The sequence below is a fragment of the Myodes glareolus genome, chromosome 22 (assembly GCF_982192425.1).
Source record: "Myodes glareolus chromosome 22, mMyoGla1.1, whole genome shotgun sequence".
Lineage (NCBI taxonomy): Eukaryota > Metazoa > Chordata > Mammalia > Rodentia > Cricetidae > Myodes > Myodes glareolus.
Window position 1 is genome coordinate 14,589,282 of NC_142047.1, and position 143,646 is coordinate 14,732,927.

General features: G+C 45.5%; 2 protein-coding genes and 1 long non-coding RNA gene across 6 annotated transcripts; 2 read left to right on the top strand and 1 right to left on the bottom strand.

The window, feature by feature from the left end:
* Positions 1-12,725: 12,725 nt before the first annotated feature.
* Positions 12,726-34,081, top strand: LOC146890290 (uncharacterized). The gene is made up of 3 exons (XR_014999166.2): positions 12,726-12,881; positions 31,089-31,192; positions 33,224-34,081. It is a non-coding gene; the product is annotated as an uncharacterized LOC146890290 (long non-coding RNA).
* A 7,064-nt stretch (positions 34,082-41,145) lies between these two features.
* Positions 41,146-74,732, top strand: Gpt2 (glutamic--pyruvic transaminase 2). 4 transcript variants are annotated; one of them, XM_085682042.2, is made up of 12 exons: positions 41,146-41,351; positions 41,494-41,758; positions 51,162-51,251; positions 53,197-53,305; positions 56,626-56,756; positions 58,677-58,920; positions 63,084-63,163; positions 65,064-65,200; positions 66,375-66,549; positions 68,329-68,484; positions 70,113-70,225; positions 72,437-74,732. In XM_085682042.2, exons 1-12 carry the CDS (start codon positions 41,161-41,163, stop codon positions 72,525-72,527), a joined length of 1,782 nt encoding a protein of 593 aa, XP_085538168.2. In that variant the 5' UTR covers positions 41,146-41,160; the 3' UTR covers positions 72,528-74,732. The 4 variants fall into 4 exon arrangements, with proteins under 4 accessions (XP_085538168.2, XP_048290606.3, XP_048290607.3 ...); XM_048434649.3 differs by having other exon boundaries at positions 41,146-41,177; XM_048434650.3 differs by having other exon boundaries at positions 41,155-41,278.
* A 10,824-nt stretch (positions 74,733-85,556) lies between these two features.
* On the bottom strand, positions 85,557-109,223 carry Dnaja2 (DnaJ heat shock protein family (Hsp40) member A2). Its single transcript, XM_087900539.1, has 9 exons — positions 109,048-109,223; positions 107,760-107,819; positions 106,853-107,076; positions 98,063-98,143; positions 97,699-97,832; positions 95,614-95,810; positions 88,104-88,248; positions 87,842-87,969; positions 85,557-87,345 (listed from the first exon to the last, which is right to left on the bottom strand). Exons 1-9 carry the CDS (start codon positions 109,123-109,125, stop codon positions 87,154-87,156), a joined length of 1,239 nt encoding a protein of 412 aa, XP_087756665.1. The 5' UTR covers positions 109,126-109,223; the 3' UTR covers positions 85,557-87,153.
* Between the last annotated feature and the right edge of the window lie 34,423 nt (positions 109,224-143,646).

The window sequence follows — 143,646 nt, forward strand, 5'->3', positions numbered from 1 at the left end:
CCCAGCACTATAAAAAGCAGTAAACATGTACCACGAGACCGAAAAGGAAAGAAGCTCATATTTGGACCACCAAGCTAGCTCCCTGCAAGCTGCACAGGGAACGCCAGGGCAGTAGATTCTGAAAAGTCATCCATGTTGGTGGGGAAGGGGCCCCGAGATTCGGTGCTGCAGCTGTTTGGTTATCCTTCCTCCTTTTAAGTAGCCCCTCACCCCGCAAACTCCTGTTAGTAACCCCAATTAAAAATAACAACAAAATACAAAAAAGACCTCATTGCTACATCAGCGCCACCAACTGGGTACCAAATATTCAAACACACTTACCTCGGGAGGACATTTCTCGTTTGAACCACCACAGAGAGTCAGGGTCAAAATAGTATCCATTTTAGGCCCCCGGGACCAAGTATGCTAGCGTGCACCTGGAAGGCCAGCTACAACAGTCTTGGAGAAGAGCTCAGCTGGTGTAACTGTTGTATGACGTTTATAGTTTGGCAGAGATTTGTTAAACCGCGCGATGGTGGCACACGCCTTTAATCCCAGCACTTGGGAGGCAGAGGCAGGCAGATTTCTGTGAGTTCGAGGCCAGCCTGATCAACAAGAGCTAGTTCCAGGATAGGTTCTAAAACTACAGCGAAACCCTGTCTCGAAAAACCAAAAAAAAAACCAAAAAACAAACAAACAAAAAGAATAGTTTGTTGTTGTTCTTTTAAATAGAAGTCCCATGCACCTAGTAGAAACTATAAACAATTATTTTGGAAGGAAGTAATTTTTTTTCATTGGATTCTAGGAGCAACAAATTTTAGAGAGTCACCTCCGAGGGAGGGCAACTGTCTCCGAGGGTGAAACTGTGCCTGGAACAGAAGATACTGTGTTCTGGAGGCCAGTCTGTTTTCCCAAGTGACAGGACAGTTTTAGATTGCTTGTGGACCAGAGCCAAGACAACGATGAACTACAGAGCATCTAAGATACTGCCTGACATTTTTCAAAACTTTCCTCACACTGTGAGTTAAAAGGGCTTTGGACTTTCAGTTAAAATAATCATTGGTGTCAGGTACAAAGGAAACTCTCGTTCCCCAAACCCCCAAAGGCTGTCCAAATAGTCAAAAATGAGCTCAACCTGAAATGTGGGAGGATTTCTGGTGGTCAAATACAGCCAGCATTGCAGATAAAGCCAGCATTGCTCTGGAACTTGTGAAACCAGTTCCCATCTAGTCGAAGGTTCCTTACTTCTGACAGAAGGGACATATGGCTACCCGTGGCCGTTATTGGCTTATCAAGCAAATGCTGGGTTCCATGCCCCCTCAGTATCACACGCAGTAGCCTGCCTTCTCACCTGCTCTCCTGCCCTAAGCGCCCTCCAGCTCAGGGGATTCCTTCCCCTAGATACTCACTCCTCTTATGGCCCTGCTATGCTTGGTATGTTTTCTGTCTCTCTCTCTTTCTCTCTTTCTCTCCATATCTACAATAAAAACCTTCCCCTTAACCATACCATGGAGCAGTCATGTCTCATGTTTATACAATTTACTTAAGCTAATTAGATACCATGTAAACAATATAAAATATAAGTATATATAAATAATATGTGTACACAAGTCATGTGCATAGATTTTTTTTTAAGTTGGACAAAATAACCTTGAAAACCCTATTTTTTTATTTTTATTTATTTTTGTTTTGTTTTGTTTTTTGAGACAGTGTTTCTCTGTAGTTTTGGAGTCTGTCCTGGAACAAGCTCTTGTAGACCAGAGACCAGGCTGGCCTCGAACTCACAGAGATCTGCCTGCCTCTGCCTCCTGAGTGCTGGGATTAAAGGCGCACGCCATCACCTCTGGTGGTACTGCTAGCTTAAGTCACCCTGACACAACCTGGACTCATTTGAGAAGAGAGAACCTCAGTTGAGAAAATGTCCACACCAGCTTGGCCAGGTGTGGTTGATGGTTGATATGGGAGGGCTCAGCTTACTGTGGATGGTACCCCCTCCAGGGCAGGAGGTGGACTTGAGTGAAAAAGCAGGCTGAGCAAGACACGGAGTGCAAGCCAGTAAGCAGCACTCCTCTATGGCCTCTGCATCGGCTCCTGCCTCCAGGTTCCTGCCTGGAGTTCCTGCTCCAATTTTCCTCAATGATAGCTGTACGATGAAATAAACCCTTTCCTTCCCAGGTTGATTTTGGTCACGGTGTTTGAGCACAGCAATAGAAACCCAAACTAAGGCAGTGTTAGCAACGTAAGAGACCAGAGACTATATTTTAACTACAGCACAGTCATCTCTGTTCTTTATAGAGTAGGTTGACATAGATTTTTATCAGTATTGTATCACCTGTAATCCCCACCATACAAAGGAAACTTAACTGAGTTACTTAAAAAAAAACATCATTTTAGATACATAACAACCTCAACTTAAAACCTTCATAGTTAACATTTTTATATTAAGAGTATCTTTTTAGGGCATACCTTTAATCCCAGCCTGGTTCATAGAGAGAGTTCCAGGACAGCCAGGGCTACACAGAGAAACCCTGTCTTTAAAAACAAAACAATTTTTTCAAAGAAACCAATAGCAAGTAGTCCAGAAATGATTTACAATGGCCAGCACCCAAAGGTACCTCAGCTGACAAAAAGCAATTTTATATCTTTTTATTTTTGTTACCCATGACTATCACACAAATGATATGAAATCAATATCATCTCTTTAAAAAAATCATTAAAATCTTTGTATCTAATGTAAAAAAAAAATGTTGTTTTGAGGTAGGTCCTCACCACGTAGCCCCCGTTGGCCCTAAACTCATAGAGCGCCACCTGCCTTTGCTCCCAAATGCTGTGCCACCCTACCTAGCCCTAATGTTAAATTCTATAACCCAATGAGACTTTTACCTTATGACCTTAATAATCTTGTTTCGTATAAACAAATAATATTTTGAGATTTTATGAAATATTTAATAGACCCAAAGATACCATTTGATAGAGCTGAAGAGGGTAAACAAGCACCTCAGTTTATAAGTACATGCTTTATAGCCTTTTAATACATCTTCAAACCACTTGCATCTACATACACACAGTTGTAAGTATGGCAAGACATTCAAAAACAATTTCAACATGCAAAAAAAATAGTGAAAAAGAGAAATCTAAGCTGTCACAAGCTTATTACTCTGTGGCTCTGGGGAATTTTAAGGGCGCACTGTGTTCTGCTCTGTGCTGTCATAAAATAGAATGACAGACAAAGCGATTACACAATTACATCAGCGAGGTGAAGAGGTTCTGCCTCTGTCTTTGCGGGGGGAATGAGGTTAACTCTGGTGGTACTGAGAAGACTGTCTTGTGCTAACGTTAGTCTGTCCTGAGTGCCTCAGTCCCGGGGTCGTGTCGGGGCTGGATCTTCAGGCCTCAGTTATTTAACACCAGAAGGTCATGCTGGAGCAATGACTCAGCGTTGAAAAGCACTGTTCTTGCAGAGGATCTGGGTTCAATTCCCAGCACCCACATGGCAGCTCACAATCATCTGTATCTCTAGTTCCAGGGCTCCAAAGCCCTCTTCTGGCCTTTGTGGGCACTGAACACATAGTGCATAGACATACAGACATATGTGCAGGCAAAATACTCATATACAAAAAACAATATATATATATGTAAAATATATATATATATGTATATTGTTTTTTAAGACAGGGTTTCTCTCTGTAGCCCTGGCTGTTCTGGAATTTGATTTGTAGAACAGGCTGGCCTTGATTGGCCTGCCTGTTTCTGTCTCCTGAGTGATGGAATTAAAGGTGTGCGTCACCACATCGGGCTAAAAATAAGTATTTTTAAAAGGCAGTATTCAATAGCCACATCTATTGAGCCTGAGGTTCTTGTGTTATTGATTGTTTGGGATCTGGTATGGTTTTTTTTGGGGGGGAGGGGTGGGCTATCAGTTACTTGTCTGCTGCTGGGATAAACACCAGGACAAGGCAGCTTAGAAAAGAGTTTATTGGGGCTTTCAGTTTCAGAGGGGCCAACCTCATGATGGAGCAAAGGAGCAGGACCTGAGGGCTCACGTCTTGAACCATAAACACCAAATAGAGAGAACACACTGGGAATGGTTTGAGGTGTTTAAGAATCTCAAAGCCTTCCCTCAAGACATACTTCCTCCTAAACCCACCCACACAGTGCTACCAAGCTGGGAACCGTGTACTCAAAGGTCTGAACCAATGGGGCACATTCTCATTTAAACCAACACAGTTTGTTTCAGGAATAGTCTCTGAGAAATAAAAAGGGAAAACAGAGCAGTAGATCTGGTGAGAGAGAAAAGGTTTTACTTGCTTAGGAAAGTAGTAGGGAAGGAAGAGCCAGCTGTAAAACAGAGGCAGAGCTGGGGAGAGAGAAAAGGCAAGTGTATTTGTGAGCCTCAGTTTACACAGTTGGAGAAATGGGTGAACTCAGGTCAGCACAGTGAACAGTGAGCATAGGATTAGGAGAACCCAGGGGTTTGTCAGGGTGATGGGAAGGCAAAGTTCTGCAAAGGGCAGGAGCTGAGAAGTAGGCCAAAGAGCTGGGTAAACAGGGAGGTGGATCAGAACCAAAGTGATTAGGGCAAGACCCTGAGGGGCCATCAGAACACCAACAATAGAATAAAGCTCAGGAAGGCCAGCAGAACCCTGGTACACTGTAAGGTTGACGAGAGAAGAGGTCTGTGAGGGTACGGACAGACACTGCTGTGGATGGGCATGACCCCAGCAGCTGGGGGCAGGTGTGGTAGTGTCCCACGCTACCGTCTCGCCAGCAAGAACCACGCGGAACACTAGGATCCTTCTGCAGGAATGGCTTTAATCCTCTTGGGAGCTAGAGCATAAGCCAACATGGCCGGGGACCCAGATAAGATGGAACCCATCCCTTATAAAGGAAACAGACCCCGCTCTGGACGTGTCATTCTTGGATTGGTCAACTGCTCCCAGTCCCAGGTGAAACCTTGGGAGTAGTGGAAAATACCAACACATGTGAGCTTTCTAGCTCACCTGGCGGTGCAGCGCCATCTATGGTGGAGAGTGTGGTTGCGGCCCTCTACATGGTAGGAAGAGCTCATGACAGGATAGGCACCTCAGGAGTTCTGAGTCTTTCCTTTTAGAGGTGGTTATGACAAAGGGTTTGGAAATTAAAGGCCACTCCCATTAAATGTTCACCTTTTTAAGAGTTGCCTTGGTCATGGTGTCTCTTCGCAGCAACAGAACCCTCAACTGAAAGCATAGAAAAAGAAAGGTGAAGTGGTTACCTCTCTGTGGACCCCGCCGAGGTATGCCACTAAGCAAACACGCCAACCACGACAGAGTTAGTGCAAGAGGTTTATTCGGGGAGGGGGAAGCGAAAGTAAAAAGCCAAGTCACAGTGGGGACAGCAGAGAGGCAGGCAAGCAGAGAAACAGAACAAGGACGAGACAAGAGGGAGGAGAGAGGAACAAGAGGCAAGAGAGTGAACTGTCCCTGGAGGGCACTTTTAAGGGGTGCACCCGTCATGGAGCTGTTGACAGAAAAGCACCTGGTACCAGGTGAAGGTGCAGCTGCTTTGGCAGCAGAGGCAGGCTGCTGCAGCAGCAGAAGAAACCAACTTCCTTTTTGTTTATTATAAAAGGGTGAGGAAATGGGAAGAGGTAGCTGGTGAGGTGGGAGTGGGGGTGCCGTGTTCGCTAGACTGCTTCCGGTTGTCTGGGGACGTCAGCATCTGTGAGAGACCTGAGAAAGCTGGGGATGCTGGCCAAGTCCTGGTGTAGCTGGTGTAGGACTCAGCCATGATAAGCTTAATGGAGGCCTGAGTCTCAGTACTTTACCCTGAGGCAATACCTGGTTGCAGGAAGGACCACCAACTGAGATAACCCAGGCACCACCCAGGAACAGACCATCCAAAGGAAACGCCTAACATTCCAACCATTATAGATAGGATCCCCTGCCAGCACACATGCACCAGGACACCTCTAGACAAATGTGAGCCAATCAGGGGTCCTGAGTCTTAGAAATCCCTCACCTCCACCTTTATTACTATAAAAACCTAACTCTAGCTGAGCTTGAGGCTCCTTGATTATTCCAATATGTTGGACACATAGAGAGACCGAGGTTGCAAACTTGTATAAAATACAGTCTCTTTGCTTTTGTTTATGATTGTTCGTACAAGCCATGCCCACTCCCTCCCCCATCCGCTGAGGCAGGCTGATCTTCAGCTTCCGGCCTGAGCTCGCTCTCTTTTTTGTCTTCCTCTCGGAGAGGCAGCTTCGCTTCTGCCTCTCTCCCCACTTTTCCACATCCCTCCCTTCTCTGTCTCTCGCTTCCTCTCTCTCTCTCTCTCTCTCTCTCTCTCTCTCTCTCTCTCCCTCCCTCACTCCCTCACCTCCCTTCTCCCCTTTTGCCTTCCCCTCCATAGCTCCCTGAATAAATATTTAACCTCATTTCTACATGTCGTGTCTATCCATGTTTCTGTCTCCTGCTTGCCCGCCATGTGTCTCTCTGCCTGAGACCAGCCACCGCTCAGGGGGCCCGCTGCCTGCCACCACATGGTCCGCTACCACCATTCGGGGACCTACAGCATTTCTGCTGCCTACTGCCACTGGAGATCTTATAGCATTTTTTAAAAATCATAACAGCTTTTACATACGGGACTCGGTCTCCTTGTTGGATCTGGGACTAACAGTTGGCTGTTTCTTTCACTGTCCAGCCTCTGTGGGACTGTCAGGCGCCAGGAAAGTGAGGACTAGCTGAAACAGACTGTGAGGCTGGACCACTTGGGGCTAGCCATTTTGAAGCTGTCCTGGGTACAGATTTTAAGGGGACACCTATGATAAGAATAAGAGCAGCTCCGCCGGTGCAAGAAATCCAGTTAGGTCAAATCAAACCAAATCAAAATGCCCATCCTTTTATTAAGGATGATGCTCTCGGGGGGCCGAGTGCATGGCGGGGAGACAGGAGAGCAAGGAGCCCATGCAGACCCGGAAACCACCACGTGTTGCAGGCCCCTTAAATACCCTATGGGACTTAAATACCCCCTGGGGGTCAGGACCTTGCATGCTAAAATTTGGAGTCCAGAGCAATGCAACTCCCAGACCAGGGGCTGGGGCTACACCCCCAACTTAACAACCTAGACCCAGCAGGATGCTGACAGAGCAGAAGATAAAGTTAAGAAGTTTAGGGGGAAATTTTTTCTTTGGCTCTGGTAATTGAGAGAGGTGACTCCCAAGACCAGGGAAAGGTGGGGAGATTCCATCCTCAGGAACAGGCAGTAGTGGGATGTGTGTGTGTAAAAGTGAAAGGCCATGTTGGGGTGGGGACATGAGAGAGACAGGCAGACAGAGAAACAGAGAGAACAGGGAAGAGACAGGAGGAAAAAGAGAGGAGCAAGAGGCAAGAGAGCAAACTCTGCCTGGAGGGCACTTTTAAACTGCACACACAGCTGATTGTGGAAGGCACCTGGCAGCACGTGATGATGGAACTGCATCTGCCATAGAGGTAGGCTGCTGCCTCCATAGAAGCTAACACTGAGACAGCATTTCATGTCTTTCTAAATCTAATGGCTTAATTTTGTTTATAAGATTTTATAAACCAATTATATTTTAAATTGAAACAATGTATTAGAGTTGGCATGGTGGTAGCATATGCCTTTAATCCCAGTACTCGGAGGCAGAGGCAGGTGGGTCTTTGAGTAGGGGTCAACCTGCTCTACAGAGTGAGGCATTCATCGTATTCCAGTTGTTTGACAATCAGAAATAGACAAAATACAGTAATCATCTTAAAAAATGATGAAAATGATAAATTTACGGCTTTCAAGAATTAAATCACCTGTCCAGGTAGAGCATACCATTAATCCCAGCACTCAGGAAACAGAGACAGGTGGGTCTCTGTAGTTAAAGACCAACTTGGTCTACATAGTTCCAGGTCAGCCAGGACTACATAGTGGACCTTGTATCAAAAAGAAAATTAGGGACTGGAGAGGTGGCTCAGTGGTTAAGAGCACTGGCTGCTCTTCCAGAGGTCCTGAGTTCAATTCCCAGCAACCACATGGTAGCTCACAAACATCTATAATGAGATCTGGCGCCCTCTTGTGGCGTGCAGGCATACATAGAGGCAGAATGTTGTATACATAATAAATGTTGTATACATAATGTTGTATACATAATAAATAAATGTTAAAAAAAGAAAATTAACACACCTTAAAATGTTATAGACATACACACACACACACACAACACGCGCGCGCGCGCATTTCTACCCCATCCATATATATCTGTGAACATTCACACAGCTTAACATCAGGGTGTTACTCTGCCACCTAAAAGCTGTTGTAGGAGGGCACTGGGGGAGCAAGGGTGGGGGCAGAAGAACCCGGTGTGACGAAGGAGTCTGGTAAGTTAGAGCAGTCGTTTGGAACTCTGTGGACTGAATAGAGATGAGCCTTAAAAACGTGTGAAAAACGTGTGATGGGGTGGTCTGGGCACTAAGACCAGAACAGACAGCAAGAGGGGGAAGCCTGTCTGTTTTCCAAGGGCTGAGAATTTGGTATTTGCTTTGATCTGGGAGAAGCCGCCTGGAGGAAGCCCCACAGGGCAGCAGTTGTCCTCAGCCAGAGAGAGAGAAGGGTTTCTTCCTCCCTCCCTTTCTCCCTCCCTTCCTCCCTCCCTCCCTTTCTCCTTGCCTGTCTCCCTCTCTCCCTCTTCCCCTCCCCTCCCTCCCCTCTCCCTCCCCCCTCCCTTTTTCCTGGAGAGGCCGACCTTTAGCTGTGGAAGGACTACATACACTATGAGAGAAGGCAGGGTTTGTGTGTGGTCAGCGGTGAGAGAAGAACAATGACCACAGAAGATCAGGAGGCGGAGAAGATAGATTTAGGAAATATCGGGAGGATTTTTATGGAAACAGGAACCTGAAAGGCCACGCGGCATGAACAAAGAGGGTAGAAGCTGAGACAGAGAAAGGTTTAGATGCAGGATCTCAGGTTCATTCCTTTGAGTTAACATAGGTCCTTTTGAATCTAGAAGTCAAATGTGTCAGCCTCTGGCCAGTGATAACCATTGTGGAGGATACTGAGGCTAGGCCCTGTGTCTTAGTTAGGGTTCTCTTGTGATAAAACAGCATGACCAAAAGCAACTTGGGGAGAAAGGGGTTTGTTTTATCTTACACTTCATCACTGAGGGCAGTCAGGGCCGACACTCAAGCAGGGCAGGAACCTGGAGGCAGAAACTGGAGCAGGAACCGTGGAGGAGCACTGTTTACTGACTTGCTCTCCACGGTTTGCTGAGTTTCCTTTCTTATGGCACCCAGGACCCCCTTCCCTGAGTGATACAACCCCAGTACTGGGCCCTCCCACATCAATCATTAATCAAGAAAATGCCCTACAGACTTGCCTCAGGCAATCTGATGGAGGCGTTCTCTGGACTGAGGTGCCCCTTCCCTAATGACCCTGGTCTGTGCCAGCTTGGCACACTAGCAGTACAGAATGTTATAGTAGAAACAGTTTTCAGGAGACATGCCAAAAAGCCACGTGCCCGTGACTGGAAGGGTGAGAAAGATCTTTCCTGACTGAAAACAGGTCCAAAGGAAGAGTCATCAGCCAATCAAGGGCTCTGCTAGGTAGAAGGGCCCAGCAAGAGGAAAGACACCTCCACTAGCCTCACGGGAGACCAATGGTTCTCTCCCAGGCACCAGGGTTTTGGGAAAATCCACCTGGAAGAGGGTCAGAAAAGAATGGTTTCCGGATAAGGGAAAAGAAAAAAATTGTCTCCAAATGCTCCTAAGGCTGAGTGACCCGGATGCAGGAACACATTAGAGAGATAGTCTCTGTCAGACTCTCAAGGGGAAAGAGGGATGAAGAGTTGAGTGGAGAGGAGAAAGGAGCAAAGGAGAACCCTCATGGAGAACCTACACCCCTACCTCCCATCTGGGACACCAAGAGAAATGTCAGCGAGAAGGCAATGAGGGGCTAAGACAGCACAGACTTTTACTGGGGACAAAGCCTGCGGAGCGGAGCTCTGTAGGAGTCAAGAGGCCACCGTCCACTTACAAGCTGAAGCAGGTATAGGGCAGCAGGGCAGGAGTGGAGCAGGGGGTTGTAGCGTTTCCTGCTATGGCCCACAGCTGGATTGCAAGGGGTAACCAGCAAGCAGTTGGTTAAAGAATGTGACGCAATAAGCATCATTTCTGGCTGGCCATTATTCGGGGCTCTTAGGGCAGGGAAGGCAAGAAACTAGAGAAATGAGGTATTTGATTTCAAGGAACCAAATTGCCATAGCTATGGGAACTGTCATAGTCCAACCAAAAACGGAGAAGCTTTACAAACTGGTTTGGCTGTGGCTAACACTGAGGACCCAATCAAAAGCTCATATCTCACTGGCTCTAGAAGTCAAACGTGTGACTGTGACTTGCCCCTATGACTGGAGAAGTCATAGGCCACAGGGGTGAGCCTACTGCTGTTACCTGGTAAATGGACTTTTTATTAACGTCCCTCTTAAATATTTATGTTTACATGCACAGACTAGTGCTTACCCTTGGTCAAAGTTTCTGTTTACAGTGATCAGCAGTTGACGCAGATTCTCACAAGTGGTTAAGATGAGCCTGACAAGCAACTGTAACTGCTCAGCATTAAAAGGCGTCCCAGCATCACTCCTTCCAGTGCTCTGGGATGCAGCAGAAAAGGGAACAGAAAGCTCGTAACAGCCAATGATAAGGAAGGGCTGTGAAATGCCCTCTCATGGCATGACGGAGGCTTGGCTCTCATGAACCCAGGACAGCTGTGGTTACTTATATAAGGCCTACCCAAGACTGAGCAGTAAACGGTCAGACACAGATGGGGCGAGGGCTCATGGGGTCTTGCCCAGGGGAACGGACAGAAGTTAAGGGAAGCTGTAGCAGTCATGTTTCAGTGGATAGCTTTGCCTTTTCAAGCAGCCCTGGTTAAACCCAAACAGCCAAAAGGCAAAGGCAAAATCCCAGCACAGAGAAGGGGCTTTGGCACAGAGTCCCACCCCTAACCAAGAAGCTATTTGCAATCAATACCTACTGGGAGAGGGGAGATTGGTTTTTTTCTAGTGGAGTGACACTGGGTTTATCAGCCTCATTCCAGGGCATATCAACCTCATTCCAGGGTGGGCTCCATGTTTAGGAAGACTGGGTGTGTCAGCCTCATTCCAGGGTGAGCTCCATGCTCAGGCAGAGTAGCTGGCCAACACAAGACAGATCTCACATTCTTCATGTCATCTTTTCTTATGGGATTTTTAATTTTATGGTTTGATTTTTTTGTCTTTTTTTGGGGGGGGGTTGTTTGTTTGGATTTTGGGTGTGGGTTTTGCTGCTTTTATTTATTTGTTTTGAGAGAGCATAAACTTGGGTAGGTAGAAAGATGGGGAGGATCTGGGAGAAGTTGAGGAAGTAGAAAGAATATGATCAAAATATATTGTATGAAAAAATTTCTTAGCCTGGAATGGTGGTGTACACCTTTAATCCTAGTGCCAAGGAGGCAGAGGCAAGAGGATCTCCAAATTCGAAGCCAGTTTTGTCTATAGAGTGGGTTCCAGAGCAGCAGGCCTACACAGAAAAGCCCTGTGTTGGGGAAAGAAAGAAAGAAAATTTCAATGTCAATAAAAAAATAGTAAAAAGAAAGCTAATGGGTCAACCAGTTTATAACTAAAAAAAATAGCAAAAAGAAATAAAAGTGAAGGAAGGGGACAGTTGGGGCAGTATGAGGGTAGGAGATAGTGGAGGGTGAGTGTGACCCGTGAGCACGTCTACAGATGGGTGTGAGCTACCCTGTGGGTGCTGGGAACTGAACCCAGGTCCTCTGCAAGAGCAGCGAGCACTCTCTTCATCACTGAGTCATCTCTCCAGCACCAAGAACAAATCTTCAACAATGATTTGATGCCAAAGATAAGCAAATCTCACCAATGATTCCTTTCTTTGTCTTTCTTTCCTTTTTCTTTTTTTTGTGTTTTTTTTGTGTGGGGGGGTTGTTTTTTGAGACAGGATTTCTTGTTGTAGCCCTGGCTGTCCTGGAACTCTCTCTGTAGACCAGACTGGCCTCAAACTCACAGAGATCCACCTGCTTCAGCCTCCCGAGTGCTGAGATGAAAGGCGTGTGCCACTATGGCCCGGTTGTAACTGATTTTCTTGTTTTTGAAAAGCTTAAACAGAAGCCAAGCCTGGTAGCACTTGGTTGTATTCCTGATGCTCAGGAGGTGAAGGCAGAGGTATCAGTCCATGCTCAACTTCATAGTAAGCAAGGTCAAACTGGGGGAAGTTATTGGAGCTGAATAAACCCCTCCAATGCTAAAAGGAACGTAATTTTGTTTTCTGTCCAACCTAGAATTACCTGAGGTTCACATCCAGAGAGGAAATATGAGAGTCTCAGAATCCTATCAGTGCTCGAAGAGGTCCCTTTCTTTATTGAACTCCCTGTCCAGGCCAAAGTCAGGGGCACGGATAAGGCCATTTGATGGAAGTTGGCCCTCCCTCACGAGGAAGAGAAGGACGTTGTTGCTCCTAGTGGGACCTCACTTTGCAGGACTTGGATGCTTGTGGCTAAAACACCCTGGCTGACCACACGATAACAAGACAGACTCCTAAGACCCAGGGCAGGTTTAAGTATCTTGGACTAAACCAGGTAGCCACTAGAGGGAGCCCTAGCGTTTGCAGAGAGGAGAGGAACAGGTCCAATAGCTCTGGACATAAGTTGGCCAGGTCTTTTGGCTCTTTGCTCTTTAAGCTGTTCTGACTGTCGAAGACTCCTCCCACCTATTAAAGACTTTGAAGGCTGTGTCTCATAAAGTAGGGAAAGGAGTTCTGGAGCTGCTGGTCTAATTTTTGAAGCTTTTGTCCTGTGGAGCATGTATGCCCCAGTTTCTGAAGAGGCTTGAATTGTAAGATGTACTGTCAGGATGGCTTGTCTTTCTATAGGTTAGTATACGGTTTCAGCGAGGCTAGGCTGGAAGAAAACGGGGAAGGGGGGTGTTTGTTTGTTTTTGGAAGCTTCCTGTGTTGACAATGACCTTTTCCATTTCCTCTGATAATATTACAGTTCTAATGGGTCCTTCCTTCGGCATTTTCTTTGTCGGTGACCAGGGGAGCTCCGCATTAGGCAATGGAGCGGACCAGGCTGTAATTGAATGGAACTCATCAGTACAAGTGTGTCGAATTGTAGCGCTTTTCCTCAGATATGCAGCCAGTGGTCTTGCCAAGTTAGGGCAAAAGCTGCAGTAAGCCCTTGGAATCCTTTAACGGAGGTGGAGGGGATCCTTACTAAATCACTTTAGTTGGATTGTATTTGGGATCTGTCGGAAAAGGGTACCAGGATCCCTGTTAGCCACTTCATGAAGAAGGACGTTCTCCCAGAGAATTCTGTGTTGTTCCCACAGTGTCTGAAAAAAACACCGAGTGTGTCTGGGTAAGAAGAAAGCGTGGTTAGAGAGAGCTCCATGGGTGGTGGGGGGGGGAGATAGTTGTTCACAGAGGGGGCAACCGGAGTATAAGCGGTGAAGGCAGAGGTTGAACAGAGACCTGCAAGGTAAAAATGTCAAGGACATCATCCGGGTCTGAGTTTAAGGAAGATGGGCAAGGTATTGTGAGTCCAGGGCATCCTTTTCTCTGCTCAGGGTTCTGGGGCAAGGCCTGTGGGCTAAGTACTTTTTGTTGCTGTCTTTAAACACTATGACTAAAGGTGACTTAGAGTTCATTTGGGCTTGCAGTTTCTGAGGGACAATCCGTAAGTCCATAGTAGCCGGGCAATATGGCAGCAGGCAGGTCTGGTGGGAGGAGCAGGAAGCTGAGAGATCACCTCTTCAACCACACACAGGAAGCAGAGAGTAAGAAGTGGGGTGAGACTTTAAACTCTCAAGACCAGCCTCAAGACGTACTTCCTCAGCCAGGTGCCACTTTTCCTGACAGCCCGACCTGAGTCTATGGAGGACATTTCCTATTCAAGTCTCCACAGCTCAGGTATAAAGAATCTCAGGATCCTAGCCTAAATTATGACCAATGAGGTCCAATTACAGCATTGAGTTATAATCCAGTACACTAAGGGAGCCAGGGTTCTCCATCTGGGAATAGTATAAAGACCAAATTTGGGGGAATTTTTGGTTTTGTTTTTTGTTGTTGTTTTGGTTTTGTTTGTTTGTTTTGGTTTTTGGTTTTTTGAGATGTGATTTCTCTGTAGTTTTGGAACCTGTCCTTGAACTAGCTCCTGTAGCTCAGGTTGGCCTCAAACTTACAGAGATCGGTCTGCCTCTGCCTCCCAAATAATGGGATTAAAGGTGTGCGCCACCACTGTCCAGCAAAAACAAATTTTGTTACAAAGAAAAATAGGCATTTGTTTTTTTTTCTCGTTTTCAGAGTCTGAGGAACAAACTTAGGCTTGTTTTTGAAAATACATCCCAGGAGTGAGTTAGAGTGTGTCCCATTACACAAATCATGTCAGATGGGCCTTCAGTACCAGCCCTTGGGAGGCAGAGGCAGGTGGATCTCTGAGTTCAAGGTCGTTCTGAGCCACAGAGCTAGTTAAAAAGAGGAGGAGGAAAGAGAAGAAGGGAAGGAAGGAAGCTAGCTCTATTTGGTGAAAATTCCACCTAAGGCAGCAATTTCTGGAATTAAATATATGTTCAAATTTCATTATTCTCTAGAAACTGCTTCACTCTGTATTGTTAGCCAATCACATAAGAATGTGAGGCTGGGCGCTGACCAATCAAAATGAGGCTCAGTGCCCCTTGAGTTAGGAATAAAACCTCTGGACTTTCCCCCTGGGTGTGCTTACTTGCCTGATTCTTTGCAGCAGAAGTTAAAAGTAAAACGTCTGTTTTTCTGAGACAAGGCCCCACTGGTGGCACATGCCTTTAATATCAGCATTCAGGAGGCAGAGGTATGTGTATCTCTGTGAGTTCGAGGCCAGCCTGGTCTAAAGAGTGAGTTCCTGGGTAGCCAGGGATATACCAAGAACGGACCTAGGTGTCTAGAGGAGAGGGTGTAGTGTGTACAACCTCAGACCTGGGTGTCTAGAGGAGAGGGTGTAGTGTGTACAACCTCAGACCTGGGTGTCTAGAGGAGAGGGTGTAGTGTGTACAACCTTTGGAACAGGATGCAGAGGCTCATACTCGAGATCCTCCCATTTTGGAAGGTGAGGCAGATTGCTGCAAATCTGAGGTCAGCCTGGCCACATAGTGAGTTTTTGGTCAACTCTGAGCTACAGAGTGAGATTCTGTCTCCAAAAGGAAAAAAGAAAAAGAAAAAGAAAGATAGGAAGGAAGGAAAAGAAGAAAATAAAGAATGATAGAAGGAAGGAAGCAAAGGGACAGGCAGAGAGGGAGAGAGGAGGACGAGGTGAATGTGAACTTTCCGCTCCTGGAAATAGTGTGGCTCTGTCCCGACTCCTGGTTAAATGTAAGTTTTTTTGCTGGTGTCCTCCAGCCTTGTTGGACTCAGCAGAAGAATGACATTAGTCAAAGTTGTTACGTTAATAAAGATGCTTGATTACAGATGACTAAAGCCTTACGTAAGCTAGCTTACACCTAATAGAAAGACGGGGAAATTACCTGGTCAAGACAACCATTTGTTGTTGTTGTTGTTGTTATTTTAGACACGGACTTTGCAGTCTAGGCTGACCTCAACACCTTGTCCTCTTTTGTCAATTTCTCAAGTAAGAGGGTCACAGACATGCGCCACCATACCCAGTCAGTGTAACCGCTATACAGGGGGTCACAGACGTGCGCCACCATACCCAGTCAGTGTAACCGCTATACAGGGGGTCACAGACGTGCGCCACCATACCCAGTCAGTGTAACCGCTGTACGGGGGGGGTCACAGACGTGCGCCACCATACCCAGTCAGTGTAACCGCTATACAGGGGGTCACAGACGTGCGCCACCATACCCAGTCAGTGTAACCGCTGTACAGGGGGGTCACAGACGTGAGCCACCATACCCAGTCAGTGTAACCGCTATACAGGGGGTCACAGACGTGCGCCACCATACCCAGTCAGTGTAACCGCTGTGCAGGCTATGTGAATCCAAACCCAACCATTCCCACATGAGTTTCAGGCACCCCTGGGTCCAGGCATTGCTCCATCCATTCCTACCCTTTCTCTCAAGTACAATTTGCCATGGAAGAAATGTCTTTCTTTACAGTTCTGACCCAAATCCCAGACTTACCTAGGGTCCAAACTCACCACTAAATTACCTCCGTGGAAGGAGGCTTGAGAAACACCACATTCAATTTGGTTATACCACGTGCCCGTTGTTCGAGAGGGGGATCCACATGGCGGTTAAATGAATCAGCAGGTGCCAAGAGGGCTGGGCGCCTAGCTCCCTTTCGACTTTTCCGTCTGTTTATTCATCCAGTACACATCCAGCACACCTTAGTATGGAAGCTCTTTCTCTTGCATTATCTACAGATAACATCCTTCTTATCCAGTCTCTGGGTCCTCCAACCACAAAGCTTTGTGGCGTGTGTGTGTTAAAGCATTCATGAGTCCTGGCTGTATGGTGGCATGTGAGCTTACTCACTGAGTGTGTGTCTTTCTGCTATACACTTCCCTAGTATAGTGCTCACAGGGACAAAGAGTCATATCTTCAGAATCTATTATAGCAACCGGCACATAGTAGGCACTAACTAAATAACTTTAATTCATTCATTTGATAATTGTCTATTAGATACCTTGATCATTAATATTGTCATTTTGGCAGGCTCTAGAATTACCCACCCAAGAGACAAGCCTTTAGCCACATCCGTGAGGGAGCTTCTAGACTGAGTTACCTCGCCCTAAATAAGGGCTGCACCATTCAATGGGCTAGGTGCCACAAGACTTTAATCCCAGTGCGAAGCAGAGGCAGGTGGATCTCTGTGAGTTCCAGATCAGCTGAGACTGCATAATGAGGCCTTGTCTAAAAGCTAAAAAACAAAAAGCAAGAACAAAAAACCGATTTATTTGAGATTTTCAAATATTTGGTTTAATAGGATAAATTTATATCATCGATAATCTATAAATAAATATAGCATGTTAGTAGGATACATCTGTAAATAAATATAGCATTAGTATAATAAATCTATAACACTGACAAACATTTAAATGTCTTACAGGTTCAGGAACAGGGTTGGATGTCACAAACAGATTACGTGCAAATGTGTCTCACATATGCAATGACAAAATGCTTATGTGGTCAGAGCAAACAGAAACACACCAGGATTTCAAATAGCAAGATTGTCCAGATGCCAGATTTTTCTTGAGTGTCCTTTTAAGTGTGTAAACACTAAAAGGTCAGCATTATACTGCACTTATAATAAAACCTTTTAAGGCTGGAGAGACGGCTCAGCCATTAAGAACAATGGCTCCTCTTCCCAAGGACCCAGCTTCCATTGCCAGCTCCCACGTGGAGATTTGCAGTCATCTGTAACCCCAGTTCCAGGGACCCGACAAAGGCACTGCATCCATGTGTTGCGTAGACACATAGGCAGGCAAGACACCCATACACAACACATGTTGAAAGTGTATATGTGACCATGGAAACTTTCTGCGGAGGGATTGACAACGCTCACAACTGTCCATGGTAAACAGGTGCTAGCTGCTTTCTGAAGTCGGCAGCTAAAGGAACAAAGGAAAACATGAGCAGCTTCTCCAGCGCAGCGCAGAAAGGCTCTGTTGTTTGTGTCAACATTCCTGCAAAGGTAGGTTCAACTGTGTGGGTGGGAGGCGCTCCGCTCCGCCTTAGCCCTGGACAGTGGTTTGAGTGACATGGCTCCTATAGCTTTGACTCAGTCCCAGCTGGTCCTCTGGGGAGGCTCAGGAGGTGTGGCCTTGGAGGAAGTATGTCACAAGTACGTCACGGGTGGCGGGCTTTGGGAGTTTAAAGACTCAAAAGAAAGCAAAACCATGTGTGCTTCCTTCCTCTGTTTCTTGATTTTGCCTCAAGATGTGAGCCCCCTTCTCCTGTGTCTGTCACCATGCTCGTCACCACCTCTGCCGTGATGGATTCTTACCGCTCTGGACTGTTTTTTGTTTTGTTTTGTCTTGTTTTGAGATGGTTTCTCTGTAGCTTTGGGGCCTGTCCTGGAACTAGTTCTTGTAGACCGGGCAGACCTTGAACTCACAGAGTTCCCTGCCTCTGCCTCCCAAGTGCTAGGATTGAAGGCATGCGCCACCGCCACCCAGCCAAATCCTCCTTTCTTGAAGTTGTCTTAGACACAGTGTTCTATCACAGCAGCAGAAAGACAACTAATACATCTCTAAGTCACACCCTTCAAAACTCACAGCTCCTGGAGTTGTCCCTGTTTCTCCTCCAGTCTCTGGGGCTTCCCTGCATCTCTCTATCCTCAGTGGGATTAACCAAGCCATTGAGTCTGCCCCAAGACCAGAGAAAAGCAGCCCATGCTCTGGCCTGGTGTGCCCACTGCCCAGGCTGCTTTGGTGCCTATTCATATTTCTAGGGCCTGTAAAACACCAATTGTACTAAACTTAAAAATGGTTGTTTACAAATTCACCTAAAAGACATCTGCACAAACTGATACTCAAATGAACCTTGCCTTGGCACAGACAGTTTCCAAAGAGGCTGAAAGTCAGAAGTAGAAACACAGCTCTTTACAAAACTTAAAATTGTGTCTTTTTAGTCAGTTACAGGAATTTATGGGGAAAATAATATCCTTAAGAATGTTTTGTTTCTCCTAGTGATACAAGAGGGTACTTTCAGAATCTCACAGCCGTTGGAGGAGGGAGCTTGTTGGTTCCTGGCTGCTCAGCCCCTGAAATAATCACACAGAAACTGTATTAATTAAATCACTGCTTGGGCCATTAGCTCTAGCTTCTTATTAGCTAACTGTTACATATTAATTTAACCCATTTCTATTGACCCGTGTATCGCCACGCGACAGTGGCTTACCGGCAAACTTTTGGCATGTCTGACTCTGGAGGCGGCTCCATGGCTTCTCTCTAACTCTGCCCTTCCTTCTCCTAGCATTCAGCTTAGTTTTCCCCACCTAGCTAAATTCTGCCCTGCTAGAGGTCCAAAGCAGTTTCTTTATTCATTAATGGTAATCACAGCATACAGAGGCAAATCCCACATCACACGGCTGAGGACAGGAGGATTCCATGACTGACCAGACATGGGTCGCAGCGTCAAGGCTCCCAGCCTGGCAAATACTGATCATCCTCCATTAAGACTGAGGAGGCTGTGCTGTGGGGCCAGATGACAGGGCATGACTTTTTCAGTCTTGTATTCATAAAAGTCACTAGACAACTTACAGTAGGGGTGTGGTAAACACCTTTGAGAGCAACAGCAAAAAAGGATGTCTTGTTTCTTCAGGCATGAGGTGGGCTCTAGCTTTACACTGGCATCTTTACACTAGGAAATTCACAATTTTTAAATCGGTGGCCCTCATTTTATTAGCTTCTCTCTTTCAGCCTTGGTCTAAAGGCAGACCAAGTCTTCCCAGCAAATGCAGAAAAATCCAAGTTTCAATTATTAACATTTAAGTTTCTTTCAGAGGATTCTAGGTGGCCGTTTGTGCATTGAGACCACTCTCTATTTGCCCAGGTCCCTGACAGATAGATGCTCTGTTATTTCATTAGAAAACCGCTCTTTCCCACCTACTAATTGATCCAGCAAGCTTGTGATTTCCCACAAGCAGTTAACGGATGACTTGGAAAAACAGACCAAAGTTTTAAAAATATTTAATTGTATTATTTTTATTTATGTCAAGGTATATGCATGTGAGTATATGCAGGTGCCCACAAAGGCCAGAGGAGGGTGTTGGAGTCCACGGAGGTGGGGCTTAAGGGCGACTGTGAGCGGCCTGACGCGGAAGTTAGACGCTGATCTCCGGTCTTCGGCAAGAGCAGCAGGCGGTCTCAACTCTTGAACCCGCTCTCCAGATGCCACCCCTCCGCATTAATATCATTTACAGCTTGAATTTTTGAAAGCTTGAATTGAGGGAGGACAGAAAGACAGAAAGTTGCGGGGGGAGGGTGGGTATGAGAGAGAAAGAAATCCTCTGTCTTGGAGTCTTAGAAAAACCAGCCCCTTGCCAACAGAGAAGCGGGAACTTCAGTACAATTAATGTTTTCTGGAAACAAGAGTTCAGCGCTCTGAACAAAAGTCCCTGGAAAGAAGGGGAGTCTGTAGAGTCTGATTGGCTTAAACGGCGGTGACGTAGGGAGGTCGGAATGCTGCAGATCTGGCAGAGAAGACTACGCAGACACGGGTTCAAGGCGATAGGAAGTCTTTATTAGCCGGCCTGCAACTGCGCTGGGTGTTTAGGACTCAAGAGCATTCCTGAGTCTTTCTCAGGGTGGGCGTTTGAATACAAAAACCACATCCTGGGTTGTCGCAGCAGTTAGCGAGAACAGTTAGTCAGAAGCAGAACTACGGAAGCCAAAAATCAAGGTTAGCACAGAAAGGGTCTTTTCCAGAACGATGGACTTTGATGGAATGGGTCTTTGTTTTAGTTTTGACAGATGGTGCCGCCTACCTGCTGGATTCCACGGCCTAGATAGTACTTCTCTCATAGTGCCAGTGTGCTGGGGCCTGGAGGCCTTCAAGAGTCTGGGGCCTGTTACACAATTATAATTTTGGGGAACATCTTTAGCCCCCTAATTAGCCATTTCTGGCACACCTCTGTGTCAGACCTAACAGCCTGCGATTAACAGATAAAACCTTAGCTTTCCTCAGTCCAAAGAGCTGAGAATGTGATTGGTCAGCGGCCTTTGGCGAGTCTGCTCGGATTCGCTATCACTCTCTTCTCTGAGGTTTCCATCTGTGTGTTTTAAACGCGTCTTGATTTTATGATTTTCTTTGTTCGGTTACCATAAGAACGTCATGAAACTGCTTCTATGTTGGAACACGGAATTTGGGGGTGACCTAAACCTGCGTTCATAGGTCAGCTCAAGAATAAATGTCACTATTCCCTTTGAGGCTAGAGTTGTGTTTTTGCACGGACAAGGCTGATGACTCCTTTTACTTGTAGGTATTTTACGTTAAAACATCGAGGACTCAGCTTAAGGTCCAAGTGTATATGGCCCAGGTACTGTCTCATTCCACTCCCTCCGCCCCTGACACAGTCTGAGGACCTCAGACCATGTGATCACTAAATAGAAGTAAGCCTGCGTTAAAAATATCTTTGCGACTCCGCTTTACTATACTGGCTAGTCCTGAAATTCCTTTCAGCGTCAAAGCTGCAAATCCTGGCTAGACTTAAGTTGGGGTCTCTCAAATTCTAGGGGAATGTCTCAGCCTCTTATCATAGCAAGATGTGTTGTCTGTGCCTATGTTCTTTCACAAAGACCCAAAGGTGGACCAGAGAGACGGCTCATGGCTTAATAGCATGTACTACTCTTCCAGAGGACCCAAGCTGGATTCTCAGTACCCACCTGAAACTCCAGCTCTAGGGGATCTAACCCTGCTGGCCTCTGTGGATACCTACACTCATGTACACACACACACACACACACACACACACACACAGAGAGAGAGAGAGAGAGAGAGAGAGAGAGAGAGAGATGATTAAAAATAACAAAAACCTTTTTCTGTTTTTTTTTTTTGAGACAGGGTTTCTCTGTGGCTTTGGTGTCTGTCCTGGAACTCACTCTGTAGGCCAGGCTGACCTCAAACTCACAGAGATCCGCCTGCCTCTGCCTCCCTAATGCTGGGATTAAAGGCATGCACCACCATAACCTGGTAGCAAAAACTAAGTTTTAAAAAGAAAACAAAACCTGTACTGGATGGTTCTGGGTGACAATTTGACACAAGCTTTAGTGTCATCAGAGGGAGGGGGCTACTTGAGACCTAGTTGAAAGGCATTTTCTCATTTAGTGATCAATGGGGGTGGGCCCAGCCCATAGTGGGTGGTGCCTTCCCTGGGCTGCTGGTCCTGCCTTCGATAAGAAGGTGGGTTAAGCAAGCCAGTCAGCAGCACCGCCCCCCGCCCGATGGCCTCTGCATCAGCTCCTGCCTCCAGGATCCTGCCCCATTTGAATACCTGTCCTGACTTCCTTTACTGATGAAAAGCAATGCTGAAGTGTAAGTCAAATAAACCCTTTCCTCCCCAACCTGTTTTTGGGTCATGGTGTTTCATCTCAGCAATAGAAACCCTAACTAAGACAAAACGCAAAACTTTTTTAAAAAGCCATCTTTTTTCTAGAACAACCATATAGTTCTAAGACGGCTCATACTCACACAAACTGTCGTCTCTAGTTCCCAGAAGAAAATTATTTTCAGAGAAACTGGGGCAGAAGGAGAAGGATGAGCTTAATGCTATTTTTAGGTCTTCCCATTGCTCCATTCTGAATTTAACTTAAACGGAAGGGGCACAGAATAATTGAGATAAACACTCCTTTTAGATATGTTTGTCCTTTAAAAACAGGCATCTCCTCCTGGTAAGAGCATACACTTAGCCCATGGTACACTTAGCCATTAGCACAAGTGCCATGTGCAGCACTGGGAGCAAGGACATAGCATCACAGTTTCAAACATACAAAACAGCACCAGAGAGAGAGACCAAGTTTTCCAAGAAACAAGCTTCAATTCACTGAAGAAATATAAGTATTTGAGCAAAGATCTAGGATGGAGAAGTGGAAACTCACTCCTTGATTTACAAGAAGAAAACACGGGTTACATGTATGTGGGTACCCACAGAGTCCAGAAGAGGGTGTCAGAGCCCTAGGAGTTAGAGCTACAGGCAGTTGTGAGCTGCCAGATGTGGATACCAGGAAGCTAAACTTAGCTCCTCTGGAATAACAAGAAGTATTTTTAGCCCCCAAACCATCTCTCTGGCACCTCACAAGAATAGTCTACCTACAAAGGTAAATACTGAGTTTAATAATTCAATGAACAATAAAAAGAAAACTAAAGATGAACAAAGAAATTTAATAGCATACAACACACATAAATATTCACAAATAATAATTCAATAAACAGAAACTCTAACATTGCCCTTTCATGAACAGTATTGGTCCTGTCTTAATTATTTTTGCAATGTATATTTATTCCAAACTGCTATTTGCACAGGAGATAGCCATGATCAGACTTTGAGGTCGATTGGTATGGACCTCTCTTTCATAGGTACCTTTGAAATGTCTCCCAGTTCCCATCCAACACACTCAAAAAGGGAAGCCCCACAATCTCCCTTTCAAAAGATCCAAGATTCCAACTGAAAGGAAGGAAGTTATAGAATAGTCTTTCTGTACACTGTGAGGATTTGCCACTCGGATCGGGTTAATAAAAGTTGAACAGTCAATAGCTAGGCAGGATTTTCAGGCCAGAGAGGATGCTGGGAAGAAGGAAAGAGATGCAGAGACTCACCAGCCAGATGGAGAGGAAGCAGGGTGGACAGTACAGAGTACAAGTAATAGAGCCACAAGACAAAAAGTAGATTGGTAAAATGGGTTAATTTAAGTTATAGGAGCTAGTTAGTAACAAGCCTAAACAATCAGTCAAGCGTTTATAATTAATAATAAACCTTTGTGTCATTATTGGGGAGTTGGCAGTCCTAACTAAAAGGTCTGACTGCATATGGCAGTCAACGTGGGGCCACGAATATCCACGTAAGACCTGAGAAAGCTTTAAATATATGTTTAGAACAGAGAGTCAAACATGGCTTCCCAGTGACCGCAGTACTAACGGCATTCAGAAGTGTGGCTCTTTTTTGTTAAATTATTATTGATATTTATTGAGCTCTACATTTTTCTCTACTCCCTTCCCTACCTCACCCCTCCCACCTTCAACCCTTCCCCAAGGTCTCCATGCTCCCAATTTACTCAGGAGATCTTGTCTTTTTCTACTTTCTACTTCCCATGTAGATTAGATGTATGTAAGTCTCTCTTAGTGTCCGCATTGTTGTCTAAGTTCTCTGGGATTGTGGTTTGTAGACTGGCTTTCTTTGCTCTATGTTTAAAAACTACCTTTGAGTGAGTACATGTGATAATTGTCTTTCTGGGTCTGGGTTACCTCACTCAAAATAATGTTTTCTAGCTCCATCCATTTTCCTGCAAAATTCAAGGTGTCATTATTTTTTCTGCTATGTAGTACTCTATTGTGTAACTGTACCACATTTTCCTTATCCATTCTTTGGTCGAGGGGCATTTAGGTTGTTTCCAGGTTCTGGCTATGACAAACAAAGCTTCTATAAACATAGTTGAGCACATGTCCTTGTGGCATGATTGAGCATCCTTTGGCTATATACCCAAAAGTGGTATTGCTGGGTCTTGAGGAAGGTTGTTTCCTAATTTTCTGAGAAATCGCCACACTGACATCCAAAGGGGCTGTATCAGCTTGCATTCCCACCAGCAATGCAGTAGTGTTTCCTTTACCCCACAACCTCTCCAGCATAAGTTGTCATCAGTGTTTTTGATCTTGGCCATTCTTACAGGAATGGAATCTCAGAGTTGTTTTGATTTGCATTTCTTAGACGACTAAGGATGTTGAACATTTCCTTAAGTATCTTTCAGCCATTTTAGATTCCCCTGTTAGAAGTGTGGCTCTTTCAAGAGGTCCTGCTACCAAGCACTTGAATGGGGTTCATGAGCAATAGATGGTGTGCTACTCTGGGGCATGAGACTAGGTAGAAATGCCTACAGAACGTGGACACAGAAACTTCCCAGAGCTGTGGTGGTAAACATGGCTCTGGCCAGTATGTCTGCCATGAGGCTAGGCTTTCAAGGAACTGAGTGGGGTGGAGCCAGTTGCCAGTTCACCATGAGTTAAGCTGTGCAGTGGTTTGAGATTTCACTCATGTAGACAGAAAAGGTGACAGATATGCAGTAAAGCAGAGACAGACAGAAAAAGCTTCTAAACAGGTTACAGTGTGTTGAACAATGTTAAAGGGAAAAATGAGTATAGACAGCCATAGGAAAAAAAACAAATAGTTTAAAAATAATAAAGCAAAATCTTTAAAGAGATCGTAAAGCAATAAATACAAACCATGTGAGGATGGAACTACACAGGGGGTCTCAATCCTATACAGTTTCTTGTTAACTTTGAATTTTTTAAATGCTATTATACAAAAGACAATAGTTGCCTAGGGACACTGAATTAAGAAAACTGCTAAATTAAACCAACCTATATATTTTTAAAATGTCTTAACTTCAAAATATAAGTCAGACAATATATTGCATTGGAGAAGAGGTTATGCTTTTGTTTCCTGTGGACCCTTCCAGTTTAATAGAGATCAGATTTGATCAGGGGAGCTACAGATGTGGGGGAAGGAGCCCAAAAGACTACAGGACAGGTGACATGTAAGCCGATCCCTTGACATGGGAACAGCTCTGAGACTGAATGAGACATGATAAATCTTGTTGGTTACAGAGTCCTCATGATTTATTATTACATGCCATCCTTTCATATGGCATGGATAGAGATTTATATTACAATTTGATTATGCAGTCCAAACGAACTTATAAAGTTGACAGATGCCTTTTACCTGCATTGGTGTCTTGCCTACATGTATGGGAACTGGCTGGAAGAGGTAGCTCAGTACTCAGGTAGGGTCCAGTGATCTTCTTGGCTACTCCTTCTATGAAGGAGCATCAACAATCTACAAGCCCAAGGTATTGATCCTTCACACACAGACACAGTTTCTCTAATGCCCAATTAGAAACTCAGCTCTCCTTTCTTCATTGGTCTCTAGGGGATTCCCTCCCTCCTGAGTTGGTGTTAGGTGTGGTGAGAAGTCATCAAGAAGGGCTGGCGATGGTAGCACATGCTTTTATGATTTTTTTTTTAAAAAAATGCTCCAAGATCCCTGGCAGCAGTAGGCAACAGAAATGCTGTAGGTTCCAAATGGTGGTAGCAGACCATGTGGTGGCAGACAGTGGACCCTAGGAGTAGCCAGTCCCAGGCAGAGACGGCTGCTGGTCCCAGAGCAGTGGCCTGAGCGGTGGTAGCAGGCCATGTGTCGGCAGGCAGCGGGCTCTGGGAGCAGCCAGTCCCAGGCAGAGAAGGCTGCCAGTCCCTGAGCAGTGGCTGGTCCCAGGCAGGGAGACACATGGTGGGCGGGCAGGAGACAGAGACATGGATAGACACGACATGCAGAGTGAGGTTGAATATTTATTCAGGGGGTTATGGAGGGGGAAGAGAGAAGGGAGGAGAGAGAGAGAAAGAGAGAGAGAGAGAAGAGGAGAAAGAGACAGAGAGGGAAGAAGTGGAGAAGTGGGGAGAGAGGCAGAAGCAAAGCTGCTTCTCTGAGAGGAAGATGGAAAAGAGAGTGAGCTCAGGCTGGAAGCTGAAGATCAGCCTGCCTCCGCAGATGGGGGAGGGAGTGGGCGTGGCTTGTCTCTTAAAGAGACAGAGGCAAGTGAATCTCGATGAGCTCAAGGGTAACTGGCAGAGAGTTCCAGAACAGCCAGCACTACATAGTAGAGAGAGACCCTGTATAAAAAATGTCAGTGGGGATGCACAGAACCACAGGGTAGGATTTTACACCCACTTCAAGTCAGCAACACTTCTCATTCACAACAACTCTGTTGTTGTTGTTTAGTTTGGTTTGGTTATTTTAGAAATAAGGTTTCTCTGTAGCTTTTGTGCCTGTCCTGATATTAGATCATGCTAGCCTCGAACTCACAGAGATCCACCTGCCTCTGCCTCCCAAGTGCTGGGATTAAAGGCGTGTGCCACCACCGCCTGGCTTTCATTCACTCTTATACAACCTCCAGGGAATACTTTGCCTTTTCCAGTTTCTTATCTCAGTCTTGTGCACAGGATTTGTCTGGTTGCTATGGCACTGAAGGATTGTGAGTTAGATTCCCTGATAGGCAGACAGATAGGGAGAGGGGTCATGACTAGGTAATAAAGATGGTGAATTTCCAAGTTGGCTGGCTTCTTCTTCCTCCAGACCTGAGACAAAAGTTGAAAACAAAGGCCTTGGAGGCTTTTACTCATACCCATAGGGCCCCTGCTTGCTGATGAACTGGCCCGAATCAGTTCAAGGCCTTATTAAAACATGTTTATACAGCAGTTGTTGGCCAGAAGTTACCCTGTCTTTCTTCAAACTGACCAGCTCTGAAGAACCTTCAAAGACTTAAACAAACAAGCAGAGCTTAAGGAAAGACTGGACTTCAGCTTCATGAGTCCACACTTTGCTTTGCAGAGGCTCTCTCTCTCTCTCTCTCTCTCTCTCTCTCTCTCTCTCCCCCCCCCCCTTCCTCACAATGAATGCAATGTGATCAGCTACATCATGATTCTGTCACCATGATTCCCCGATCACAATGGACTGTACTCTCAAACTGTGAGTCAAGCCCATTTCCTTAAAGATGCTTTTATCATGTATTTTCACAACAGAGTGTGAAATAACTAAGTTTGGACAGATAGTAAGTCCAACTAGGCTTTATCCTTTGCTGATCTATGACTCTAGTGAGGGAGACAGGCATATAAATCAATGGTTATAGTACAACCACAGTACTTTCTCTAAGAATGTAACACTCAAGGAACCACAGAGATCCAGGAAATTACAGCAGTCAAGGTTTGCTTAACCTTAGAAAAATGAGACCCGAAATGGAGAGGAAAAAGGTAGACTAGATGGCTCAACATGCTTTTGAACATGATGATCTGATTTCAATTTTCAGAACCCTGTGGTGGAAGAAGGCAAATCTTATAGGTTGTCCTCTGACTTCAACACATATACAATGCTTCATGTGCATGTGTTCACACACACACATACACACACTAAATGTATAAAAAGAAACCATTTTTCCCTCTAATACATTACGTCCTGACTGTAGCTTCCCCTCCCTTCCTTTCTTCTAGTCTCCCCCATCTCCCCTCTCCCACAGATCCACTCCTCCTCTGTTTCCCTCAAAAAAAAAAAAGAGCAGATTGAGCTGGTGAGATGGCTCAGAGGTTGAGAGCACTGGCTGCTCTTCCAAAGGTCCAGAGGTCAATTCCCAGCATCCAGAGGTCAATTCCCAGCAACCACATGGTGGCTTACAACTATCTATAGTGAAATCTGGTGCCCTCTTCTGGGGTGCAGGCATACATGCAGACAGAATACTGTATACATAATAAACAAATCTGTGTGTGTGTGAGAGAGAGAGAGAGAGACAGACAGACAGACACAGAGACAGACAGAGACAAAGATAGAGACAGAGAAAGCAGGTTTCCCAGTGATAGTTACTAAATATAGCCTAATAAGTTGTACAAACCCTCATATCAAGGGTGGACAAAGCAACCCAGTAGAAGGAAAAGGGTCCCAAGTGCAGACAAAGGTCAGAGACAACTTCCACTCCCACTATTCGGAGTCCCACAAGAACACCAAGCTACACAACCGTAAGTATATGCGGAGGACCTAGCTCAGATCCATATAGGCTCCCTGATTGTCACTTCAGTCTCTGTGAGTCCATATGAGTTCTGCTTAGGTCATTCTGTGGGCTGCGCTCTTGTGGTGTCCTCAACTGCTCTGGCTCCTACAATCCTTCCTCCCCATCTTCTTCCTCCCCTCCCCCTGGCTCTGCCGAGTGTTTGGTGTGGGTCTCTTCATCTGCTCCCACCAGTTGCTGGATGACACCTCTCTGATGACCATTGGACTAGGCACCGATCTATGAGTATAGCAGAATATCATTAGTAATCGTTTCATTGATTATTTTGCCAGTCATGTTTGGTTCTATCCTGGGTCTCTGGGAGGTCCTGCCTCTTTTTCCTGGCCATACAGGCAATGTCAGGCAGGGGCTCCTCCTCATGGTGTGAGCCACAAGTTGGACCAGTCATTGTCTGGCCACTTCCACAAGTTTTGTGCTGTCATAACCTAGCACATCTTGCAGGGAGGACAGATTGTAGGTCATAGGTTTTGTGGCTGGGTTGATGTCCCAGTTCTACTGCTAGGAACCTTGCCTGATTATGGAAGATGAACAGTTTGGGCTCCATAATTCCCCATAACTAGGAGACTTCACTAGGGTCAATCTCCTAGATTTCAGGCAGTTTCCACTGCAATGGGTTTCTACATTGCCCCCCAAATACCCTCAATTCCAGTTATCTTTCCCAGCACTCTCTACCTCATCTCTCCTACACACTGCCTGATCCTTCTGTTCCCATCCCTACTTGATCCAGTCCACCCACAACATCTATGCTATGCCCCTTACCAGGGAGATCCATGCATCCCCTCTCAAAACCTCCTTGTTACTTAGCTTTTCTGCGTCTATGGATTACAGCATGATTATTCATATTTAACAGCTAATATTCACTTATAAGTGCATACATACCATGTTTGTCTTTCTGAGTTTGGGTTACCACACTCAGAATGGTCTTTTCTAGCTCCATCCACTTGCCTGCAAATTTCATAATATTATTGTTTTTAACAGCTGTGTTTTAACAGCTGTGTTTTTAGCATTGTGTAAATGGACCACGTTTTCTTTATCCATTCTTCAGTTGAGAGACATCTAAGTTATTTTCAGTTTCTAGCTGTCATGAATAAAGCTGCAATTAACTTTGGCTGAGCAAGTGGGCTTGTGGTAGGACGAAGTGTCCTTTGGGTATACGCCCAGGAGTATTATAGCTAGATCTTGAGCTATATCGATTCCCAATTTTCTGAAGAACTGCCATATTGATTTCTAAAGTGGCTGTATAAGTTCGTACTCCCTCCAGCAACGGAGAAGTGTTCCCCTCCCTCCACATCTTCTCCAGCATGTGTTTTTGATGTCCTTTAAAGCATGTTGGAAGACAAGGAAATGTTACAAAACTTGGCATGTCAGTGTGTGTGTGGGGGGTGTACTGACCTCAATTTCAGGATCTCCACTGTCCTGAAAGGAAGTAGCTATGCAGAAACTAGAACATTCAGGTGCCTTTGAAGAGCAGAGAGCTGAGGAGAGATGAATCAAAAAGAGCTCTCGAAAAGGACCATGGAGAGGGCCTCTGATTTCAACAGTGTTGTAACAAGTTTTGCAGAATGAAGATATTCTAGAGACACTGTGTCTCTCAGTTTGACTGTCAGGCTGTTGAACCAATGTACCCCAAAGACATGAGAACTTCTCCAGGCATCCAACCATGTAGACGGAAAATGTGACAGCCGGTGGGGAACCTCCATGAAGAGATTTCACACAGTTCTAAAAACCTGGCAGTCTCCCTGACAGGATGAGACCGAATGAAGCCCGGACAAGCATGGGTCAGTGGTGGGTGGGACCACACTTTGACTGGAACCGCTTAGATGCGCATATCCTTGGCCCTCTGCTTAACTATAAAATAACTCCAGGACCCCAAAGACAGACTTGAGGGATTGGCTGGATCTCTTTGTTCCTCTTCCAATTGGGATCGCATAGAATGAATCTCCTCTTTCTGCTTTTCATTATTAATTTGGCTATTTTAGCTAGCTTATTGAGGACAGGTGGTCAAACTTGGCTTGAGGCAAGGCAAGGCACTTGTTAACAGTGCCTAACAGAGTAATCATTTTCAGTAATTCCTTAGTAAATACATGAATGCCTGGATTTAAAACTATGTGTTGCTTAAAACAGAGACCAACCCTAGCCTGGTAGATGGTGCACTAGGATCCAAGCGGACTCCCAAAGACTTGCAGAAGTGGACTAGTGAGGGGGCTCAGTTAGGAAGGTATTTTGTACCCTGCTCCCAAATCATGACATGGAGATTTATTATTAGTTATAAATGCTCAGCCTTATCTTATGTTTGTCCTACTAACTCTTATAACTTAACCTGTTCCTCTTCATCTGTGTTTTGCCTCATTTCTTTCATTTGGTATGACCTACTCCATGTCTATGGCTGGCAGCTGCCTGGCTGGCTGACCCTGGGCATCTTTGTTTCTCTCCCTCTCCCTTGTTCTCTCTTTGTCTCATTCTCTCTCCCTCACCCAGATTCCTCCTCCCACTTATTCTCCCTGCCCACCAGCTCCACCTACCCTTCTACTACTTAGCTATTGGCCATTCCTCTTTTTATTAGACCAATCAGGTACCTTAGGCAGACAAGGTAAGACAGCAACACATCTTTACATCATTGAACAAACACAGCATAAACAAAGGAAACACATCTTTACATAGTTAAACAAATGCAACACATCTTTGCCTAGCTAAAGTAATATTCTGTAACAGTGTTTGGTCATGCAAGCATGGGGAGTGGTGTTTCATTTCCAGCATCCATATAAAAAAGCCAGGGGAGTGGGGACATCTTTAAGTTGTTAAGAGCACCGATTTTTCTATTCCAGGTGACCCAAGGTTCAATTCCCAGCAAAGACATGGCAGATCACAACCATCAATAACTCCAGTTTCAGGGGATCTGATACCCTCTTCTGGCCTTCACAGGCACCAGGTATACACATGACACACAGACAGAAGTGCAGGCAAGAGACCCAAACACATGCAATAACTATGTTGATAAAAAAAATTAGGCTGGGTGTGGTAGCATGCACTTGTAGTCTCAGCACTTGGAAGGTGGAGACAGGAGGATCCCTGGGGTTTTGCTGGCCGGCTAGCCTAGTCTAATTATCGAGTCCCAGATCTCTATGAGACTATATTAAAAATGAAGGAATAGAGACAAGTCCTGCGGGGCAACAGCTCTTGTGGGATATTTGCACACTGTGAGAAAATGAATTGCTGTGATTGGCGTAATAAAAAGATGAATGGCCAGTAACTAGGCAGGAGGTATAGGCAGGCCTTGGGGGGGGAGCGGCTGGGAAGAGAATAGGAGATGAATCTAGGGGTGCCTGAGACGCCAATGAGACACGGAGGGAGTTGGACACACAGAATGAAAGAAAGGTAAAAAGTCATGAGGTGAACACAGATTAATATAAAGGGGTTAATTTAAGTTATAAGAGGTAGTGGGACAAGCCTGGACTGAGGCTGAGAGCTTTCACAATAAATAGTCTTTGCGTAGTTATTCTGGAGCTGGTGGGGCCGAGAAAGACCCATGACAAACACCCAAGGTTGACTTCTTGCCTACACACACATATGCCACCCCCTTCCTCCCACAGAACAGACAAAAGAAATAAAAGGCAAAAAAATTACTTCAAAAAGGAAGATTTGTGTTACCGTTATGCAACAAAAATGTGCCTAGCAGCACATGCTAATATCCGAGAAAGAAATGAGAGGCCTTTGGGGGAAATAAGATGCCAAGCTGGGACACAGGCTCAGAGAATTCAGCATTTGGGTTCTGAAATGAAGACAAAGAACACAATCATCTTTTGTGTCTCAGGCCTAATTAGCATATTTGAGGCCTGGGATTTTAAAAGTCCTATTCAGAAAAAGAATTTGCACTTCGTTATAGCAAATGTTCAGTTGGAGTCCATCATTTCCATCCAGCTGTGAGCTGTATTTGTGAAACAGCTGTGGAGAGACAGAGAGTGAGAGAGAGAGAGAGAGAGAGAGAGAGAGAGAGAGAGAGAGGAGAGACAAATGACAAATAGTTTGTTTGTTGATTGATTGATTGAGTGAGTGAGTGAGTGATTGGTTTTTCGAGACAGGGTTTCTCTGTGTAGCTTTACGGCCTTGCTAGAACTCACTCTGTAGACCAGGCTGGCCTTGAACTCACAGAGATCAGCTTGCCTCTGCCTTCCAAGTGCTGGGATTAAAGGTGTGCGCCACCACCGCCCAGCTGAGAAATGATTCATTAATCAGCACACTGTATCACACAACACAGGCTGGGAACAAAGCTGTGACTCAGAGTCCTAAGTTCTAGAAGTTTGTGAATCAAACTTCACGTGGGACGGTCCATAAAAGTAGTTACTCATCAGCTATCTTTGAAACTCTAAACCAACCTCAAAACAAACCAAACTCCATCCTGCAAACGTCAGGAACTTGGAAGCTGATTGGGGTGGGGTGGGGGCAGTGAAAGAGACGACGAAAGGGGGCGTTTCCAGTCCGTCTGTCCCAGACACTCTAGGAATCTGCTTGGATTCCCAATGTTCTGCCTCCCTGGCTAGAGCTGGTCTCTGTTTTAAGCAGCACATCCTGGTCTTTGCACAGGTGGTTACGTATTTACTCGGGACTTGCTGTGTAATGATTACCCTATCAGGCCCTGTTACCAAATATGAGGTCACGGTAATGGCAGGGACTTATCTAGACCTTGCCCCATGCCAATCGAGGTTCTAAGCATATCAAATCAAGCTTGTGTCACAAGGATCTTAAGAGGGGGAAGGCTGATAGCTCCCATTCACACAGAGAAGTTGGACAATCTACCAAGGTCATCCATTCATACTTGGGAAAGCTGGTGTTGGAACCAAGTGGTCTTTGTCACGGTCCACATTTTCAACCATGTGATATGCTGCTTCTTAAGAATGCCATCGTCCCTGGCATGGTCCCCTCTGATATGTATGTCTGGTTTTCTACCTACCTCCTCATTCAGGAGCTTCCGAAGGAGCTGGGTTCTCAATTGACAGTCACAGCAGTGTAGCCTGGGACGAGACTCCAACTGGTCAGCGCGCCAGCTGTCCCCGACCCTGAAATTGTCTCGGGATGGAATTCTGACCCAAGGAGAGCCAGAAATTGTAAGGAGCTGCTGCTTAGGCTTCCAAGAAGAAGAACGCTTGTTTTCTTTCCTCAGGGTTTTCAGCCTACGAGGAGCTCCCACCTTAGCCCTTTGCTGCTGTGCAGTGTATTCTCCAGGGGACACAAAACAGGGAAGGCAGATTGGAGAAGAACGCCGGTTCTGCACAGGCCGACAGCACTCAGTTCCGAGAGTCCAGGGCCCCTGGGGTTGCCCAAGGCAATTCCTTCTTTTGATTTGATTGATTTTTATTGATTATCATTATTATTGTTAATTTACTCACTTTTTATTTATTTCTTTGTTTCCTTTGATTCTTTGAGATGGGTAACACTGTGTAGCCCTTGCCGGCCTGCAACCACCTACTTTGTAGGCCAAGCTGGCCTTGAACCTGCCTCTGTGTTTCCCTTGCTGGTGGGGGAGAATTGTCTGTATTCTGTCAATCATATTTTAATAAAACGCTGATTGGCCAGGCAGGCAGTATAGGCGGGAAAGCCAGACAGGAAGGGATGGAGCAAAGAAACTGGGAGTATTCTGGGACGCAAGAAGCTCCCTCCGCCATTCCTGCCCAGATTACCAAAGAAGCAACATGTGAGCTGACAGCTGAAAAAGGTACCAAGCCATATGGCTAACATAGAGTAGAATTATGGGTTATCATAAGATGTAAGAATTAGTTAATAAGAAGACTGAGCTAATGGGCCAATCAGTTTATAATCTTAAGGAGTCTGTGTGATTTCTTTGGGATATGCCGGTTGTGGGGTACCGGGCGGGAACAGATATCCCAACAAGATAGCCCTCATGCTACACCCTGCTGGGGACCAAGGATATGTTGCCACTGCCATCCCCATTCTACTAAATGTAGCCACTGGTTTTTGTTTTTCCTTTAATCCATGAACTGGAGAGGTGGCTCGTCAGTGAGAGCATGGGCTGCTCTTTCAGATGGCCCAGGTTTTATCCCCAGCACCCAGGTCATAGCTATCTGTAACTCCAATTTCAGAGGATCCAATGCCATAGTATGACTTTCAGGAGTGCCAGGCACATAGTGTGGTACACATACATACATGCAAATAACTCATCTGTAGTCATAAAATAAAAATTTAAAAACATATTTATTCATTTAACAGTTTCACATCCTTGACTTTCTCAGCATTTACCCAGAGCCCAATCTGTTTGTAGATGAACTCCTATACGAGGAAATGTAGCTGCTGTCCTGGAGCCTGTCCTGGAGCTCCCGCTGTAGACCAGGCTGGCCTTGAACTCACAGTGATCCGCCTGCCTCTGCCTCCCGAGTGCTGGGATTAAAGGCATGCACCACCACCGTCCATATGTAGCTGCTCTTTAAGTGTCAAACGCCCCCACACAGTTTAGTTCTGTCAACCAATATACAGTTTTGTTTTTGTATCTGAGCTTGCTTCATTTTTGCAGTATCAGCGGTTGTACCCAGGATCTTACTTATATTAGGCAGGGGCTCTACCACTGAACTGCCATGACCAGCTCTGTTTTCTTTTATTTTGAGACAGGATCTCCCCAGTAAGCTTAGACTGACCCGAATCCTGTCAGCCTCTCCAGTATCTAGGATTACAGACATGGATCACCACACCTGGCCAAGGTATACCTTTTAATGTTGTGTTTTGCGCCAGGGTCCAGGGGGTTCTTGGGTGTTACACTTTATCCAGGAAAGGCACAGCAAGGGCGTAGATAATCCTTCAGTGTTGCTCATTCTCATTCTCAGAGCTGTCTTCTGTTAATGTTAAAATTCCCCAAGTGCTGTCTCAGCAGGGCGAGGTCAGGGACCAGAGTCTATTGAACACAGAGCAAAGCCAGTTCAGGCATCAAAAACAGCTGTCAACGGCAAGGTGACACGGTAGCAGGTAAGAGCACCTGCTGTCCTTGCAGAGGATCCAAGACTGACCCTGAGTACTCATTGGGTAGTTCACAATCACCTGTAGCTCCAGCTCCAGGGACCCTGTGGTGGTTTGAATTAGAGAGCCTACATATCCTCCGGCATTTGAACACTTAGTCCCCAGCCGATGGTTCTGGGGGTCTTAGGAGGTGTAGTCTTCTTTGGGGAAGGTATGTCGCTGGAGGGTGGCTTTCGAGCTCACTGTCTGCTTGGTCCTCAAGGTGTGAGCTCTCACGGCTGCTCTGCTTGCTGCTGTGCCTGCTGCTTCCTCATAATAGCCATGATTTTTACCCTCTGGGAGCCTAAGCCCAAATAAACTCTCCTTTCTATCCGCCGCCTAGGTCATTGTGCTGATCATTACGTTTTATTACAGCAAAAGAGAAGTGGCTGCTACAAGAGCCAATGCCTTATTCTGAACTCTGAGGATACTTGCACACATGTGCACACACACATACACACACACACACACACACACACACACACACAAAGTCTTTTTAAAGACGTAAAACACAGTGATACATCGTGAAGTGGTTACCAGACAAATAATTTGCACAGCCCCTATTGCACAGTTATTTATTTTATGTGTGTCTGGGTGATGGCATTTGGCTTTTAGCTTCTTCCTTCTAAGCTAGGGTCTTGCTATGTGGCCATGACTGTTCTCAAACTTGAGGTAATCTGCCTGCTTCCGCACCCCAAGTGCTGGAGTTATAAGTCCATGTATGCTGTCATGTTCAGTCATTTCTTAAAACTGAGCATGCATTAAAAGGGGGAAACAAGTCACCAGCAACTTCATTACTTAAAGATAAACACTATTCATTCTGGAAGAGATACATTTCAGACATTCTTGTGTATTCAGATATCCGCAGAGAAGATCAGAGTCTCACCTATCACTCTAAGCCCTTTCAGCATCCCTGTGAGGCAGGTATTGCCACCCTTGGTGACGAGTGAGGCTCACTCTATAGGAAGTTAGTCTTGCAGGAGAGGCTGTGCTGCTTCCGACATTCTTAGAACACTAAGTAGCTCAGAAATCAGATGGATATTCCAGAAATTCTGCACAGAGCATCTCAAGGCTAAACCTGGGAACAGTACTGTCGTGTGGTTATGCAGCTATCCTGATGATAAATTTGAAACCAGAATTCAGACCTTTGATGTACATTTTCCTAGCATGGCTCATCCAAACTGGTCCTGAGTTCATTATTTTGAACTTTAAGGGCATAGGTAATTCCGGTTAAAGGGAATCTGTGTTGGTGGAAGTTAGTGGTCCTGCTAAGTTAATAGGCTCCGAAAAGGTCTTATCTGTTAGTCACCGGATGCTAGGTGTGACCCAGAGGTGAGCAAGGAACGACTAATTAGGGAGTTAAAGCTAATAACTTTAATAAATTGTAATTAGGCTCTGGATCTGCAGGATTCCAGCCCTCCACATCGCTGCAGGACTCATCCATCAGCCTTTGCAGACTCAACTCCTTTCCAGGGATTCTCCACACCCATAAGAGCTACACCGACCTGTATCCCAGGACCAGCATATAAAAGTGCCCTCTCCTCACATCGAGGCCAGCGTGTGGTGTGCGCGCGTGCGCGTGTGTGTAATAATAGCCTTCTAATTGGATGAGATGGCATCCCACAGTTTTGATTTGTACTTCTCTGATGACGATTAGTGATATTGAACACCTTTTCATATGTCTGTTGGTCGTTATCTTCTCTTGGGTGTCTATTCAGCTCGCTCGTCCCTTTTTCTCATGTGTATATGGCATATGCATGTGTGTGTGTGTGTGTGTACATCTGTGTGCATATGTGTTTGGAGACCCGAAGTTGAGGACAGGAAAAGACTCTTGACTTTCCCTATTGAGAAAGAGACTCTCTGTTGCCCCCAAAGCTTGGTGACATGTTTAGTCTGACAAGATAGCTTGCCCCCTTTTCAAGTCAGGGTTTTTTTTGTTTGTTTGTTTTGTTTTTTCCCCTCAGTTTCCTGGATATCTAGGTATTATTTCCTTATCAGAATTTGAATTCTCTATGTTGCTTTTTGGTGAAAGGGAGAGAGTTATTTATTTTTAAATTGCCACTGTGTGTGTGTCCTTGTGGTGTATGAGGAGGGGCTTGTGTGCCTCGGTCCCTTGTGGAGGTCACAGGGAAAGTTTGTGAGGTCAGTTCTCTCCTTCTGCCTACACGGGCTGCCAGACTTGCACATGGCACCTTTACCTCCACCCCAGCCACCACGTTGCCCTTTTACTGTTTTGGTTTTTTTGAGACAAGATTTCAAGCAACCTAGGCTGGCCTCCGACTTACTAAGTTGCCGATCCCCCTTTTTTTGAGACAAGATCTCATTAAGTAGCTCTGATTGGCATGGGGCCATTACACCACTCTGTGGACAAGGCTAGCCTTGCTCTCACAGAGACCTACAGGCTCTGTCTCCAGAGTGCTAGGATTAAAGACGCAAGGCACTATGCCCACAAACATGAGCGTTTTGTTGTTGCTGTTGTTATTTTGCTTTTGTTATTTTGGGGAGGAAGGGGGTAGAGAGGTTAAAAAATATGCTGCCTCCTGCCTCAAGAAGCCCCCCACCACACCACCTCATCAATGCTGATGTCCCTTAGCTTCTCCAAAGCTCACAGGCCACTTAATCTGGCTGACTCTCCCTCAGGCTTCTTCGCTGTCAGAGCGCCATCCCTTTCTCCCCAGCAGTGACTACAGTGCAGTGTGTAATCACATTTGGGTGTGGGATGAGCGGCAGGACATCGGCCTTTGTTACGAAATGGTCCTACGCAGGGACAGCGTGTCTGAGTTATTGATGTCTCAGCACGGTGCCTAGGACATGATGGGTCTCCAAAAAGAACTTGTTGAATTAAGGGATGAAGGAAAGTACCAGGTCTTCCGAACACATCACCCACTGTGTGGGCAGACTGCAGTTGCTGTATGCTCGCAATGTTTACTCTGCTTTGGGGAAGGACGTTCATGATCATTTCAGTATTTAGACTCTTGTTCAGACTGGTCCCCCGCTGAGAGAGAGCAGAAGAGAAGCAAAGTTCACGCAATTGCCACCCCCTATTACAAGGACCATGAAGAAACTTTTCAAAGTTTAGTGCATCGCAATCAACTGTTCAAATTTCCACATTCAGAGAGTTACACAAGAGTGACTTTAGAGTTCCAGTAAATCAGAGGGGCAGGGGGCATGGGTAATGGGGGGCAGGCAGGAGGACGGTGTCTGCTTTTGACAGCTCCTACTCCACGTTCCTGACTGACTGAACAAGCTGCTTTACCTGAGACTGCAGCGCAGAAATAACACGCTTGCTCTTTTGTGCTTCATACACAGTTAACGGTGGTTCACGAGAGAGGTGTTTGCTTGTTTGTTTTTTGTCAGTGCCCTCCCCTCCCCACATCAGAGTTGAGCTCTGGACCATCTACCACTGAATCACACCCCCAAGCCTGGGGTCCTTGCTTATACCCCAGGCTTGGTATAAGAGACACAGTGGCACCGGACTTGTTAGGGATATGAACGACTTGTGTTTTGCAACGATGATGTGGGTGGGAACCGGCGTTAAGTGTGCAACACGCTGGCTGTTGTTTTCTCAGCTTGTGTTTACTTCCGGGAGACCTACTCCCAGATCCCTTATACTTCCTGGTTAGAATAGAGATAGCTGGGTTGATAGTACAGTAGCTCAAAGGACAGTGAATAGGTCAAAGTTAAGTGTGATTTGGAGGGGGAGGGGTGTGTGTGTGTGTGTGTCTCTTCAGCTGGTCATTGAAGGCAGTGAAGTACGCAGAGGTTCTAGGCCACTGGGAGAATCTCCAACCTGGAGACTGAATGGATGGGCACGGATAGAAAAGCTGGGAAGGAGACCTGTTGACAGGGGTGCTGGACAACTGAACGTCCAGACAGGGGAGTGGAGAGATGTTCGGTGGTTAGGAGCACTGATTGCTCTTCTAGAGGACTCAGGTTTGGTTCCCATGGCCATTCACAACAGTCTGTAATTCCAGTTTCAGGGAATTAGACGCCCTCTTCTGGCCTCCATGGGCACTGCACCCACATGGTGCACAGACAAATGTGGAGACAAGACACTGGTACACATAAACTAAGATAAAAATGAAAAGCCCGAACAGCACCTCTTCCTTCTGAGAGACAGGCCACAGGGAGGGCCTGGCTCACCTCTGTGCTCCTCTGCCTTAATAAACTATCTCTTTTCTTGTAAGAGAAGAAAGATGGCGGAGACAATGACGATGGAGCAGAAGCGGGAGAAGCAGCTCCTCTGCCACCCAAGCAACTTCTTTGACTTGAGGAGTCAGCCAGTCTGCTAAGGTAGGCACACTCTCTGTGGTTTCTGCTCTCCCTGGCACATTCCTCTCTCATGAGTAATCAATTTGTTTGCTCAAAGCATTTGGGATTCCCTCGAAGAAAGACCAACAAGAACGGTGTACAACCTCAGGATCCACGTCCCGCCAAGTTCCTTCAGAACGTTCTCCTCGCTTGTGCATGGTAGGTGCCTGTTACTCCCATTTCACACATGGGGACAGTGACATGCTTAAGGTCAGGTGGCTCAGAAGTCATTGTGGGGGCTGAAGAGATGGCTGACAGGTTGAGAGTGTTCTTCCAGAGGACCCGAGTTCAATTCCCAGCACCCACATGACAGCTCACATCTGTCTGTAACTCCAGTTCCAGAACATCTGGCACCCTCATACAGACCTACTTGCAGGAAAAACACTAATGTACACAGTAAATAAGTAAATTTAATTAAATTACATCTCTGATTAAAAAGTGGTTGTCTGCAGTTACTCCCCCCCTCCCCGATTTCCTGCTTCTGTTTTCCCTACACTACTGCATTTATTCGCATCTCCTTTCCCCAACTCTCACAAGCTTTATGTGTTTATTTGTTGTGGCTGTGCCAAGTCCTGGGTTGTTTCACCTGAAAACTCCCAGGATCACACAATTTCCAGGACAACAAGGATTTTAAAAGACAGGCCATTTAACCTAGTTTATATTTGCAGATGTGGAGAAAGTCTGAGACTGATGCTTGTGGCTCAGCCTGGGTGATCCTGCCTTTGCACCAATCGCACACCCAACCTAGTCTGTCCCAAGCTTGCCCCATATGTGTGCGCACCTTGCACGTGTGGAGGAACCCACCAGCTGGATACTTCTGCCCAAAGCAATTAGCACCATGTCCTGTGGATTCATTGTTCAGCAAATATTTACCAAGTGCTTATGTGCTAGAGTTGCGAAAACAGGCAAGAAAGACACTGTTCCTGCCCTTCTGAGCACGCGAGAAGTACTTAAACAAGGTGATTTTAAATGCTGGGAAGGCTAGAAAGAAAATAAAATGGAATTAATATAGGAGAGGTGAGGCTTCAGATAGCGTGGTATTGAAAAACCTTACCACTCGGCGTGTGGTCCTTTCCAATCGCCCTGCCCCCCCCCCCGCCCCCATGTTCTTTGCTGACAAGAACTCTGAAATTGAGAAGGAGCCAGGGTAGCATATCAAGTCGCAGTGGCCCTACTGCCTAAACAGCTGCTCCTGAGCGGCCAGTAGAACCAAACGGCCTGGATGATGAAACTCAAGGCGAAAACTGCATCACCTCGCCGTCCACGACCCCATAGGTGTCGCGAGGTGAGGGTGGAGGGAGGCGGGGTCTGCATCTAGGGAGAAGCAGCCAAGCAGCAAATAACTAAATTCCAAAAGCCTCTGGAAAGGACAGCTGCCGCCGTACAGTCGGGATTCTCTGTCCCCCAAGAACCCGCCCAGACGACCGCTCCCCGCCCCCTGCCAAGCCTGGTGCGGCTTGCGCCAGGCCCTAGAGGACTTGTAGTTTATCCAGCTCGTCACAGCAGCGTTGGTACGGCCCAGACAACTACAAGACCCAGAAGCCAGCGCGCAGGCCTGAGGCGGAGTCAGCGGCGGTGGGTGTGCGAATGCAGGGGGCCAGAAGGTACGGGTGCCAGGCGCCAGGATGCGGTGGCCGGCCACTCAGCTTGGGAGCAGCCCAGACGCTTATTAACCTGACCGGTGCGGGCGGCTCCGCGACGACAGGCACGTTGCATTCTCACATTGGGTGCAGCCCGGGCCACCCAGCCGTGCAGAGTCTTGATGCTGCAGAGGCGCGGTGCGGGGTCCCAGTAACCAAGGGGTGGGAATCCAACCCCGGAGCTAGACTGGCGTTGCTAGCCGAGAGCCTTGTGCTCTTGGGGGATTGGTTTCCACCTGGGGCTGTGCGCGATGACTTGCTCTTGTTCTTTCTGGGCCAGGGTTATCGTCGGCAGGTTCGCGATGCAGCGGGCGGCGGTGCTGGTGCGGCGGGGCTCCTGCCCCCGCGCCTCGGGCCCCTGGGTCCGTAGTCACAGCAGCGCTGCAGCCGAAGCCTCGGCGGCGCTCAAGGTGCGACCGGAGCGCAGCCCTCGAGACCGCATCCTCACTCTGGAGTCCATGAACCCGCAGGTGAAGGCGGTGGAGTACGCCGTGCGCGGACCCATCGTGCTCAAGGCCGGCGAGATCGAGATGGAGCTGCAGCGGGTGAGCCCAGGGCCTGCGGGGCGCGAGGCCAGGGGGCGCTCATGGCGGGAAGAACCCTGGCAAACCCGTCTGGGGTCCTCCAGCAGGACCTCCATCCCCAGCGTCCAGCTTCTTCATTGTACCATTTTTTGGCTGGAACAAGAGAACACCCCCTCTTTCGCCCGTTACCCACCAGTGTCCCGCATCTGGCACAAAGTGAGGCCTTCCGACGGTTCACTTGTTGAATTGTACCCAATTATTGAGCGGCCTATGCTGCCAGGCACTGTGTGTTCCCTAAGTGTCCTCATAGAACAAAGATCCCTTGGAAGGAGGAAAACAAGTGAATATAGAAGTGAGAGTTTCAGATAGTGAACAGATGCTTTGAAGAAAGTAAGAGGAAGGGGCCTGGGGGTGGTGAGAGAGAAACCCTGTTAGGTTGGAGCAGAGGGAGGAAGGGAGGTTGTGTGACTAGTTTGTTCCCGAACCTTTTTTTCAGGGCTGCGGCCCGTTGGGTCTTGGCCAACCACAGTTGCTTGACAAGAATGGGACTCTGCAGAAGAGACTGGCAGAATTCCTTCTTTTGTACCTCGAGAACCGTGACTGCTAGAATCAGAGAGTTGGGTCCTTGTGGCCTTAATAAGGCGACCCTGGTGATGCCAGGGATGTTGGCTTGAATCCATAGTTGTAAAAATCCTGGGCTGATTTTTCCCAGTCCCAACCAGGGTGGTGTGGCTGTATGTAAGACATGCCCTTGGATGGAACCAAGTTCTTTGTGCTGGGGACAAGGTCTGGCTGTGTAGCCCAGGTTGGCCTTGGACTCCACGTTCTCCTGGCCCCACCTCCCTGGTGCTGGAACTTACAGGCACACTCCACTGCCCTGCATCCTAGGATACTGAATTTTAACCTGGGTGGAATTCGGAAGTCAGAGTCAAGAGGGAACATTAAAAGGAAACACTCCTAAGATTAGTAAGAAAATGTTGGCTGGGGGGATGGTGGTGCATGCCCTTAGTGGATTTCTGTGAGTTCAAGGCCAGCCTGGTCTACAGAGTGAGTTCCAGGACAGCCAGATCTCCACAGTGAAACCCTGTATTGAAGAAAAAATAAAGAAAAGAAAAGAAAATGTTAGCAGATAGTTCTGACCCAGAATGTGAGTTTCTTGATTTTGCTCAGAGTCACCAAATCCCAGTGTCTCACTCAGCATCCTTGAATGAGTGAGAGGAACTCTTAGGGTCTCCTCTTTCCGTGGGAAGTTTGATGAGGCCTCAGACACTCAGTTCTACTCAGAACAGTGAGTTGGATGAAAGGAAGCTAGCTCAGTGTCTGTTGCTGACATTTATGGGGATGGGTTTTGGTGGTTTTTTTTTTAAGATTTATTTTTTATTATTTTTAAATATGTGTATAAGTAGCCGGGCGGTGGTGGCGCACACCTTTAATCCCAGCACTTGGGAGGCAGAGGCAGGTCTCTGAATTCGAGACCAGCCTGGTCTACAGAGCAAGTTCCAGACAGCCAGGGCTATAAGAGAAACCCTGTTTCAAAAAACAAAGCAAAACAAGAGTTGGATCTTCTTGGAAGCTGAAGTTACAGGCACTTGTCAGCTCCCTGATGTGGAAACTAAACTGGAGTCCTCTGCAGGAGCAGAGTGTGGTCTCAACCCCTGCACTGTCTCTCCACCCTGCGGCTGTTTAAGGCTGGGCCCAGAGAAGCCTGGCTCCGTTCTGTGCCGTCCTGACACACTGGTGGGCATGGAGCATGTGTTTTCCTCTTCCGAACTTTGGGATCTGGGAGGCTGCAGCTGTCCCTCCTTGAGGCAACAGTCTCCCTGCTAAAACAAAGCTCGGATTAAAGTGTTCCCTGTTTTATCACGTCACAGCTGATTTCTCTGGTTCCAGAGCTGGGAGCGGTTCCAGGAATTCTTTCTACGTTTGCTAAAGAGCAGCTTCCGTGTTGGCTCTATAAAGCAGAAGATGGTGAGGATCAAGAGGTCCCTGACCTTAGGTTCAGGCTGCCATATTGTTATTCCAGTTCCGTCTCCCCCAGTTCATTAGGGTTTGGTGGGATTTTTCAACAGGCAGAGGACGTGAGAGTGTCCAGGAGCAGGCAGTGCTGTGACGAGAGCAGGGAAGTTGGGAAGTTCTAGGTTTAAAGGAAGGGGTAGATGTGCTTAGTAGGAGTCTGTGTGGCAGAGGGAGGCAGGGTGGATGAGGTGGAGGAGATGGAAGTTGTTTGAATGACTCGGGACTTTACCATGCCTCTCGACTGGACATGGGGAGCCGGGAAGGGTTTCCAGCAGTGGTATAGCTCAGGTAGACACATGTCTTGGTCACTGGGCCAAAAGTATCTCTACATCCTAAACAGACATTTTATACATCCAAATTTGAGTACCCCCAAGTTAGCTGAGAAGTTCTCTCTGTCCACCTACATTCTCTGATGTTTGTTTTGGTTTTAAGACAGGGTCTCATCATGTAGGCTTAACAGACCTGGAACTTCGTAGGTAGATCAGGCTGGCCGGGAACTCACAGAGGTCCACCCACCTGCCTCTGCTTCTCAGTGCTGGGATTAAAGGTGTGCACCACCGTGCCCTCTCTAGCCGTAATGGTCAACTTTGTCCCTCGTATTTGTCAGTTGTTTCTTTCTGTGTGGGGGGGGTGGGGTGGGGGGAGGTGAGAGTTGGTGCTGGGGACTTGGATTTAGGGTTTTACTAATGCTAGGCAGGCACTCTACCATTGACCTGGAGCTGTCCTGAGCCCTGTTATTTTTTATTTATTTTCTGTTTGTGTTGGCTTTGCAATTTTTGTTATTTCTGCCTCTGTTTTGAATTTAGCAATCCAAATTGGACGGGTGTTCTAAAGGGTTTTATCTGGTCAAGAGGTTTGTGTGAAGACTTGGGGCAATTTCCATGTTTTCTCTGGGCATCGGTTTCCCTAGTCTATGAAGGAGGCAAAGAGCTTAGCTGGTCCACTTGCCCCATTCTCTAATGTCTTGTCCTTAGGGTGATCTCTGTGATGGGTCCCAGCATATTTATTTATTTATTTATTTATTTAAATTTATTTTTTTGTGTGCATTTGTGTGAAGGTGTCAGATCCCCTGGAACTGGAGTTACAGACAGTTGTGAGCTGCCATGTGGGTGCTGGGAATCGAACTCAGGACCTTTGTAAAAGTAGCGAGTGGTTCTCTTAACGACTGAGTCATCTCTCTAGCCCTGGGTCCCAGAATCGTTTGCTGCTTATGGAATTGTTTCAGTGAGTTCTTTTGCCAACAGTACCGGCTGGACACGTGGCCCTGGTGTTTGTCTTCAAGGCGGCTGGCAGGGCTTAGTCCCCGTGCTTTTTACTCCTCTGATAAGGTAGCCTGAAGGAAGAGGGGAAGAGGCTAAGGCTAAGGGGGCCATTTCTCCTTGACAGCAGCTCCACCAAGGGAGAGGCTGTTTTGGGGTTTCGAACCCCATTGTTCATTGGGAGCAGCACTTTTTAATAAGCTGCAATTAAAGGGGGCTTGAGAGGATCTGACAGTTTCTCAACCTCCTTTTTTTTTTTCTCTTGCTTGTTTAAGGGCAGGGATCAGGACTTGGCACAGTAGAGCGAAGGAATGGCTTTACTTTCCAATTGTAAAAGTAAACACCAGCCAGGTGGAATATTGGCGGCCGGGGGGGGGGGGCACTATAAATCTAGCTGCTTGTCTGAGACAGGGGGATTATTTGAGTCCAGGAATTCAGGGCCAGCCTGAGCAATAACTATAGGAAAGCTCTGCTTCAAAACCTGCAAATATAAACGTGCTCACCATGTGAGGGCCTGAGTTTGATCCCCAGAACACAAGTGAAAAAGCCAGGCCTGGGGGTGTGCACCTGTATCCCAGTTTTGGAGAGGCAGACAGGAGGATCCCTGGGGTTCCCATGGCCAGCTAGTACCCTACTCAAGCCAATGAGAGACCCTTTCTCAAAACACGAGGTGGATGGCTCCTGAGGAACCACACCCAAGACTGACCTGTGACCTCCCCTTGCACACACACACGCACACACACACACACACACACACACACACATGCACCTACAGGAACATATACAAAGTAAATAAAACAGAAACTGAAAGCTCTCAAAGAGCAGAAGGTTCAGAACTAGAGAAGTCTGATTACTTGTCTTACCTTCAGTGTGTGTTGTGTGTAACGTGGGGCCCTAGCACATGGCTGTTGTTCACTGCATAGAAGTTATAGCCCTGGATGTGCTGAGCACAAGGCGTCTCACTGGTCATCTTCAGAGTTAGTATAGAACATTTCCAGGTGTGATGGCACACTCCTTCAATCCCAGCACTGGGGAGGCTGAGGCAGTGGATAGCATCTGAGGATTTGAGACTAACCGGATCTACATAGTGGGTTCCAGGCTAGCCAAACAGCCAAGGCTGCAAAGTAAAACCCTGTCTCAAGAGAAAGGAAAAATTGAATAATAAAGAAGAAAACTAGAAGATTTCCTTGGCAGGATGACTCCTGCACCCATCCACCCTGTGCTGACCATAGACCTGCATCCCAGGCTTTAAGGCTTTAAGGCTTTAAGGACTCTGGCCCTCAGGCAATTCATCCAGACTGTGTTGGCCTGTGCTCTCTCTTCTTCACAAACTGGTTTGCAGTGTTAGTGATAATCCTTTAAACAGAAGCTAATTAAAATCGTTAGAGTCTTTGTCCTTAGGTCACAGTGGCAGGGCCTGCAGTTCCAGCTGCTCAGGCTGCAGAGGCAGGAAGATCCCTGCGTCCAGGAGCTCCAAACCAATCATGGGAAGCACAGCAAGACCCTTCTTTGTTCTGAAACTTTTGTTTTGTTTTGTTTTTCAAGACAGAGTTTCTCTGTGTAGCTTTGGCTGTCCTGGAACTCGTTCTGTAGACTGGGCTGACCTCGAAATCAGAGATCCTCCTGCCTCTGCCTCCTGAGTCCTGGGATTAAAGGTGTGTGCCACCACTGCCCAGCTTTTTCCCAAACTACTCTGCATTGCTTGAGTGTAAGAAGTGGAAATTGCTTCCCACCTCTGAATCTGTCAATGTGGGGCTTCCTGGGTCAACTGCCACTTCGCTGTGATAATGGTCCTTACAATTTTTTTTTAGATTTATTTACTTTTAAATGTTTGTTATTTTATGTGTGTGTGTTTTGTTTGTATGTATATATTATATGTATATCACATGTATGCCTGGTGCCTGTGAGGCCAGAAGACGGTGTCAGATCCCCCGGAACTGGAGTTAGAGATAGCTGTGACCTGCTGTGTGGGTGCTGGGAACCAAACCCGGGTCTTTGGTAAGAGCAGCAAGTGCTTTTTCCCGGTGAGCCATCTTTTCCACCCTGCTCCTTGTGAATCTTCTCTGATTGTCTGTGGAGGTCAGAGGCTTGCTTGGGTCTCAGAGTTTTCTGTGAATTGCACCTGTTTTCAGGACCCGTGGGACCTGGTGGGGTTTTGTCTCCAGAGCTTCTTTCAGGACTTCTGCCTACTCTAGTCTGGTTAATTGTCCCTTTGAATCTGGGAGCAAGGGGCCTTTCGTATGAGCTTTCTGGGGTCTGGGAAGACCTCTCTCCCACCTTGTACCTCACTCCTTTCCTGTACTCACTTTTGGGAAAGATTTATTTGTGTGTGCTTTCGTGTGTATGTGGGTAGAGCTGCTCACTGAGGCCAGAGGCATAGTGCTGGAGTCCCAGGCAGTTGTGAGCTGCTCCCGAGTGCTGGGAACTGAACCCGGGTCCTCTGCTAGAGCGGGTAACGCACACTTACCCGCTGAGCCATCTCTGTAGCCCTGGACCCCTCTTAGTCTTCACTTCCAACATTTGCTTTAGTTTTTCTCATTGGTCCCCGCCTACCATCTCTCACTCTCAGTCTCCTTATTGCTCTATTGGGAATATTTGTTGAACAAAGGGGAAACTCTGTGGGCTTCTTGAACATAGGTCTCATGAAGTGACTGGGCCATCCTTTGAACAAGGAAATTAGCTTGCTTTTGTCCCTGCCTCCTCTCCACCCCAGCTCTGTTGGGGGGGAGGGTGTAACAGGCAGACACAAAGTGTGCATGATTAAGATGTTCAGCATGGGGGCTGGAGAGATGGCTCTGTGGTTAAGAGCACTTGCTGCTCTTACAGAGGATCAGACTTGATTCCCAGAAGCCATATTGGGAAGCTCACACCACCTGTGACTTGAGCTCCAAGGAATCTGAGTGTCCTCTTCTAGTCCTGAGACCTGCACGCGCCTCCCAAGCCCTGGGATTAAAGGCATGTGCCACCACACTGGACTTACTCTTTTCTAAAATAGCATTTTTCTTGTGTGTGTGTGTGTGTGTGTGTGTGTGTGTGTGTGTGTGTACATGTAGAGGTGCATACATGTGTAGGGTATATGTAGAAGCCACAGAACAACATTGGTGTCATTCTTTGGATGCCTTCACCTTAGGTTTTGAGACGGGGGCTCCCATTTGCCTGGAACTCATTGACTCCTCTAGGCTGGTGAACCCTGGGAATTCGCTTGTTTTCCCTTCCCAGCACTGAGAGTGCAAACCATACACCATTGCACTTGAGGTTTTTGGTTTTGTTTTTATATGCAATTCTAGGGCTTGAACTCAGGTCATTGCGCCTGAGCCATTTCCTCAGCCTTCCCTTTTTGCTACTTCTTTTATTTTGCCTTGTCCCCGTGCAACTTGTCCACTAGTCTAGAATTGTGGGCTGGAAGGACAGTGATAAATCTCTTTCTTTTGCTTCACCACTATTGACCCCTACATAATAAGTCCAAGTGGCAGGAAGAGCGCACCGCCCTCCCGGGATGTTCTCTCAGTGCTGCGTGGGACGCAGTTGTGGCTTGGACATGTGCAAGTGCCTTAGACAGAGGAACTCTAGAATGCTGTGAGAGACAACCAAAGGCTGCATGCTTGTTAGCCCCTCTGCCAAGGTGCAGAACGGGGGGCAGTGGCACCACTGGTGCACGTACTGGGCCTGGATACGCATTTTGGGCCAGAATCTTTCTGGGGTACCTTAGTATTCCCAGCTCATGTGGGTCACCCTTCTGAGTGGTTGCTCTTAGCTATGTAGAATGGTCTGCTTGTCTATTCAAGGGAGCCACATCCTGGCCCAAACTCATCCATCATGCAAAGTGTCCATGGTCTGTAGGCCCAGTGACCCAAGAAAGGGGGTGCTCAGTGTTCCCAAGCTTTGGGTCAGCAAGCCCTGAATTGGCTAAATAGTGCTAGGGGAGTGCACAGGAAAGGGACATCGAGGGCTAGATTCCAGGCATTATTTTCTTCTGTATTGGGCTGGCCCATAGCCCAGGCCTATAACTGTATGTTGAGTATAAGCCTTCTTGGCCCGTGACAGATTTATTTCTTACTGAAGAATAGGCTCTGGCCATACCAGAGAGTCATCTCTGTTCAGTAGCTGTGGGCTTGAGAGCTACAGTGGTTTAAAGGCTGATGGAGGGCTTCTCAGTTGAGGAACCCAGGCCGGCGCTAGGGTGTGCGGGCCTGCCTTCTGTATGCTATGACTTAGGCAGCTACCTCATCGCCCCCACTATCCTTCTTGGCTTCTCCCTGTGGGGTGAGCCTTGCAGCTACGTGCCCATCTTTCCTCTCACTGACCCAGCCTGGTGCAGCAAGGGCTGCCACCACCTGCCTTGGTCTAGAGATGTGTGACTGCTGCCCGGGGAAAAGCTCCATATTGGCCATCTCTGACTAGCTCTAAAGATGGGGCAGGAGACACTTGCAGGGTCCCCGTCTCCCAGACACACCTTTCAGAGACTTGGGCTCTGTTTGTGACACTCGGAGGCCCTTTCTCGGATTCTTTTCTCAGCCCGCTATGCCTTGTGAGGCTCAGAGAAAGAACTTGGTGGGGAAGGGCCAAAGAGATGGCTCCGTAAGTGTGCTCGTCATGTAGGTGTGAGCCTGAGTTCAAATCCCCAGTGCCCAGGCGAAAAGCCAGGCCTGGTGCCCCCTGACCCTGAAGCCCCAGTGCTGGTGGGAATAGGGGCGTTAGGGCTGGCTGGCCGGCGGCCTGGCCAAAACCAGCGAGCTCCATGGGCAGTGAGACGTCCTGTGTCAGAGCACCAAGGGGAGAGCTGCGAAGTCAGAACCCTCTTCTGGCCTCTGCGTGTTTGCCCATGCTCAAGCACACACCTGAGTGTGGTGCACACATGGGCAGAGACACATGCACTTGTACACATGTGCACACACTCAGGAGAACAAACTTCACCAGTGTCAAAGCCGCAGAACTGTATCTTTAAATATTGTATTTGGAAAAGCACAGCTGGAGATGGGGTGGGGGCTGCCAGGCCTTCCCACCCTCGCCCCTCCTTCCTTCACAGTGACACTCAGGGCCTCCTTCCTGGACTAGCTGTGTGAGGCGGGGTTTGCTCCTGATTTTCCTCCCAGCCACCCAGGGAGGTCTTTGAATTTGCTAATCTATTCCTCCAGCAGCTGATGCTGGATTTATCAAGGGAGCTGTGTCGACTCCCTTGCTTCCACGTCTCCGTGATCTGTTTTACCTTTGGGGCAGCTGAAGTGTCTTTCCCTCACTCCCCAGTGACCTCCGAATCCCTTTTTCAAGGCAGGATTTGTGTAGCCTTGGCTGTCTGTCCTGGAACTCTCTCGGTAGACCAGACTGGCCTCGAACCCATAGAGATCCACCTGCCTCTGCCTCCAGCGTGCTGGGATTAAAGGCGTGTGCCACCCCGCCTGGCTCAGATCTCTCTTGAGTTAGTCCCTCTGTGATCCCTGTTTGGTGCTCTCTTCGTTGTCTCTTATCCTTTCTGCTAAAGAGAAAGAAAAGGAAACTAGCCATTCTGCAAAAACTGGCTTGTGAGAGAACAAGGCCAGGACCTAATTCCCATGGATGGATGTCTTCTGGAGGGGCCATGGATGTCTTCTGTAGGGGGCCGTGAACTCCTGGTCTCTAGCCCTTTACTCTCGTTGGACACAGGAGTAGGGACATCTAGGCTCTCCCTCCCTGACTCTGGGCATATTTTCATGGCCTCTGCTCTTCCTCTACTGCCACTTTGGTCCTCGTGCCTTTTAGACATCCCGGTGAAGTGACAGGCTGTGGAGCTGTGTCATGAGGCCTCAGCCACCTAACAGCTCCTCCGGTTTGTCCAGAAAGTGGGGGGTGATAGCACAGAGCACACTGGGGACCTGCCTTCCAGAGCTCAAATCCTAATGCTTGTGTCTATCAGTCACGTGACACCAGGCGAGTTCCTTAGTCTTTTGAAACCTCGGTTTCCTCGTTTGTGAAGTGGGGTGGCCCCTCGTCCTTCCTCGTGGAAAGGGTTGTGAAGATTAAATGGGACCAGGCGTAGTTAGCGCTTGCTGCCTGACATTTGGTGAGGCTCAGAATAGGATTGCTTATTAATATCTTGCGGCAGTTCTACAACGTGGCCTCAGGAATGTAGGGTCGGAGTCCTTAACTAACCACCTGCCACCTTCTCTCCCCAGGGGATCAAGAAACCATTCACTGAGGTTATCCGAGCCAACATTGGGGATGCCCATGCTATGGGCCAGCAGCCAATCACCTTCCTCCGTCAGGTGAGCCCGCCCTCCTGGAACAGGCCTTCTGGAGCCCTGAACTAGAACTTGGGAGGGGCCGGTACATCATGCACTAGAGTCCCTGAGGGTTGTGCCGCCAAAGTAGCAGCCCTTTCGGGTACCTGATGTCCCCTGCTTTTCTCTCTCTTAGCAATCCCCTTCTAAAGGTATCAAAAATGCCTTAACCCATTTGTGGTGGTCTGGGGTAGGAACCTTCCAGGAAGGTTCTTCTTCCATGATAGATCTGGGGTCCCGACGGAGAGCTTCTGTGAGGGTGTGTGTGTGGGGGGGGGGGGGGCAGAGGGCCCGGAGGAAGAATGCCAGGGTGAAAACACAGCCCAAAGGGAGCCCCTGTGCTGGACTGCTGGCTGGCGTTGTGCCTTTGCACAGTGGAGCTCCCTTGGCTGGCAGATGGAAGTCTCCCTCCAGCCCAGCAAAAGCTCAGGTTATAGCAGCGACTGCCTCTGCTCTCGGTTGCCTCCAGCATAACCCACCCCCCTCGTAAGGGCTCTGAGTGGTGGTGGGGTTCAGTGTTTATGTCTGAACATCGATGATACAATGTTGCGTGAGCTAACAATGAAGGATCAGCAGCCAGAAGGAGGAAAGCATGGTGGGAAAAAGGCCACAGGGCAGCCTGATCAGGGGTAGGAGACCTAGCTATGGAAAACCTTTTCCTGAAGCAGGACTGGGCCCGTTCTGGTTCATGTGTGGTTATGGTTCACATGCAGGGCAGGTAATGAACCTTCAAAATGGTAGCCTTATTCCCTTTTCTCTCCCTGTGTCACCACCTTCAGAAGTGTCATACCACAGGGGTCCCCTCACCTTGTCCTTTGGGGCCCCAGCCCCTGTGTGACAGAGGGGAGCATACAGCTGGTCCTGTCTGAGGGATACCCTGCAGCCATTACTGCTGACCTGCAGAGGACTGTGGAGATGAGTGAATTAGTGCCCGGGGTGCAGAGGTAGGGGGCCAAACGGTAGCCCCGTCAGAGAAGCAGAGGCAGGAGGAAATCCGGGGTCCTTGATTGTCAGTAGAGGTTCCAGATGGTTCCAGGTCTCAGGTTGTGAGTAGGTTCCCAACAGCGCTTACCTTCACAGGCTGTCAAACTCATCCCCCAAGCCAACCCAGCCCTGGACCCCAGCTGTCCTAACTTGTCTCAGATGGTGTGAGCGACCTGTAGCCTTCACCTGTCTCCTATGTTCTTCATAATGCCCCTGGGAGAGGGGTAGGCCTCATTCTTGCCCTTTATCCAGAGGAAGAAGAAACAAGCAGGGAGTTAGTCATGCAGCTGATATCAGCACTATGACCTGTTCTCCCCTGCCCGCAGTGAGCCTGGCGTGGTTCCTCAGCCGCCAGCTTTAGACAGGTGTGCGAGTTTGACTGGCACCGTGTCACACACGGCCTTGGTTAATCCTCGCAGTCTGGGTGTTTAGGTGATTTTGTTACAGGGAAGAGAAGCCTGTCTGGCTTTCGGGTCTGAAGTTTAGTCTCGCAGAAAACAGGCTGAGGAGGGCTTCAGGCTGTGTGTCTGCAGGACCTCACAGCCTTCTTCCTGTCAGCCAGATTCTGCTGCCCACTAGGGCCTGGCCCCTTACCCGGAAGCCTCTCTAGTTCTTAAGATCCTCAGTGTTTGGGTCCAGTGTTCTTCATGGATGAGTAGAGGCCGGGGGCTGTGTAGCACCCTCACACTCCGCCATGGCTCCCCTTTTGGTACCTCATTCTTGCACCAAGCCTTGGAAGTCATGCCTCTTGGCCGTCAGAACCTCCCCTGCTGCAGAGAGCCAGCGTCTCCCTCTGTGCTACCCTGAGCTCCCACAGCCTCAGCTCTCATGGAGAGGCGTGCTGCGACGCGGTGTTCGGATTTGGCATCTTCTCACTGTACCTTGCCTAGTGTCCTGTGGTCTTGGGGTACCATCGTAAAAGCTCAGCTGTACCCTCTTTCTTTAGGTGATGGCGCTCTGCACCTACCCAAACCTGCTAAGCAGTCCCAGCTTCCCAGAAGATGCTAAGAAGCGAGCCCGGCGGATCCTGCAGGCTTGTGGTGGAAACAGCTTGGGTGAGGACCAATTTGCAAAGTCCTCAAGGATGTGAAATGAATGTGGGTTCCGGGATAGGTCTGGGCCCATTAGCACACAGAGGGCTATGAGGTGGCTGCGCTGAAAGTGCGGACAGTGGCTGATGGGTCGCGTGTGCACAGGGGCACATATGCTCTTCCTCTCAAATGTACTAAGCCAGTGCTTTCCATGCCGTCCTGTGGGGGTCGGATACTCGAGGGCAGATATCTCTAGTTTCTGATTTGGGCTTGTTCGGTGGCCAGCTGGAGGCTAAGAAAAGGATAGTTCCCAGCTTAGCTCAAGCTTCTTGTGTCTGTGGCACTGTCTGAAGAGCGGCTACTATTTGCCGGGGACAGGGAGCATCCATGTCCCTTCTGCCCCGCTTTGTTTGGCTTTCTTCAGTTGAATTGTCCCTGTTACCCCTTCCACTCTGTCGCAGCCCTTCCATCCTACCCCTGTTCCTCTTTGTGGAGAACCCAGGCCCAGCAGGTGCCCTCTGACTCCGAACAAGGAGGCCCTGAATTTGACCTCTGTGGATGTGACAGTACTATTCCCCCTCCCTACCCTGCTTAGAATCCAACTCTTGGCTCTGGCTCTGTGTTCTCATCTCATTTTCTTTCCTGTTTCCCCTTTTCCCCAGTGCCTGTACAGCAGATCTCAGTCCAAAAAAAAAAAAAAAGAGTTGGTCTTTTTTTGTTGTCTGGTTTTTAAGACAAGGTTTTTTTTATTTATTTATTTATTATGTATACAATATTCCGTCTGTGTGTATGTCTGCAGGTCAGAAGAGAGCATCAGATCTCATTACAGATGGTTGTGAGCCACCATGTGGTTGCCGGGAATTGAACTCAGGACCTTTGGAAGAGCAGGCAATGCTCTTAACCACTGAACCATCTCTCCACCCCCCCGACAAGGTTTCACTGTAGCTTTGGAGCCTGTCTTGGAACTAGCTCTTGTAGACCAGGCTGGCCTCAAACTCACAGAAATCCACCTGCTCCGCCTCCTGAGTGCATGCACCACCACCGCTCAGCAAAATGGTTGTTTTAAAGCTTTCTTAGAATATGCACCCTAATGTTCTGAGACCTAGAGCCAAGAGTTGAAACAGATATTTTTCTAAATTGCTCAGTCAGGTCAGAGAACAGCTAAACCGCCCCTTGGTTCCTGCCTCCCTCTCTGCTCCCCTCTCTCCTTCTGTGCTCTGTCTCCTGTGTGCTCTGTGTGTACCTGCTGGCCATGGTGACCCTGTCAACACCCTTGATATGGGTGCTGTGGTGTCTCTCTTAGGAAAAGGCCAGTGCCCCTGCTTCCCTGCCTGCCAGCCTGGGGGCTAAATCTTCTGCTGCAGAGGAATTGCTTTTCCTTTACCCTCCTCCCAGCACAGAGGACAGACGTATTTCTCAAAACCCTGTGGCCCTGAGGTCTCCAGAAGTTTCACTGGAGAGGCAGGCGAAGAGGAGGGGAGTTTGCTTTGTGTGTGTCTAATGTGAGGGGGTAGGGAGTGGACCTTTGTTCCACCCACTAAACCTCATTTATTGACTTTTGTTCCTCTTTGTCAGCCAGAGCTAGGGGGTAGGTAAGAGGCTGTGTCTGTGGAAGGGCTGCCTTGAGGTGTTATATGAGGAAACCGGTAGACCATAAGGGGTTTGGCCTACACTGGGCTCTGTCTCAGGCACTTGTGAAGACAGATGAGAGAGCACACTCTGAGCCTTTCCTTCTCGTCTTTAGGCTAGGAACTATTTTGTCTTCTCCTCCTGGACTTGTGAGAAAGGCTGATGTGTTGGCGAGAGCCTCCTGGTAGATGTCGAGATGCAGCCAGGCTCTGCCCCCTGCAAGGAGCAGTTAGTATGCTCCTTCTAATGGTGATGCTGAGGGGCCAGTGTCAGCAGGGCCTTCGGCAGCCCAAACTGTTTCCTAGAAGTAAAAGGAAGTAGAATATGTCCGTGTTCTCTAGGAGCACACTGACCAGAGTACCAATTACTGAATATATATGTGAAGGTTTTGTTTTTAATTTTAAACATCTTTTATTTTATGTCTATGGGCATTTTTGCCTGCATGTATGTCCATGCACCACTTGTAAACCTTGTGTCTGTGGAGGTGAGGAGAGGGCATCGGATCTCCTGGAACTTGACATTTGAGACAGTTGTGAGCCACCATGTGAATGTTGAGAGTTGAACCCAGGTCCCCTGGAAGAGCAGTCAGTGTCCTTAGCCACTGAACCATCTCCCCAGTCCATTTTTTATCTGTTTTAATGTATGCATATGTTTGTGCCTGCTTCTCTGTATGTGCATTGCCCGTGGGCCAGAAGAGGGGGTTGACTCCCCTGGAACTGCAGTTCCAGGCAGCAGTGAACCACCACATGGGTGCTGAAGATTGAACCTGGGTCCTCTGCAAGGACAGCCAGTCTTCTTCCCTACTGAGCTGTCTTTCTAGGCCCCATGTGTGAAGCCTTAGAGTTCAGCCTTGCTTTTCTCATGACTCTTAAAATCACGTTTTACTTGGTAGGGCGAGGTGTCTTGCTCTTTAATGCCAGTAGTCACGAGGCAGAGGTAGGCAGGTGGTTTTTTGTTTTTTGTTTTATTTTGTTTTGTTTTGTTTTTGAGACAGGGTTTCACTGTGTAACAGTCCTAGCTGTCCTGGAACTAGCTCTTGTAGAGCAGGCTGGCCTTGAACTCACAGAGATCTGCCTGCCTCTGCCTCCCGAGTGCCGGGGGTATAGACGTGCGCCACCACCGCCCGGTGAGGTAGACAGATCTTTTAAACTGGAGGCCAGCTAGAGCTACATGGAGACCCTGTCCTTAAAAAAAATGCAAGTGTGTTTCTTACTAGTGCTTTCTTTCTTGTCCATCTGGCAAGCAGTTCAGTCAGTGGTGGCTAGATACTCCAGGGTCAGTCTCCAGGATCTGCATCGGATCCCTTTAGAGCCCTGAGCTATTTTGGAGGGCTAGTATCAACCCATTCTCTCAAGTTCTGTAGACCCATGAGTAAGCACCTAACTAAAGCATAGACACCCCAGACCTAATGGGTGCTGTTACCATAGAGCATGACTGTGTCACGGGTATGGGCACTGTCTGACACAGTAGAAGCGAGGGCTACTGCGTAATAGATGCTCAGTAAACACTGGGTGGAAAGGTGGGTGGGTGGGTGGAAGAGCCCAAATGAGTAGGTAAACAGCTTGCTATAGTTCCAGAGCCCAGAGCCGTGGGAAAGAGGCCCTACTTTAGTGTCCGCAGCCATCTTTACCCCCAGCTAATTATATGGGTGCCGCACTCATTTTGTGGAACCAGACGTCTTGCCTCTAATCATTATCTTGTTTGTTGTTTCACAGGATCCTACAGCGCCAGCCAGGGTGTGAACTGCATCCGTGAAGACGTGGCAGCCTTTATCACTAGGAGAGATGGTGTACCTGCCGACCCGGACAACATTTACCTGACCACCGGAGCTAGCGACGGTATTTCTGTATGTACATAGATGGCCCATTCTTATCCCAGTGTTCATTCACGAGATGAACAAGTTGGGGCCAGGGGTTTGAACTAACTGGCCAGGAGACAGGCTCAGTGGGCAGAGTGAGTCACCCTCTGGTATCCCTGTCCCATTAACTTCTAGTCCCGGAAAGTCTCATGACCCTGGATACAACCACAGCCTCAGTTTTCCTCCAGAGGATCCGCCAGTAGGCCCAACTGGTGGGGAGCTATTGGGTGTGAGGGTGCCTCTTGGCCTCCGTTGTTAGCACCTACTGGTGTTCTTCCTCTGCTGGGCATTGTGCTTGGTGCTGGGGAGACCTTAGGGAACCAGGTTCACTACTTGGCCTTTGCCTGCATGCCAATGTTATGACAGTCTAGCATTGAGACTGCATACATAAAGGTCCCCTCATGAGTTTTCAGGTTCTGTTAGACCACGTGCTGCCATGGCCGCAGCAGGAACTGTTGAAGGCTCCGCCGAAAAAGGTTAAGAGTTGCAGGAATGGACTGGGGAAGGTGGGAGAGGGAGAGTTTTCTAAGCTGAAGATCGGAGTATGAAAAGAACTTGGTCCGCAAAGAGGCTTAGTGTTGTGGAGATGAACTCAAGGTGGGTGAGCTCAGACAGTGAAGGATAGTGACCAGAAACAGGATCAGGGAAGCAAGTAAGGCTAGTTCTGTAGGATCCTAGAGGATTCAGGTCAGCCTAAGAAGACTAGGGAACCATTGGCACTTCAGTAAAGGGACGGAGGCCGCACAACTCAGTCAATATTCAGTTCAGCTTGGGCCTGGCCAGAAAGAGCCAAGTAACAGGAAGTGAAGGAACACGTAGGAGAGAGAAGAGCTGGCTCAGACTGGGAGGCAGTCAGGATGGCATGGGCATGTGGACTGGAATCGGTGGTTACATGGCTGAAGAGTCAGCAATGGCATGAGAGTGGGCAGACCGGAATCCGTGGTTACGTGGCTGAAGTCTGAAATTCCAGGCTTGGGGAAAGGGCTCGGGGCCTTCTGGGTTTTGTTTGTTGGCTTGTTTTGTTTTCTCTTTAGTACTGAGAATCAAACCTGGCCCTCAGTCTGCTAGGCGAGTGCTGGACCGCTTAGCTGCACACACCCTGGTCCTCCATTTGCTTTTGGTGTGTTTCTCTGTGACTCCGGTTCTGTGCTAAGTGCCATTGACTCGCATATTCTTCCTACGTGAGCAACTGTTATTGTCCTTTCCGTCTTACTGGGGGCCTTTGTCTCCTGACCTCACAGGCTCTTGCTTTGGTGTTGAGTGTTTGCTTCCCAAAGCCTTTCAAATAGATACGTTGATCTCCCTACTGGAACCCTTGAGGAAGTAGGCCCAGAGAGAGTGAGATGTCATGCTTCCCATTCTGGTGGGATTCTTGCAGCAAGGGATTGAACCTGCTCGCTGGTGGTGCCATTTCAACAGTCTTCTATTTAGAAGTCCGTCCAGCCATGTGTGGGCAACTGATGGTTATTGATCACGCAGAGTTTAAATGAGATTACCAGGGTGAGGTCAGAATAATTCTAGGGCAGGACCAGCTGGGATACTGTTTTAGAAAGGGATTGGTTGGTTGGTTGGTTGGGCTTTTGGAGACAGGATCTCACAGTGTAGCCCAGGCTGGCCTCATGGTCATGCCTCAGCCACTGCTGTTATTAAGCATGTGTTGCTCCACACTTGTCAAGTGGCCAGTCCTTTCCTACATGTCGTACGTAAGTCAAGAGCTTTAACACATGTGTTTTGTACTGCCTACTTCACCTCTCGTGTTCCAGCTAAGGAAACAGAAGTGAAGCGAACTGGCAGCGGGGCCCCTGGTGGAGAGGGAGCTGGGGTTGGGCCGCCTCAGGCTTGTCTGCTCATTGCCTCCGGAAGGATGAGAAGCAGCAGGGCCCCTGTAGATGTTACCTTTTGTTGCAGACGATCCTGAAGCTGCTGGTCTCTGGGGGCGGCAAGTCACGGACAGGCGTGATGATCCCCATCCCCCAGTACCCTCTCTACTCCGCGGTCATCTCCGAGCTGGATGCCGTCCAGGTGAACTACTACCTAGATGAGGAGAACTGCTGGGCCTTGAACGTGGATGAGCTCCGGCGGGCAGTGCGGCAAGCCAAAGACCACTGTGACCCCAAAGTTCTCTGCATTATCAACCCCGGGAACCCCACAGGTCTGCGAGTCACTCCCTTACTGCTTTCTCAGGGGCTCGGAGGGGGCTGGTGTGTGGACGCTTGGCCACTAAAGAACTGAGGGACACAGGTCCTCTCTGTGCCAGTTTCCTGATTCATTCCACAGTTGCTAACAGCTTTGGAGCTCGCCTCAGGCCGCCTCAGGAGATGAGAAGCAGGCAGCTTTTTGCTTTTCTTTCTTTCTTTCTTTCTTTCTTTCTTTCTTTCTTTCTTTCTTTCTTTCCTTCCTTCCTTCTTTCCTTCCTTCCTTCTTTCCTTTTCTTTTTTTGTTCTTTTGCTTTTGTTTTTGAGGGTTGTGTTACCAACAGAACCTGTTCTTTTTCATAGTTTACCTCCATTTGTAAAGTCTCATCTTGAGGTTCTCCACACAAACATCACCCTCCCACCCGGGGCACAGCACATTACTTCCTCTTGTTTTTCTCAACTGTGTTTCGGAATGCTGGTGTGGGGAGTTTGGCTGTTCCTTTGAGAAGAAAATGCCATATTAAAAACAAACGAACAAACAAACAAAAGTCTGTTTCTAGAAGTTGAAAAATGCCCCAGATTTTGCATGTTTTTCTTAGAAAAAAAGTATCCAGTCCTGCCTGTTTTGACCCCCAAGCTGCTGGTTCATGTGGCTGGCTCCAGGGTTATTTGGATGAGAGAACAGGAACTCCCTTCTCTTTCTTTGTTGAGCTCAGTTGGAGTGGGGCCAAAATACATCAGAATTGACTGTGGAATCTGCTTCTCCGAAACGTGAGCTGAAGCTTCAATAAGCTGAAAACAATCACTTTAATTTTTGAATGCAGTCGAGGTGCACCTGGTGCGAACACTGGTGTGCGTGCTCCAGCGCCTTGTAGCAGGGATGAAGAGTCTAGTCTACCCATGATGTAGTTCAGGGAAACAACACAGGACTCTGTTCTCAATCGGGCTGTAGATCAGTATCACGAAGCCAGCTTGGAAAACATCCCAGGTCAGTCCAGACGTCAGTGTTCTTAACCCTGAGAACTGCTTCTTTAGGACACCGGTTCCTAAACTTTGAGCTCGTTAAAGTACAGAAGGTGGACTCCGCTCACCCGTATTTTAATGACTGGGGTAGGGCTGGAGAACTGGCAGGTCCACCCAGTCCAAGATGACACTTCTGCTGATCCCAGGGCCGCACTTGGGACAGCAAGTCCGGCAGCATTTGTATGCTGAGTCGGCTCTTGAGTCAGTTCCTTTCTGTCTGTTTCTTTGGAGACCGTGACTTCCTATCTGGCCTGTACTGGCTGTGCCATCCAGGCGGACCTCAGAGTCACAGCTGCCCCACTCCTCCGCCTCTGAGTGATGAGATTACAGACATATGCCACTTGCTTGTCTTCTGAGTCAGGATTTTCTGCCCCGGAAATCTTTTTACCTCCCTGCCTGGGAGGGCATACCTCTACCAAAGACTTGCCTGTTGTAAGTAAAGGGACTCTGTGAATGTGTATTATTATAAGTAATTCTCTCTCTCTCTCTCTCTCTCTCTCTCTCTCTCTCTCTCTCTCTCTCTCGTTTCTTTGAGGTAGGGTCTCTCTGTGTAGTCTTGGCTGTCCTGAAACTGGCTCTTGTAGACCAGGCTGGCCTCGAACTTGCAGAGATCCGCCTGCCTCTGCCTCCCGAGTGCTGGGCTAATACGCCACCACCACTCAGCTTTATAACCCTTTTGAAGAGTTTGATTTATGAGTAAGCACCATCCACCCCTTTTTCTCTGAGGCCTTAATTTTTGGAAATCAGTCAGCTGCTAGGGAAGGAGTGGCAGGAAACGGAAACTTCCCAACTACATACCATAACCAGCTTGGCTAAAAGATGCCAACGTAGCTTGAGAGGTTAAGCCAGGGTGCTTTGGGTTTCAAGAGAGAAAGAGAGAGAGAAACCTGGCTCAAAACTGAAAGGCCGTATGGTAGAACCTGACATCTGGTCGTAAAGTGGTCATCTGAATCAACTTTGGTGTGGGAAGTACCTCAGTTCATATCTCAGCTCTGCTGTCCTCTGAGTTAGATTCCTTCTTAGAATCTGTCCTTGGGGGCCTTCAGCAACTCCATCCCTTGCTCATCAGATGCAACCTTAGAGTCCATCTTTTCCTGTGATTTCACTGAGAGTCCTAGGGTAGGTACTTCCTGGCCCATCTCTGAACCAGTCAAATCACTAGGACTTTGATAAGACATATCTTTCATTTATTCACTCAGAAGTCCTTCTTGGGCTGGCCTCGAACTTGTATGTCTCCTGTTTCAGCATACAGTGCTTGGATTAGAGGTGTGTATCTAGGCCAGGACTTGTATCTCCTGCTGCACTGTCTTCACAAGACAGGTGTGGTATGCTGCAGGAGGGAGGAGGTAAAGTCACAGGTGTTCCTATCCGTTTGTAGGGAATTGCTTAGCCCCATCTGCTGGTGTGCTGCTCTTAGGGATCAGCAGCAAAGTAGTTTTTTAGACCCGTAGCAAAGTTGCGTCTTATGTCTCCCCCCCCAGCTGGGCATAGAATGACCCCTCTAAAGCCACGTATCTTATTCTCCATAACTTTTCATGTTTGTCTCTTCAGTGTCTTCATGGCTGTGCCCTAGTGATGGCTGGATTCCAGGCCCAGGGTAAACATAAGCCTGTCTTTTACCTTCAAGTGTGCACTGTGTATATCAGTGGAACCTTTGCATCCCTTCAATCTCATTTCCGCCACCAGACTGAGCCCCTCTTAAGGCTGTGGTCCTTCTGTTTCTCTTTGTGGACCCCTTAGCATTCTGTGGACGTGTGTTTGCACATTCTGATGCTCACATCTCTGCTTGCATTCCAGTAGGATGAGGTTAGGAGATCACAAGACCCACAAAGGGTTTGTCGGCAGGCTCTGCCCACGAAGAGGTCAGCCCCTGTCTGCGAGAGCAGTGCTGGTTCCATACAGAAACCAGGGCCTGGCACTCTCCTGGAGTCCCAGAGCCCTGAGCTCCCTGCTATGAAGCCTGGTTGGCACTCGTTGGCCAAAAATAAGTCAGTCCCTTACTAAAGAAACTGGCTCATTGCTTAAGTAGTGGAAGGTAGAAATCCTGGCTGAATCATTTTAAGATACATTTCTGTTTTTATAGATATTCTCATATCATTCCCTAGATAAATATATAGATTTTTTTTTCTTTTTAGCCAAAAGGTAACAGTCTACATGCTTTTCTGCTTTAGGATGTCTATACATGCAGGAATAATACATGTATATATGTTTATATTTGTGCATGTATGCATCACATGACATACATGTGCTGTACATACAGTAAAGAAATCAGCAAGCCTGATTGAGCACACCGGAAATCCCTAGTGACCCACTCAAAACGAGGAGAAACTACAGGGAAAAGCTCCACTTCCTCCCTTTCCCCTTTGCCCTCTGCTTCTGTGGTGTGCCTCTAGGCTGCTGACTTAGCCATCCTGCCGTTCGCAGCCATTCTCTGACACGCGTGGTGGATGTCTTCCCTGCTGGTGTTGAGGCACGTCCTGAAGGAGGCCAAGGAGAACTGCAGTGTGCTCTCTCAGGGTCCCTAATGGGGCCAGTTCCCTGCAGTAGCCGTTGGCAGGGAACACCGGCCTGGCTCATTCATTTGGTATTCTGCAAGTACTGCTTTGAACACTTGCCGGCTCTGAGGGTAGATGAGCTGGGATGAGCCTGTCGCTTCCTTGTGGGCGTGTGCACCTGCCTTTCTGGGAAGACACCCACAGTTCTTCTTCAGTAACTCTGGCTCAGTTACCATATCAACCAATGCAGTTTTCTGCATTGCTTGCTGCTGGTGCGTAGTAGAGGAGTGGGGGGGGTGGGGGGGAGCCGATGAAGTTAACTCCTTCGTTTTATTTCCCTGCTCACCGTGACATGTTTGTGCCTTTCTGTCCTCCAGAAAAGACAAACACGTGTGCACACATGTGCACACCCCAGACTAACGAAAAAGTTAGGTGTGAAATACTTTTCCTTGCCCGTGCCCGACTTCATTAAATTAGGCAGGAGTGGAGCCTGTAGGCATGACTGGGGCTTGGTTTCCCTGCTCGGCAGAGCAGCTAGGAGGGCGGTCTCCTGGGCTCTCCAGGGAACTCAGGACACCCGAGTGATTTGGGTGGGAGTATTACTTGGGGACAACTCCAGTAGCAATACAACCTACATTTTGGTTTTTTTGGGGATTTTGTAGGCCAGGTACAAAGCAGAAAGTGCATAGAAGATGTGATTCACTTTGCCTGGGAAGAGAAGCTTTTCCTACTGGCTGATGAGGTAAGAGCAGTCCCAGAGTTGGTGGGCAAGCTCAGAGAGGGAGGGGGCAAGCCTGCTCTTCTAGGGGAGGGAGCCAGCTCTGATTATTCAGTAGCCAGAGAGAACTTTCTAGGCAGAATGATTCTGGGCAAGCAAAGATGAGGATGTACATTCTTAACCTATGAATTTGGGACACGAATTATCTCTCTGTTGATTTGGACTCTAGCTATAGTGTTCACACACGCGCGCGCGCACACACACACACACACACACACACACACACGTACACGTTCTCCATGTATATGGAGATAGGGAGAGGGAGACTGAGACTCTGCTATGTAACTCAGGCTACCCTAGAACTCACTGTGTAGCCCAGGCTGGCTTTAAACTCACAGCAACCCTGGTGCTTCAGTCTCCCAGTGCTGAGAGCTTTAAAGTTGTCAGCTTTAAAGTAGCTTTCAACTTGGAGAATGATGATAATGATGATGATGATGATGATGATGATGGGGTCACAGGTCACAGGCTAGACCCTGGACTCCAATTATGTCTTCCGAATCCTTCTTTCATCTCTGTGTGTCAGCCCCACACACAGACTGATTATCTTTCCAGCCTAGAAAGCAGCTTTGATCCTTGTGGTTCCAGTAAGTTTACGCCTGATTGATTTAACTTGAGCCACGATTATTAAAGCAATCACTGTTGCCTGGGGTTGTAATATGCAGATTGGCCAGACCCTAGCAAGGTGCAGGATGTCTGCCCTGCTCTTCCCCAACATCCACCTGGAAAGCCAGGGAGGACCTTGCCGGAGGGAACTCCGTGGGCTCCTACCTAAGAGCAGGCTGTAGCTGCCCTGTGGCAGAAATGGCCGATGCCACTCCTAGTGTGCAGTTCTGGGCTCTCTCTGTAGTTCTCATCTCCTGTCTCGGTTACTCTCCAACCGCCGGCGAGCCTGTGAGCATCTCGGGTCTGTAACTGTAATTTCTTGAACCCCAGTCATGACTCCTTGGCTCGCCCATTCTTTGTCCGCTCGGGAAGAAGGAAACCGAGGACCCACCATGTTCCATTGTCGGTTTATCTTCGTTGCTGTATGTTTTCTGGTTAGCTGAAGTTTCTAGATACCATTTTCTTTCCTCCCTAAGCACTCTGCAATATTTCCTCGTTTAAATAGTCGTAATTAACCATGGACCTAAAAGCTTTAATTTCTAAAAGGCAACAGAGAGACCTTGGGATTTTGACAATATACTAACCACCCCACTGGTCTGAGAGGAGGGCAGGGCCTCCGCCGTTGAAGGTGGAAGCTCGCCTGATTTTCCCCCTGGCTATGGACCAGGCAGGGTGGTACTTGTAGGTCATGAGCGCTAGATCTAGACCCAGGGAAGAACGAGGCGCGTGAACCCTGCTCTGGCAGAGAGAGCAGAGGCGAAGACAAATGGTTCCAAACCCGGTAAGTGGCATAAAGGACACCTGGCGAGTGTACCCCTAAAACAGAGAAGACGGCTGGCACTTTGCGTCTCTAGACGAGTGAACAATGCTTTAGAAGACTCTGTGTGGGAGGATGGGAGTCCCTGGTGCCGTCACCGACCTGGTGTGCCAGACAGGCAGGCTGGAGATTGGGTATGGGAAGCGGAAGGAATGTCAGGGAAGCTCCTAAGCTCGTAAACGGAAGCAACCAGCCCGAGGCTTTTCCCTTGCTTGTTCTGGAAGGTTCCTTCAGGTATATTCTGGCTTATCTGTGGAAATAGCCTTGGAAGCTGGGCTGGTTGGTTTGTTGAAGGCTGGACTTTGTGGCCTACCTCTGACCCACAGGTTCTCACCGCGCCTGTGCACCTCTCTTGGGTGTGGACTCTTGGCTACTCTCAGCCACAACCTGCGTTTGTCCAGGCCTTCCAGGAGAGCTCACTGCCCTGCCATGTTCCCCCTGCAGGTATATCAGGACAACGTGTACTCTGCCGACTGTCGGTTCCACTCCTTTAAGAAAGTGCTTTACCAGATGGGGCACGAGTACTCCAGCAACGTGGAGCTCGCGTCCTTCTACTCCACCTCCAAGGGCTACATGGGCGAGTATGTCGGCCTCCCCTCCTCTGCCGGCGCTGGCGGGCCTGCTGTCCCAGCCCTGCTCCCTCCTTTCTGCCTGCTCCTCTGCTTGACCCCGTGGCCCACGGGTTGGAAGGCAGCCCCTATCCTGTGCTGCAGCTCTGAGAGTCAGGAGATGGACAGGCCGCACCCCCCTGGCAGATCTAGTGGTGTAAGAGCCGTCCTTGGGCAAGGGCTCAAGTGACCTGCAGCCGTGTTCAGACCAGACTCTGGGTTAGGGATAGAAATGAAAAGTTTCCCACAGCAGCTCTGAGCCTGGAATCTACTGCTCTGACCCTGACTGAAGTCTGAGGGCCCGTGAAGAGGGGCCCTGGGTGGACAGGTACCAAGCTCCGTGTCCAAGGCTGCCTTAGCACAGGATTGTAAGGCCAAAGGCCCAGTCTGGGGCCCATCTTTGTTTATTTGACTAGGATTTACTGAGCACCCCGAGTTTGTAGCACTGTAACATACACGTAACATACATGGCTAATATGTTATTGAGGAGTAAAGAGCAAAGAGGAAGGTCACGTGGCAGGTGGAATGCTGAGGTCACAGAGGAGGTGGAAATGCCGGAAGCTGGAACTGGAGTTGGAGGAAGGGAGACATTTGGGGAAAGTACGTCCTAGGCAGAGGGAATGGCATATGAAGACTGAAGAAATATTTTGCCACGGTCAAAGGAACCGTTTCCTGAGATTGTTCTTGACTTAGCTAGATATAGACTAGTATATGGATTAGTTTTCAGAGTAAGCAGCTATAACAAAATGGCCCTAAAATATAGAGGCTCCAAAAGCGTGAAAATCTGTCTATTTTTGACATAATGCTTCAAAGAATCCGGGAAAACAAGACTGTGCTCCTTGAGGTCATTCGAGGACCGTGGCTTGTGAGTCTGCTTCCTCAGCACACAGTCTCCATCTTTAGGGTGACTGTCTGTAGTCTCTGTCTCCTCCGGCTCCCCGGGAACAGGAAGGGAAGAAAGGAAGGCAAGCACTTGCTTTTCTTTGTAGGAAAGTGTCCTCGTCCATTACCTGTTCATCTACCCCTGGCAAGAGCTCAGCCACAGCTGCCTGCCTGGTACTCAGGGTGTGGCGGTACAGAATCTGCCGTCCAAGCTGCATTTGCATGGCCTTCCTGTAACTGGTGCTCCCCCTCGCCAATTCTGCAGGTGCGGCTACCGAGGAGGCTACATGGAGGTGATTAATTTGCACCCTGAGATCAAAGGCCAGCTGGTGAAGCTCCTATCGGTTCGCCTCTGCCCACCAGTGTCTGGACAAGCCGCCATGGACATTGTCGTGAATCCCCCTGTCCCCGGCGAGGAGTCCTTCGAGCAGTTCATCAGGGTGAGTCCGCGTGACCCAGCTGCGTCACTGCTGTTGCCAGGGTCACGGCTCTCCGGGCAGCCATACATTTGATGGTATGTCTGTGGTGTCCGTCCGCACCCATCCCTCAAGGGTCACCCATGATGTCTCTTGGTGGCCGAACCACTCTCATGAGTTAAGTCCAAAAGTGCAACAGAGTGTGTTTGGAAGTGGGAAGAATGTTCTCTTCTTTCTCACCTGTGTGCATTGTAAGTGGGGAGGATCCCAGGAGAGCCCCATGTCTGGCAGACATTTTTGTTACTAACCCGAAAAGAAGGGGAAGTCGATAGGCACAGAGTATCAGTTTAAAAAGCAACAATAAAACCATTTCAGATTGTACAATCTAAAAGTCAGTTCCCAGGATGTATAAATGTATCTCTCTCTCTCTCTCTCTCTCTCTCTCTCTCTCTTTCTTTCTTTCTGCAGAGGCTATAAGGGTGAGATTTACTTGTTTGATTTTTCGGACCAGGGTTTAATAGCCCTGTTTTTGAGTTCACGATCCTACTGTATCAACCTCCCAAAGGCTAGGATTCCAGGCATACACTACCACGCATCTCTCTTCCCCCTTCGCCCTTTCTCCTCTTCTTTATAGTAAAATAATAACTAAACCTTTGCTCTTTTTAAATATATGGTTCTAGCCTACTGTAGTGAATGCCTTTAATCCCAGCACTTAGGAGACAGAAGCAGAAGGATCTCTGTGAGTTTGAGGCCAGCCTAGTCTACATGGTGAGTTCCAGGACAGCCAGAGCCACAGTGAGACCCTGTCTAAACAAACAGTTAACTTCATTATGGAAAGAAATTCAGATTGTTGCGCGGTGTCTCAGAAGAGCGGAAGTCTCTTTGGGATTGACTGGGTTGTATGTCATTGCACGGCTGTGCCACCTTTTGTTCATCTGCTCATCTTCAGGACCTAGCTTTTGCACAGTAGTACTTGCAGAAAGTCCGATTGATTCTATTCTGGCCGTGGATGCTTTTTCAGCTCTGCTGACTCGGTTCTCTCTGGATCTGTGTCCACCACACTGACAGAATGCAAAGGGGTAGTCCCTGGATGACATGATGGGGCTGGGCTGGTCCCCAGGAGGACCCATGACTCTCATAGATGTGTTTCTAGGATATTCCTTCCAGGGTCAGGTTTATTAAGATTGATGAATGAAAAAAAAATGCCTGGGGACTGGAGAGGTGGCTCAACAGTTAAGAGCACTGGCTGCTCTTCCAGAGGTCCTGAGTTCAATTCCCAGAAACTACAACCATCTGTAATGAGATCTGGCGCCCTCTTCTGACCGGCAGGCGTACATGCAGACAGAACACTGTATACATAATAAATAAATAAAGCTTTAAAAAAAAAAAAGAAAAGAAAAGAAAAGAAAAGAAAAGAAAAAAATCCCAGCCGAGCAGTGGTGGGGCATGCCTTTAATCCCAGCACTCAGGAGGCAGAGACAGGCATATCTCTGTGAGTTCGAGGCCAGCTTGGTCTACAAGAGGTAGTTCCAGGACAGGCTCCAAAGCTACAGAGAAACCCTGTCTCAAAAATAAACAAACAACAAACAAACAAAAAACCAAAACAAACAAACAAAAAAAACAGAAAGAAAGAAAGATCCCTGCAGAAAGCCCTGTCTATCTATCTGTCCATATCCACTCCCTTCCCCTTGCCCTATTTACAGTGCTGTGCACACACAGTTCATTTTCTGTCACTGTGTTCTATTACCTATGTGTTGACCTTACCTAGGGTTATTGATACTTGTGCTTTATGTCCATTGTCAGGAAAAAGAATTCGTTCTTGGTAATCTGGCCAAGAAAGCGAAGCTGACAGAAGATCTGTTTAACCAAGTCCCAGGGATTCAGTGCAACCCCTTGCAAGGAGCTATGTATGCTTTTCCCCGGATTCTCATTCCTGCCAAGGCTGTGGAGGCGGCTCAGGTCAGTGGAGGGCTGGCTGTCTTCCTGGCTTCACTTGAGCTGTCTGGGTCATGGTTGGCGTTTGCTTTGGTGAGCAGCGCTGCTGGCCTTAGGGGTTCTGAACTCTGTGAGCCTCTTGGATAGATACAGTTTACCGTGTGGCAGCTTCTTAGAGTCCCAGCAGCAGCAGAGCGTGGTGGTAGTCGGGCAAGCAAGAGGCCAACCCCACGTGAGAGTCCAGCGTGGACCTCCGCAGTACTGCTCCATGGATGGAGGGGTGGCTCAGCTGCTAAGACACCTGCTGCTTATAGAAGGTCTGGGTCTGACTTCAAGCACCCACATGGTGCTTAACCCACAGCCATCCATAACTCCTGTTTTAAGGGAGCCAGCACCCTCTTCTGATGTCCAAGAATATCGGGTATGTACACAGTACACAGTCATACATTCAGGTAAAACACTCATCCACATGGAAACAAGAAGACATGCCGGCTCTGAAGGGCAGGACTCTAGTGGGGTGTGATCGTGAGAGGGAGAAGCAGTGATATTATGCCTGAAAAGAGCATCCTCATGCATCCCTGAAATACCAGGCTACCTTGTTAGACATGGGGAATTCCTAGATACACAGAATCAGACACCCAGTGTCGGGATTCAGGACTCTCGGGGATTGTTCTGTAACCTGCTGTGTTTGTGGCTGTCTTCATTGCTGTGACCAAACAGCTGACAAGGTACAGCGTCAGGGAGAATGGATTGATTTGGGCTCCTGGTTTATGATATGGCTCTCTGTGGTGGAGAAGACAAGAGTCACGTGAGGCTGGGGCAGAAGCACAGGCCGCCTGTTCACATCTGGGCGGGGATCAGGGAGCAGAGGAAGGAGAAGCCAGTGTGTGTGTGTGTGTGTGTTTGTCTGTCTATCTGTCTGTCTGTCTTTGTCTGTGTGCTTGTCTTGCTTCTTATATCCTAGCCCATGGGCAAGTTGTTCACAGTCAGGCAAGTCCTGGTGTTAGCTCCTCTGGAAATACTGTTGGCCACAGGCTTGAAAGTGTTGCTTCCCTGATGCCCTAGGTTTTCCCAATCCAGTCAGGTTGACTGGCTCAGCCATCACTAGCCCTGCATCATTAGCACTGTCAGCGGAAGCTCGGCGCTCATCCCCTGAAGGCCCCCACTGGGTTTAGACCCCAAGACCTTGTTTTCAGATCATTTTTATGACTTGGCACACAGGTATCTGCCGTCGGTGTCTGTTTGGCAGTTACTGGGATGGGGGCAGGAAATACTGGAACCCTTGAATGAGGATCGGGAGGGCCTTCAGATGTCTGGGCCCCAGAACCATCTTTCCGACCGTGACCTGATATCCTGCCGTATTTTGCAGGCAGGAACGGGGGAGGGAAGAGTTCAGGCACAGAAAAGAGGGCCTGGCGTTCTGCATTCTGGTTCTGTCTGGCTTTGATCACCACCCCAAGGGGTCTTGATTGCCCAAGTGGGATCCCACTATGTAGCTCAGGCTGGTGCTGAAGTCATTCTTGTTGAAGATTCTCAAGTACTAGGATTATAAGTGTGAACCAAAACCAGCTCTGTCTCTGTTTTTGGTTTTAATGTGCATGGGTCTAGTGTAGAGTCAGACATGAACCTCAAGCTCTGTCCTCCCCCCGCAGGCCCATAAGATGGCCCCAGACATGTTTTACTGCATGAAGCTCCTGGAGGAGACTGGCATCTGTGTCGTGCCTGGCAGTGGCTTTGGGCAGCGAGAAGGCACCTACCACTTCAGGTAAGTATCTTCTGCGGAGGCGGGCGGTGTTAGTCCCTGGCTTGTCCGGGGCAACTTGGGTTCCTGCTTTAGAGACTGAGAGGTTTGAGCCTCTGTTATCCTTGAGTGATCCCACCATGGCAAGCTCAGACCCTGTCAGAGAGAAGGAAAACAGAGACACTGCACAGCCGTCTCCTGAGTGTCCCTGGACTGTTCTCTCTGCTGCCTCCTGTCCCTGTCACACTCCGTGCTTCTGGGTGCGCGGAGCAAAGCCTGTGCGTTAGTTAGGTTTCTGTTACTATTGTCAGCCCCATGATGAAAAGCAACTCGGGGAGGAAGGTGTTTATTTGGCGTACAGGTTACAGTCCACGGGCAGGGAGAGCCAGTCCTGGAACCTGGAGGCGGGACCTGAAACCGAGACCACAGAGAGTCCTGCTCACTGGCTTGCTTTCCACAGCTAGCTCATCCTGTTTTCTTATATAACCCAGGACGTCTGCCCGGGGGTGGCACTGCCCGTGCCTGGCTGGGCCCTTCCACATCAATCATCAGGCCCGTCCGATAGAGTTATTTTCTCAAGTGAAGTTCTTCCCAAATAACTCTAGCTTGTGTCAAGTTGGCAGAAAAAGCAACCAGGACAGCCTGGCGCAGGGCAGGTGCTCTGTAGCCCCTTGGCTGCACTGTGGGCGTGGCACTACCCTAGGCCCCAAAGGCTGCTAAGGCACCACACTGACATAGAAGTGGCTCCACATTCGGAGAGGCTGTTCAGAGCCATGCCTTGCCCAGCCCTGAATAGACATGAACACAGATTCCCAGAGCTGTTCGGCAAGTGTTCCTCCCCAAGGCCAGCTCCGCTCAGAATCCGATCATTTCTTCACCGCTCCTGTGGCCATGTATCTTGTAGCAGATGCTAAAAAAAGAAATGTCATGAGTGCCTGGCATCTGGAGCCAAGTCTTTGCTTAGTCAAAGGACACGGGTTGTGTCCTAAGAGGGACAAACTGCCTACCTGACCCTTTTACCTTTGGTCGGGGTCTCTGCTGTGAATTAAGATCCATCCAAAATGTAGAGCTGAGATTGTGGTGATATTCTGGTGTGTAGAGGTGAGATGTGGTCACACATACGACGAGTGTGAGTCCTGGGTTCCGTGCCCTGCGTGCCACCCAAAGTGCTGTTGAGCTGGGAAGCCTGTTGTCGGGACCAGAGGGAGAGCTGGGTTAGTGTGGCAACTGGAGATATCTGTGAAGTGAAAGCTGAGATGTGAGGCTGGCTTCCTGTCAGAAGCTGGATCCTGGAACACACACGCACACCCAAAGAGTCAAATGTTTAATTTCTGAAGAAGGAAAAAAAAAGAGTAAGAATTATGCTCTAGGATTAGAATATAGTTTGGCCATTTGCCTAGCATCCATGAAACCCTGAATCCAATCCCTAGCACCACAAAATGGGGGGGGGGGTCTATTCTAGAAAGTTCTATACTAGTCAGAATGTGGTGCCCTAGCCGGGTGTAGTGGTGCATGCCTGTAATACAAGCACTTTAAGATGCTGAGGCAGAAGAATTACAGCAACCTCAAGGCCAGCCTGAGCAGCGGGGTGAATTCCAGAACAGCCAGTCCTATATAAAACCTTGTTTTATAAAGGAGGAAGAAAATGTTGGGAGGGGGGTGGTGAAGAGATCAAGGCAGGTAGATCTCTGACTTCAAAGTCAGTCTGGCCTACATAGCAAGTTCTAAGGACAGCCGGGGCTACATACAGAGACCCAGTCTTAACAACAACAAAACCCAACGAGCAAAACAGTGGTGTTGGCCTTCTGCAGTAATGAAAGATACATTTTGGTGAGTTGATCCAGTACATTGCTTTAGTAGATAGGTCTCACCGTAGTGAAAATGCCTGTGTACAAGCCACTGTGGAGGTATGTGTCTATATTTCTAGCTTCCTGGAGGCTGAGGCAAGCGGGTTGCTGAGGCTCGGGGCTTCATGGCTCTTCTGGACAGCATGTGAGAATGGGAAGAAGGACTAGGGGAGACAGTAGTTTCACAAATGAGAAGCTCTCTCTAAATCAGACAGGGTGGGGCCATGTGTCTACACAGGGACCTCCCAACCTTGTCACCCTCCCAACCTCATCACCCTCCCAACCTCGTCACCCTCCCGACCTTCACTCAGCAGTGCAAGGAGTGTTGTTGGAGTGTTGTTGTTCATCCTATGAACAGCCAGGCTGATGGTGCTCTCTTTCCTGACAGAATGACAATTCTCCCTCCCGTGGAGAAACTGAAGACAGTGCTCCATAAGGTGAAAGATTTTCACCTCAAGTTCCTGGAGAAATTCGCATGAGGATGCCTCAGGCGCCAGAGGGTCTCGGTCCAATCCCACCCAGGCCTTCCTCTTGGACTCTGCCTCAGACCTCATGCAGGCCGTCAGCCCGGTTCATCATGTTTCCCAGGAGACTTTCTTTGTGCCTTGAGCAAACAGTGATTTTGCAATGTCTCGCAGGCCCTGTTGTTTTTTGTTAAATGCAGCCAAAGTAGAGTCAACTTGCTCGGCAGATGTGGCTGGGATTCTCTGAATCACCTATCCTTCTTGTGTTCGGAAAGTTCCTTTATGTTTTGAACAGCCAGGGTGCATTGAAATGAGAGCGTTCTTATCTACAGAATCAAGCAGATGTTGGGAATGTGTGACTTTACATGGTGAGGACCGGAAGTCCAGAAATCAACACTGAGATCCCGTACGTTTTGAACAGCAAACCTGCAAGTCCGGCAAGCACCCAGAGAAAACTTGTCATTCTGGTCTGGATATAGACAGTCCATCACAGACCAGAATACTGAAGCCCGTAGTGGTACGGGGTCACATCAGATTCCAGGTTAGATTGTACTGAACACAGCATTGGCAGGGGCCGTGACCTTGGTCAGAGGTCCTGAGGGGAAGTGGGGGAAAGCAGGCTGCAAGTTGAGCTGTGTCTTCTGAGCCGCACCACAGGTGCGGGATGACTCAGCACCCTGAGCTCGGCGCATGCTTTTGCTGAGACCTTGGTGTAAAAGGTCTCCCGGGCTGCAGGGACACCAGGGAGAGCCCTGAAATATCTTGGTGACGTGAGGATTCTCTGCCTGTGGTGGATCCATCCTACTGGTTACCTAGGGGCAGTCCGCGTCGTGTCCCACCCCCCCCACCCCCCCTCACTCCCCCCCCACCCCCCCCCACCCCCCCCGCCCCCGCCCAGGGCTCATCTGAGCCTTTGTACCGATTGCCCTCTGCTGGTGGCAGGAGAAATGAGCAAAGGCTGTAAAGTGCCCCACATTAGGAGGAGGTGGATCTTTTTAAAAAGCTGACAGTTCAGCCCCTGCAGGTCTTTTAACTGTTTCAAACTAAATTTGGCTCATCCTGTGACTATAGTTGATGACAGCGCCCGCTACACCAACTGCAAGGAAGGGGTGTGCAGTCTGAGTCAGCAAACCTCCCCTACAGCAGTTTCCTGCCTCCCTCCCCATCTGTGGATGGTGCCCCACGTCATCAGCCATCCCTTCGTGCCACAGAGTAGCCGCCACCACACCTGGGTGGAGCCAGGTGCGTGCCAAGGAGATGGGTGCTACAGGGAGCGGCAGGCCAGGTTTTCCTTCCCAACAGTCCTTGGCTGTCTACCTTCGTCATGAGAAGTGAGGGAAGCCATGACCAGCTCAGGGGCCCATGTACCCAGTGAGTCTGGGGGAACACAAGGAGCTAGAGAGAGCGATGCGCAGGACTGGGGGGTCCTGTGCTGTGATTCCACACTGGGTCTGTGCAGGGGGGTGCAGTTTTTAAAAGAACTTCAAGCTGCTAACACGAGATTATATTACTGTGAAGGAAGCAGCCACGGTCTTATCAAAATGAAATGTTCTGGAACTTTCCTTAGAAAGTTGAAAAGGTAGCGTGTGTGCTTGCTAGGCATATACATTCTGAGATGTCTCAATGAATGATTAACTAGAAGCTAGTCTATTTTTTTATATTTTTGTAACAATTTCTTTTTTCATGGTGGGGGGTGGAAGGGTTAGTATTTATAGTCCTAACAAGTCCAATAATTTTTATAAGTCTCTTCAGATTATAAATAATCCTCCAAATTTTGCAATGTTTACATGTTTTTTTAAAAAGATGATAAATATGCTAAGTTTGCTTTTTAAATAAAAACTTAGGTGTTCTAAGAGATTAATAACGTCAGGTAGGCATACTGGTTGTGGCAGTTTGGGTTTTCTACAGATTCCGTTCCCACGCCTTTTCTCCCCCAGCGTCACTGAAGACAGTTGTTTGTCGTTTGGGGTTTCCCTTGGGAGTCTACTCCTGTGAGGTTGCTGTTCCTCCAGAGATGTGGGTGGGTGGTGCTGTGGAAGCCTGGGCCAGGCTGGACCTGGGTCAGTGATACCCAAAGACATTGTTTTCATTGGGTGCGAGGGTAGGGGCAGGCCTGCCTGTTCTCGGCTGTTTCCGTCTCGGTTCTTCAGGCCTCGCTGACAGAGGTCCTTGGTAATAGCTGTGCTGGGAAGTTCTGAACAATAAACTATGTGCCCAGAATGGTGACTGTTCAGCTCTGTCCATTAATTCTAAGTTGAATGGGGGTGAGTGTGATTCAAGTGATGTGCTTTATTCCCAGCACTGGGGGTAGAGGCAGGCTGGGTGTCTGTGAGTTTGAGTCCTGTCTAACCTATATAGTAAGACCCTGTCTCAAAACAAAATAAAAACAAATAGTAAGTGAATAGGTGAGTGAATGTCACTAGTTTAATTTGTTCTTGATCAGCAAATCTGCATAAACATCCCAAACTTCAACCAACAGCTTTTGGTTAGGGTTTGGCCCTAAAGACAGAAGTTGCCAAGCTAGGGAAGCTTCAGGCCTCTTTGTTTGTGGTTTTGCTTTGGATCAGTGTCTGGCTCTCTGGCCGCCTAGCATAATACTAGGCTGTGTACCCTTGGCTGACTTCAGACTCACCGTACACCGACAATGACCTTGTGTGTGTCCCCTCCACTTTCTAAGTGAAGGCCTGTACCACCATCCCCTGCTCTAACAAGACATTAAAACCAACATGAACTTGGGCTTCTGCTGGCTGTAAAGTGAGAAGCAACAGAGCCCAGTAGTGGTGATGCTCGCCTTTAATCCCAGCACTGGGGGGCAGGGAGCACAGAGATGGGCAGGTCTTCGAGTTTGAGGCCAGCCTGGTCTGCAGAGCAAGTTCAAGGACAGCCAGAGCCACACAGAGAAACCCTTTGCTGAAAACACATGCGCGCACGTACACACACACACACACACGTCACCTCATATCTCTCTCGTGCCTGGTTTTAACAAGTTGGGTTTTTTTTTTTCCAAATTACTCAAAAGTAAGTTTTAGACATTGACTGTTATCCCTAGATAATTGAATGTGTGTTTGTCTCCTACCCCCAGTTTTTTTTAGAGGTAGTGCGTAAGGCTGGACTGAATTCACCACTATCCTCCTGCTTCAAGGTCACCAGGACTATTGCCGTGCACCATGACATTAATAAGTTCATTGTGCATCATTTAAAAGGACATTGCTTATTTGTTTGAGAAGGGCCTTGTTATGTAGCCCTGGCTGGTTTGGAACACGCTATATAGACAGTGATCTGCCTCACAATTGTTAAGATTAATGGTGTTCACCACCACACCTGTGCTTATGTGTGGGATTTTTTTCTTGTGGTGGTTGGTTTGTTTGGTTTGTTTGTGTGTTTGTTTGAGACAGAGTCTCACTATGTAGTCCTGGCTGTCCTGGAACTTGCTGTGTAGACCAGGCTGACTTCAAACTCACTGAGATCTGCCTGCCTCTGCCTCCCAAGTGTTGGGATTAAGGATTAAAGGCACATTTTCATGATTTTAATGCCAATATCACATCTAACAAAATTAACAAACTATATTGTGCATAACCCAGGTTATTGTCAGATTTTTATGAGTTATTTTTTCAGTTTTTTAGTGTGTACATGTATGTGCATATGTCACAGTATACATGGGAAGGTTAAGAACAATTTTTGGGAGTGGGTTCTATCTTTTTTCCATGTGGGTTCCAGGGACTGAGCTCAGATCATCGGGGTTGGCAGCAAGGACCTTTGTCCAATGAGCCCTCGTGCTGGCCCCTTCACTGTCTACTGCTAAACAACCAGGACCAGCCCCAGCTTTGTTACGGCTCTGACAAAAGGACAGCTGCAACTGTAGACACACGGCCACCCAGTTCTCTTAACTAAAAATTAAGCTCAAAACCAAATATTTACAGAGCACTTTTCCCACATGTATGGTAAGGCTGTTTGTCTGAAAACAATGGAAGCTTAACTGATAGGAACAACCACAGAGACTTCATTGGCTCTTAAAACCAGGAAACCAGGAGCTTACCTGGTGGCACAGGCCTGTACTCAGGAAGGTGAGGCAGGAGGATGGACGAGAGCTCAGTGACGGACTGTACTAGAGTGTACCCCGTCTCAGTATTTTTAAAATAACAGAGGGACAAGAGAGATGGCTCAGCAGAAAAAAGCATGCTCTGCCCTCCCAGAGAACCAGATTCAGTTCCTAGCACACATGCAGCTAGCTCACAACTGCTGCAGCTCCAGCTCCGAGGCCTGCGTGTCACGTGTCGTCCTCTGTGGGCGCCTGCACTCTTGTGCACATGCCCATGCAGACACACACATACTCATAGTTTTTAAAACTGAACTTTAAAAAGTCATATTGGATGCATTAATAAATTATTCCCTCACTAACGTCATGCCATAAAACAGTATGTTCTCTAGTAATCTGCTGTGTATTGATAGGTAGGGATGTCAGAGCTAACCCCTTTGTTTCTTTTCTTTTGTCTTTTCTTTTTTTCCATCTGAAATCTTTATTGGGGAAACCGGTTATGCGACAACAGACACCCAATAGCACAAAGAACACATACAGGGCCCACAGATTTCTCCAGCTTAGAAAGAACAGGCAGGCAGCACGAAGGAGCCTGGGACTCTGTGGTCAGAGAGTTGGGTCTGAAGTTACCGTGACTACTCCAGGCTGTCTAGCTCCACAAACTAGCCACGGTGGCACAAGTCTGTAATCCCAGCAACTAGGAAGTGGAGGCAGGAAGATGAGGAATTCAAAGCTAGCCTCGGCTACACTGTAAGCTATGATGCCCCCCACAGAAGGATGCTCCAGGCCCAGGTGCACCCTGCAGACTGCTCTGGAATAGCAGGAGGAAAGAGGGGGAGAAGGGCAAGCTGACGGTATGACACTCAACCAAGCATACTCAGACACCGACTCTGTTCTGCGGACCACAAATGGAGGAAAAGCTCACTTGATGCCATCGAGCCAGGTGACAAACTCATAGGCACTGCTGGTAGGAGCATGACATTGTACGTAGGACTCCGGAGCGCAGTCCACTGTGTTGAACACCACAAGGCTGTACTGGGTTCCACCATGGTCTCCACCGAAGTCCGTCTCCGCAGGCGGTCCCCCGTTGAAGTACTCGATGGCGGGCAGCAGGTAGTGCTTGCGGAGTTCCTCGAAGTACGGCCCCAGGTTTGCTGTGCCCTCGATCACAAACACCACGTTGGCCACGAGGTCCCCGGCCTGAGCCGGGCCCTCGAACCCGGGGACCATGCCCCGCGCCGCCACCGCCAGCGCCGTCCTCTTTTTTTTTTTTTTTTAAGATTTATTTATTTATTATGTATACAGTGTTCTGTCTGTCTGTGTGCTTGAGGGCCAGAAGAGGGCACCAGATCTCATTCCAGATAGCTGTGAGCCACCATGTGGTTGCTGGGAAATGAACTCAGGACCTCTGGAAGAACAATCAATGCTCTTAACCTCTGAGCCATCTCTCCAGCCCCACCCCTTTGTTTCTAATGTAGTAATTCTCACTTTGCATGGCCAAATGAAGAACACTCACGACAGAACGGTTCTTAGCGCCACCTGGCACCCAGGAATGCTAAAAACAGGCTCCCCCTCCCTACACACATTCTTTACTATGGAAAATTGGTATTTCCCCTTCATGTCCCAAATCTCTCTGGTTAACTACCCCACTTGCCCTGGTGTGTAGTATGGAGCACCGAATCCAGAGCCTTGCGCGTGCTCCCTAAGCCTTTGCTCTGTGGACATGTTGGCAGTGCTACTGTCAAGTCCTGCCGTTTAGGAGAAAATGGCTCGCCCTCAAGATTCCCAGTTGAGTATGTGACCAGTCCTGGCTAATCAATGTACCCTGGCAAACTGACCGCAGTGATTAGCTCAGGATGACATGTACTGCACATGAGATCTTTAAGAGCCCCAGTCAAGATTTATCTTTTTTTTTTTTTTTTTTAGTAAATTTTATTAAATTATAAAAGTTTCCATTTCCGCCCCCCCTCCCAACACCCTCCCACTCCTCCCACTCCCCCCCTCCTTCCCCTCCGTCCCCCAGGGCAGTCAGGGTTTCCTGCCCTGTGGGAAGCTCCAGCTCCCTCCCCCTCCCTCCAGGTCCAGGAAGGCGAGCGTCCAAACAGACTGGATCCCCAAAATCCAGCATATGCAGAGGAAACAGGTCCCAGTGTCATAGTCAATGGCTTTTCAGAAAGACCCCGGGCCAGCCACAGTCAGAGAATCTGGCCAAATTCCGAGAATCTGGCTAGATCACGTCCTCGTTCAGTCCCAGTCCGACTGGCCCTGGTAAATTCTCATCAGATCCGTTCCCTTGTATCAGTGGGTGATAGCATCCCTCGCAGCACCGATTTCGTCCCTCATGTTCCTCCTCCTTCCGCTCCCCCTCCGGACCTCGGGGGGCTCAATCCGTTGCTCCAATGTGGGCCTCCGACTGCATAGCCGTCCTTCGCCAGACGAAGGATCACTCCGAAGGCCCTCTGGATAGAACAAGATTTATCTTGAAAGTATAGAGAGTCGCTGTTCTGGGGGTTACTGGCGTGGCCTTCTGGATGATGTTGAAATACAGGGCCTTTGGAATTCGGACTTGAACTGGAATTTCCTCTTCACCATTGATCAAATGACCTTTCTTTTTCCCTTTTAAACATCTATTTATTTTATATTTTATGTGTGTGTGTGTTTGCCTATGTGTATGTTAAGTGTCCCAGATGTGCACAGTGCACGTCAGATCTCCTGGACCTGGAGGTACAAATGTTGGTGAGCCACCATGTGTGTGCTGGGAACTGAACCCAGATCCTTTACAAGAGTAGCAAGTGCTCTTAACTACTGAGCCATCTCTCCAGACTCCTTTTGAAAATTTCTTAATCTCTGAGATGTGGCTTCCTTGCTTAGAAACAAAATCAAAATCCTTACTTTATAGGTTGCTGTCAGTTTCCAATGAAATAACATGTATGAGCGTTAAATGCTGAGCTTGGTATGTGTGAATCATTCTATATGCGTTGCCTGCCAGACATGGTTCACACCAGCCTATGCCCACAGCACTAATGTGTGTGCTTATGAATCTACCTTTTCACTGTCAGTGCGTGTACAAATGAAGTATCTCTGGTGGGGGAGGGGGCGTAGCCTGGGGTTTGATGAGGAAAACTTTTTCAGACATTTGATCCCACTGACAGAAAATACAGTGCAGCTTCTGGCCAATGGGGCATAGTCCCTACCTATCCCTGGTGCAGAAAGACCTGAACTATTGGGCAAGCATGCATGGGAGGTGATTTGTGCTAGGCCTGCCTTCTGCCAGGCAGGACGACGTTGTTTGTCAAGGGGTGGAAAACCTAGCCAGTCCGTTACAGGATAGTGCTAATTCTCTGGACTGAGAATTTATAAGGTTGTGGTCTCTTTTAACAGAAGTAGACAAACTTTTTCCTGAGTGGATCAAGATAGTAAAAAGTCTACAGAGCATAGGGTGATAGATGATTTGGATCTTAAATGTCCCCCGAATTGCCATCCATTCAAGCTTGGTCACCAGCCTGTGGCACTCTGAAGAGACGGTGGACCTTGTCGGAGGTAGACTCTATTGGAAGAATGGGTGACGTGGAGGCGCACACTGGACGCGATGTTGGCTTCCCCGTCCTCTTCTTGCTGTGTAAGCAGAGCCCAGAAGGAGACACTGAACCTTTAAATCCCACCAGATTCAGGCTCTGAAGAAATGGGCAGGACACGAGCAGAATATTTACCAAAATGTGACAAGAACGGCCCCATCCTTGATCTTCACTGGCTCCTGCTCCCCTCTGGAGCCCCATGAACCAGGCCTCTGTTGTCCTCCTTTCCAGATTCCTGCAGACATGACCTGTTAAACTCTGCCTGCAGGATTCAGAGGGTTTTCTAGCCCTGCATGCCAAACACTTCCGCATTTCTCCATCAAACCAGTTCCAGAGCCAAGCACGACACGGCTGCATTTGTCATGGCAACAGCTCCACTTCTCAATATTCTTTGTACTGTTTTCCCGATTGCCATGATAAACCACCTCCAAAGGTATCTTTAAGGAAGAAGGGGTTTATTTAGGCTTACAGTTTGAGGGCACAGCCCACGGGAGCAGGGAGTCATGGAAGCACACTCTTTAATCTCAGTGCTTAAGAGGCAGAGGCAGACAAATCTCTGAATTAGAAGCTAACCTTGTCTACATAGTGAGTTCCAGGCCAGTCAGTGCTATGGAGTGAAACCCTGTTTCAAAAATAACAATAACTGGGGAGTGGTGGTGCACACCTTTAATCCCAGCAGTTGGGGGGCAGAGGCAGGCAGAACTCTAAATCTGAGGCCAGTGTGGTCTACAAAGCAAGTTTCAGGACAGCCAGGGTTGTACAAAGAAACCCTGTCTCAAAAACAAAACCAAGCAAACAAGTAATACAAAAACTTAAAGAAGCACATAACCATAACGGAACTGGAGAAATGGCTCAGCAGTTAAAAGGACTTGCTGCTCTTGCAGAGGACCCAGATTTGGTTACCAGCACCCACACGGCAGCTCACAACCATCCATAATTCTAGTTCCATATGATCAGATGCCCTCTTATCTTTCAGTGGCCCACAGAGGAGCTCGACTCCTGGTGGTATCGGGATTGGCACAGGGTTGGTTCTGGGCTTTGGGTGGCTGTCTCACTAAATAAATACCTATCTTTTCTCAGCTACCTACACAGCTTTCTACTTGGCTGAATCCTTTACCCACCCCACCCTGCACTGCCCAGTCTCTATTGTACTAATTGAGTATCACATAATGGGTTGACATCAGCTTCTTCAGGCATGTGACAACAGATGATGGTTTAGAATGTGTTTGTGTTACTTTCACAGCGGGAGTTGTCTCTTTGGGCAGCCATTACACAATTCATTCTACCCATGAGGAAGAAAGTGTTAAGAGTAGAAATATTTTTTAATACTAGTGATGTGGAATTGGCCACTAGTTTCTGGACCTTCCATGACATAAGTCTTTGTCCAAGTGACAAATTCTGAAGTGTTCTCGTGTATACTCTGAGGTAGACATTGTTACAGATCCCCATTTTATGGGTTTGATTCTATTATGAATGATGTCACAGTTTTCTATATTTAAAATTGTACTTAGGTACAAAAGCAAATAATCACTACTTGTTTGAGAAGTCAAGTATTTCGGCATGAGAGCCTTGATGGTTAAAAAAAAATGATAAAAAATGGCTGGTGTCCAGCACTGTAGGATGACATTCATTTTAAAGGTATTTGAGAGCCAGGCATGATGGTACAGGAGATTAGTCCCAGGGTGAAGTGATGGAGTGGAGGAATCACTTAAATCCAGGGATTGGGGATCAGCAAAACCCCATCTGGAGAAAAAATTTCGAGCCTAGAATCCATAATCCCAGCACTAGGAAAGCAAAGGCACGGGGATTTTCCTGAGTTCAAAACCAGCATGGGCTACCTTTATAGTTCCAAGGCAGCCACAGGACATAAAAAGAAGAAACATGGCTTGTTCTGTCTGCAATCGTCCTGTAATGAAGGGCTGTATTGTTCTTCTAGAATTTGTTTTCAGGTTATTATTTAAGATCCTCCATATCTAAAATTTAGTTTAAAAAGAGCACGAAGTACTTCCATCAGTAAATATTTATTTACACTCTACTTTGTACCAATATTCTGTGCACTAGGAACTTTTGTGTTTGGTTCTGCAGACTCAATCTAGTGCCTTACTCATCCAAAGCCACGTGCTCTGCCACTGAGTTCCATGCCCAGCCCTAGAAACTTTAGTCTGGCTCGCAAGCATTTATACCTCCAGTCCCAGGAGAACTGACACCCTCTTCTGGCTTCTGCACAGGCACCAGCCACACAGAACACAGTAGATGTGCAGCAGAAACATACACATACAAAATAAAACAATGGTTTAAAAAAAATAAAGAAGAGCAGGTTCTCTTTCCCATCTTACAAGATGGCAGGTGAGGAAGCCGGGAAGCTACACACAGGGACTAGAAACTTGGAGTCACAGCTGGTATTCACGGCGTGGTTCAACAGAATAACCCTACAGTGGCGAAGCCCACGAACAGTCTCCATCAGCGTTCTCTACAGGAAAAGAATTGATAGCGTGAAAGTAATTGTGGATTGGCTTGCAGGATAGGAATTGAAGAGGTCAGTGAGGGCCAACAACACAGTAGCTCCTCGGTCCAGAAAGATGGTTACTTCAGCCGTCTCAGTCTGGCACTGGAAGCCTGCAGGATTAATTCCTGCACATCTGAGTTCAGGTGTCACGTAAGGATGGCAGCAGCCAGGTCAGCAGTGGGCCAGGCACAACCCACTTTGCAAGAGCCAGTGCAGATGGACAGGAAATGCTGGTTTTCTTCTGCCTGCTCTGGGGAAGGCCGGCCTTGAAACACACTTCTTAGTTACTTAAGACACCATCATGTGAACGATTCGGATTCACCAACACAATGGGAAGTTCACCGAGGGACACTGTTTTGGTGACATTCGAGAGGCCCTGCACCAGAGGAAGGTGCAGCTAACTAACTGCTGCTAACTTCAAAGTTGAAAATTAACTTGTTTTTGCTACTGTCACAAAACCAGTTGGTGATAACAATGGTGGTGCCTAGGGTTAAGTCTTGCAAAATATTATCCTAAGATGTGCCAAGAAAACAAGTGTTGAGTTATGGGGAAAATCCCCTTTAGTCAGTATGAGGAAGCAGCATTTTGGCATTGTTACTGAACTTGGTGGTTACAACTTGTGCCCCAGGTCTGGCCACTCATTCTCAATAAACCAATAAAAAGAGCCAAATTAATAGTGGAAAGTAGAAAAAGATCTATTTATTCAACGTGGCCACATTGGGAAATGGGACTGTTAATTTCACTGGTTGAGAATAAGACAAAAAGCAAGCTTTAAATACTGACCACATTGATGAACTCTCTGGCCAGGTCCATCTCTGGTTTTCCAGAAAATGGCACCAAGTCACGTTTTGCAGGGGCTTAAAAAGGCCAAACCCTTAGTTCACTGCATTTCCCATGAGGTCCAATCAGAGGTAAGCAGACAGCCTGATGTACTTCCTGCTTGCCAGGACACCTCCCACCTATGTTCAATCAAGAGGAAGTGTATATTCTGACATATTTTCTGCTCACTTGTGATCAAACCCACCTCCAGTGCAGATGGGGGCCAAACCAACTTGTTTAGGGGAGTGAGAACAGGCAGCTTATCTCCCATAAACAATAGCCTCCAGAAAGTATCTGTCCTTGGACGAAGAAGCATTTGCTTCCTGGATCTCTTAGGCATAGTTAATAAAACTTACAGTTTAACTTTGGCTCTCCCACAGGACAAGAGATTCCACAAACTCAAGCCCATCTTCAGTGTCCTCAAGTGAAATCAAAGTTTATTAAATAGAGAGCCAAGGATATTGCACACCTAAGCAGTTCAGTCAAGGTGTGGTTCCTCCCACTACAGACCCAAGGTTGTCTGGGCTTCAGTCTCATCACAAATCCCTATGGATACAACGATTCCTACTTCACAAATGGGCTGTGGAAACCATGACAGGAAGGTGAGCTCCTTTACATAGAGAAAAAAACATAAAGGTACAGCGGTAAAAGGTTAATCAGGTCCAAATCTTATCTGTTCCTAGTTCCAGGGCTCCTTATTGACCCATTTGGTTCTAACAAATGATACTTATCTTCACAAATTGGTCTACGTTTCTCACCAAGAATTTGATACCTTATTGTGTATTATTAGATTTTCTTTGGTATTTTTTTTTATTGTTTTCAACAAAATTACTTGTTGAGACACGAGCTGCGCAGTCTGCAGGACAGAGAGTGGAGAGGGTTTCCTGGTTCTTCACAGCCAGGGAGCAGATGTGTTCCTGAGCTGGTGCAATCCACAGACCTACAGCACACACACAACAATCCAACTTAAGGGAGGAGGGGAAAGTGCTGGCCCAAAATTCAAAAGGAATTGTTGAAAGGTAAGAAACTGGACCCAGGCCAGGAGTGGTGGTGCACATCTTTAATCCCAATTCTTGGGAGGCTGGGGCAAAACTACCCTGAATTCTTCAAGGGCAGGCAAGGAAACAATATCAAAACTCAAAACAAATACTCTTCAAGTGTCTAGAGGTCTCAAAAACAAGGTGTTATACCAATCGGAGCCAACAGGAGCCTATGCAGAGGATACGGAATTCTGAAACATGAAAAGGGGCAGTAGGTAAAATACTTCTTCTGATACATAACAGCCAATTAAAGCACATGGGAATTAAAGCACATTTATTAGTCAGCAGGGAAATAAAATTCAAACTGCTTTATATTCACTAGGATGACTGTAACCAAAGTTATCTGCTGCCAAGGCTCTGGGGACGTGGATCACACTGCACTCTCTCCTTGCACTGCTGGTAGGGTAAGAAGGTACAGCCACCCTGGTTTGGTAGTTCCTCAGATCGTTAGTTACCTTGACCAAATTCCACTCCTGGGTGTGCATCTAAATGAATTTATCCCTCACAAAACTTTCATGTTTCCATAGTTGCAGTCTGGATAGTATACTCCAGATGTCCACTAGGAAGTGAGTAAAATGCATGGCATACTCAATACTACTTGCTTTTAAAAAGAAGTAAAGCTATATGCTGGATAAGAATAAAACTCAAAAACATTTCAGTACAGTATCTAGAAACAATTAGTAATTGCATAAAGGGTTGGAAGACAATGACATGGGACTAATTAGGACTTAGTGTGCTTTTTGTTTTGATATATGGAAAGTCTTAATATATGGAAACCACTGAAATGGGCATTTTCTTAAAGATAAAACTTTATGGTATGAAAACCATAAAGTGATGCAGTTAGAGGCACTTACAGGTCAAACAGTTTCCATGCTGGCAAATTTTGTTCTAGTAAAAAAGGTGAGCAGCTGAAGGTTGCTAAGCTGGAAAAGCAGCTGCTGGCATATACATGGGCCTGAGTTCAGTCCCCAGCACCAAACACACACACACACACACACACACACGCACGCACGCACGCACGCACGCATGCACACGCGCCCATGGCAAAAGAACTGGAGACTGCTGAGCAACTGTTTTATAAACCTTTATTGGAAAGGCTACAAAGTTTATATTATCACTGCATTGCTTAGGTTTAGAGTGTTGTGGGGAAATAACCTTAAATACAAAACTATTATACCGCTGAACCTTGCCCAGGCTTGTTGCAAAGTATTTTTGTACAATGGAGGTAGAGCGAATAGGGCAGTAATTTAACCCTCACAGGTCTTGATTAGTTTGGGGACATTTTTTTTCATCCAGGTTCTAATATCTCTAGAAATGTACCCAAGCACTATTAGGCTCAGAGATGGTATAATAACACTGAAAAACAAACAAACCTGAATTTCCATTCTGTTGTTCTTTTGACAAATGTAAAATGTGTGTACCTGGTGTTGCTTGGACCTCAAATGAACATGTTTAAAAAAAAATACTCCAGAGAGAAAAAAGTAATCGTCAGAAGATGGAAACCCATCCTTTCATTTCATTAGGATGGTTGTAACTAAAACTAGGTACTGACCAGGACACGGATCAAACTGAACCCTCCTCACCCCTGGCTCAGCCACTTGGTGAATGTTTGCTGACCTAAGAGTCTTAGTTTTCTATGTAGATTATCAGTCAATGCTTCCCTAAATTCAGATATTCAACTTAATGAGACAGCAATTTTCATAATAGTTAATAAAAACTGCATTTTAACAGGTCTGTGTAAACATGGTTCTACTGTTCATCTGCCATTACCTTATTTTCAAAGTGGGGGTGCAAGAAGATAACAGAGGCCTGGGCTTGTCCCAATTTTCAGGGTAACCTGGGAGCTAGATGATTTGGATGTTCTTGATGCTACAGAGTATCAACTGAAATCAATAAAGCCTGTTTCAACCAACTTTAGTGTTTGCAAACTATAAAACGGGCAGGTCTCTGAAGCCTGAGCTTCAGGCCAATGGATCTTTAAGGGTTGTTTAAAACCAGAACCGGAGCCCCTCCTCAGTGTAAGGATCCTTGCTTACAGTTCAAAATAGGCTCTTTCTAAAAATGTGACACAGAATAATTTACACCAACTGCTTTTTATTATCAAGTTTCAGAAACCTTTCACAAAATGGTTTTTTAAAAAAAAGCCAAAAAACTTTACAACCATGGCTAATGTAATTTTTTCTACTGTTCCCAGTCAGCTTCAAACCCACTGTGTGCAAAGCCCATTTATCCATGCATCTAAATGATAGATACAGGCTATGAATTCTTTATTCTATTTGTAGCAGCTTATGCAGGTGCAGCCAAACACAAAGCTTCAGGACAAATTGTACAAACTTTACAATGCTGGATTTGAGTTTAAAATATGAAACATAAAGTCTACACAAAACTGATAAAAATCAAGCAGATACCAGGACTGAAACTTATAACCCACATGTGAAAGGGAGTCTTATTTCAAGTGCTTTACTCTGCTACAGAACAGTCGAAATGAAGATGTAAAGCTTCGTGGTTAGTTTAAATTATACACTCTGTGGATACTATACCAATTTTAGAAGTTACACATAGATCAACAGATGTCTGTCAGTTCATCTGGACTCATCAGGTACTCCAGCAGCTGGCTTATCCGGAAAATGTGGAAAGAAAATCCACCTGTGCAGCCGCCTGCAGTTTACTGATGGGCACACTGCACTCCAGGTCCATGGTGGCTGCTGCTTTCTTCATCAGAGCTATCGTTATAGGCTTCACGCCTCTGACCACCTCCAGAGCCTCGAGTACTATCAAATTCCTGAAGCTCCACTTCTTCTGTCTCTCCAATTACATTAGGAACTTCTGGTCTAGATGGCAGTAGATCTTCTAATTCCTTCAGGAAACAAAGAACAGGAGATGTGTCTCATTATGTAGCTGACATTCACACCAAATAAACATCCATATTAAATACCAGAAAACTACACTGCAGAAATGATTCATGGTACTTCTAAACAGAATGCTATCTGAAGGATCTGTTCTCCAGAGAGTTCAAAAACTCTCACCAGCCTGATTGGCCCCATAAACATTTCTATCAGCCAACTTCATCTTCAGAATGACCAGAAAAACCATCAACCATGCAAACATTAAAAAAAGCCAGCATGAAGAAGACACAGTCTCAAAAAAGCTGGGCATGGTTGGTCACATCTATAACAATCAAAAGGCTGAAACAGAGGAACTGCCATGAGTTCTAGGCCAGCCTAGGGTGCAGACAGAAACCCTATAATAAAACAAAACAAAGAGAAAAGAAGCACACAGGAAGCAAGGAAGAGTGAGAAGCAGCAGAAGGGACATCCACATTAGCTGTGTGAGGAACTGCAAAAACAGCTTACAGAAAGCTTGTCTGGGTTGATCCAGTTGTTTTCAGGAAACTGCACATCAAATTTTATGTAAAGATCACCCTTTTCAAAGGGATTACGATACTGCGGCATTCCTTCACCTCGAACAACACGAACACATCCTATTATTTAAAAAAAATTAAATTAGATACAAAAGGTATTACCCAAGAAAGGTATTCAATAATATTCTTTTTTACCCACTATAAATAAAAATTTTAACAATACACGAACAACCTCATCAGATGAAGTCATTTACCTGGCTCAATTACTTTGCCAGGAGGGTATTTTACCACAATCTGACGAGCATCAAGATGCTTAAATGTGAACTGAAATCCACATAAAGCTTCAACAAGTCCTATCTTATACGTCATATGCAGATCATTCCCATCTCTCTGGAACACCTATAGGAAAAGCACACACAAAACATACTTTTAAAAAAGATTATGAACCCATACTATTCTATTGCACATTTCTTAAGTCAATATCAGAATCTTGGAAGAACCAAAATGCCACTGTCCCAAATTTCCAAAATTATTTTAGTAAAACTAGCTATTCTCAAGGGGTATGACAGAAACTTCTATTAGGACAGCCGACTATTAAGAAAAATGCTGAAGCTCCTAATAGTACTTTTGCTGCTGCCATTGTATTCCATTTCCTAACACCAAATAGGTCCTATGGGCTACAAAAAAAACAGATTCAACCTGGAATGTCCCCCAGACATGGTCCCGATGAGGCAAGAAGTAAGTCCAAGTTCAGTGTTCAAAAACCTCAACCAGTAAAGCGCAGTTATGAAAGCTGTGGCTTCAATTCTGCACTTTACACGTGTACAATGGAGTTCCATCACACTCAAAATTCAAACTTGGGCATGGAGATTGTCAGTGGTAAAGACTACTTGCTGCTCTTGCAGAGGTTTGGCTCCCAGCACCCATAAGGTGGCTCACTACTATCCATAATACCAGTTTCAGAGAATCCAAGGGCCTCTTCTGACCTTCACTGGGCACCAGGCACACATATGGTACACTTTCATACATACAGAGAAAACATGTATACGCATAATTAAAAAAAAACCAACTAGTGCAGGTATAGTGACTGGTGCACGCCTTTAATCCCAGCACTCAGGAAGCAGAGGCAGGCTGAGCTCTGTGAGTTCAAAGCCAACCTGGTCTACAGAGTGAGTTCCAGGGCAGGGAGTACTGGTTACACAGAGAAACCAGATCTCAGAATACAACCAACCAACAAACACCTTTAAAAAATTCAAACTTGCTTAATGTAAATTATACAGCAAATGCTAAAGTTGGCTTATTCCATCTTATAGTATAAGCTTATAGACCAAACATGCTGGTGTGACTCAGATACGACCAGAACACTGCAGGTTCAAAGCCTGATGACAATTTACCTTAGGCTATCTTTAGTCCCCCAAATTAGTCACTGCCCACTGCTGTGTCAGACCTAACATCCTTTGACATTACAGATAAAACATTTTGGAATTTATTAACAACAAAACTGCAGTTTCTACCAACCCGAGGCTAGGAGTCATCAGAGAAGACTCCGAGGCCTATCGCTGAGGTTGTATGTATACTTTGCTGTAATTGTCTACTTTCTCCAATGCATTTGGAGAGCACCTTGACTTATGATTTTCTCTGTTCTATTACTGCTCTGATGTTAGAACATGGGTTTTGCTGTAACCACAATCCATATTACAGGTTATGGCCATTCATTTAGCTCCAGAATAGTCTCTTCTTCCCTTGGAGTTGAGTTGTGTTTCTGCACCAACGTTGCAAATGTTACTGAATAAGTGCTGAGAATGTCCTGAGTTTTGATGTGGGAAAAAAAAAATCAATTAAAAAATATTCAACTTGCAATTTTTATTTACACTCACCACATCTATACTTAAATTTTGAAATTTAAGTTGAAATAAAATTAACTGTAGTGAAAAGTTCACCGAGATTTGTTCAATAGAAAGTGTGCTGGAGCTAGGAGCGGTAGCACACATCTTTAATAACAGCTCTTGAGAAGACAGGAGAATCTCTGGTTTACAGAGACCCTGCCTCAAAAACAAACCAAAAGTCTTGGTCATGCTGAGTAATAAGTGAGCCAGCTTATTTCTACCCAAGCTAATCTTTGATGTCTATAGGCAATAAATAGGCTAAAAGAAACGGTCAGACCAAAGACAGCCACCAAAATCACTGCCAGATCATCTTTTAATCCCATTTGTGTGCTAACTGACCCTGTAATGCCAGAAGAAGAGACACAGCAACCATTAGAAAAAAGCACAAAAAGAATTAACACCTAAATTTCTGGGAAATCTCTTCCCATTCCCAGAAAACACATGAATATTCTTCCATGTACTAGGCTCCCCCATTTCTTCTGTGAATGCGACATATGCAAATGTGTGCACACAGAGGCGTGGAGAGGCCAGAGGATGACTCTGGGTGTCCTGCAAGCACTCTCACTAAACCTAGAGCTTGCCTGGAGGCCATTAAGACCCAGCAATCCTATCTCTGTCACACACATATCAGAGCGGTGCTCTTATCCACCGAGTCAGCCCTCCAGGATGGTCTCCCACTTCCTTTATTAGCCTTAACTTGCAAGTTCATTTCATACTTCTGTTTCGGCAAAGAGTAAAAATGCCCTCTGTCAGTCAATTGCTATTCTCTTAATGGTTCCACAAATCTGAGATGCAACGTAACATCTCTGAAGAAAAATCTTGGCTAGTTCATAAGATGCCTGAAAAATTTGTTCTTTTCCAAATGATTCTGAATCTACCCATGAAATAAATTAATCTAAGCATGGCTTTAGAACATCAGCTTCAACAGTACTGGAAGCATGTTAGAAATAACACTTTGGCCCAGCAACCCAGTAGATTTAGTAAGCCTTAAGGGATTCTAATCACAGCTCAAGTTTGAGAACCAAAGAATGTAGACACATTTACTCAGGATCCCTATAACAGGGTCATCAGACTTAAAGCAGACTGCATCAATGCTACCAATAACATGCTAGTCAAAATATGGTGGTGCACATCTTTAATCCCGGCACTGCATACCTCTGTGAGTTCAAGGCCAGCCTGGTCTGCAGAGCAAGTTCTAGGACAGTCAGGGTTACACAGAGGAAACCCTGTCTCAAAACAACAACCAACCACAAAAACAAAAGAAAAAAAGAAACCAATATATACTACAAAATGCCAATGCTTCAGGATATCAATAGTCCAAGAATAATTTTTACCAAATACCTATAGAATTCTTTGTTATTTTATTTGAGACCAGGCTGGTCTTGAATTCACAGAGATCAACCTACCTCTGCCCAGTTTTTTTTTTTTTTTTGGTTGACACATGTTCTTTTTTGATTTGTTTATTTATCATATATATAGTGTTCTGCCTGTATGTACACTTGAACACCAGAAGAGAGCATTAGGTCTTACTAGAGATGGTTGTGGCCACCATGTGGGTGCTGGGAACTGAACTCAGAATCTCTAGAAGAGAAGAGCAGTCAGTGCTCTTAACCTCTGAGCCATCTCTCCAGCTCTGACACCATGTACTTGTATCAAAAGTATCAAAGTGTTCAACTGGCTGGGCAGTGGTGGCACATGCCTTTAATCCCAGCACTTGAGAGGCAGAGGCAGGTGGATCTCAATGAGCTCAAGGCCAGCCTGGTCTACAGAGCTAGTTCCAGAACTGTTATATAGAGAAACCCTGTCTTGAAAAACCAAACCAAACCTCACCCCCCACCACCAAAAAGCATTCAAAGTAACTACAACTAAAAAATATCATGGTGGTTTCTGCCATTTGGGGGGCTGAATGACTTGATAATTTAATACTAACATTTAAATAAATGTCCAACTTCTCCACTCTTTCTGTTGCCAGAGGACTTATGAAAAGATTAATGAAGGACTACCAAGCACCACATAGCAAAACATTCAGCAGTTATTGAGGAACACAATTAAAAGTCTGCACTTGCTCTGTACAAACAACACCAGACTCACAGAAGAGCAGCACAGCAGGATGAATGCAATGACACAACAGTCAAAGCTTTTAACCACATATGCAGATTCAGCCCTGCACCCACCCAACCTAAATATGGCCTCTACTTCTTCAGATAGCTATTTGGAGTGAAGAGAGACGGCCCAAAACTTAACCAATGCTTTTCTTGAACATTTAGCAAGCCCCATGTTCTAGTTTAAACTATAGTAGGTTTGTGTTTTTTTCTTCCAAGTGAGATGTATTAAGCTGTCTAAACCTCACCCTTGGCTTACACTGACTGCTCTTAACTTCTGCCCTTTACTACTTTCTAGCTTAGGCCATCAATTCCATGCAAACATACCACTATCAACAATTCTAATCACAAGCATCCAGATTAAAGGTATTTACAACACTCTAACACCCTAGTGATATCTGTTTCACAAAACACTGAGGTTTAATCTACTTTTAACGATGTACCTCATTGCTATCTGGTTAGCTTTCCACCTCTTATGTCTTATAGGTATTGTGGATACTAATATTGAATAAATGAGTAAGCAGCTAAAAAGCCATCAAATAAGAATCTTGAATAACAAAATTTAGAGCTCGGAGATGTGGCACAGAGACAGAGCATTTTCTTTCTTTCTTTTTTTAAAAGAAATAGTGGTTCTTTTTTAAAATTTATTTATTTTATGTGCACTGGTGTTTTGTCTGCATATGTCTTTGTAAGGGTGTCAGATCTTGGAGTTATATACGGCTGCCATGTGGGTATGGTAATTGAACCTGGGTTCTCTGGAAGAACAGTCAGTGCTCTTAAACGCTGAGCCATCAGCCCGAGACAGCATTTTCTAATACCTATATGTAAGACTGAGGCTTTATCAAAAAGTAGTCATAAATATTTCATCCTTTATGACCTTGAGGCAGAATTCTGGAAACTGTTCTTATTTTCCAGCCATCTAAAAGATCCTTGCCATCTCAAAAATGCAGTATCAAAGAAAAGTCAAAAACAAACAAACAAATAAAAAAACAAACAAACAGAAAACAGTAACACACCCCTCTCCATAAGATCAGAAAGGACAGTCCAGGGAGCAAGTTGTAATCTTATGAGAAAAAAAAAAAATCAACTTCTACAATGTGCTTTTCAACATAACCTTGGTCTCCACTAAAATTTCAACGTGATTTTACTTTTAAAATTGCAGCTTCTTCCTTGGGAAAAAAACCAAACGATGAATGGACCAAGGCTAGGGAGGTCACAGTGGCTACCAGAAGATCCAACCCTGTCTTGGTATCCAGTGCTGAGATTGTTAAGCAACTGGAGGCAAAGCCTAAGGAGTGGATCCTGTAACTAAGCTAGTTTGCCTATCAAAGTCATGAAGATCAAGCCCCAGATCTGCTTGTCCTCTCTGTCCATCAGAGAATCTGAGATTACTGAACTTTACCTAGCAATTATCTCTATTTATGCTGTGTTAATTGTGATGACTACTCCTGGTTGTCAATATGACTGCCTAAAACCCAAATGGCTGGGCACAAAGATGAGTTTTTTCTTTTTTAATTAAATCATTTGACATGGGAAGATCCATTTCTAATCCCAATCTCTGAGACTGGGAAAATAAACCTTTACTTCAGATCTTTTGAGATGAAAGATCCACCTCTAGTCTGGGCCACACCTTCTGCTAGCAGCCTATATAAAGGACATGAAAGAATAAAGCTTGCTCTTTGTTTGCTTGTTCTCGCTCTTGCTGGCCAAGTCCATTTCTTCACTGGCATTAGAGCCTATTTCTTTGGGATTCTCTTCTAGTGTAAACTGAAGACCAGCTTGGACAACATCCAACCTCATGGACTGAAGGACTACTAGATTCTTGGGACTTTCTGTTGGTAGACAGCCATTGTTAGACTGGCTGGACTAAGTTATTGTAATAAGTCTTTGTTAACACAGACACACACACTCTAGAAGTTTAGCTCCTTTCGAGAGCCCTAAGTACATTAATCTTATTTCTATGTGTGCTTGTGTATGTATGTGTACCATGTGCAGGGACACTACACTATTCTATGCAAGGTGATGGGCCCCATGGAATTGTGTGGTGTACCTCATCCTTGCCCCCGGAGGCCATGGCACTGTCTCTGCTTCTCTGTGCAAAAGAGGTTGTTGCTGACGGCTGGATTGGATGCAGCTACAGGCTGCCGTGGTCGCACTGCCAAGGACACCTCTGATGCCATCTTTAGGATCTACAGCTACCCAACTCTGACCTCTGGAAGGAGTCCATGTTCTCCAGGTCTATCAGGAACACACCAACCATATTGTGAGAACACACACCAGTCTCCAGGAACCAGCTGTGGACAGTATGTCCTTGCTTTTTGTTTTGGTTTTTCAAGACAGGGTTTTTCTTTGTGTTAACAGTCCTGGTTGTCCTGGATCTTACTCTGTAGACCAGGATGGCCTTGAACTCAGAGACCAGCAAGCCTCTGTCTCCTGAGGACTGGAATTAAGGGTGTACACAACCAGTGCCTGACTTAATGAGGATTTTTTTTGTTTTTTTAATTTTACATGTTTTATCTGCATATATGTCTGTGTGACAGTGTCAGATCACTTGGAACTGGAGTTACAGACACTTGTGAGCTGCCATGTGGGTGCTGGGACTTGATCCCCGGTCCTTTTGAAGAGCTGCCAGTGCTCTTATCCACTGAGCCATCTCTCCAGCCCTGCACATAGGGTCTGCACAGAAGAAAAACAAAGTGATTCAAGTCTGTCTAAAATAAATAAAACGTAAGTGCAATCTTTAGAGATCTCTTAAATAAGTCTCCAGTACAAACCAGAACCCTGTCAAGTGTTCACATGTAAGTACTGTGTATTTCCTGAACAGCTTTATACATTCTTTAGGACAGAAGTAGACAAGATACTATGTAGGCCATTAATTTTGTTTGAGGAAGAGTCTCCCAATTGCCCTGGTTGACCTCAATCTTGCTCTTTCCTGTCTTGGCCTCCTAAATTCTGGGATTATAGAAACGGGCCACCAGGTATTACAAATTACAGGTGAGCTAAGCATGGTGGTACAGGACAGAGAAAGGAAGTATGATCAGAATAAAAACAGCACACAATGACCCTCACTGCTAGACAGGTTCATTTTGCCTCAATCATAATAGATATAATCAACACACAATCAGGAACTAATTAAAAGATGTTTTAAATCTTTAGAACTTGGGTCAGTTAGAAAGCTCAGAAGATAAAAGTGCTTGCCACAAAAGACTGACAACATGTTAACCTCCCCAGAACCCACTGTAGTAGTGACTCCAAAAAGTTGTTCTATAAATACTGTGACATGAGTAAGACCCGTGCTCCCAACACACCAATAAAACAGATTACTTTAAAAAACAAAAAACAAAACAAAACAACAACAACAACAAAAAACCAAACCTGACTTCAGCAAATGTAGCAAGTACAGTTAAAATTAATGGAGAAGTGCTGAGGGGTGAAGCCTCTGCCCACCCATCATGCACCCAAGGAGCTCCATAGTGAAATTATGTTGCCTAACACTACCTAGTCCAATGGCTTTATTTTACATAAGGAAAATGAGGAGCAGAGACAATAGGGTCATTTAAGAAAGGAGTGCTGAGTTATAGCCATGACTAACAGAGGGCGATTCTGTAAGTAAGCCACGCTCACTGTGAGCTAAAAATTAACTCAGTCACAGTCCCCTAACAACTTCATTTGTTTTCAGTTTCACTCCAAGGCATTCATCCTATTTTTCACAAGCAAGATCAATTCTGAATAAAACAAAAACGGGGAAATAAGTGAGTAAATCCAAAGTAAATTACCTCATGTTCTTTTTCCTGCAGCAGAAGAACAATATCTCCAGGTTCCACTCCCGGGGCCTGGTCTGCTTCCCCAGTGAATGTGATTCTCTGTCCATGTTTCATGCCCTTGTCTACATGAACTTCAAGAATCTTGACTTCTTTAATCACCTTCTTCCCTTCACATTTTTTACAGCGGTCTTTTTCATTAATGACTTCTCCTGCAAAGAGAGGTCATTCAAGCTTCCAGTAAGAAAGAATACCCTAATCTTAAACTGAGTCTTGACAGTGCACTTAATTCAAAAAGATACATTTTGGGCACGAATGGTTACAGTTACTGTGAATGACAAAACATTTTACTAAAGGTCACCCAAAGGGTTCAGCTACCTAAGAATACAGAGTAAAACACCCTGACATTTCGTTAGTTCCTGGCTCTACTTCCTAAAACTAATGAACAAGGAAAAGTTTGGGCAGTCAGGTGCTGGAACTTCCACAAATACTTCTGCAAAAGTTTTCAGTTCTAACTCCAAGCAGGTTCCCATCAGACAGAGACAGCCCAAGTCAAACTTTAACTGTTCTTCCCAGTAGGGGTTAGTGAACCTAAAAGTTTGCTACTGGTCTCTATTCAATCCTCAAATATCCTTGATGACTTATTACTGAATTGTAAAGTTGGTACTCAAGTTCATTTCAAAAGACTAAATCTTGCTCATATATTAGCTGGGTCTTAGCCCCAGGTCTCTGCACAGGTTCTACCACTGGACTGTCCTCCCACCTCCAATCCTGCTTTTGTGTGGTTAGTTTCACTACAACTGAAAATCCTCAAAACCAACTACAGATATCTGAGCACTGAACACTTCTGTACCAAGGTTAGGGTAACAGTTTTTCTTTTGAAGATATTCTAATATTTGCTTATGGTATAATAAATTAAAACTCCAGATGTATATAACAATATATGGAGAAAAAAGGCAAGGTTTTCTAATCACTGAGCACTGGTGCACTTGTTTTTAAAAAGGACTCTTGTTATGTTGCACTGACAAACCTGAAACTCACTGTCCTGCTCTGCTTCTCGCTGTTAGATTTCAGCTGACTTTGGCTTCTTGATAGTGAAGCTAGGAATTTTAGCAAGGTACAATGCAGAGATGCCTCCGAGGAATATAACTTGCAGTCGAGGAGGGTGACAGCCTCAGGTATCATTCCTCAGCTGTCCTCCACTCTTTATGACAGAATCTTTCACTGACCTAGAGGTTAGCAGGTTAGGCTGGCCAGCTGGTGAGCACTTGGGATCAACTTCTCTCCTGAACATGGGGATCCTAAGGATGCAGTACTTGCTTTTCTAACATGGGTTAGCCATGTACCATGGCTAGGTCCTAATGCTAGTGAGGCAGGCACTTCATCAACTAAGTTATCACCTCAGCCCAATATATACCTTCTAAAAATTATCACTTCCAAGAATTTGGGAAAAGAGTTCTTCAACTATACTAACAATTAGCTAAGGGAAAGGCTCGGAGTGTGGCTCAATGGTAAGAACCCTAGGTTTAATTCCCCGTACCGGGGCTTGGGTAAGCATAGTAATGTAACTAGTCAGAATAAGGGCTGGTGTTCAATACTTGCCAAGCATACTCATGGACTTGGGTTTACTTTCCAATGCTGGTAAGGAAAAATTCTACCACATAAATTAATCTAATTAAAAACTTAATTTCTTGGATACACTAGACATGTCTCTCCTTTCCTTATTAAAGCAACTTCATTTAAAAATCAAACTATTAAAAATAGATTTAGAACTTGATTAGGACTTTTTAGAATGCCCCTGAAGTTCTACAAGTTAGGTGTTAAAGATTAATTTCTAACTGGGTTGGTACAATACCTCAACACTTCAGAGGTAGAGGCAGATTAAGAATTCAAGATCATCCTTGAATATACAGTTTAAGGTCAGCCTAGGTTAGAGACACTATGCTCAAACAGTAATGGTATAATAATTGCCAATCTTCTGTTAGATATCATTTTTAGAATAAAATGAATAAGCATACTTAGAAAAATTGTAAACGTTTCCAACTTCTATGCTCCCAACATATTCTATTATAAAAGCAATGAAAATACTGGTACATTTACCTTCTCCATTGCAGTCAGAGCACACAGACTGCATCTGCTGCACCATTCCTGGAGCCAGCTGTCTGATCATAATGCGCACACCTCGACCCCGACAAGCACTGCATTTCTGAACAGCTCCAGACTTTCCACCTTGGCTAAAGCAAAAGTATAAATCACACTGTTGTCTACAAACCACTAGTCATTAAAACAACAAATTGTGCTTCTCACTTCCCAGTGTAACCACTTTAACTGTTCTTTAGAGGTAACAGAAAATGCCTGGCTGCTTATTAAGCTTTAAATGAAGAAAATATTTTACCTGGTATAGATTTTGAGCATGCCACTCAAAAAGCAGACAGAGATACTGCCTAAGCAACAACACACTTACCCACTGCATGCACTACAGAGCACATTCTTGCTAAGTTGTAGTTTGGTTGTCTTGCCATTATACAAGTCTTCTAAAGAAACTCTGCAGAAAAAAGAACAAGGTTCAACCAAATTTTGCCAATATTTTTAAAAGATATATATAGCTTACAGACCAAATTTCACTCTGATTTTTTAACATAGAACCCAAGAAAATCTTTATGAATTTGGACAATACACATGGTGTTAACACTGCTCTTCAGAGGACAAGTTTCTCATCTGCACACTGGAACCACCTGTAACTCATCTCCAGTTTTCTGAGGCACTGGTACACACATGCTCACATGTGCGCACACACACTCTAACTGCCCCCAAGACGGACTATCTGCGTAGCTGCCCCCTGGAACTTGCTCTGTAGACCAGGTTGGCCTGAAAGTCAGAGGTCCGCCTGTCCCTGCCTCCCAAGTACTAGGATTAAAGATGTGTGCTACCATCACCCAGCAAAAAAAAAAAAAAAAAAAAAAAAAAAAAAAAAGTAAATTCTTGAACCTACAGGGTTGATCTAGCTAGCAACTTGCAAATTATGCACTGATGACTCCAAGTCATCAATAACACTATAAAGACAGAATTTTATGATTCATACTGGCTTCAAAATGCAGCCAAAAATCACCTTGAACTTAATGGATATCCATGCCTCTACTTCCCAAGTGCTAGATTACAGGCACATACCATCTTGCCCAGTTTTATATGGAACAAAGGAAGCCCAGGGATTCATCTGTATCAGACAAGCACTAAAGCAATTAAGCTACATCCCTAGCTACTAATTGTAATTATCACCCAATTTTATGTGATATAACTGAAGCAAGGAGAAGTTAACTAACTTGACCAAGGCCAGAGCTTTATTGTGGGGGGAGGGGCAAGCTATAGATAATTAGATTACATTTGTAATCTAACATGTATTAGAATACAATGTATAGTTATATTACAATTAAATGTATATTATAGCTTAAGATAGGCACTTAGGGAACTGAAGAGATGGCTCAGTGGCTAAGAGCACTGGCTGCTCTTCTAGAGGACCTGGGTTCAATTCCCAGCAATCACATGGTGGCTCACAACACTCTGTAACTCTTGATTCCAGGACATTTGACTCTCTGCTTACCTCCACAGGCACAAGATACATGTGGTACACAGACATGTATGCAAACAAATACTCATACACAAAATTTCTTAAAAATTAAAAAAGGCACTTAATTGTGCATGTTTAAAAAGCTAGTCACTATTTTTTTAGGGAAATAGTGAGAGGGAAAGGACATAGCTCCAACAGAGAAACTTTTAATTTTTTCAGTTTCTAAAGACCCTGCCAAATCATAATAAATACTGTATATCTGAACAACTTTTATTTGTTATTTATTTTGGTCTCTAAACCATTTACTTCTGCTGGCTAGGAGGTGGACAATGAACACAGAATACTGTATGCACCAAGGCTCCAAGAATGTCAGTCCAGGTAAGTCAGACCAGCACTCAAGTGAACACAGAAGCACTGCAGACCTGGTTAGGTAAGTTCAAGTCACACAGCTGATTGAGATCTGGTCTGGGCTGATGCATAAGCAATCAGGCCACTAGGTCATCTAGCAGCTTGCTACAGGAGTGGCCAAAAGCACTGTGATGTACTGGGTCAACTTGCTGGTGGCCTGTACCAGATGCTGGGTGAGCTAAGAGGAGGCCCTCTGACGTGGAGGAAAGGGCACTTTGGTATTCATGATGAACACCAGCATGGCGGCCATGAACATCTTTTAATGTGTCTTCAAAGTATCTAACTAAAAAGGCATAAAGCAGAATTAAAAAGTACCAGTCGATTGTAGATATCAAAAGTATACAATATTTTATATATTCATTTATACCTTTGAATATATTTGAGGTATTTCATACCTCAAAACAGTGGTACAGGTAAAAAAAGGCTATTTAAAAATATACATGAAGACTAGAGAGAGGGTTCAACAAAGTTACTTGCTGTTCTTGCAGAGAACCTGGGTTCAGTTCCAAGCACCCACATGGTGAACAACTGTCTGTGACTATAATTTCAGAGGATTCAACACCCTCTTCTGGCCTCCATGGGCACTCAAAGACATACATGCAGGCAAAACATCCAAACACATTTTTAAAAAGTAATAAATGGGGCTAGAGATGGATCAGCAGTTAAGAGCACTGGTTGCTATTTAAGAGGACCCAGGTTCGATTCCAAGCAACCACATGGAAGCTGACAACTGTCTATAACTCCAATTTCAAGGGATCAGACACCTTCACACCAATGCATACAAAATAAAGTTAAATAAATTTTTTAAAAAGTAAAAAAATGTTTCTTAAAAATATAACAATTTGCTGGGTGGTGGTGGCGCACGCCTTTAATCCCAGAACTCTGGGAGTTCGAGGCCAACCTGGTCTACAAGAGTGGTTCCAGGACAGACTCTAAAAGCTACAGAGAAACTGTCCCGAAAAACCAAATAAATAAATAAATAAATAAATTTGGAAAGTATTCGCCAGGTGTGGCAGTGCATACCTATAATGTCAATACTGAGAGCGCCTTTTCTACATACCAAATTCTAGGCCAGCAAGGTTAAACAGGAGTCTTAAGCAAATAAACTATATGGGCATATGTGGATATGTACACACAAAACTTAAAAAAACACACTCAATTTCCAAACTAATCTCAAAAAACAAAAGTCCCACCACCCCTCCCTAAGGAGTTATTGGTTCTGAGCAATGTTGCCAATAGTAAGTTGCCCTTGTTCAAATAAATAACCCCACCACCCCTGTTCATGCAGGAAACTATAAATACAAAGGACCATGAGAGGAGCAGATAAAGTGGCAGGGGCTTGTTGGGAAGGAAGAGTTGTTCAGCTGGGAGGGAAAGCATAAGAAAAAGTAATAGAACAACCATTTGTGTATGAAATTGTGAAAGAATTTTAAAAATTATTCACCAATACCATCCATCTATATTATAGTTTAATAATACTCTTGTTGTCTGTGTTTTGATTGGTTTGTTTGGATCTTGCTCTGGTAGATCAGGATGGCATCAAACTCAAGAGATCCGCTTGTCCCTTTGTCCTTAGTGCTAGGATTAAAGGTGTGAGCAATCACACCTGGCTATTCTTGTGTTTTGAAATCTTTTTTCTCCCATGCTACTGAAAGTGAACCCAGGACCTCACACATGCTAAGCAGGTGCTCTGCCACTAATCTATGTACAACCAGACTTTAAGCCTTCTTTACTACTTTAAATCCCTTGAATTTAGGTAAAGGAACAAATAGTTCGAAATCTTTCTCCAAGGCACCTACATTATTTTGTGGTGTTCAACCTTCTTTTTTTCTTTTTTCTTTTTTTATGAGACAGGGTTTCTCTGAATAATAGTACTAGCAGTTCTGGAGCTTACTCTTGTAGACCAGGTTGGCCTTGAACTCACAGAGATTCACTTGCCTCTGCCTTCCAAAGCGTGCCACCACCACCCATCTGGTAACAAAAGTGTTACTTTAAGCTCAAACTTTCCTATACTGTAGGCAGTATAAAGAAACAATTACAGGAGGGCAAGATGGCTCAGCACTTGCTGGTGACCTAAGTTTGATCATGGTGGGAGAGAACCAACTCCTACAAGTCGTCCTCTGACCTTCACATCCTCTCCCTGGTTTGTGTGCACACAGTAAAAATGTTAAAACCCACTATGAATGACAAATTATCAACAACACACCATTACACCCAATTTAATGATATACTGATCTACATCTTGAGTCTTACAAAACAAGGAGAGAAAGAGTAAGTAACTGTTGGGGAATATTATTTTCAGCTGTGTTACTTTTGTTTATGCTGCATTGGTAATTCTTGCCTGTCTAAAACACCTAATGGTCCTAATTAAGAAATGTATGGCCAATAGCGAGGCAGAAGCAAGGATAGGCAGGGCTAGCAGACAGAGACTATAAAGACAGAAAGAGGAACAAGAGAAAAAAGAGAGAAGGACATCAGGGGCCAGCCAACCAGCTACACAGCAAGCCATGAAGACAGAAGTAAAGTAAGATATACAGAAATAAAGATAATAGCCCAGAGGCAAAAGGTAGTTGGGATAATTTAAGATAAGAAAAGCTGGCAAGAAGCAAGTCACGTTAAGGTCAGGCATTCTTAAGCAATAATAAGCCTCTATGTGATTTATTTGGGTGTTGGGCCCCTCAAAAAGCCAAAAGAGTAAAATAGCCTACAACATTTTGGCATTTCATCAAGCGGCTCGAAAAATCCATCTAGAGCCTAAGAAAGCTGAAGGAAAAAAAAAGTGGTTCCTTTAAGTGTTTGTGCCTGGAGTCCTTGAGCAGCCAGTATGGAAAGAAGTAACAAAAAACAAAGTAAAAATGCCTGCCACAGCACACATAACAGCATCCTAGAGGAAGGTGGAATGCAGTTCCTGGTCATGTACCTCCAACCTGGCTGCAAGTTTTGAACTTGGCTTTCACAACCCAACCCAGAGTGGACGGGGCCAGCTCTGTGTACTAGAGCACACAGGTGTAGCTCAACAGTCTAAAGTTTGCTCCTGCGGTCAAAAAAAGGCTAAAAGATATGCAGTAAAAGAGGTCCAGAAAGGGGGGGGGGACCTCTAAGACAGGTTCCAGTGTATTTTACGTAGAATTAAAAAAATGGGTACAGACATTTACAGAAAGTTAAGTTTCTTTAAAAAAAAAAATAAAGTCTTTACAGAGACAGTTAAAGTAATGCAAAAGAAAAAGAGCCACGTAAAGATTGGAAACACACAAGGAGTCTGGATCCTGTAAAGTACTGTGTCGATTTTGAACTTTTTGATTGCTGAAAAGCAAAGGACAGCTGCTAAGAGACCTGGAATTGAAAGAGGGAGAGAGGGATTGTAGAAATAAATGAGCCTCGATACTTTAAAAATGTCAAAAAACTTTTAAAAAGTCAAGAAATGTACTTCTCAAATGGAAATCAAAAATGCTTTGGAGGTTTTGTTTTTGTTTCTACAGGAAACAAGAGGCTGTGGATTCATTCCACGTTGATTTGGATCTGGTTTGATCAAGGGAGACCTCCTGAAACCTGACAGGTGATATCTATCAACAAAGGTTATAACTGCTCTTTCCAAAACTTGGTCATTATCCCAAATATTCTCTCTGGGACCCTAAAAATACTTCACCCACATTCAACAGGAAGCAGACTAGAGAAAACAATCACATTTCCAAGAGTGGGATGTGGGAAGCTTTTGGCTATTTTGTGGGTCATGGATGTTTGTTATAATTTAGGGGAATATAGGGAAAAAAAGAAAAAGAAAAACCAAGTACTCTCAGATATTTTGTCTTGGTATATGGTATGTATATGCCTTTGGTATATGGATACAAATTCAAATTCAAACTTGTTATAATGTGTATATGTTTTTCTCTTGTTTAAAGGATTTTTGTGTATTGATACCAATTTAAGGTTATTTTTGTTACAACACTGTATATATGTTTCTGCTCTTAAGGTATTGTACCTATGCAGTTCATTGAAAAATGTAAGGTAAAATTCTAGTTTTTGAAAACTATTATGAATTATTTAGGATAATAAAAAACACAGGTCAGTAGCTAATCATTTATAACAATCAAATTCGTAGATATATTAGGTATGTTTTCTATATCATATAGAGATATATTTCAGATAGATCATCTTCAAACACTTCAAAGACCTACAGGATACAGCATTTAAAATGATTGTTAATTTAGGGCCTTTCATGAAGAGAGATATCTGCTCCTGGCAGCACCAATGTATTTCAGAGATGATGGGCATCGAAGAAACACCTTATAGATTTTGCTTTTAACGTAGCAAGGCTAGTCTTTTGGGCAAGAAGTTGCTCTTGCCTAGACGGCTTCACTGTCTGTTGTATAAACTGGAAATGCAGGACCCACAAGGAAGTGACTGCCTGCAAACTTTGCCAAACAAGGCAGGATGGTCATTCAGGGTTCCTGATTCACAGAAGAAACTGCCAGACATTCTGCAGGACACAGAGGAAAAGTGACTGACAAACTGACAACATAGGCAGGACAGTCTTTCAAATTTCCTGCTTTACTGAAAAGCCTGCCAGATATACGTATGGGCCTGTAGGCTGAAATGGATAACCTTATGTTGCAAAGGAACTTTAGGTTGACTATCAAAGCAATCAGATGTCTCTTTTACCTTTGCAATTTCTGGAATTCATTTGCAATGCACTTTTTGTTTTATTTAAATACTATTACATACTTCTGGTGTCGTTGACGGAGTTGAAGACTAGATAGTGATAGATGTAGTTTTTCTTAGATATGACAGCAAGTAAGTTATGTATAAAATTTTGGATTTATTAAGATAGGATAGATAACGAAGTACTTTCTTTAAATTTACCAGACAACAAATGAATTGAAATTTGGTACATTATGAATGCAATCTTTATTTGATAATTGTTCTTACTGTGTACAGTTTTACTATGTTGAAGTTAAAACTTCATTTTTTTAGAAAGAAAAAAGAAAGCATTGGGGAATATTAATTTCTGGCGTGTTACTTTTGCTTAGGCCGCATTTGATTAAGTGTAAAGCTGTGAATCCTTGCCTAAAACACTTGATGGTCCTAATAAAGAACTAAATGACCAATAGCAAGGCAGAAAAAGGATAGACAGGGCTAGCAGGTAGAGAGTATAGAGAAATAGGAACAACAGAAAAAGGAGAGAAGGACATCAGGGGCCAGTGAACCAGCTACACAGCAAACCATGGAGAAAGAAGTAAAGTAAGGTATACAGAAATAAAGATAAAAGACCAGAAGCAAAAGATAGTTGGCATAATTTAAGAAAAGCTGGCAAGAAACAAGAAACACTAAGGTCAGGCATTCATAAATAATAATAAGCCTCCATGTGATTTATTTGGGTGTTGGGCCAAAAAGCCAGAAGGGTAAAATATTCTACAAGTAATGATCTGACAGCACTGGCACTTTCCAGTGAGGCTTAAACTAGTAAAATTCCTCTATAAAGCAAACTAACTGTTTGGTTTTTTAGTTGTTGTTGTTTTTTAAAATCAGCTTCAAAACATGGATGTTAACTCAGGAATGGTACCTGTGAAGTCAAGGACAGCCCTGGCCAGTATGAATGATACTCTATCTCAAAAAAGAAAAAAAAGCCATGAATGCTTGGCTGGGAATCTGCCAGAGAGATAAAACTATATACAAAGAAATGCACAGCAACAACATTATAGGCCCCCTGCCCAGCACATAAAAGACAAGTGATTAATCCTCATGAAATGAAATCAAAGGACTCAGAAAAACGTTAGTAGGCAAGTAGTGGTATTAGTAGAGAGAAAAATTGTTAGAGGCCATCTTGGATTACTTAATAAACTCCAGCCCCCCCCCCCCCGCAAAGGGTGGGGGCTCTGAGGACATCTGTTCGTAATGTGTCTACACAGCACAGGCATTAGTATGTGGGTTCAATCCCTAGCACTTGTATAAAAAAGACAGATACGGTGGGGCTGGAGAGCTTATTCTTACCAAGGACCTGGATTCGATTTCTAGCACCCACATGTCAGCTCAAACCACCTGTCTGTCACTCTAGTTCTAGGGGACCTGACACCCTCTTCTGAACTCCCTGGGCACCAGGCACTTGGGTGGTGCACAGGCATACCACACAGGCAAGCAAAACACTTCAAAATCAAACAGATAAATCTAAACAAACAAAAACTTAAGACTGGTGAGATGGCTATGGATAAAGGCACTTATCACCAAGCCTGCCTCCCTGAGTTCAAGCCCTGAAACCCACATGGTGAAGAAAAGAACCAACTCCATTTGTCCTGACCTCCATGTGTGCACTATAGTGCAACTACAGCAAGCACATGACCCCCATAGAAACAAAAACCATAACTGAAATATTTTAAATAAACAACTGAGAATCAGGCATGATCACACACCCCACTAATCCCAACACTTCAGAGGTAGAAGCAGATACCAGAAACGAACTCATAATCGGTCTGGGTTACATGAGACCTTGTTGTAAGCATGCCACACAGGACGCGCATGTGCTCTCTCAATTCAGTCTCTAACATTTGTTACTAAAACCATTGTTCATGAAAACCTTTACAAACTAAAGTGAAATGGCTATTTTCAGTTTGTAGCGGGACCGTGGAGTCTTAGTTCACAATCAAGGTCCACACTATTTGTACATTGGCAGGTTAATGCCAGGCTGGCAGCCAGTAGGCTCCATGGAAACCAGCTTAGAGTTAGCGTTGAGAATCAAGTAATGAGGGACTTTACCATGTAAATAATCTAAGCAAACAACCATTCTTTTTAAAGCTTGGATTTAAATACTTCAAAGAATATAATCTTCACACTTGAAATTTTAAATCCTATAGTTACAATCAACCTCAACAACATGAGAAACAAATCTCAATAAACATCAACTATTCTTTAAAATCTTGGCTGTTTTGTTGTGATAGGCTTCCATGTATCCTCAGCTGAGCATATGACTTGGAACTCCTGATCCTCTTGCCTCCACCTCCCCAGTGCTGTAATTATAGGTAAAGACTACACCTGGGTTATTTATTACACACTACCCAGAATCAAATCCAGAATTGTGTGTGTGCGTTAATCACTTTACCAACTGACCTACATTTCTAGAGCACCTCCTCCATCCTGTAAGCTCTAAAGCAAAATACATTCAATTAACGATTTTACTTAGTCACTTAATGAGAACACAGTAAAAATTTTAAAATAAATGAACTATTCTATAGCAACTGTACTCTGTATATCACCACTTGGAAAAGCACCTCATTTAAAAACAAGACTCACTTCAGTGGATGCATCATGTCCTCGCCTCTTCTTCTGCCATTTCGACTTCTACTCTGATTGCCCATGAAGCCAAACAATCCTCCACCAAAAATATGTGAGAAAATATCATCCATGCCACCGCCTCCGCCGCTACCTTCCCGCAGACCTTGTTCTCCATATCTGTCATACAGCTCTCGCTTCTCTGGATTTGACAATACTTCATATGCAAAACTTATTTCTTTAAACTATAAGGGAAAAGTAGGAATGAAAACAATTGAATTTTTAAGCACAAGAACATAAAAAAAGACTTCAGAAACTCAGAATCCACTTAATTCTAATAATAAGCTTCAAGTTACCTTTGACTTCATTTTGGTTCTCCTTATCACTTATTGCTCAAAATCTTAATATTCTCACTGTAAAACTAAAATATTCCTCTAAATGTTATCATTATTGTATATGAACTGTGCGAGTGTTGGAGCATGTGTGGAGGTGGAAAGACAACTTCCTTTCTTCTGTTGATCAAGCTCAGGCTGTGTGCTATCTCAATAGCTGTAACCTCTCTCCCTCTCCCTCCACCCACTCAGAGACAGAGTTTCTCTATACAGCTCCTAGCTGTCCTGGAACTTGCTCTGACCAGGACTGCCTTGAACTCAGGTGGCTGCCTCTTCATCCAGAGTGCTGGGATTAAAAGCATGGGCTATCACTATCACCATCATCACTGGCTAATTTTTCTTATTTCTAAAGAATATTATAAGCATCAGGTTTCATTATGGCATTTTCAAATAAGTTAAAATAACACAAAAGTTTTGCTCTGTAGGCATAAATAAATTCCCCCCCCCCACGTTCCTTGTTTCTGAGAGGGTGGATCATTTTAAATTCAGTTTAAAACTAAAACCCCCAAAATAAAACTTCAATTCAAATAACTCACTTTGTCTCCAGCATTCGGATTCTTATCAGGATGGTATTCTTTGGCTAACTTTCTGTATGCCTTCAAAAAGAGATTTTAATAAGTTATACACAGACAACAATTTAAGAAATTCACTTAACGCAACGTTCTAACGTTACGGCCTTCCAAAAATGCCACTTAGTTGTCAGAACTATTTGACATTGTCCATCTCAATACTGCCTACTTGCTAATAATGTACCAAAACAAGTTATTGTTGAGATTATACTAAAGAAAAATATAAATAAAACGAAACTACAAAGAAAGACACTGAAACATTATTCCTTGTTTGTTCACTATCACCAAATATCCTCGATGGTCATAACCAGACCAAGAAGGCCGCAATAACCTAACAAATTCCAGATTAAGTAAGTACATCTTACAGAAAGCCAAGCACTTACACAAATTAAGCAAGGGTAGAAGCACCCCTGCCTGTGCTGGCTCTTGCCTGCCCTCTAACAGGAAGAAAAAAACCCCAGATGGTCCTAGGTGATGTTTTGCTAGCACATGGTGGGTTGACTGAGGTCCTAGGTGGTAGTGAAACTACATACTCTCAATTAAGCGATTTGAGCATGCACCATTTAAGTCTTCACACAGACTCATGAATTATATAACACAGCCTACCATTTCCGGTAGGGCAACAGGAAGTCTATTTTACTTCGGACTTTACCAGTCCCACTGCTTACGGGACAGTCTCATTTTTCTAGGTTTACAAATTCAGACTCGATACCGACAGCCAGAGAAGATGCTGTGGGACTTTATCAAGACGTTCAACGCTCTAAAGTCCAGAGATGATTCTGGACCACTACAAAGGACAACAATGAGATGTGTCTTATTTTTACTGAGTGCACACTCAGGTGTTTGGCTGGGACACACGACTCATCCCCGAAGCTGCCACCGGGTATTTGGATCACCTGCCCACAGAACAATGCTCCCAAACAGACCCACGCCGCTCCGGCTGCCGGGCGAGCGAGGCGGAGGGAGGAGCTTCGGCGCCGGGGACTGCGGCCCTCAGCCCCACACCGGCGCCGGCGGTCAGCTCCTCGCCGGCCGGGCGGCGCGGGCACCGCGGTCCGACCTGTTTTTCCGGGTAGCCCGGGGCGCCGGGCTGGCGGGTCGCGTCGGCGGAGAGAGGGCGGACGGGCGGAGGCCCAAGGTCAGCCGATCCGACTGCGCCTCCGCCGCCACCACCGCGCCTCAGCCCGGCTCAGGCCGCCTCGACCGCGCAGGCCCCGCGCCCTCGCCCCGCCCGCCCGCCGGCTCGCTCCAGTACCTTCTTCAGCTCGTTCTCGCTGGCGCCGGGAGGGACGCCCAGGATGTCGTACAGCTTCGTGTCGGCCACGTTCGCCATGGCGGCCTGCCGGGCAGCACTCGCGAGCAGGCGGCGGAGCGGAAGGAGCGCGACCCGGACCACGAGCGGCGGCGGCGCAGGCCGAGGAGACGGCGAGGGGACGCGGGCGGGGCTGAACTTTGACCCGGCGCAGCGCCATGACGTAGGCGCACAGGCCCGCCCCCAGGGCCGGGCGGGGCGGTTGGGCGGTGGGCGCCGGTGAGCGGCAGGTAGGGTCCATTTCCTGACGCAGCTCCGCCACGCTCGAGCCTCGGCTCCGTGGAGGAGAGCTCTGTTCGGCGTTCGGAAGGAACTCTCGGTGCAGCCGAGGCCCGAGGGAAGAAGCCGGCCTGGAATCCTCCTGGGTGGTACTCCCGGGGCCGCGGTGAAAAACAGCACGTGGGTGTGAGTGTGTGAGGCTCCCAAATAGCGTGTGACACCCCTAATGTGATTTTTATCAGCACGTTCACCAATTCATTTCATCTCCTTCCCCCTCAGCATCCCCGCGTAGGGAAACAGTTTCATTCATAAATACTCACATAAACATATATATATATATATATATATATATATATATATATATATATATATATATCAGATGAATTTTAAAGGCAGCCACGCTGTCACATAGAAGAAAGGACAATTCTTACACAGTATCAATAGCGCTCTTTTACGATTGGTTTGGGCTGTCCAGATTAACCAAGGTCACCCTGTCCCACCGAGATCATGTGTTAAAGTGTCTCACTTGACAGCTTTAAAATTAGCTAACAACAAAGGTTTGGTTGGCAAAAGGCAGTATGGCCGCGTGACGTTGTTTACTGGTTGCCAGTCGATTGTCATTTGCTTTAGCTCAGAAGATACTGTGCTTCTACCACATGCGCTTGCCTTCCAATTGTTTTTCTGAGAGTCAAACACTCCTGGTCTGTTGAAAGCTGAGCTGGTAAACAAATGCTTGACCATAAGTCTGTCAATGGAGGTAATGTTCCTTTCTTGTCATGGTTCCTGACCTAGTTGTGGAGGGCCTTTCCTGCCATGCCAAGGACTTCTGAAATTTAGTCTGAGAACTTAAGGAGTCTGATGAGAAATTAAGATGCTCCTTCACCTGTGGCATGTTCCTTGATTCACAACCTGGGGAAACTTCCTGTCTTATTTGAGGCCCCCATATGCTTGCTTTGTAGACGTCTCTGCTGCATAACATGAAGCTGGTCTCAAGTGCAGTCTAAATTCTTTAATAGGATAGAAATAGGTCTGGCCCGGGGAACTTATTTGGAGCTTTTAACAGCTACAAATATCCAGTTTCCGGAGGGCACATACATGGAGCAATGAAGAGGAAAGGGAACACCCACCTAGACCCTCAGAGCAACCAGATCAACCCTACTGACAGATGTCAAAGCCACATTCACTGACAACTTTGGCTGTTAAACCCCCTCCCCCCCGCCCAGTAAATCAAGAGCAAAGTCCTATTACGAATCATTTAAAGGTTGGCCAGGGATTTTCCCTCGTGTAATACTCTGAAATGCCTTTCTTCACTTTTCAGCAATTTGAGAGGTTCCTATGAGATAGTATAAAACTGTGAAGTTAGACTATATAAGCTGGTAGCCTGGCTCTGTCTTCTTTTAAGAGTGAGCTGTAGCATTTTTCTTTTCTGAGATTATTTCCTTAGTGTAAGATGGTATCTGTCAGTGGTATCCACAGGCCCGGAGATGTGGCTAAGTTGGGAGAGTGCCTGTGTAGAATGCACAAAGGCATTGGCTCAGTCTCTGGGAGAGAAGAAAAGGGTAGAAAAACAACGGCAAGCTTGGATGCGACTGCTCTCATTTTCTCGAGTAGGCTGTGGCTTTGTGATAAGTCAGTGAATAAATCGGCGTTTTGAGGCCCCGAGTTCTGTGCCCAGAACCACAGAAATGTAGTGTGGTAGCTCACACCTGTAGTGTGAGGTGTTAACTTCAGTTTGGGCCCACCTTCCTCCCTCCGGGCGGTGCCTGCTGTCTTTATTCATTGGCATGCCTGGCTTCCCAGGCTTCCTCAACTCCTCCTTATGTGATTAATGCCCTTCAGTCCCTTCTCATGTTCTAACATTCCCAGGCCTCCTGCTTGCTGAGTCTGCTCATTTCTTTCTCCTTTTCAGTCAGTTTCTGCTGCACACGGCAAGAAGTACCTTTGTGCAGCTACCATTGCTATCTTATTTCTGTCCATGAGCAGTTTGAGTAGAGCAGGATTTTCCCCTTGGTTTCACTTTTAGTTTAGTTTATCTTTTTTTCTTTTTGCCTTGTTGTAAGGGGAAAAAAATCTTCACTTGATTCAATTTTAGCTTATGGTGCTCTGGTGACCAGTGTCAGGAAATTCCCTCAGCTCTGTTATTTTATTTGTTTATTTATTACTTGCTTCTAAACCGTTTTTTTAAAATTTATTAATAATATTTTGTTCATTTCTGAGTTGTAATTGTAGTCAGCATTTTATCTGCTAATTTTGTAGGGCCACAAGTTATTTCAGAATAGTTCTGTGCGTCGTCTGATAGACGCTGTCATTCCTGACATCACAAACCTGAGTTAAGTCTGTGTCAGTGTGAGCACTGTAACACTTCAGACATTTTCTGAGTTTTCCAGATGCTTCCTTAGTTTAGCTCTGTTATTTAGCTAATGCCAGGAAGGAGGCAGTACCTTCATCTCATTTCATGTCTCAGGATCAGAAAGTGCTGAGTCACAGTGCGTACCGAGGTCTGTTCTCATTACGCAAATAATTTAGTTTAAGGCTAAAGTGATTTCCGATTTCTGCCAAACTTCCACTGTTGTTCAGTTCTTTTATTTTGATTCAGTATGCTTGTGTTTGGGTTTAGATAAAGAGATGGGTAGGGACTAGGGGGAGTGTATGAATTACATCATTATGTTTTGAAGGCCATTCCTGTTTACAGGTAACTGAATGTAGAAGTGTGCAGTTGACTAATTTAGACAGCGCTGTGTATCATTCAGGTTGCCCAGAGAGGAGTTTGCTAGTGCTTTGTTTCATTCTGCTTTCACTTTAAAGCTTTATTTCTCCAAGCCTGACCACTCGGTATTGGGTGACCTATTGGCTTTCTCTTCCCTATGGAAGCCTACTTCTCCTGCCCTCAGCCCCTCCTTAGTTGCCTGTAGTTGAGGTTGAGGCCTCATGGACTTTCCCTGCCCATGTCAGCATGTCTGCTGCTGTCCCTGTTGTCCCTGTTGAGCTCATGTTTATGCAGTCCTGTTGGTGAGACTTTATGGGTGTAGCTTCTGACCTTACTGGGAGACACAGTCTCATAGAAAACTCCTCGATTCTCTGGCTCTTGGAATCTTTGCATACCCTCTTTCTCAATGCTCCCTGAGCTTTAGGTTCAAAAGGTGTTTTGCAGGTGTATCCATTGGGACTGGGCTCCAAAACTCTGTGCTTTGATTGATTGTGGTTTTCTTAATGGTCCCTGTGTGTTGGAAAGAGAGGTTTTGTTGATGAGGAGCTAGGACCACACTTGTCTGCGGGTATAAGAACAAATGTTTAGAATGTAGTTACGGATTATGCTGACTTAGTAAAGTGGTAGTTTTAGGGTCTCCTCCAAGACCAGTGACGTCACTAGGACTACGGAGACGAGGTTTCCAGTACCAGGCATGATTTCTCTGTTGTTGAGCAGATCTTGAGTCAATTAGAGAGATGTTGGTTAGCACCAAGTTGTGTGTGCCACTGCTGTACCCCTAGGACTATTGTGCCCTGCTGGCTGTTTTAATTCATAGGCATCATAGCTGGGTAGGACTCTTTGCTGGTTGCTCCTCTCCTTTGAAAGCTTGCATGTCAGTCATCTGGTACCATGAAAGCTAGTCCTCAGGGAAGCTTGCTTTCTTTTTTAAAGATGGGGGTCTTTTTTTTTAATTATTCAAGAATTTCATACATGCATATGTTTTAATCAAATCCATTCCCCCTTTCTTTCCTTCCAGTTTCTCCCTTATCCTCCCTACCACTTTTTCCTTCTAACTTTATTTACTATTTTTTTTAAATTTAATTTATTTGCATTAGTGTTTTGACTGCATACATGTTTGTGTGAGGGTGTCAGGTCTTGGAGTTATAGACAGTTGTCAACTGCCATGTGGATGCTGGGAATTGAACTCGGGTCCTCTGGAAGAAAAGTCAACGCTCTTAACCTCGGAGCCATCTCTCCAGCCCCTCATTTACTCTTTTTAAAAAGAAATTTATTTTGTGTATATATGGGTGTTTTGTCTGCATGAATGTCTGTGTACCATTTGTGTGCCTTGTGCCCACAAAGGTCTGTAAAGTATTTCAGGTCCCCTAGAGTAGGAAGGAGTTACAGATGGTCGTGAGCTGCCATGTAGGTGCTGGTACCCAAACCCAGGTCCTCTGCAATAGTAGCTGTGTTCTTAGTCACTGAGGCACTTCTCCAGCCCCTCAGGTGCTTTTTTAAAAACCCACAGAGTTCTCTGAGTGCTGCCTACATGTGCATAGGTGCAGGGCCATCTGCCACATGGGTAACTGCTAAGGGACAGCATCCCTGAGAAAACTGACACCCCTCCCCAGTCACCAGTTGCCAATTCTACAGCTATGGATGGGACATCTTGGTCTCCTCTCCCATCCATGCTGGAATTGTGGCTGACTGGACCGTGTACATGCAGTCCCAGCTGCTATGAGTTCATGTGTTCAGTGCCCCTGTCACAGAAAGTCCTGTTTTACAGAGGTTATCCACTATTGATTCTTACACTCTTTCTGCAGTCTCCCTTCTGTGACGATCCCTGAGCCTTGGTGGGGGTAGGGAATATAGAGATGTTAAAAAGTTGAACTCTTCATGGTCTCTTATTCTCTGCATGTTGACCAACTGTGCATTTTTGTGTTAGCTGCCATCTACTAGGAAAAGAAGCTTTTCTGATAGAGATTGAGAGATGTAATAATCTACAGGTGTAAAGAAAAAATCTTAGTAGGCAGTTTATTACTATGTCCACTTAGCAGAATAGTAGTGTTAGGTTCTTCCTTAGGGCATATATATGACTTAGCCAACCACATGATTTTTACCCAGTTAAAGGTATCAAGCATGAGTTCCATTTTGTGGAGCAGGTCTTATACCCAATTTTAAAAAAATAGTTGGTTACTTCGATAACATTCATGCCACTATTGCACCAATGGGCATATCTTATCAGGATAATTGTTATACTTTGCAGGGCTCACAGCTGAGTAAGGTTGTTGATTATTACCCAGATACCATCTGTAGCACCTTCCAACATTATGAAAGCTAGCGAGCATAGATCAAGCTTCCAGACTGGTGCCAGCTTTATTCCCCATGCAGGGGAATGTACAGGGTCTTATGTAGTTCAGGTTGGTCTCAGTCTTGCTATGTTGCTAAGGATGACTCTGATCCTTCTGCTTTTACCTTTTGAGTGCTGAAATTACAGGCATATGTCACCATACCTGATTTATTTTATGCTGGAGATTGAACCCAGGGCTTCTGCATACTACTAGGATTTTGTTCTAGAAACCAAACTAAATCCCAAACTGCTTTCACTAGTTTTTAATATATAAAAGGTGATGAAATTAAACTATTTTCAGGGATATAAAAGAAGATAATGGTTCTTGTTATGAGGGTGTCAGATCATGTTAAGATTTGCTGGGAATTGAAGAAATACACATGATATTTACAATCTTTGTATAATCTCTAAATATCTTGCAGTGCTTAAATAAGATTACTCATCAAGGGGACAGCAAGGTAATATGTTGTATTTAAGCCCTACTTTTCTTTCTTTCTTTCTTTCTTTCTTTCTTTCTTTCTTTCTTTCTTTCTTTCTCTCTTTCTCTCTTTCTCTCTTTCTTTCTTTCTTCTGGAGGGTACTGAAACTATGATTTCATCAATAACTTGTGTTTATTTATACTGACTTGTGGCGTATTGTTTTGTTGAGCCCTACTTTTCGAACCTTGCTGAGGACGGCCTCGAGCTTCTGATTCTACTGACTAAACCCCCAGTACACACCAAGTTTCTCATTTTTTTCCTATCTTTTATTCTTCCTTTTAAGCAGGATCTCAGGTGGGCGTTTAACTCACTCGCAATCTCCTGCCTCAGTCTCATAAGTGCATGCCATCACTCTGAGCTCAAACACTTTAACTAGAGTCATTCATTATTCTCTGTGTGATATATGGACATGGAAACACACACGGAGGCCGAGAACAACTCTTCTCACTGCTCTTCTTGAGGGCATCAGGTTGTGCAGTGAGCACTTTTACCCACCAGCCATCCTGCTGGCCCTTAGATGTTTTATGTTATTGCAGTGATATAGGAAGCAAATAAGTTGATTGGTAAGTTTAGCTAGCTAAATATCTGAGTTGGGAAAATGATAGAAAAGAGAAAAATTCAAGGATCTAAGTTTGATCCCCAGTACTCATTTATGGTGGTGCACACTTGTACTCTGAGTGCTGAGGTGTCCAGGGAAGGTAGATTTCCTGGGGCTTGCTGGTTGGCCAGCTTGCTTAGTTTCATCAGTGAGCTTCAGGCTTGAGAATAATCCTGTCTCAGAAACCAAGTGTACTGGGGAGGTAGTGGGGGAGGGAATAAGCATCTCATGGGGAAAACAAGCCTGGTCTTCATAAAGAATTCCAGGCCAGGCAAGGCTCTGTAGTGAGAACCTGTCTCAAAATAAACAAACAACAAAAAGTGGGCCATTCCTGAAGAATGACATCCAAAGTTAACCTCCAGTCTCTAAGTTCACACAGATACATGTGTGCACACCACACACATATATGCACAAAATTATAGAGAAGGTATGTCTATATTCCTTCAGCCATATATATAGTGGCTCTACTATGTGCCAAGTACTGTTCAGTGCTAGAGATAACATCATAAAAGAATATTCATTCTTTTTTCAGAAATTACATCCTAGTGCGGAAGGCATACGGAAAATACGCAACCTCATAAGGTACTGAATGGTAGTATGCCTTCTAGAGAAAAAGGAAGGTGATAACTTGAAGTTTAAACTGATCTGAACCAAGTGAGGCAGTTAGTGCGAGGACATTTGAGAAAAGAAATACCTAAGGCAGAGTATACCTGGCTTATTCCAGGAAAGAGGCCAGTATGGCTGGGAAACAATTAGGAAGTCTTGGAAGAGCTAATGTTGGAAAAGTTGTGGGGATTTGGATCCATTATAAATACGACCGAGTCTGAGTGAGAGTGGGAAGGTTGTTTAGAGGTTCTGGTTAAAGAGAAAAGTCACAAGAGGTTTTGTTTTTTCTTTTTCAGTGCTAGGGATTAGACTCAGGACCTTTGTCCATATTAGGCAATTATAATGCCTCTGAGCTAAATCTTAAGCTACAAGTTGCATCTTGAAACTAGCTCTCAGCTTTATTGAAAAGCCATTGTAAGGAAACCCAGTTTGATGAGTCAGGAACTGGTACCACAGATCTGAATCCTGACACTCAGGAAGCATGAGCAGCAGGATCCCAAGTTCCAGCCCAGGCTGAATTGTACAGCAAAACCCTGTCATAAAAATGCCAAAATAGGGGCTGGATTGATAGTTCAGAACTTAATGCTCTTCCAGAGGACCTGAGTTCAGATCCCGGCATTCACATCAAGCAACTCACAACCATCTGTAATTCTAATTCAGGGACTCCAATATCTTTGGCCTCTATGGGCCCCAGCACTCATCCATAAACCCACATGCATATAACCACATCATTTGTAAAATAATAAAAAGGTGTGTAAACTATATTATGTAGTCATATATAATACTTAATCTTACACACACACACACACACACACACACACAAAATAAACAGGAATGAGGGAAATGACTCAGAGAATAAAGGTATTTGATTTCAGGCCTGATGACCTGCATTCAATTCCTGGGACCCAACATGGTAGAAGGAGAAAAACCGATTCTTTTTTTTTTTTTTAAATATTTATTATGTGTGTGGGTGTTTTGTGTGCATGAGTGTCTGCACCATGTGTGTGTTATACTTGGAGGCTAGAAGAAACCATCAGCTCCCCCAGAACTAGTGGGGCAGATAATTATGATCCCCCATGTGGGTGCTGGGAATTGAACTCAGATCTATTGGAAGAGTAGCACTGCTCTTAACCGATGAGCCATCTCTCCAGCCCCAGAGAACTGATTCTTAAAAGTTGTTCTCTGACCTCCATGTGCACGCTGTGGTGTGTAGCTGTTCAGGTGTGCACACATAAATAAATGTAATAAACTCTTTTTTAAAACCCCAAGTAATAAAACAATCAGGTTAGAAATTATTTGGACTAATGTAGAAATGATAGAGTTGGTGAAGAATGTTTAATATTCTGGATATATTTTGAGCTTAAGGTAGAAATGTGGGTGAGGCAAAAATAAATATTCACCTAAACTACTAGAACAGTCCATTGGTGGCTGAGGCCTATAATTCCAGTAATGAGGCAGGAGGGTTGTTATTAGTTTGAGGCGATTCTGTCTCAAGAAACAAAACAAAAACAAAATCCCCACTATTAACAAACAAACTGTGTTAATTACTCCTCCTGTTTCTGTGATAAAATACAATACAAAGGCAGCTTAAGGGAGAAAGGGCTTATTTTGATTCATAATTTGAGACTATAGTTCATTGTGACAGAGAAATCAATGCTACAGGAGCTTGAGTTGATCATATTGCATCCATAGTCGAGGAAACAGATCACTGGTGGTGGCATGTACCTTTCATACCAGAGCTTGGGAGGCAGAGGCAGAGGCAGAGGGAATGCTGCTGACTGACTTGCTCCTCATTGCTTATTCAGCCTGCTTTTTATAGAACCCAGAACCACCAGCCCAGGCATGGCTCCACCCACAATGGGTTGGGCCCTCCCCCATCAATCACTAATTAGGAAGAAGACACCTTTCAGTTGGAGCTTATGGAGGGATTTTCTCAATTGACATTCCGTGCTCTCAGATAACTTTAGCTTCTGTCAAGTTGACTAGCAAGATGGATAATGCATTATTTTACTTCTTTGTCTTTGGTATTTTGAGATAGGATCTTGCTCTGCAGTCTTGGATGGCCTGAAACTTTCTGAGTAGCCCAAACTTTGGACCATTTTTGCCTCAGCATATTGAGTCTGGAGTGCCTCTAAGGGAAACAGTGTTCTACTTCATCCTCTATTGTGAACCAAGTGACGACGGCACTTCAACTCGGGATTGAACTTCTCTGACAAGCAGCATTGTTTCTGAGGAGCACAATCCCTCTGTTGGCAGCAGCCAGGGAGTCTGGGCCTCTTTGATCCGGACTGTGGTGTTTAAGACAGTAGGGCTGGTTTTCGCTGCTGCAGGTAGAAACTGCAACGCTGAATTGAGCCATTCATTGAGGTCATTTTTTACAATATTTTTCCCCTGAGAATCATTAGTGAGAGAAACACTGATATCTGAGGAGTGCAGTTCCTTGGACTGTTAAAGAAATGTGTTGATCATTTTAATCTGACTGTACTCTTCTGCTGGGTGTTTTAGGCCATATAGGTGACCAAAGTTAAATACTTTCATTTTACTTCAAATCCCAGTTGAAGATCTAGTTCTCAGGTGTTTTTTGGATTTGAGAGGAACCTCTGGCTCCTCTAGTCTTTGTTTTGCTGCTTGTTCATCTATGTGAGGATGACCCAGAGGCCTTTCGTAACCACTGTGTCTCTTGGAAGTATGGAAGAAAGTTTTGCTCTTTTGACTTTCCTCTTAATAGACTAGACACTGGTTAGAATTCACTAGCTGCATCTCCGTGCTCTCCCTGGTCAAGAAATAGGTGACTCTCCATGGTTACAGAACATCCAAGAGATGCCCCCATAGTTCCCTGGAATCTAGTTGACCTTGGAGGGGGAAAGATATTCTTCCTTTTAATCCTTTTGACCACATCAGTAGAGCCCTCCAAATATGGTTCTTGAACATCTAGAAGGTAAGTCACACCCGACTGGTATTTTAACTACTGCCTAATATTTTAAAAACCACACTTTTCTGTATTTAAAGAGACATCGCTGGTCGGTGGTGGCGCACGCCTTTAATCCCAGCACTTGGGAGGCAGAGGCAGGCGGATCTCTGTGAGTTCGAGGCCAGCCTAGTCTACAAGAGCTAGTTCCAGGACAGGCTCCAAAGCTACAGAGAAACCCTGTCTCAAAAAACAAAAAACAAACAAACAAAAAAAAACCCAAAAAAACAAAACCAACAAACAAAAAAACCAGGCCCTGCTCTCCTCTTCTTTCTATGAAGGAATATTAACATTTCAGGCACAGCTGAAGGCGTGAAAGTGGCCTAGCCGTGTTTAACTCGGAAGACCTTATGCTTATAACTAGTCTGTGTGTGCCTGCAGACAGACAGACAACCTGAAAAACTTAACATATGTATATACATATGTTTAATGAAGCCCAGCTTTCTAAGAGGTAGGCATCAGTCTCCTTGGACTCTCACCTGCAGGACAGGTCAAGGTGAGGTGCCTGAAGCTGAAGCGATAGAACCACAGTGGGGCAGGTCCTGTTGTTGCTGTGATGTTCATGGAGTCTTATGTAGAGGGCAGTGTCCCTCTTTCCAATACATCTCAGGTCACAGCCTGAAGACATGTCAGCCAGGGCCCTGGCTTGACCTGACTTAAGCTTTGAGAGTTCCCAGCAGGTGAAGGAGGGAAGGAAAATACACGTTGCTCCAATTAAAATAGAAAGGAGAGGAATTCCTCTGCCTATGCTCCCCATCTCATGATTGTTTTCTTTTTCTTTTTCTTTAAGATTTATTTATTTATTATGTATACAACATTTTATTTCTATGTATGCCTGCACGCCAGAAGAGGGCACCAGATCTCATTGCATATGGTTGTGAGCCACCATGTGGTTGCTGGAAATTGAACTCAGAACCTTTGGAAGAGCAGCCAGTGCTCTTAACCACTGAGCCATCTCTCCAGCTCTCATGATTATTTTCTTACCTGTAAGTCCATATTACAATTTTAGAAACCCAGATAGCAAGCAAATATGATAAGCATTCATGGTGATTTCCTTTTTATTTATTTATTATTTTTTATTTATAGAGAACTGTCTTCACTGGGAAAACTTCCTTTTTTCATTAAAATTTCTTTTATTCTTTTACATACCAACCACAGTTTCCCCTCACTCCTCTGTTCCCATCCCCTCCCCCAACCTCCCTTCTATTTCCTACCCCCACCCCCATTCACTCTTCCTCTATTCAGAAAGGAACAGGCCTCCTATGGTAGTCAACAAAGCATGGCACATCAAGTTGAGGCAGGACCAAGCTCCTCCCGCCGCATCAAGGCTGGGCAAGGCATCCCAGCATAGGTAATTGGTTCCAAAAAGTCAGCTCATGCACCACGGACAAGTCCTAATCCCACTGCTAAGGGCCCCACAAACAGACCAGCTACACAACTGTCACCCATGTGCAGAGAACCTAGGTCTCCCTTCCTCTTCCCTGCCTCCAGCTTACCCAGGAGGGTCCTCCTTGTTGCCTGGGGAAAGCCTCCTTTCAATCACACATGTAAACTGGGTTTAAGTCCCTTTAATCTAGAGAATACTAAACACAGAAAAAATATCTCAGAACTCAGAAGACTCTTTTTCTGTTGCTGTAAATGACAAGTGAAGGCAAAAAAAAAAAAAAAAGGGTATCCAGGGCATGTGGACAGCACCTGGCAGTTCGTCCTTTGAGTCCCTGTTGGAATCTTGCTTTACCAGGATTCAGCCCTTGGTGCCTGCAAATTTCAGTGTGTTGGCTCCCTTTGTTAGGAGGCCAGTGTTGGAGGCATTTGGGGGAACTTAAGTTCTTTGTAGAAGCCAGTAAACAATGCCATTTAAAAACAGTTTTACAATTAAAACAAAACACTGAAAAATTAAAAAAAATCTTGAATGTCTGGTGTTGCCTCCTTATTCTGATTTAAAAAAAAAAAAAACAAAATAAAAACGGGGGAGGGTGTGTTGTAGTGATCCCCTGAGGGTACAGTGGGATGGAAAAGTTTTATGGGTGACACCATTTTGGTTTATACCATGTGGTTATAGTAACCAAGATGGTGGTGAAGTTACATAGCATTTGTCCTCTTTATGATGTCATTAGCCAAGATGGTGGCAAACCACAAGTTCTTTCTGCTTATGAACTCAGCTCCATGATGAAGGAAGCCTATCCCCCACTATGGCATGACTTTCCGTGGGATCGTCACATCTCAGATTAACTCTGGACAGAATTTCACTGGAGTAAGGGACCAATGATCCTCCTTTCTTCCTGCTTCTACAAAGGAAGGCCGACATTTAGGAAGCCACCCATCATGATCTTTCATAAGCCTCCATAGATGTGCTTATGAAAATGGTAGTTGTTTGACCTAGAAGATGAGTGTTGTAGAATACCATCTTTAAAAGATGATTTGAATTTTGAATAAAGTTTGAATTCTAACTAAATACGCAGGTGTAGTGGTTTGAATGGAAGTGGTTTAGGCTCAATATTTGGATGCCCCCTCAGTACTTCCTCCCCTTCAGTTGGTGGAACTGTTCTGGAAGATCAGGAGTTGTCAGCTTGTTGGAAGCTGTGTGTCACTGAGGGTGGACTTGGAATTTTAAAAACCCCATGCCAGTCCCAGAGAGTCATCCCTGTTCTTTTTCTTACCACAGAGTTGGGACCAGCCTGACCCAGGACAGAGGACTTTGAAACTCATGTTTGAGTCTGAAATGGGCCAAATCGCATACCCAGAGCCAGCTTCTCAGTAATCTTAAACAGTACATGATAGTTTGCCAATATGATATATAGATAAAAGGCTTTTGTTTTTGTATAAATTGAACTCAATAGTTTAAGATCCGAACACCTTCAAGAATCCAGAAATTGATGTCAAGGCCAAGGAGAAAGAGCAGGTGTTGGGACCCTGCATAGCTTACACAGTCTGCCCTGCTAAAGGACTGGATTCGAACTAAAAACTAGCTGGGCTACTTTACTTTGCAGTGGGGCCCCCGATCTCCCGGCTGGCAAGGCTGCCAAGACTCCTTGGGTCTTCATTACAGAAGCGAGGCTGGGGTCCGAGAGCCGTTGTACTCTTGCTGCCATGGCTTTTACTCCAGCAGCTCCTGGTTAGCGTCATAGCACAAATGAAATTTTACTGTGGCACACCTGGGATAATTAAAATCATCAGCAACCACGTGGACCAGAACTGTCTTCTTGTTCTGGGCAGGATCTACGGAGTCCTCCAAGAGGGAAGAGACCACAGATCTCAACTGGGTCTTTTGTGTCAAAGAAAAAGACATCTATGGACCAGCAGTTCAGTCCCAGGGCACAGAGAGGGCAAATTTAAGAAGCTAAGGAAGTTGGAGGGAGTGGTGGATGGATTGTGGAGATGGTGTGGGGGAGGGGAGGTGTGTGTGCAGAGAGGCAGAGTGGGATGAACCCTGATCCCAGGAATCGGGTTTAGCAGTTTAAGCTTAGTAAAACCTGATGTGCGGAATGGAGAAACAGGGAAGAACAGGAGTCGAAGTAAAAGGAGACTTGAAGATGGGGAACCTCTCACCATTTATTTTGTTTTGGACCCACAAGGTTGCAGGTTTTAACATGCCAAACTTAGTACAGCAGTTTTGGGTGTTGAGGGCAAATTTGGGACAGGCAGATCAATCCACTTGAGGCACAAATGTTTGAATGCTTTTTGAGAGAGACCAGAGGGAATAGGGGGCTTTAGGAATAGGGGCTGCTGCACATGTTACAGGTTGAAATGGGCTAGGACGAGTTTTTTACATTGAGGAAGCTGGAAGTTTCACCAGAATGAAGTTTCTGAGAGTTTCTTAGGGGTTCTGGAGGAACTATTGAGAAGAACAAGAGACACCTCCCCACCCCCAGGATCTGAAAGGAAGTAAAAGTCCCAGGGTCCTACTGGGGATGGACAAGGCCTCTAACCTATATGTGTCTGGGAAGACGCGGGGTACAGCAGCAGCAGGTGTGCAGCAGCAGCAGGTGTACAGCAGCAGCAGGTGTGGAGTCTGTGCCCAGCAGAGGCCCGAGAGCGGCTTCTGCAGCAGAGAGTGGGCGGGTTTGGGCGTGGTCTCGCACACTCAGCTGCTGCTTCCAGGGCCCTTGGTGGTCTTAGCTGCTTTTTGAAATTTCATGGATGGCAGATCTCCTGGAGCTTGGGCCTGCTTCGTGGCCATGTCTTCTGGGTAGGAGATTTTATTAAACTTATCCTCGTACTGATAGTGTATAAGGCTCCCCTTTCCACCCACATAAGCACTGGTTGTTACTGGTTTTCGTCGTTTTAACTGTCCTGATTAGCATGAGATGGAATCCTGAGTCGTTTTAATTTGCATTTCCCTAATGGCTAAAGATGTAAAACATTTTCCTAAATATTTATTTCTCATTTGTATTTGTTTTGAGTACTCACTGTACGTTCACTTTATTGACCCATTTAGAGTCTTTTTTGGGTAGATAATTTTTACAAATCTTTGTTTTCTATGGTCTATATATTGACCTTTTGTTTGACGTATAGCTGGCAAAGATATTTTTCCCGTAGACTGCTCACTCTGCTGTTGAAGTTTCCTCTGACTTACAGAAGCTATTTATTGTGTGTGCATGTGTGCCCTGACATACTTAGAGGAGTCAGGGAACAACTTTGTTGGTACTCTCCTTCCACTTTTATGTGGGTCACCAGGTTTGCACACCAAGCACCTGTACCCACAAGCCATCACCCTGCAGAAGCTTTGTAGTTTAATGTAACCTCATTTTTCACTTCTTAGGGCTATTTTCTGCTTTATTGGTGTTCTTATCAGAAAGTCTCTGCCTATACTTATATCTGGAATTGTTTTCTCCTTCAGTTTCTGCATTCCAGGTTTTTCTTTTTTGTGTGTGCTGGTTGAGAAATAGGGTTATACTTCCATTCTATGTATTGAGTAGGTGGTCTTTTTCAGTGACTATTTTTGACATTTTTGCTAAAAAGTAGGTGTTCATAGTTGTATGAGTTTATTTCTGGGTCCTCTATTCTGGTTCATTGGCCTACATGTTTATTTTTGTAGCAGTACCATATACTACTATGGTAGTACAGCAGATATTGAGAATTCAAAGCCAGCCGGGTCTACATAGCAAGTTTCAGGCTGCTAGTGAGACCCCTCCCCCATAATAAGAATGTAAAGATACAGCAAATAAAATGCTCTTAAAAGTCCCATTCCAGGCCGGGTGGTGGTGGCGCACGCCTTTAATCCCAGCACTCAGGAGGCAGAGGCAGGTGGATCTCTGTGAGTTCGAGGCCAGCCTGGTCTACAAGAGCTAGTTCCAGGACAGGCACCAAAGCTACAGAGAAACCCTGTCTCAAAAATCAAAAAAAAAAAAAAAAAAGTCCTATTCCATACCAAGACATCTGACAACCTTAAAGTAACAGATAGCCAAAGATTTGGGTTAGCTCCTCTCCAAAATATCTGTTTCCCTCATAAGCTACCTTTACTTTTTTGGATCACAATGTGGTTTTATTAACTTTAGATATAATACTCATACATTACAGGTAAATATTATGTCAGATACATAGGACAAAAAAGAAAACTCAGACCCAGACCATGATGGCTGGTAGATTTAATGTGATCCACAGATTTCTTAATGGCTTTACCAACCACCTCTCTCAAACTGACTTCTATGTATTCAGCCTCATCTATAGCATAACCTAGGAATAAGCCTTTCTAGTGCCAAGGGACGTAAGATAATATGTTTTAAATGACAAAATGATGTGCTTGACCCACAGGGAGGTATAAACTAAAGTTCCCAGAACAAAATTCACACCTTGGTTATTAGACTTTTCAGCAACTCACTTGGCATTTGTGGAGAGTAAAGTATTAGAGGCCCAGAGCTGTATTGGAGGTCAACCCGACAAAACTTGAGTCATCTAGGAAGAGGGAATGTCAGTTGAGTATTTGCCTCCAGCAGACTGGCCTGTAGGCAAATCTGTGGGGCGTTTTTTTGATTAATGAATGATTAGTGTGGAAGTGCCCAGCCCACTGTAGTGCCATATCTGGGCAAGTGGTTCTGGGTATAGAAGAAAGCAAACTGAACAAGCCATGGGAGCAAGCCTGTAAGCAGCACCACGCCATAGCCTCTGCTTCAGCTCCTGCCCTGACTTCCCTTCATGGCGGGAACTGTAAGCTGAAATAAACCCTTTTCTCCCCACGCTGCTTTTGGCCATAGTGTTTATCACAATAGAAGCCTAACTAAAATGAAAGTCAAAATGATTTTGGGCTATTTTAGTCTTTCAACCTAGCAATTTATTATAATCTTTTAATTATCACAGGAAGTTTTATGTGCATGGGTCTTTGCCTGTGTCCGTGTCTGTGACTCAGCATGTGTATGCCTGGTGCCTGCAGAGGAGAAGAGGGCACTCAGTTCCCCTAGAGCCAGATTTCCAGACGACTGGGAGCCACCAAGTGGGTGCTGGGATCTAACCCAGGTCCCCCAGAAGAGCAGAGAGCTATTTCCAGTCCCATAGCCAGTTCATTACCCACCTCTGTGTGTGATCCGGCGTCCCTATGGCAGGACTTCTGGGCAGAAGCAGCCAGTCCATCAGCTTGCCTTGTGTGAACCAGCAAAAGATATGAAATGCCTTTCTAGAAGGCTCCCCAACCAAACAGATAATTGGTGATTAGTGGGCTTCTCTGAGCATAGTGCTCTGTGTTGGAGTTCTAGGCACACTCCTCTCCATGCTAGACCATGAATGAGAACACGCTTATGCTCGCCAGAGTGAAGGTGTTCTTTTGCATTCCAGTGGTCACTGGTGTTAAGCCTTGCTCTTCTTTTTGATGTCATAAACACCCTAAAAAAAAAAAATCTTCCTTTTGCCTCTTGTGTTCCCTCCCCTGTTGACCCACCTCTAATAACCAGACAATCAAATTATTTCTCTTTCAGATCTCACCCTTTCTGGCTACCTGATTTCACTCAAGGCTAAAGCTACATACAAATGACACCAGTTCAAGGGTGGACTTGATGAAACACAGGAAATACATGAGACCAGCCATTACGGTCCTCTGCCAGTTGATGATCATTACCCATCTTTTCCCAGAAAGCTTTCTTAAGACCGTTCCTTAAAATGTGCTATAGTCATAAGCTGACCATAGTGGAAATTTATTTCACAAGTTCACTTATTTAACCTAGGATACTGCTGTGGGATAACCCTTCTGTATGCTAGGAATATATATTGCTCTCATTGGTTGATAATAAAAGCTGCTTTGGCCTAGAGCAAGGCAGAATATAGCTAGGTGGGAAAGCCAAACTGAATACAGGGAAAGAGAAGGGCGGAGTTGGGGAGATGCCAGCCAGCTGCCAGGGGAACAAGATGTATTAGAGTACAGGTAAAGCCACAAGACACGTGTCAAAACATAGATTAATAGAAATGGGTTAATTTAGAAGAACTAGTTAGTAATAAGCCTGAGCTGTTTAGCCAAGTATTTTGTAATTAATTCAAGGCTTCTGTATGATTATTTGGAACAGTGTGGATGGGAAAGGAAAGCGCCACCTCTGTTTACAGGATACAACTAATATTACCTTTCTGTTTTTATAATAAAGGGTCTGTGGCCCACATGTAAAAAATGAAAACATGTCTGCTAATCTCTGCCAATATATTTTCCTAGTGGAAACTCCAAAGCTATTAAATCATTTAGCCAAGATTAACCTTAAGGGCATCCCTATGCCATAACTATCTTTACTCAAATGCCTTCCCCTACAGCCTCCTCTAACTTAACAAAACATCAAATATATTCTTCAGGGAGCTGGTACAACTGGAGACGTGACTTTCCTAGGTATTTCTTCTTCTGATGGTGTCTGTTCTGTATTCACTATGAATCTTTCTATTCACTCACAACCTTTTCTTCTTAAACTTATGGGTTGATTTCTTCTAGAATTCAACAGATCCAATTCCAAGTGGTTTTACAACACATGGACAATGTCCTACTAATACATAAATTCAGATACAAACTACTCACCCAAAGACCGAAATCACACAACACACTACCAGATGATGGGACCATCCCAATCCAGCAGGAAGGATCCAGAGATTTGAATCATATGACCTCCTAATCCCTTTATTCTCTCACCTCCTTTTGGTGTGGGAGGTTTTTCTGTATATATGTGTTGCTTTTATTGGTTAATGAATAAAGAAGCTGTTTTGGCCAGTGGCTTATCAGAATAGAGCTAAGTCGGGAAACTAAACTGAATGCTGGGAGAAAGAAGGCAGAGTCAGTGAGATGCCATGTAGCCGCCAGAGGGGAAAGATGCATGCTGTTAGCTGGAACCTTGCAGGTAGGCCACGAACCTAATGGTAAAATATAAAATAATAGAAATGGGCTAATTTAATATGTAAGAGCTTGCTAGGAATATGCTATAGTGATTGGCCAAACAGTGATTTAATTAATAAAGTTTCTATGTCATTTCAGGAGTCTAGGCTGCCGGGGAAACAAACAAGCAGCCTCCTATAACATCCTTTCCTATATAAAAAATCCTTTATTTTTTATTTTTAAAATTTATTTTATTATATCTGTGTGAATGTTTTGTGTGTATGTATGTATGCACATCATGTATATGCCTGGTGCCCATGGGCCCGAAGAGGGTGTTGGGATCCCCTAAAACTGGAGTTAGAGGCGGCTGTGAAACACCATGTGGGTGCGGCGAACTGACCCACATCTTCCGCAAAAGTAGCAAGTGTCTTAGTTACTTTCCTACTTCCATGACAAAACACCATGACCAAGACAACTTAGAGGAGAAAGGCTTTCAATTTGGGGCTCATAGTTCCAGATGGGTAGAGTCCATTACCATCATGGCAGGGAGGATGGCAGCAAGCAGGCAGGCATGGTGCTGGAAAAGGAGCCAAGAGCTAACATCTGATCTATGAGAATGAGGCAGAGAGTGGACTGAGAAACCTTAAAACCCACCCACCTCAGAGACATACCCCCTCCAACAAGGCCACATCTCCGAATACATCACAACAGTTTTCCCAACTGGGGACCAGGTTTTCAAATATATGAGCCTATGGAGCCATTCTCATCCAAACCCCCATAGCCAGGACCCTCCCCACTTAAAATACTGTTTGAATTTTTAAAAGATTTATTTATCTTTGTTTTATGTGCATTAGTATTCTACCTGCACATTTATTTGTGTAACTGGGGTTACAGACAGTCGTGAGCCGCCATGTGGGTGCTGGGAATTGAACACTGGTCCTCTGGTCCTCTGGAAGAGCAACCGGTATTCTTAACCACTGAGCCATCTCTTCAGTCCTGTTTGAAATTTTCACACATGCATAAAATGTGTTTTGATCAGGCCCCTCCCCTTGTTCCTTCTACTCCAATTCCTTCTGCTATCACTTTTCCCTCCCACTTCATGTGCTCTTTTTTAAAAACTCATTGAGTCTACTTAATGTTGCCTGTATGTGCATGAATGTAGGACTCACGCAACTGGTCTGTTACCGTGAAGACACCATGACCAAGGCAACTCTTACAAAATAAAGTATTTAATTGGGGGCTTGCTTACAGTTTTAGAGGGTTAGCCCAGTATCATGGGGAAACATCGTATAAAGGCAAGAATGGTACTAGAGATGTAACAGAGCTACGTCCTGATGCATAGACAGCAAGCAGAGAGAATTAGAGACTGAACCTTCAAATCCAACCCCCAGAGACCCACCTCCTCTAATAAGAACACACCTACTACTACTTAGCCACACTTCCTAATCTTTTTAAACAGTTCACCAAATGGGGACTAAGCTTGCAAATACACGAGCTATGGAGGCCCTTCCTTCCTTCTTTCCTTCCTTCCTTCCTTCCTTCCTTCCTTCCTTCCTTCCTCCCTCCCTCCCTCTCTCTTTATCTGGATAGGGTTCCATGACTTGCCTGGAACTCTTTGTAGATCAGGCTGACCTCAAATTTACAGTGCTCCTCCTGCCACTGCCTCCTGGTTGCTAGGCTGGTCAGCCATCATGTTTAGCTATTTATCTTTTCTTACAGATTCTGTTGTCTTTTTTATAACCCAAACTGGTCTTGAACTCCTTTCTGCCTTGGTTTCCTAAACTTTGGGATGTCAAAGTGCTTTTCAGATCTCCAACTCCTTTTATCTTTGTTAACCACAACACATTTCTTTCTCTTGGACTGGTTTTACTCCCTGTTAGTTAGTTAGTTAATTAGTTGGTTAGTTAGTTAGTGGGACACCTGTTTTCTCAGCAAACGTCCCAATGCTTCAGTATCTCCAACATTCTGGAGTCTCCAAAGCAGTCCAGGCCTTATCTTCATGGCTTCATACAATAGCCTCTCTAGGCCTCTGTGCAAGGGACACTCTCCTGACAAGCTTCTGACAGGCCTGGCCTTGGTGGTTTTCCTTAGTCATGGAGGGAGATTCTATCTCCCCTTTCTTCTGTCCTTAGCTCTAAAATCAGACCCACATGGCCAAAGTGCCAAGTTCTGCATTTTGTCTTACAGTAGGTGGCATGCCGGCAGACATGGCCTCCTTGTTCAATTACATCTTTTCCAGCTTTCTGTTTTTGATGGTTTCCTTCACTAAGTTTAGCTGTCCTGAAACTTGATGTGTAGACCAGGCTGGCCTCAAACTCAGAGACCCTCCCGGCTCGGTCTCTGGAGTGCTGGGATAAAGATGTGCAGCCCCAGACCGAGCGCTAAGCCTTTCTTTAGTTCCTATCACAGGTGGAAGCTCATCTGGGTGGGATCTTGCTCTCAAGTCTCTGCTCTCTTTATTCCTTTTAACATCAGGATTTTCTTCAATCTGTTTTTCTCCTTAAACACAGGGCTTAGCTCCATTTCACTTCCTGGTGCCCCCTTTCTGTACATTTTGTACTTTTCCCTGCTCAGCGCGTTCCTTTTCATTATGGAGCTGCATCAAAGTGAGCACTAATAACCACAGAACATAGTCAGTGCGAGATTGTTTTGAAATATTCTGTGCTAAAACTGGTAATATATCATCTCCCAATTAAGCCTCAAACAGATTTCTTGGACAAGGGCAGAAAACAGCCACATTCTTTACCAAAACATCACAGAAAAACAGACTCTAAACATACTAATAATTTTCTCCTCTGCACCCTCTCGTGTCAGGCTCCCACAGTTCAAATCCCTCGGCATCACTGTCTTCCATGCTCCTACTAATGTGGCCATTAAGCCCCATTTGAAGCAATCAACTGCTTTTTTAATCCAAAGACCACATTCCTCCTGACAAAAGCATGGTCAGGCCTGTCACAATAGCCCAGTCCCTGGGACCAACTTCTGTCTTAGGACTTCTGTTGCTGGTTTACAGTTTTAGAGATTTAGTCCACCATCATCATGGCAGACACGGTGCTGGAAAAGGAGCTGAGAGCTCCACATCTTGATCCCCAGGCTGCAGAAGCAACTGTGTGCTATACCGAGCATAGCCTGAACAAAGGAGACCTCAAAGCCCCACCCCCATCATGACACACTTCCTCCAAGAAGGCCACACCTCCTAATAGTGCCTTTTTGTATTGGCCCATGGTGGGGCATTTTTATTCAGGCCACCGCAAGGCTACACATTGTGTATGTGTTTAATTTCAGCTCTCAAGATGCAGAGACAAGCTATCTAATTTTTGTTGCCAGCTTGGTCTACCTTGACATACTAGTTCCAGACCAGCCAGGTCTATGTAGTGAGACTTGTCTCAAGAAAGAAAAAAAAAAATCCCACTCTCTGGCAGATGGTCCTTAACAACTTGGAACGTAACCAGGGTTACCTCATAGAAACAAGTGGAGCTTAGCTCCTAATGATCCCTGGTGCCTCACAGTAACTGACCTGGAAAAAATGAAGATGCAATAAAGAGACACTTGTGCCTCTCAGTCTAACTATCAGACTGTTGGAACCGCGGACCTCAAAGAAATGGACATTTCAGGCACCAGCAGAGGGGAAACATTTCCTGGAAAACAGATTTCACACAGTCCCACCCTTTACAGAGTAAGACCAAAGCCTAGACAATGATGGGCCACCAATGTGCAGGACCACACCCACCCTGGCCTTCCATTTACTCTTTACTCTCACTTCCAGATTCCAAGGAAGACTTGAGGGGGATCAGGGGACCCTTTCGTCTCTCTTCCCACTGTGGCCACATTAGAAAAAAATTGAGACTTTTTAATCTGCTTTTTACTATAAATTTGACTTTTAATTAACTATGTAATTCTCAAGGACATGTGACTGAACTCGATTTTTTGAAATGTAGACTTTGACCGTAGGTTTAGTAACAGGACCTCAAGTGGCATATCACAGGGAGGACAAGTGTCATTATGTCATATACAACAGCGAGCTGCTGTCTTGAACTCAGTTCAGATGGGAGCCCCAACAAGTGGCCAAAGAGGCAAGCCTAGGTAATCCCTTCCAAGTTATATAAAAGAACTCCTATTCCCCAGTGGGGGTATATCCCCCCCTTTTGAATTTGCCTCCTGTTTCTACTCACAATATCTAATCTTTATTACAGCTTCCATATCAATCCTGGTCTGATAAATAGTTTTACTCCTCAAAATTATGCCCACTGTTCCTATCACTCCATTTTGTTTGAGGCAGGTTCTTAATATGTAGTTCAGATTGGCCTTAAATTAACATCAATCCCCTGTCTCCTCACCTCCTCCCTCAAGGGCTGTGACTATAGGCATGTGTCACCATGTCTGGTTCTTTATAGTTTTGTTTCTGGAGTCTTGTTTACGTACTATATTGAAACATGGATGCTCTTGTGACCACACTTGGGGGTATACTGTATCCTAAGAAGCCACATTTGGCCACCCACTGTTGAGAATTCAATTAATAGCAAAAGGTGAGTCAAATGAATAGTAAAAAGCAGACCAAAGAGGCTTCTTTAATTGTGGCCACATTGGGAAGAGGGACAGAGATCCATTGATCGCTCAAGTCCATCTTCAGAGTATTGAAGTGAAATTAAAAGTTAAACAGGGGGGTTGGAGAGATGGCTCAGAGGTTAAGAGCACTGACTACTCTTCCAGAGGTCCTGAGTTCAATTCCCAGCAACCACATGGTGGCTCACAGCCATCTATAATGAGATCTGGTGCCCTCTTCTGGCCTGCAAGCATACATGGAAGGAGTGTTGTATACATCATAAATAAATAAACCTTAAAAAAAAAAAGTTAGACAGAGGGCCAAGGACTGATTGTGGCGGTGCATGTCGGTAGGATTTGCTGAAGAAGGCAGAGGCAAGGGGATCATGAATTCGAGGCCAGCGTGGGCTACAATTCAGGACAGCAGAGCTAAACAGAGAAACCTAGTCTCAAAAACAAACAAACAAAAACAAAATAGAGGGCCAAGGATAAGAACATTTAAGCAGTCCCGGTCAAGACGCGGTCCTGCCACCACTGACCGTCACTGTCTGGACTCCTGCCTCATCTTCTAAGACGGTCTCACAAAGTGGAAGAACGGTGTGGAATGTCTTTTCTGGGAGACAAGTTCACCCTTCTGACTGAACTCAGGGACAGCTGGTTGTTTTTGCTCTTAACTCTTTGTTCTTTTGGGGGCCTGCCACCCAGTTCCCAAATAAATACACATGGAAACTTCCTGTTTCTTACAAATGCCCGGCCTTAGCTTGCTGTTTCCAGCCAGCTTTTCTTAAATTATTCCGTCAGTCTTTTGCCTCTGGGCTTTTAGCTTTCTCTAGTTCTGTCTAACCTTTCTTTCTCACTCCATTGCAGGTTGTGTAGCTGGGTGGCGGGCCTCATCTTTTCTCGTTCCTTGATCTCTCTTCCTTCCCCATCCCTCTTTTTCTCCTCCTGTTTGTTCTCTCTGCCAGCCAGTCCCACGTATCCTTTCTCCTGCCTTGCTATTGGCCCTTTAGCTCTTTATTAGACCATCAGCTGTTTTAGACAAGCAAAGTAACACAACGTCACAGAGTTAAACAAATGCACCATACAACACCCAGGCCTCATCCTTTTTCTTCTTTCCCCACTAGATTCTGGGAGGGGGGGGAAATTCCAGTTTCTCAGTCTGTGGCCTCAGCAGTTTAGTAGTCACCGTGAGGGACACAAGTGTCTCTAGAATGGATCCACTTCTGTCACTCCAGTTACATTAGAACAACAGTTCCCCCCAGAACTATAATTTCTGCCAGGAATGTTGCCTGCCAGGAAAGGATTTCACCCAATTTTCTGGCTTTTGTTTCATCTCTTCTTCCTTTTTTATTATTTTAATTTTTATTTTATTTGGTTTTTTGAGATAGGGTTTCTCTTTAGCTTTGGAGCCTGCCCTGGAACGAACTTTTGTAGACCAGGCTGGCCTTGAACTCACAGAGATCCACCAGCCCGCCTCCCGAGTGCTTGCATTAAAGGTGTGCGCCACTACCGCCTTTTTAAATTTAGATTTATGCATATGGGTATTTTGCCTGTGTGTAAGTCTAAGCACCACATGCATTCCTGGTGCCTGAGGAGGCCAGAAGAGGGTGTTGGATCCCCTAGAACTATGGTAGTTGTGAGCTGCTGTCTGAGCCTTGAGAATGAAAGCAGGTCCTCTAGAAGAGCAGCCAGCGCTCTGACCAGGTGAGTCATCTCTCCAGTCCAGTCTGTCTTGGCTGTGATATGGCACACTGCTATAAGAAAGGTGGAGGGAGTTTAGGAAAAACTTTTCCTGGTTTGGACAAACAATGAATAACTCAATTTTTCCATACCAATTTTTGTTGCTTTACATTTTTAGGAATACAGAGAAACCTTACGTGGTGAATTACATATGGAGGTCTGTATGTAAGTGGGATAAGCAGAAGGACTGCACCAAGTGTGAGGGTGGCCTGGGCTACAGAATAAGATCCTGTTAAAAAGGAAGAAAGAGGAAAGGAAAGGACAGGGAACTGGGGTGGTGGGTTCATCATCCTGAGCGACCTGCAGCGGTTCTGCTGAAGTCAACCAGGAGCAGAAGTCCTTTCCCGCAGTTGAACCACGGCAAACTCCCACCAGGAGTTTTTCTAGTTTTTCCCTGGTTCTCAGTCCTTAATGTTGGTTGCATATGATCTCCTGTGGATTAATTGCTGGAGAAAAGGAGTTTTTGTTTTCCCAGTCTTGCTTGTGCAGAAGTATACCAGCTGCTCAGTTTTATGACCCAGGGAGTTCTGGACCATGGTTTGGTTTGTGCTCTTGGTACCAATTTTTAGAGAAGTTAGAATTGAAATGGCTGTCATTTTGAAGACTCAGTTGAGCCATTCACTGAATGGTTGTTTGATAATGTTTTATTTCACAGATACAGTCTAATTTGCCATTGGTCTTTAGATTTTAATCTTTATCTACATGTTTGAGATGTGAAGGACATTTGGACCAGCCTACAGAATAAAAAAGATCTAAAATATACAAAGAACTAAAAAACTAATCACGAAAACAAACAACCCAATCAACAAATGGCCTAATAAAATGAACATAGACTTTTCAAGAATTCTTATTGCTTTGACTTTTTCTCTATTTCTGTGAATGGTGTTGGATGGAAATTGCATTAAATCTGTATATTGCTTTTGGTAGAATGACTGTTTTCTTTCTTTCTTTATTCTTTTTTCCCTTCCTTTTTTAGCTTTTCAAGACAGGGTTTCTCTGTGTAATCCTGACTGTCCTGGAACTCAGTCTATAGACCAGGCTGGCCTCAAACTCAGAGATCTGCCTGCCTCCACCTCCCGAGTGCTTGGATCAAAGGTGTGCGCACCATCTGGCTGCTGTTCTCATAATATTAATTCTTCTAATCCCTGAGCATAAATCTTTCCATTTTCTAGTGCCTTCCTCAGTTTCTTCTCTGGTGTTTATACTGTAGAGAAATTTTACTTCCGTGGCTAGGTGTGTTCAAGGGTTAGTTTGTTCTTTTGTTGGTTTCTTTGTTTCGAAGCTATTGTAAATAGGAGTGTTTCCCGAGCTCTTTCTCAGCATGCTTGTCATATAGAAAGCTATTGACTTTTTGAATGAAGTATCCTATCCTGCCAGTTTGCTGAAAGTGTTTATTAAGCCTAAGAGTTTTCTTGTGGAGTCTTTTAGGGTCTCCTATGTATCCTACATAATCATATTATCTGCCAATAGGATATTTTGACTCCAAATAGAATACAGTGCCAAATGTTTAGGAGACAGGTAACTGGCACCAATAGAAATTGATGTACTGCATGGACTTGAAATCAGCCAAGCAAATCAAATTAATTTCTTAAGAAAAAACACAGTTCAGTCGAGATAAAAGAGGTTTTGTAATATGGTATCTATAAAGATTGTCTGAAAGTTCAGTTCTTTATTCAAATGTTATAACATTGTTTATACTGTCATTTTATCTATTTTTCCTAGATTTTCTTAGTAGGAAACTAAGGACTTTGCACCTTGACTTCAACCCAGTCCTCTTTTACTGGATTAAAAAAATGCATATATACATACATATATAATTAAAATATTATATTAAAAATAAATATAAAATTAAAATATTTTCTGGTTATCTCTTCTAGGCAGCTCTGTAGGAAAGAGTCTCAGTAGGAAAGCTATCAATATATAGTTAATTGCTTAAGTAGGGAGATATACGTACTTTTTCCCTACAAAGGGTTTAAGCATTTATTTTGGCTATTACATTAGCTATTGCTCCTGCAGGCTGCCTGTGAGTGGTGGTGGGGACCCAGAGGGTTATGAGCTATAAAAGAGAAATAAAACCTGATGAACAAGCTGCTGTTGAGGTGGGTCTTGGCACTTAGCACAAGTAGTTCATATTTGGAAACGGGCTTTGGAATTTGGGGAGACATTTGCTTAAGGCCATAATCTAGCCTGCTCTGCTTTGGTCTGAAAGCAGAAGCAGGATGGTGGCCAGAACTGTCCTCTGAGTCCAACACCATTTTTACGAGTTCTGCTGCGCCTGCTTGCAAAAGATCATCACAGCTGGGCTTGTTGATTGTTGACATTCCCACATCAGAGAAAGGACAGGCAGGGTCATGGGACCTTCTCCCAGTACCCAGTTACTCATCCCAATCAGGTCTATGCAATCTTCCCTAACTGCACTTGGCCTGGTGGGGGGCGGGGTGGGAGAGGGGACAGGGAACTAAAGGTCCAGAGGGAGGAAAAGACCAGGAAAGGGGCTCCATTTATGCATAGGGAGTTGTCATTCGTGCTGGGTATAGGCCTTCCAGTGTGGCTGCTTTAAGGCCTCCACATTCCTGATCGTGACTCCCACCCGTGCTCTGTAAGTAAGCCTAATAAACCCATTGGCTCCTCATAGTGAACTTTGGTAGACTCGTACCGTACCTGGCTTTGTCATTATGAGGAGAGAAGGTGGATATTACCCGGGCACACACATATACCTGGAGAAAATTCTCACAACACAGGGCAAGAAATTATTTTCCTTATCTCAGTAAGTGTTCTGTCCATGAGCAATGACTTGTAGCCTAAACTGTTTGAGACTCCCAGCTCCTGCTGTAATGACAGCTCTGTTGCGGAAAGTTCCGAGGTGATCTCAGTCCAGTGTTGCCTTGGAGAGCATAGAACTGTCTCGTCAATCTAATCTTCATTGCCATCAGCTCATAATCTAATCTTGGCACCAAAAAGAAGCCGACACAACTCTGGACCACAGAATCATTGCTCTCAAACTAGAGCGGAGCAAGGCAAATGCCTTGGCTCTCAAGTCGTGTGTGCTGGGCCAAGACACACTGTCCCTGTCTGCTGATGTCCTATGTCCCCGTTCTTCTGCCTCTGTGATGTTACAGTGCTGGAGGGCACAGGACTGGGGGCATGAGCAGGCCCAGTCGAGGAGCACATGATGTCTTCACGCAGAGATTTTAGTCTGTAATAGACGACTGTATACTGGGACACTAAGAGGATGACTGAAAATAAGCTCGGGCTTGCACGATTGCTCAGTGGGCAGAGAAACTCATTGTTAAGGTGACAACCTGAATCCAATGGCCAGTTCTCACATGGTAGAAGGAGAGAACTGGCTCCCCTTGGGTGTTCTTTGACCTCCACATGTACACCATGGTACTCACACACATGTCCACATGAACACATGCACACCACTTTTTTTATTTAAGAAATTTTGAATAAGATCTGAATAGCATTCAAAGAGCTGAAAATCTAGGAAGGAGCGAGAGAAAACACCAGAACTTTTGCAGACTCCAAGCAGTGTGCATGACATTGGCAAGAGCTGAATGAGGACAGAGCCCTGAAGGAATCTGAAGAGAGATGACCAGACCTGAGCCCTCTCCTGTGAAATGCAATTTCATCTAAATCACCCACATTTTTGGGTCTTTATTCTGGGATTGGTAGGTGTTGGATGCAGGGATTATTCAACATATGCAAATCAGTAAATGTAATATATCACACAAATGAACCTGAGGACAGAAATCACATGATCACTTTGATGGAGACATAAGAGGCCTGTGACAAATTTCAACATTCTTTCATAATAAAAAACCCCTGAAGATGGTGGCATGGTGCCCCTTCTTTCAGTATTAGCACTCCGGAGGCAGAGACAGGTGTGGCTCTATGAGTTCAAGGCTAGCCTGGTCTACATAGCCAATCCCAAACCAGCCAGAGCTGCAGAGTGTGACACTGTCTCAACATAATAAGGGCAGCATATGAGAAACATATACCCAGCATCTTATAAGTGGAGAAAAACGGAAAGCATTACCATTAGGACCAGGAACAAGACAGAATCATCTCCCTTCTCCACCCGTTAAATACACTGCTTGGTGACTTAGCATGGAAGTCAAGAGAGGGAGAAAGGGATTCACGTAGAAAATAAAGAAGTCAAAGCATCCTATTGGCAGATGACATGATTATAGTATACATAAGAGACCCTAAAGACTCCTCAAGAAGACTTGATAAACACTTTCAGCAGACTAGCAGGATGCTTCATTCAAATAAAAATCAATAGCTTTTCCTTATTTAAAAAATTTTTTAATTGCTTTAATTTTTTAGGCCATAATGCTTTCTTTTAAAGCCTCACTTATAATCTTTCTTTATCTAAAGTTTATTTTTTTAGGCATATCTAACTTTAATTATTGAAATTAAAAAAAACTTTTGATTTATCTTTTGTAGCTTTCCCATCATGTGTCTCCATTGCGATGACATTCATCTCCCTGTCCCTTCATATCTGCCCTGCAACCTCCCCCAAAATAAAATAGAATAAAATTGCAGACTGGAGAGATGGCTCAGAGGTTAGGGGCACTGACTGCTCTACAGAGGTCCTGAGTTCAATTCCCAGAAACTACATAGTGGCTCACAACCATCTGTAATGAGGTCTGGTGCCCTCTTCTGGCCTGCAGGCATACACACAGACAGACCACTGTGTACATAATAAATAAATAAATCTTTTAAAAAGTATAAATTTAAGAGAAAAGGAAGAAGAGAAAAAGAAAGAATGAAAAATCTCGTTATGGAGCCTGTGGTGTGACACAGTGAGTCACAGTGTATCCTTTAGTCCATGTATCTTTACTTACAAGTGCTCATTGCAAAGAGTCGCCGGTCTGGTTCGAAGCCTCTGATTTCTGCTATACTATTGATACTAGGCCTCATTGCGACTCCTCTTCCATTTCCTATTGTTGCCATGTGTTGTGGATGTCCTGCAGCTTTGGGTCTGCAGAACAAGGCCTTTCACTTGCTCCAGCAGATCACAGATGAGGTGGATTTTGGGGTGGGGCCAACTCAAAGCCTTGGCTTTAGGCCTGGTGGTTGCAGGGTTGGTCAGCCCACCAGCTGTCCCCCATCCTCACTGCCAGGGTGAGCATTCCAGCACTGCCCCGATTAGTTTACCCCTTGCAGCAAGGAGTTGGCCAGTTCTGCTCTCACGGCCCACCACACGTACACCACCAGGGCCCACTCTACTCTGTTGCCCAGGCAGGGTGCAAGGGCCACTCTCCTGAGTGCTGCAGCTGGTAACTGGTGAGGGGCAAGGACAGCTCTCCTGCTCTCATGACCTCAAGGCCAGTGCTCCCACCTGCCACAGGTGTCGAGGGGCAGGGGTGAGAGACATTTCTCCCTTGTCCATACCACTGCATCGCAGTTGAGGGGGTGGGGCCAGATCTCCCACATTCACTCATGCTCCTGTTGACAGGGTCAGCCTTACTGTGCTGCCCAGGTGACGTACATACCCTCCCGAATGCTGCAGCTGGTGAGGGGTGGGGCCAGTTCTCCCTAGTACTGCAGCCAGTGAGGGATCAGGCCAACTCTGTGCGGCCCTGTCCTCTCAGCCATCAGTGGTAACCACAAACAACACAGGCCATGGCTGCAACAGGGCTATGGACCCAGACATGGGCCTTGGCAGCAGCCCAGGTCCAGACATCACCATGGCTCCAGGTAGTGAGCAAGAAACGCACCTCAGCCCATTCCTCATCACCTTGACCTCTCCAGATCTGCCTCTCTCCATAGGACACGAAATCTCTCCCCTCCCCATCTCTCTCCTCTCTCTCTCCCATACCCCACCATCTATTTACTCACCACAATAGTGCCAATGTTTTCTCCTCACCGCTTGGGCAGCTGTGTGGTCCCCTTAAGCTCTGTTTTAATGACACCGGGCAGGGTGGTGCTTTCTCCTCACTGCCCAGAGCAGGGGACCATGGGCAGGCGTGTGGGTCTCCTCTCAATAGCTTTTCTATAGGCCAACGACAAGCGTGCTAAGAAAGAACTCAGGGACGCAATCCTCTTCACAATAGCCTCAAAACAAACAAACAAAAGAACAATAAGCCAAGCCCCCTAATCAAAGAAGTGAAATAGCTCTATAATACAAATACCAGAGAGGAAGCACTAGAAGATGGGAAGACCCATGCTCATGAGTTAGAAGAATTAACATTGTGAAAATGTGACTGTTTTACCAAAAGCAATCCACAGACTTAATGCAATGCTCAGCAGAATTCTAATAGCACGCGCGCGCGCGAGCGCACACACACACACACACACACACACACACATGCCCCTGTGCACGTGTGTCTCCCGAGAGCCAGAGTAACCCAGAGCATTGGGATTAATCTGGGGGTGTCACTGCTCCACCTGAAGTTTCACTACAGTAAAAACAGCAGGGCCTTGCTTATGTGCACATAGATATGTAAATCAATACAACAGAGGGCCCAAATGTAAGTGCGCACAGCTGATTTTTAATAAAAATGCCCAAAACACATGTTAGAGAGAAGGCAGAATCTTTGAACAATGGTTCTAGGTAAATGGGGTCTCTGCATGTAAAAGAATGAGACCAGAGCCTGGCCTCGTCCTGTGCACAACTCAACTTTGACCCTAGCGGATCAAAGACTTTCTTAGCATCAGTCCTGAAACTGTGCTACAGGAAAAATATATGGGAAGACTTGAAGATGCAAGAACAGGCAAAACTTTCTACATAGGAATGTGGTTCCTCAAGAAATAAAACCAATACTGGGCAAATGGGATGTCAAAGCTTAAAGGCAAAGTGTTAATTGAATTAAGAAGCAGCCTACAGAAAGAGAAGATCTCCCCCAAGTGCTTGTTTGACAGACGGTTAATATCTAGAATATTCAAAGAACTCAAACAATTAAGTATTGGTGACTGGAGAGCTAGCTCATCAGTTAAGAGGTGGCTGCTCTCGCAAAGGATTTGGGATCAATTCCCAGCACCCACGTGGTGGTTCACAAGCTTCTGTAACTCCAGTCCCAAGGCATCTCCTCTGGCATCTGTGGGCACTGCATGCATGCGGTGCACAGACTTATATGCAGACAAGTCACCCTTATACATAAAATAAAAGTAAATATAAAAAGCTGGGTGGTGGTGGTGCACACCTTTTGTTCCAGTACTCGGGAGGCAGAGCTCTGTGAGTTGGAGGCCAGCCTGGTCTACAGAGTGAGTTTCATGACAGCCAGGGTTGTTGACACAGAGAAAATGTCTTGAAAAACAAAACAAAACTATATATCAGTTTTAAAAATTAAATATCAAGAAAACAATCAAATAAAAATCTGGAATATGGAGCTGAAAATAGCCCTTTGAGAAGTACAAAGACCTAATAAATACTTTGTAAAGTACACAGCATTCTTGGCCATCATGAAAATGCAAATTGAAGCCACTTGAGATTCAGCCTCACCTCAGTTGGGGTGGGTATCAATAAAAAGCAAATGACAAATGCTGACTAGGACATGGTGAAGGAGAAACCTTCATTTGCTGATGATGGGCGTGTCAACTTGTGCAAATATTGTGAAAGTCGGAGTGGTAGTTTCTCAAAAAGCCAAAAGCAAAAAAAAAACAACAACAACAACAACAAAAGAAAACCAAAACTACCACGTTACCTAGCTATAGCACCTCCAGGCAGACATCCAAAGCCTCTTGACCACAGAGACACTTGCACATCAATGTTCATTGCTGCTCTGTGTGTGTGTGCAGTAGTAAGGCAGTAGAACCAACACAGACAGCCACTAGCAGACGAAGGGTTAATGAAAGCGCAGTATTTATTGGTTGATGGTTGGAGGAAAGAGAATCGGTTTTTTCACTGATTTAGTCACTGGGTAAGTTGTTCATGCTCCAGTAAATATCTTCCCACTCATGCTCAAGCAAGTACCTATAAACTCAGTGGATCATAGGAAAGCAAACAAACGTGAAAAATAAGAAGAGGGACTTACTAAGAATAAAGGATCAGCAGAATGCATGCGTGCACACATACGCACACATGTACACACTCGGCTGGTCTTCAGAGTTGTCCACGGAATTTTAACTAAAATTCTCAGGCCCACCACCAGATTTACTGACTTAGAGGTACAGTAAGGGATCACAGGATCTTGAATTTGGCATGACTGGATGGATCTTTCAGAACTATTTTTCAACCTTGTCTATGTCCCTTGAGCAAATTTCATCATCACTCTTTGGAGCTTCAGTACCTTGAAGAAGAGTGACAAGGGGTGGATTGATGTGATAGCACATGTCCAGGGCCTCCAAGGGTCGGCACAAGGGCTAGACACCATTCAGCATTTGGTGATGGGATTGTCCTCTCCTTCCCAAACCCCTAAAGCCACTGCCACTGGGATTTAGGACCTAATAAAAGTGTCTTAGTGTTACATTGCTGTGAAGAGACATCACAACCATGGCAACTTATAACAGGCTCAAAGACCTTTAATTATGGTTAGAATCCACTTATGAGTCAATACATACCGTGTTCCTCTTTTTGGGTCTGGCTTACCTCACTCAGTAAAGCGTTTTCTATGTCCATCCATTTGCATGCAAAATTCAAGATGTCATTGTTTTTTACCGCTGAGTAAAACTCTAATGTGTATATGTTCCACACCTTTTTTAACCATTCTTCTATTGAGGGGCACCTAGGCTGTTTCCAGGTTCTGGCTATTACAAATAGTGCTGCTATGAACATAGTAGAACAAATGCTTTTGTAATATGTTAGGGAATCTCTAGGGTATATTCCCAAGAGTGGAATTGCTGGGTCCTGAGGGAGGTTGACTCCCAGTTTCCTGAGAAACCGCCACACTGATTTCCACAGTGGCTGCACAAGTTTGCATTCCCACCAACAATGGATGAGTGTTCTCCTCATTCCACATCCTCTCCAGCATAGGCTATCATTGGTGTTTTTGAGTTTGGCTATTCTGACAGGTGTAAGATGATATCTTAAAGTTGTTTTGATTTGCATTTCCCTGATCGCTAAGGAGGTTGTAGCTCTAACTTCTTATTGGCTAACTCTTACATATTAGTTTAACCCATCTCCATTAATCTGTGTATCACCGCAAGGTAGTGGCTTACTGGAGATTCTACCCGGTGTCTGTCTCAGGCAGAGGATCCATGGCGTCTCCCACTCTGCCCTTCTTCCCAGCATTCAGTTCTGTCTTCTCTGCCTACCTAAGTTCTGCCCTATCAACTAGGCCAAGGCAGTTTCTTTATTCATTAACCAATAAAAGCACCACACAAACAGAAGGAACTCCTATACCATTTCTCCTTTTCTGTTTAAACAAAAAGGAAGGTTTTAACTTTAACATAGTAAAAATATATATAGCAAAACAGTTATCAAGCAAGAATTACAGTTATAATATTTATATCTACTTTATCTTTTATCATAACTAAGGAAAACTGTAATAATAACTATCTATTCTTCAACTCCATGAAAGACTCCAGAAGGATGAAATATTACCTAAGTAGGCAGGAAATGCATTGTAAGCAACTTTTAAAATTTTAGAATTGACAGAGACATCTCGCTGCCTGGACAGTCACTCAAATTTCTTCTGTACCGTTGGGGCATCCATCTTCAGCCTACAGGCCCATAGTATTCAGCAGACTTTTCCATGAAACAGGAAATTTTAAAGACAGTTTAGTCCCTTTTTTGTGTCCTGTAGAATGTCTCACAGACTCTTTTATGAAGCAAGAACCCCAAAGGACCATCTCACCTTTAGGCAAGTTCAACAGTCATCTCTCTGTGGGTACTGCATGTCCAGTGAAGCAGTCCAGGCAAGAGCAGTTTCTTGCCCAAGTGGCTAAGGAGCCTCTTCGATGCCTATCTTCTTCTTGAAGTAATTGGTGTTGCCAGGAACAGACATGTTTCACTGTCATGAAAAGTCCTAAATTTTTAAACATTTTAAATGTTATATTCTGAAGGTCTCTGAAAGATTTGAAGAATACCTAACTAACTGAAATATATCTCTATACATCTAGAAAAATCTATCTAGCATGACTACAAGCTTGACTATTATAGACAACTATCTATTAAGCTCTATTTCTTAATT

Excerpts from the sequence above, each read along its gene's own strand:
- Gpt2 (XM_085682042.2), top strand. The coding sequence starts at position 41,161 with ATGCAGGGGGCCAGAAGGTACGGGTGCCAGGCGCCAGGATGCGGTGGC. Across the intron at positions 53,306-56,625 it reads TTGTGGTGGAAACAGCTTGG|GATCCTACAGCGCCAGCCAG; the intron begins GTGAGGACCAAT and ends GTTGTTTCACAG. Across the intron at positions 56,757-58,676 it reads GAGCTAGCGACGGTATTTCT|ACGATCCTGAAGCTGCTGGT; the intron begins GTATGTACATAG and ends CTTTTGTTGCAG.
- Dnaja2 (XM_087900539.1), bottom strand. The coding sequence starts at position 109,125 with ATGGCGAACGTGGCCGACACGAAGCTGTACGACATCCTGGGCGTCCCT. Across the intron at positions 97,833-98,062 it reads CTCTGTAGTGCATGCAGTGG|CCAAGGTGGAAAGTCTGGAG; the intron begins GTAAGTGTGTTG and ends CTTTTGCTTTAG. Across the intron at positions 87,970-88,103 it reads TGGCAAAGTAATTGAGCCAG|GATGTGTTCGTGTTGTTCGA; the intron begins GTAAATGACTTC and ends TTTAAATAATAG.